Source organism: Eurosta solidaginis, chromosome 1 (assembly GCF_040869045.1).
Source record: "Eurosta solidaginis isolate ZX-2024a chromosome 1, ASM4086904v1, whole genome shotgun sequence".
Classification (NCBI taxonomy): Eukaryota; Metazoa; Arthropoda; class Insecta; order Diptera; family Tephritidae; genus Eurosta; species Eurosta solidaginis.
The window spans coordinates 17820995-17965173 of record NC_090319.1 but is presented as its reverse complement, the minus strand read 5'-3'; the positions used below and the strand labels follow the sequence as shown (position 1 = coordinate 17965173).

The 144179-nt window shown below is 35.3% G+C and overlaps 1 protein-coding gene across 2 annotated transcripts; it reads left to right on the top strand.

Moving 5' to 3' along the window:
* The first annotated feature begins 74212 nt into the window (after positions 1-74212).
* Positions 74213-124655, top strand: LOC137238902 (putative odorant receptor 85e). Of its 2 annotated transcripts, none has more exons than XM_067763931.1 (4): positions 74213-74247; positions 120738-121026; positions 121152-121412; positions 124547-124655. In XM_067763931.1, exons 2-4 carry the CDS (start codon positions 120790-120792, stop codon positions 124610-124612), a joined length of 564 nt encoding a protein of 187 aa, XP_067620032.1. In that variant the 5' UTR covers positions 74213-74247; positions 120738-120789; the 3' UTR covers positions 124613-124655. The 2 variants fall into 2 exon arrangements, with proteins under 2 accessions (XP_067620032.1, XP_067620033.1); XM_067763932.1 differs by lacking the exon at positions 74213-74247 and adding an exon at positions 113588-113702.
* Positions 124656-144179: the final 19524 nt, after the last annotated feature.

Genomic DNA, 144179 nt, shown 5'->3' with positions numbered 1-144179 from the left:
GTAGTAATTTATACTTAAAAGCAGTTTGGAAACAGATAAAACTAATTAAGTGGACCCTTTGTTCTTTTCAGTATTTATTCATTAAAAATACGGCTATTGTACACATATCTAATTAACAACACAATTCAACTCTACGAATACATATATAAACAACTCATTACTAGGAAATTTTCTTTTGAAAAACTAAAGCAAGTGTCTCGTTAAAGCTGAGCTCATTCCATTTCGCTGAAATATGCATAAGTTCCTTAAAAAATCTGTTTGTTCAACTAACTAAAAAAAAAAACAAGATCTTTTTTTGTACTATTCCTGAAATCGGTAACAAAAAGTTTTTGTTTATTTTTTATTCACAACACCCAATTAGGCATAAATCGCGTCAACAAAATTTATCACGTAGTACTTTATACTTAAAAGCAGTTTGGAATCAGATAAAACTAATTAAGTGGACACTTTGTTCTTTTCGGTATTTATTCATTAAAAATACGACTATTGTACACATATTTAATTAACAACACAATTCAACTCTACGAATACATTTATAAACAACTCATTACTAGGAAATTTTCTTTTGAAAAACTAAAGCAAGTGTTTCGTTAAAGCTGAGCTCATTCCATTTCGCTGAAATATGCATAAGTTCCTTAAAAAATCTGTTTGTTCAACTAACTAAAAAAAAAACAAGATGTTTTTTTGTACTATTCCTGAAATCGGTAACAAAAAGTTTTTGTTTATTTTTTATTCACAAGACCCAATTAGGCATAAATCGCGTCAACAAAATTTATCACGTAGTACTTTATACTTAAAAGCAGTTTGGAAATAGATAAAACTAATTAAGTGGACCTTTTGTTCTTTTCGGTATTTATTCATTAAAAATACGGCTATGGTACACATATTTAATTAACAACACAATTCAACTCTACGAATACATATATAAACAACTCATTACTAGGAAATTTTCTTTTGAAAAACTAAAGCAAGTGTCTCGTTAAAGCTGAGCTCATTCCATTTCGCTGAAATATGCATAAGTTCCTTAAAAAATCTGTTTGTTCAACTAACTAAAAAAAAAAACAAGATGTTTTTTTGTACTATTCCTGAAATCGGTAACAAAAAGTTTTTGTTTATTTTTTATTCACAAGACCCAATTAGGCATAAATCGTGTCAACAAAATTTATCACGTAGTACTTTATACTTAAAAGCAGTTTGGAAATAGATAAAACTAATTAGGTGGACTCTTTGTTCTTTTCAGTATTTATTCATTAAAAATACGGCTATTGTACACATATCTAATCAACAACACAATTCAACTCTACGAATACATATATAAACAACTCATTACTAGGAAATTTTCTTTTGAAAAACTAAAGCAAGTGTTTCGTTAAAGCTGAGCTCATTCCATTTCGCTGAAATATGCATAAGTTCCTTAAAAAATCTGTTTGTTCAACTAACTAAAAAAAAAAACAAGATGTTTTTTTGTACTATTCCTGAAATCGGTAACAAAAAGTTTTTGTTTATTTTTTATTCACAAGACCCAATTAGGTATAAATCGCGTCAACAAAATTTATCACGTAGTATTTTATACTTAAAAGCAGTTGGGAAACAGACAAAACTAATTAGGTGGACCCTTTGTTCTTTTCAGTATTTATTCATTAAAAATACGGCTACTGTACACATATCTAATTAACAACACATTTCAACTCTACGAATACATATATAAACAATTCATTACTAGGAAATTTTCTTTTGAAAAACTAAACCAAGTGTTTCGTTAAAGCTGATCTCATTCCATTTCGCTGAAATATGCATAAGTTCCTTAAAAAATCTGTTTGTTCAACTAACTAAAAAAAAAAACAAGATGTTTTTTTGTACTATTCCTGAAATCGGTAACAAAAAGTTTTTGTTTATTTTTTATTCACAAGACCCAATTAGGTATAAATCGCGTCAACAAAATTTATCACGTAGTATTTTATACTTAAAAGCAGTTGGGAAACAGACAAAACTAATTAGGTGGACCCTTTGTTCTTTTCAGTATTTATTCATTAAAAATACGGCTACTGTACACATATCTAATTAACAACACATTTCAACTCTACGAATACATATATAAACAACTCATTACTAGGAAATTTTCTTTTGAAAAACTAAAGCAAGTGTCTCGTTAAAGCTGAGCTCATTCCATTTCGCTGAAATATGCATAAGTTCCTTAAAAAATCTGTTTGTTCAACTAACTAAAAAAAAAAACAAGATGTTTTTTTGTACTATTCCTGAAATCGGTAACAAAAAGTTTTTGTTTATTTTTTATTCACAAGACCCAATTAGGTATAAATCGCGTCAACAAAATTTATCACGTAGTATTTTATACTTAAAAGCAGTTGGGAAACAGACAAAACTAATTAGGTGGACCCTTTGTTCTTTTCAGTATTTATTCATTAAAAATACGGCTACTGTACACATATCTAATTAACAACACATTTCAACTCTACGAATACATATATAAACAATTCATTACTAGGAAATTTTCTTTTGAAAAACTAAACCAAGTGTTTCGTTAAAGCTGATCTCATTCCATTTCGCTGAAATATGCATAAGTTCCTTAAAAAATCTGTTTGTTCAACTAACTAAAAAAAAAAACAAGATGTTTTTTTGTACTATTCCTGAAATCGGTAACAAAAAGTTTTTGTTTATTTTTTATTCACAAGACCCAATTAGGTATAAATCGCGTCAACAAAATTTATCACGTAGTATTTTATACTTAAAAGCAGTTGGGAAACAGACAAAACTAATTAGGTGGACCCTTTGTTCTTTTCAGTATTTATTCATTAAAAATACGGCTACTGTACACATATCTAATTAACAACACATTTCAACTCTACGAATACATATATAAACAACTCATTACTAGGAAATTTTCTTTTGAAAAACTAAAGCAAGTGTCTCGTTAAAGCTGAGCTCATTCCATTTCGCTGAAATATGCATAAGTTCCTTAAAAAATCTGTTTGTTCAACTAACTAAAAAAAAAAACAAGATGTTTTTTTGTACTATTCCTGAAATCGGTAACAAAAAGTTTTTGTTTATTTTTTATTCACAAGACCCAATTAGGTATAAATCGCGTCAACAAAATTTATCACGTAGTATTTTATACTTAAAAGCAGTTGGGAAACAGACAAAACTAATTAGGTGGACCCTTTGTTCTTTTCAGTATTTATTCATTAAAAATACGGCTACTGTACACATATCTAATTAACAACACATTTCAACTCTACGAATACATATATAAACAACTCATTACTAGGAAATTTTCTTTTGAAAAACTAAAGCAAGTGTCTCGTTAAAGCTGAGCTCATTCCATTTCGCTGAAATATGCATAAGTTCCTTAAAAAATCTGTTTGTTCAACTAACTAAAAAAAAAAACAAGATGTTTTTTTGTACTATTCCTGAAATCGGTAACAAAAAGTTTTTGTTTATTTTTTATTCACAAGACCCAATTAGGTATAAATCGCGTCAACAAAATTTATCACGTAGTATTTTATACTTAAAAGCAGTTGGGAAACAGACAAAACTAATTAGGTGGACCCTTTGTTCTTTTCAGTATTTATTCATTAAAAATACGGCTACTGTACACATATCTAATTAACAACACATTTCAACTCTACGAATACATATATAAACAATTCATTACTAGGAAATTTTCTTTTGAAAAACTAAACCAAGTGTTTCGTTAAAGCTGATCTCATTCCATTTCGCTGAAATATGCATAAGTTCCTTAAAAAATCTGTTTGTTCAACTAACTAAAAAAAAAAACAAGATGTTTTTTTGTACTATTCCTGAAATCGGTAACAAAAAGTTTTTGTTTATTTTTTATTCACAAGACCCAATTAGGTATAAATCGCGTCAACAAAATTTATCACGTAGTATTTTATACTTAAAAGCAGTTGGGAAACAGACAAAACTAATTAGGTGGACCCTTTGTTCTTTTCAGTATTTATTCATTAAAAATACGGCTACTGTACACATATCTAATTAACAACACATTTCAACTCTACGAATACATATATAAACAACTCATTACTAGGAAATTTTCTTTTGAAAAACTAAAGCAAGTGTCTCGTTAAAGCTGAGCTCATTCCATTTCGCTGAAATATGCATAAGTTCCTTAAAAAATCTGTTTGTTCAACTAACTAAAAAAAAAAACAAGATGTTTTTTTGTACTATTCCTGAAATCGGTAACAAAAAGTTTTTGTTTATTTTTTATTCACAAGACCCAATTAGGCATAAATCGTGTCAACAAAATTTATCACGTAGTACTTTATACTTAAAAGCAGTTTGGAAATAGATAAAACTAATTAGGTGGACTCTTTGTTCTTTTCAGTATTTATTCATTAAAAATACGGCTATTGTACACATATCTAATCAACAACACAATTCAACTCTACGAATACATATATAAACAACTCATTACTAGGAAATTTTCTTTTGAAAAACTAAAGCAAGTGTTTCGTTAAAGCTGAGCTCATTCCATTTCGCTGAAATATGCATAAGTTCCTTAAAAAATCTGTTTGTTCAACTAACTAAAAAAAAAAAACAAGATGTTTTTTTGTACTATTCCTGAAATCGGTAACAAAAAGTTTTTGTTTATTTTTTATTCACAAGACCCAATTAGGTATAAATCGCGTCAACAAAATTTATCACGTAGTATTTTATACTTAAAAGCAGTTGGGAAACAGACAAAACTAATTAGGTGGACCCTTTGTTCTTTTCAGTATTTATTCATTAAAAATACGGCTACTGTACACATATCTAATTAACAACACATTTCAACTCTACGAATACATATATAAACAATTCATTACTAGGAAATTTTCTTTTGAAAAACTAAACCAAGTGTTTCGTTAAAGCTGATCTCATTCCATTTCGCTGAAATATGCATAAGTTCCTTAAAAAATCTGTTTGTTCAACTAACTAAAAAAAAAAACAAGATGTTTTTTTGTACTATTCCTGAAATCGGTAACAAAAAGTTTTTGTTTATTTTTTATTCACAAGACCCAATTAGGTATAAATCGCGTCAACAAAATTTATCACGTAGTATTTTATACTTAAAAGCAGTTGGGAAACAGACAAAACTAATTAGGTGGACCCTTTGTTCTTTTCAGTATTTATTCATTAAAAATACGGCTACTGTACACATATCTAATTAACAACACATTTCAACTCTACGAATACATATATAAACAACTCATTACTAGGAAATTTTCTTTTGAAAAACTAAAGCAAGTGTCTCGTTAAAGCTGAGCTCATTCCATTTCGCTGAAATATGCATAAGTTCCTTAAAAAATCTGTTTGTTCAACTAACTAAAAAAAAAAACAAGATCTTTTTTTGTACTATTCCTGAAATCGGTAACAAAAAGTTTTTGTTTATTTTTTATTCACAACACCCAATTAGGCATAAATCGCGTCAACAAAATTTATCACGTAGTACTTTATACTTAAAAGCAGTTTGGAATCAGATAAAACTAATTAAGTGGACACTTTGTTCTTTTCGGTATTTATTCATTAAAAATACGACTATTGTACACATATTTAATTAACAACACAATTCAACTCTACGAATACATTTATAAACAACTCATTACTAGGAAATTTTCTTTTGAAAAACTAAAGCAAGTGTTTCGTTAAAGCTGAGCTCATTCCATTTCGCTGAAATATGCATAAGTTCCTTAAAAAATCTGTTTGTTCAACTAACTAAAAAAAAAACAAGATGTTTTTTTGTACTATTCCTGAAATCGGTAACAAAAAGTTTTTGTTTATTTTTTATTCACAAGACCCAATTAGGCATAAATCGCGTCAACAAAATTTATCACGTAGTACTTTATACTTAAAAGCAGTTTGGAAATAGATAAAACTAATTAAGTGGACCTTTTGTTCTTTTCGGTATTTATTCATTAAAAATACGGCTATGGTACACATATTTAATTAACAACACAATTCAACTCTACGAATACATATATAAACAACTCATTACTAGGAAATTTTCTTTTGAAAAACTAAAGCAAGTGTCTCGTTAAAGCTGAGCTCATTCCATTTCGCTGAAATATGCATAAGTTCCTTAAAAAATCTGTTTGTTCAACTAACTAAAAAAAAAAAACAAGATGTTTTTTTGTACTATTCCTGAAATCGGTAACAAAAAGTTTTTGTTTATTTTTTATTCACAAGACCCAATTAGGCATAAATCGTGTCAACAAAATTTATCACGTAGTACTTTATACTTAAAAGCAGTTTGGAAATAGATAAAACTAATTAGGTGGACTCTTTGTTCTTTTCAGTATTTATTCATTAAAAATACGGCTATTGTACACATATCTAATCAACAACACAATTCAACTCTACGAATACATATATAAACAACTCATTACTAGGAAATTTTCTTTTGAAAAACTAAAGCAAGTGTTTCGTTAAAGCTGAGCTCATTCCATTTCGCTGAAATATGCATAAGTTCCTTAAAAAATCTGTTTGTTCAAACTAACTAAAAAAAAAAACAAGATGTTTTTTTGTACTATTCCTGAAATCGGTAACAAAAAGTTTTTGTTTATTTTTTATTCACAAGACCCAATTAGGTATAAATCGCGTCAACAAAATTTATCACGTAGTATTTTATACTTAAAAGCAGTTGGGAAACAGACAAAAAACTAATTAGGTGGACCCTTTGTTCTTTTCAGTATTTATTCATTAAAAATACGGCTACTGTACACATATCTAATTAACAACACATTTCAACTCTACGAATACATATATAAACAATTCATTACTAGGAAATTTTCTTTTGAAAAACTAAACCAAGTGTTTCGTTAAAGCTGATCTCATTCCATTTCGCTGAAATATGCATAAGTTCCTTAAAAAATCTGTTTGTTCAACTAACTAAAAAAAAAAAAAAACAAGATGTTTTTTTGTACTATTGCTGAAATCGGTAACAAAAATTTTTGTTTATTTTTTATTCACAAGGACCCAATTAGGTATAAATCGCGTCAACAAAATTTATCACGTAGTACTTTATACTTAAAAGCAGTTTAGAAACAGATAAAACTAATTAAGTGGACCCTTTGTTCTTTTCAGTATTTATTCATTAAAAATACGGCTATTGTACACATATCTAATTAACAACACAATTCAACTCTACGAATACATATATAAACAACTCATTACTAGGAAATTTTCTTTTGAAAAACTAAAGCAAGTGTTTCGTTAAAGCTGAGCTCATTCCATTTCGCTGAAATATGCATAAGTTCCTTAAAAAATCTGTTTGTTCAACTAACTAAAAAAAAAAAAAACAAGATGTTTTTTGGTACTATTCCTGAAATCGGTAACAAAAAGTTTTTGTTTATTTTTTATTCACAAGACCCAATTAGGCATGAATCGCGTCAACAAAATTTATCACGTAGTACTTTATACTTAAAAGCAGTTAAAAAAAGATAAAACTAATTAAGTGGACCCTTTGTTCTTTTCAGTATTTATTCATTAAAAATACGGCTATTGTACACATATCTAATTAACAACACAATTCAACTCTACGAATACATATATAAACAACTCATTACTAGGAAATTTTCTTTTGAAAAACTAAACCAAGTGTTTCGTTAAAGCTGATCTCATTCCATTTCGCTGAAATATGCATAAGTTCCTTAAAAAATCTGTTTGTTCAACTAACTAAAAAAAAAAAAAACAAGATGTTTTTTTGTACTATTGCTGAAATCGGTAACAAAAATTTTTGTTTATTTTTTATTCACAAGACCCAATTAGGTATAAATCGCGTCAACAAAATTTATCACGTAGTACTTTATACTTAAAAGCAGTTTAGAAACAGATAAAACTAATTAAGTGGACCCTTTGTTCTTTTCAGTATTTATTCATTAAAAATACGGCTATTGTACACATATCTAATTAACAACACAATTCAACTCTACGAATACATATATAAACAACTCATTACTAGGAAATTTTCTTTTGAAAAACTAAAGCAAGTGTTTCGTTAAAGCTGAGCTCATTCCATTTCGCTGAAATATGCATAAGTTCCTTAAAAAATCTGTTTGTTCAACTAACTAAAAAAAAAAAAAACAAGATGTTTTTTGGTACTATTCCTGAAATCGGTAACAAAAAGTTTTTGTTTATTTTTTATTCACAAGACCCAATTAGGCATGAATCGCGTCAACAAAATTTATCACGTAGTACTTTATACTTAAAAGCAGTTAAAAAAAGATAAAACTAATTAAGTGGACCCTTTGTTCTTTTCAGTATTTATTCATTAAAAATACGGCTATTGTACACATATCTAATTAACAACACAATTCAACTCTACGAATACATATATAAACAACTCATTACTAGGAAATTTTCTTTTGAAAAACTAAATCAAGTGTTTCGTTAAAGCTGAGCTCATTCCATTTCGCAGCAATATGCATAAGTTCCTTAAAAAATCTGTTTGTTCAACTAACTAAAAAAAAAAAAAGATGTTTTTTTGTACTATTGCTGAAATCGGTAACAAAAAGTTTTTGTTTATTTTTTATTCACAAGACCCAATTAGGTATAATTGCGTCAACAAAATTTATCACGTAGTACTTTATACTTAAAAGCAGTTTACAAACAGATAAAACTAATTAAGTGAACCATTTGTTCTTTTCAGTATTTATTCATTAAAAATACGGCTATTGCACACATATCTAATTAACAACACAATTCAACTCTACGAATACATATATAAACAACTCATTACCAGGAAATTTTCTTTTGAAAAACTTAAGCAAGTGTTTCGTTAAAGCTGAGCTCATTCCATTTCGCTGAAATATGCATAAGTTCCTTAAAAAATCTGTTTGTTCAACTAACTAAAAAAAAAAAAAACAAGATAGTTTTTTGTACTATTCCTGAAATCGGTAACAAAAAGTTTTTGTTTATTTTTTATTCACAAGACCCAATTAGGTATAAATCGCGTCAACAAAATTTATCACGTAGTACTTTATACTTAAAAGCAGTTGGGAAACAGATAAAACTAATTAGGTGGACCCTTTGTTCTTTTCAGTATTTATTCATTAAAAATACGGCTATTGTACACATATCTAATTAACAACACAATTCAACTCTACGAATACATATATAAACAACTCATTACTAGGGAATTTTCTTTTGAAAAACTAAAGCAAGTGTTTCGTTAAAGCTGAGCTCATTCCATTTCGCTGAAATATGCATAAGTTCCTTAAAAAATCTGTTTGTTCAACTAACTAAAAAAAAAAAAACAAGATGTTTTTTTGTACTATTCCTGAAATCGGTAACAAAAAGTTTTTGTTTATTTTTTATTCACAAGACCCAATTAGGTATAAATCGCGTCAACAAAATTTATCACGTAGTACTTTATACTTAAAAGCAGTTGGGAAACAGATAAAACTAATTAGGTGGACCCTTTGTTCTTTTCAGTATTTATTCATTAAAAATACGTCTATTGTACACATATCTAATTAACAACACAATTCAACTCTACGAATACATATATAAACAACTCATTACTAGGAAATTTTCTTTTGAAAAACTAAAGCAAGTGTTTCGTTAAAGCTGAGCTCATTCCATTTCGCTGAAATATGCATAAGTTCCTTAAAAAATCTGTTTGTTCAACTAACTAAAAAAAAAAAAAACAAGATGTTTTTTTGTACTATTCCTGAAATCGGTAACAAAAAGTTTTTGTTTATTTTTTATTCACAAGACCCAATTAGGTATAAATCGCGTCAACAAAATTTATCACGTAGTACTTTATACTTAAAGGCAGTTTGGAAACAGATAAAACTAATTAAGTGGACCCTTTGTTCTTTTCAGTATTTATTCATTAAAAATACGGCTATTGTACACATATCTAATTAACAACACAATTCAACTCTACGAATACATATATAAACAACTCATTACTAGGAAATTTTCTTTTGAAAAACTAAAGCAAGTGTTTCGTTAAAGCTGAGCTCATTCCATTTCGCTGAAATATGCATAAGTTCGTTAAAAAATCTGTTTGTTCAACTAACTAAAAAAAAAAAACAAGAGGTTTTTTTGTACTATTCCTGAAATCGGTAACAAAAAGTTTTTGTTTATTTTTTATTCACAAGACCCAATTAGGTATGAATCGCGTCAACAAAATTTATCACATAGTACTTTATACTTAAAAGCAGTTAAAAACAGATAAAACTAATTAAGTGGACCCTTTGTTCTTTTCAGTATTTATTCATTAAAAATACGGCTATTGTACACATATCTAATTAACAACACAATTCAACTCTACGAATACATATATAAACAACTCATTACTAGGAAATTTTCTTTTGTAACACTAAAGCAAGTGTTTCGTTAAAGCTGAGCTCATTCCATTTCGCAGAAATATGCATAAGTTCCTTAAATAATCTGTTTGTTCAACTAACTAAAAAAAAAAAAACAAGATGTTTTTTTGTACTATTGCTGAAAGCGGTGACAAAAAGTTTTTGTTTATTTTTTATTCACAAGACCCAATTAGGTATAAATCGCGTCAACAAAATTTATCACGTAGTACTTTATACTTAAAAGCAGTTTACAAACAGATAAAACAAATTAAGTGAACCCTTTGTTCTTTTCAGTATTTATTCATTAAAAATACGGCTATTGTACACATATCTAATTAACAACACAATTCAACTCTACGAATACATATATAAACAACTCATTACTAGGAAATTTTCTTTTGAAAAACTAAAGCAAGTGTTTCGTTAAAGCTGAGCTCATTCCCTTTCGCTGAAATATGCATAAGTTCCTTAAAAAATCTGTTTGTTCAACTAACTAAAAAAAAAAAAAAAAGATGTTTTTTTGTACTATTCCTGAAATCGGTAACAAAAAGTTTTTGTTTATTTTTTATTCACAAGACCCAATTAGGTATAAATCGCGTCAACAAAATTTATCACGTAGTACTTTATACTTAAAAGCAGTTTAGAAACAGATAAAACTAATTAAGTGGACCCTTTGTTCTTTTCAGTATTTATTCATTAAAAATACGGCTATTGTACACATATCTAATTAACAACACAATTCAACTTTACGAATACATATATAAACAACTCATTACTAGGAAATTTTCTTTTGAAAAACTAAAGCAAGTGTCTCGTTAAAGCTGAGCTCATTCCATTTCGCTGAAATATGCATAAGTTCCTTAAAAAATCTGTTTGTTCAACTAACTAAAAAAAAAAAACAAGAGGTTTTTTTGTACTATTCCTGAAATCGGTAACAAAAAGTTTTTGTTTCTTTTTTATTCACAAGACCCAATTAGGTATGAATCGCGTCAACAAAATTTATCACGTAGTACTTTATACTTAAAAGCAGTTTACAAACAGATAAAACTAATTAAGTGAACCCTTTGTTCTTTTCAGTATTTATTCATTAAAAATACGGCTATTGTACACATATCTAATTAACAACACAATTCAACTCTACAAATACATATATAAACAACTCATTACTAGGAAATTTTCTTTTGAAAAACTAAAGCAAGTGTTTCGTTAAAGCTGAGCTCATTCCATTTCGCTGAAATAGGCATAAGTTCCTTAAAAAATCTGATTGTTCAACTAACTAAAAAAAAAAACAAGATATTTTTTTGTACTATTGCTGAAATCGGTGACAAAAAGTTTTTGTTTATTTTTTATTCACAAGACCCAATTAGGTATGAATCGCGTCAACAAAATTTATCACATAGTACTTTATACTTAAAAGCAGTTAAAAACAGATAAAACTAATTAAGTGGACCCTTTGTTCTTTTCAGTATTTATTCATTAAAAATACGGCTATTGTACACATATCTAATTAACAACACAATTCAACTCTACGAATACATATATAAACAACTCATTACTAGGAAATTTTCTTTTGAAAAACTAAAGCAAGTGTTTCGTTAAAGCTGAGCTCATTCCATTTCGCAGAAATATGCATAAGTTCCTTAAAAAATCTGTTTGTTCAACTAACTAAAAAAAAAAAAAACAAGATGTTTTTTTGTACTATTGCTGAAATCGGTGACAAAAAGTTTTTGTTTATTTTTTATTCACAAGACCCAATTAGGTATAAATCGCGTCAACAAAATTTATCACGTAATACTTTATACTTAAAAGCAGTTTACAAACAGATAAAACTTATTAAGTGGACCCTTTGTTCTTTTCATATTTATTCATTAAAAATACGGCTATTGTACACATATCTAATTAACAACACAATTCAACTCTACGAATACATATATAAACAACTCATTACTAAGAAATTTTTTTTGAAAAACTAAAGCAAGTGTTTCGTTAAAGCTGAGCTCATTCCATTTCGCAGAAATATGCATAAGTTCCTTAAAAAATCTGTTTGTTCAACTAACTAAAAAAAAAAAACAAGATGTTTTTTTTGTACTATTGCTGAAATCGGTGACAAAAAGTTTTTGTTTATTTTTTATTCACAAGACCCAATTAGGTATAAATCGCGTCAACAAAATTTATCACGTAGTACTTTATACTTAAAAGCAGTTTACAAACAGATAAAACTAATTAAGTGAACCCTTTGTTCTTTTCAGTATTTATTCATTAAAAATACGGCTATTGTACACATATCTAATTAACAACACAATTCAACTCTACGAATACATATATAAACAACTCATTACTAGGAAATTTTCTTTTGAAAAACTAAAGCAAGTGTTTCGTTAAAGCTGAGCTCATTCCATTTCGCAGAAATATGCATAAGTTCCTTAAAAAATCTGTTTGTTCAACTAACTAAAAAAAAAAAACAAGATGTTTTTTTGTACTATTGCTGAAATCGGTGACAAAAAGTTTTTGTTTATTTTTTATTCACAAGACCCAATTAGGTATAAATCGCGTCAACAAAATTTATCACGTAGTACTTTATACTTAAAAGCAGTTTACAAACAGATAAAACTAATTAAGTGAACCCTTTGTTCTTTTCAGTATTTATTCATTAAAAATACGGCTATTGTACACATATCTAATTAACAACACAATTCAACTCTACGAATACATATATAAACAACTCATTACTAGGAAATTTTCTTTTGAAAAACTAAAGCAAGTGTTTCGTTAAAGCTGAGCTCATTCCATTTCGCAGAAATATGCATAAGTTCCTTAAAAAATCTGTTTGTTCAACTAACTAAAAAAAAAAAACAAGATGTTTTTTTGTACTATTGCTGAAATCGGTGACAAAAAGTTTTTGTTTATTTTTTATTCACAAGACCCAATTAGGTATAAATCGCGTCAACAAAATTTATCACGTAGTACTTTATACTTAAAAGCAGTTTACAAACAGATAAAACTAATTAAGTGAACCCTTTGTTCTTTTCAGTATTTATTCATTAAAAATACGGCTATTGTACACATATCTAATTAACAACAGAATTCAACTCTACGAATACATATATAAACAACTCATTACTAGGAAATTTTTTTTGAAAAACTAAAGCAAGTATTTCGTTAAAGCTGAGCTCATTCCATTTCGCTGAAATAGGCATAAGTTCCTTAAAAAATCTGATTGTTCAACTAACTAAAAAAAAAAAAACAATATATTTTTTTGTACTATTGCTGAAATCGGTAACAAAAAGTTTTTGTTTATTTTTTATTCACAAGACCCAATTAGGTATACATCGCGTCAACAAAATTTATCACGTAGTACTTTATACTTAAAAGCAGTTTACAAACAGATAAAACTAATTAAGTGAACCCTTTGTTCTTTTCAGTATTTATTCATTAAAAATACGGCTATTGTACACATATCTAATTAACAACAGAATTCAACTCTACGAATACATATATAAACAACTCATTACTAGGAAATTTTTTTTGAAAAACTAAAGCAAGTATTTCGTTAAAGCTGAGCTCATTCCATTTCGCTGAAATAGGCATAAGTTCCTTAAAAAATCTGATTGTTCAACTAACTAAAAAAAAAAAAACAAAATGTTTTTTTGTACTATTGCTGAAATCGGTGACAAAAAGTTTTTGTTTATTTTTTATTCACAAGACCCAATTAGGTATAAATCGCGTCAACAAAATTTATCACGTAGTACTTTATACTTAAAAGCAGTTTACAAACAGATAAAACTAATTAAGTGAACCCTTTGTTCTTTTCAGTATTTATTCATTAAAAATACGGCTATTGTACACATATCTAATTAACAACACAATTCAACTCTACGAATACATATATAAACAACTCATTACTAGGAAATTTTTTTTGAAAAACTAAAGCAAGTATTTCGTTAAAGCTGAGCTCATTCCATTTCGCTGAAATAGGCATAAGTTCCTTAAAAAATCTGATTGTTCAACTAACTAAAAAAAAAAAAAACAAAATGTTTTTTTGTACTATTGCTGAAATCGGTGACAAAAAGTTTTTGTTTATTTTTTATTCACAAGACCCAATTAGGTATAAATCGCGTCAACAAAATTTATCACGTAGTACTTTATACTTAAAAGCAGTTTACAAACAGATAAAACTAATTAAGTGAACCCTTTGTTCTTTTCAGTATTTATTCATTAAAAATACGGCTATTGTACACATATCTAATTAACAACAGAATTCAACTCTACGAATACATATATAAACAACTCATTACTAGGAAATTTTTTTTGAAAAACTAAAGCAAGTATTTCGTTAAAGCTGAGCTCATTCCATTTCGCTGAAATAGGCATAAGTTCCTTAAAAAATCTGATTGTTCAACTAACTAAAAAAAAAAAAAACAAAATGTTTTTTTGTACTATTGCTGAAATCGGTGACAAAAAGTTTTTGTTTATTTTTTATTCACAAGACCCAATTAGGTATAAATCGCGTCAACAAAATTTATCACGTAGTACTTTATACTTAAAAGCAGTTTACAAACAGATAAAACTAATTAAGTGAACCCTTTGTTCTTTTCAGTATTTATTCATTAAAAATACGGCTATTGTACACATATCTAATTAACAACAGAATTCAACTCTACGAATACATATATAAACAACTCATTACTAGGAAATTTTTTTTGAAAAACTAAAGCAAGTATTTCGTTAAAGCTGAGCTCATTCCATTTCGCTGAAATAGGCATAAGTTCCTTAAAAAATCTGATTGTTCAACTAACTAAAAAAAAAAAAAAACAAAATGTTTTTTTGTACTATTGCTGAAATCGGTGACAAAAAGTTTTTGTTTATTTTTTATTCACAAGACCCAATTAGGTATAAATCGCGTCAACAAAATTTATCACGTAGTACTTTATACTTAAAAGCAGTTTACAAACAGATAAAACTAATTAAGTGAACCCTTTGTTCTTTTCAGTATTTATTCATTAAAAATACGGCTATTGTACACATATCTAATTAACAACAGAATTCAACTCTACGAATACATATATAAACAACTCATTACTAGGAAATTTTTTTTGAAAAACTAAAGCAAGTATTTCGTTAAAGCTGAGCTCATTCCATTTCGCTGAAATAGGCATAAGTTCCTTAAAAAATCTGATTGTTCAACTAACTAAAAAAAAAAAACAAGATATTTTTTTGTACTATTGCTGAAATCGGTGACAAAAAGTTTTTGTTTATTTTTTATTCACAAGACCCAATTAGGTATGAATCGCGTCAACAAAATTTATCACATAGTACTTTATACTTAAAAGCAGTTAAAAACAGATAAAACTAATTAAGTGGACCCTTTGTTCTTTTCAGTATTTATTCATTAAAAATACGGCTATTGTACACATATCTAATTAACAACACAATTCAACTCTACGAATACATATATAAACAACTCATTACTAGGAAATTTTCTTTTGAAAAACTAAAGCAAGTGTTTCGTTAAAGCTGAGCTCATTCCATTTCGCAGAAATATGCATAAGTTCCTTAAAAAATCTGTTTGTTCAACTAACTAAAAAAAAAAAAAACAAGATGTTTTTTTGTACTATTGCTGAAATCGGTGACAAAAAGTTTTTGTTTATTTTTTATTCACAAGACCCAATTAGGTATAAATCGCGTCAACAAAATTTATCACGTAATACTTTATACTTAAAAGCAGTTTACAAACAGATAAAACTAATTAAGTGGACCCTTTGTTCTTTTCATATTTATTCATTAAAAATACGGCTATTGTACACATATCTAATTAACAACACAATTCAACTCTACGAATACATATATAAACAACTCATTACTAAGAAATTTTTTTTGAAAAACTAAAGCAAGTGTTTCGTTAAAGCTGAGCTCATTCCATTTCGCAGAAATATGCATAAGTTCCTTAAAAAATCTGTTTGTTCAACTAACTAAAAAAAAAAAACAAGATGTTTTTTTTGTACTATTGCTGAAATCGGTGACAAAAAGTTTTTGTTTATTTTTTATTCACAAGACCCAATTAGGTATAAATCGCGTCAACAAAATTTATCACGTAGTACTTTATACTTAAAAGCAGTTTACAAACAGATAAAACTAATTAAGTGAACCCTTTGTTCTTTTCAGTATTTATTCATTAAAAATACGGCTATTGTACACATATCTAATTAACAACACAATTCAACTCTACGAATACATATATAAACAACTCATTACTAGGAAATTTTCTTTTGAAAAACAAAAGCAAGTGTTTCGTTAAAGCTGAGCTCATTCCATTTCGCAGAAATATGCATAAGTTCCTTAAAAAATCTGTTTGTTCAACTAACTAAAAAAAAAAAACAAGATGTTTTTTTGTACTATTGCTGAAATCGGTGACAAAAAGTTTTTGTTTATTTTTTATTCACAAGACCCAATTAGGTATAAATCGCGTCAACAAAATTTATCACGTAGTACTTTATACTTAAAAGCAGTTTACAAACAGATAAAACTAATTAAGTGAACCCTTTGTTCTTTTCAGTATTTATTCATTAAAAATACGGCTATTGTACACATATCTAATTAACAACACAATTCAACTCTACGAATACATATATAAACAACTCATTACTAGGAAATTTTCTTTTGAAAAACTAAAGCAAGTGTTTCGTTAAAGCTGAGCTCATTCCATTTCGCAGAAATATGCATAAGTTCCTTAAAAAATCTGTTTGTTCAACTAACTAAAAAAAAAAAACAAGATGTTTTTTTGTACTATTGCTGAAATCGGTGACAAAAAGTTTTTGTTTATTTTTTATTCACAAGACCCAATTAGGTATAAATCGCGTCAACAAAATTTATCACGTAGTACTTTATACTTAAAAGCAGTTTACAAACAGATAAAACTAATTAAGTGAACCCTTTGTTCTTTTCAGTATTTATTCATTAAAAATACGGCTATTGTACACATATCTAATTAACAACAGAATTCAACTCTACGAATACATATATAAACAACTCATTACTAGGAAATTTTTTTTGAAAAACTAAAGCAAGTATTTCGTTAAAGCTGAGCTCATTCCATTTCGCTGAAATAGGCATAAGTTCCTTAAAAAATCTGATTGTTCAACTAACTAAAAAAAAAAAAACAAAATGTTTTTTTGTACTATTGCTGAAATCGGTGACAAAAAGTTTTTGTTTATTTTTTATTCACAAGACCCAATTAGGTATAAATCGCGTCAACAAAATTTATCACGTAGTACTTTATACTTAAAAGCAGTTTACAAACAGATAAAACTAATTAAGTGAACCCTTTGTTCTTTTCAGTATTTATTCATTAAAAATACGGCTATTGTACACATATCTAATTAACAACACAATTCAACTCTACGAATACATATATAAACAACTCATTACTAGGAAATTTTTTTTGAAAAACTAAAGCAAGTATTTCGTTAAAGCTGAGCTCATTCCATTTCGCTGAAATAGGCATAAGTTCCTTAAAAAATCTGATTGTTCAACTAACTAAAAAAAAAAAAACAAAATGTTTTTTTGTACTATTGCTGAAATCGGTGACAAAAAGGTTTTGTTTATTTTTTATTCACAAGACCCAATTAGGTATAAATCGCGTCAACAAAATTTATCACGTAGTACTTTATACTTAAAAGCAGTTTACAAACAGATAAAACTAATTAAGTGAACCCTTTGTTCTTTTCAGTATTTATTCATTAAAAATACGGCTATTGTACACATATCTAATTAACAACAGAATTCAACTCTACGAATACATATATAAACAACTCATTACTAGGAAATTTTTTTTGAAAAACTAAAGCAAGTATTTCGTTAAAGCTGAGCTCATTCCATTTCGCTGAAATAGGCATAAGTTCCTTAAAAAATCTGATTGTTCAACTAACTAAAAAAAAAAAAAACAAAATGTTTTTTTGTACTATTGCTGAAATCGGTGACAAAAAGTTTTTGTTTATTTTTTATTCACAAGACCCAATTAGGTATAAATCGCGTCAACAAAATTTATCACGTAGTACTTTATACTTAAAAGCAGTTTACAAACAGATAAAACTAATTAAGTGAACCCTTTGTTCTTTTCAGTATTTATTCATTAAAAATACGGCTATTGTACACATATCTAATTAACAACAGAATTCAACTCTACGAATACATATATAAACAACTCATTACTAGGAAATTTTTTTTGAAAAATTAAAGCAATTATTTCGTTAAAGCTGAGCTCATTCCATTTCGCTGAAATAGGCATAAGTTCCTTAAAAAATCTGATTGTTCAACTAACTAAAAAAAAAAAAAAACAAAATGTTTTTTTGTACTATTGCTGAAATCCGTGACAAAAAGTTTTTGTTTATTTTTTATTCACAAAACCCAATTAGGTATAAATCGCGTCAACAAAATTTATCACGTAGGACTTTATACTTAAAAGCAGTTTACAAACAGATAAAACTAATTAAGTGAACCCTTTGTTCTTTTCAGTATTTATTCATTAAAAATACGGCTATTGTACACATATCTAATTAACAACAGAATTCAACTCTACGAATACATATATAAACAACTCATTACTAGGAAATTTTTTTTGAAAAACTAAAGCAAGTATTTCGTTAAAGCTGAGCACATTCCATTTCGCTGAAATAGGCATAAGTTCCTTAAAAAATCTGATTGTTCAACTAACTAAAAAAAAAAAAAACAAAATGTTTTTTTGTACTATTGCTGAAATCGGTGACAAAAAGTTTTTGTTTATTTTTTATTCACAAGACCCAATTAGGTATAAATCGCGTCAACAAAATTTATCACGTAGGACTTTATACTTAAAAGCAGTTTACAAACAGATAAAACTAATTAAGTGAACCCTTTGTTCTTTTCAGTATTTATTCATTAAAAATACGGCTATTGTACACATATCTAATTAACAACAGAATTCAACTCTACGAATACATATATAAACAACTCATTACTAGGAAATTTTTTTTGAAAAACTAAAGCAAGTATTTCGTTAAAGCTGAGCACATTCCATTCCGCTGAAATAGGCATAAGTTCCTTAAAAAATCTGATTGTTCAACTAACTAAAAAAAAAAAAAACAAAATGTTTTTTTGTACTATTGCTGAAATCGGTGACAAAAAGTTTTTGTTTATTTTTTATTCACAAGACCCAATTAGGTATAAATCGCGTCAACAAAATTTATCACGTAGTACTTTATACTTAAAAGCAGTTTACAAACAGATAAAACTAATTAAGTGAACCCTTTGTTCTTTTCAGTATTTATTCATTAAAAATACGGCTATTGTACACATATCTAATTAACAACAGAATTTAACTCTACGAATACATATATAAACAACTCATTACTAGGAAATTTTTTTTGAAAAACTAAAGCAAGTTTTCGTTAAAGCTGAGCTCATTCCATTTCGCTGAAATAGGCATAAGTTCCTTAAAAAATCTGATTGTTCAACTAACTAAAAAAAAAAAAAACAATATATTTTTTTGTACTATTGCTGAAATCGGTGACAAAAAGTTTTTGTTTATTTTTTATTCACAAGACCCAATTAGGTATAAATCGCGTCAACAAAATTTATCACGTAGTACTTTATACTTAAAAGCAGTTTACAAACAGATAAAACTAATTAAGTGAACCCTTTGTTCTTTTCAGTATTTATTCATTAAAAATACGGCTATTGTACACATATCTAATTAACAACACAATTCAACTCTACGAATACATATATAAACAACTCATTACTAGTAAATTTTCTTTTGATAAACTAAAGCAAGTGTTTCGTTAAAGCTGAGCTCATTCCATTTCGCTGAAATAGGCATAAGTTCCTTAAAAAATCTGATTGTTCAACTAACTAAAAAAAAAAAACAAGATATTTTTTTGTACTATTGCTGAAATCGGTAACAAAAAGTTTTTGTTTACTTTTTATTCACAAGACCCAATTAGGTATAAATCGCGTCAACAAAATTTATCACGTAGTACTTTATACTTAAAAGCAGTTTACAAACAGATAAAACTAATTAAGTGAACCCTTTGTTCTTTTCAGTATTTATTCATTAAAAATACGGCTATTGTACACATATCTAATTAACAACACAATTCAACTCTACGAATACATATATAAACAACTCATTACTAGGAAATTTTCTTTTGATAAACTAAAGCAAGTGTTTCGATAAAGCTGAGCTCATTCCATTTCGCTGAAATAGGCATAAGTTCCTTAAAAAATCTGATTGTTCAACTAACTAAAAAAAAAAAAACAAAATGTTTTTTTGTACTATTGCTGAAATCGGTGACAAAAAGTTTTTGTTTATTTTTTATTCACAAGACCCAATTAGGTATAAATCGCGTCAACAAAATTTATCACGTAGTACTTTATACTTAAAAGCAGTTTACAAACAGATAAAACTAATTAAGTGAACCCTTTGTTCTTTTCAGTATTTATTCATTAAAAATACGGCTATTGTACACATATCTAATTAACAACACAATTCAACTCTACGAATACATATATAAACAACTCATTACTAGGAAATTTTTTTTGAAAAACTAAAGCAAGTATTTCGTTAAAGCTGAGCTCATTCCATTTCGCTGAAATAGGCATAAGTTCCTTAAAAAATCTGATTGTTCAACTAACTAAAAAAAAAAAAAACAAAATGTTTTTTTGTACTATTGCTGAAATCGGTGACAAAAAGTTTTTGTTTATTTTTTATTCACAAGACCCAATTAGGTATAAATCGCGTCAACAAAATTTATCACGTAGTACTTTATACTTAAAAGCAGTTTACAAACAGATAAAACTAATTAAGTGAACCCTTTGTTCTTTTCAGTATTTATTCATTAAAAATACGGCTATTGTACACATATCTAATTAACAACACAATTCAACTCTACGAATACATATATAAACAACTCATTACTAGTAAATTTTCTTTTGATAAACTAAAGCAAGTGTTTCGTTAAAGCTGAGCTCATTCCATTTCGCTGAAATAGGCATAAGTTCCTTAAAAAATCTGATTGTTCAACTAACTAAAAAAAAAAAAACAAGATATTTTTTTGTACTATTGCTGAAATCGGTAACAAAAAGTTTTTGTTTACTTTTTATTCACAAGACCCAATTAGGTATAAATCGCGTCAACAAAATTTATCACGTAGTACTTTATACTTAAAAGCAGTTTACAAACAGATAAAACTAATTAAGTGAACCCTTTGTTCTTTTCAGTATTTATTCATTAAAAATACGGCTATTGTACACATATCTAATTAACAACACAATTCAACTCTACGAATACATATATAAACAACTCATTACTAGGAAATTTTCTTTTGATAAACTAAAGCAAGTGTTTCGATAAAGCTGAGCTCATTCCATTTCGCTGAAATAGGCATAAGTTCCTTAAAAAATCTGATTGTTCAACTAACTAAAAAAAAAAAAACAAAATGTTTTTTTGTACTATTGCTGAAATCGGTGACAAAAAGTTTTTGTTTATTTTTTATTCACAAGACCCAATTAGGTATAAATCGCGTCAACAAAATTTATCACGTAGTACTTTATACTTAAAAGCAGTTTACAAACAGATAAAACTAATTAAGTGAACCCTTTGTTCTTTTCAGTATTTATTCATTAAAAATACGGCTATTGTACACATATCTAATTAACAACACAATTCAACTCTACGAATACATATATAAACAACTCATTACTAGGAAATTTTCTTTTGATAAACTAAAGCAAGTGTTTCGATAAAGCTGAGCTCATTCCATTTCGCTGAAATAGGCATAAGTTCCTTAAAAAATCTGATTGTTCAACTAACTAAAAAAAAAAAAAAACAAAATGTTTTTTTGTACTATTGCTGAAATCGGTGACAAAAAGTTTTTGTTTATTTTTTATTCACAAGACCCAATTAGGTATAAATCGCGTCAACAAAATTTATCACGTAGTACTTTATACTTAAAAGCAGTTTACAAACAGATAAAACTAATTAAGTGAACCCTTTGTTCTTTTCAGTATTTATTCATTAAAAATACGGCTATTGTACACATATCTAATTAACAACACAATTCAACTCTACGAATACATATATAAACAACTCATTACTAGGAAATTTTCTTTTGAAAAACTAAAGCAAGTGTTTCGTTAAAGCTGAGCTCATTCCATTTCGCTGAAATAGGCATAAGTTCCTTAAAAAATCTGATTGTTCAACTAACTAAAAAAAAAAAAACAAGATATTTTTTTGTACTATTGCTGAAATCGGTAACAAAAAGTTTTTGTTTACTTTTTATTCACAAGACCCAATTAGGTATAAATCGCGTCAACAAAATTTATCACGTAGTACTTTATACTTAAAAGCAGTTTAGAAACAGATAAAACTAATTAAGTGGACCCTTTGTTCTTTTCAGTATTTATTCATTAAAAATACGGCTATTGTACACATATCTAATTAACAACACAATTCAACTCTACGAATACATATATAAACAACTCATTACTGGGAAATTTTCTTTTGATAAACTAAAGCAAGTGTTTCGATAAAGCTGAGCTCATTCCATTTCGCTGAAATAGGCATAAGTTCCTTAAAAAATCTGATTGTTCAACTAACTAAAAAAAAAAAAAACAAAATGTTTTTTTGTACTATTGCTGAAATCGGTGACAAAAAGTTTTTGTTTATTTTTTATTCACATGACCCAATTAGGTATAAATCGCGTCAACAAAATTTATCACGTAGTACTTTATACTTAAAAGCAGTTTACAAACAGATAAAACTAATTAAGTGAACCCTTTGTTCTTTTCAGTATTTATTCATTAAAAATACGGCTATTGTACACATATCTAATTAACAACACAATTCAACTCTACGAATACATATATAAACAACTCATTACTAGGAAATTTTCTTTTGGTAAACTAAAGCAAGTGTTTCGTTAAAGCTGAGCTCATTCCATTTCGCTGAAATAGGCATAAGTTCCTTAAAAAATCTGATTGTTCAACTAACTAAAAAAAAAAAAAACAAAATGTTTTTTTGTACTATTGCTGAAATCGGTGACAAAAAGTTTTTGTTTATTTTTTATTCACAAGACCCAATTAGGTATAAATCGCGTCAACAAAATTTATCACGTAGTACTTTATACTTAAAAGCAGTTTAGAAACAGATAAAACTAATTAAGTGGACCCTTTGTTCTTTTCAGTATTTATTCATTAAAAATACGGCTATTGTACACATATCTAATTAACAACACAATTCAACTCTACGAATACATATATAAACAACTCATTACTAGGAAATTTTCTTTTGATAAACTAAAGCAAGTGTTTCGATAAAGCTGAGCTCATTCCATTTCGCTGAAATAGGCATAAGTTCCTTAAAAAATCTGATTGTTCAACTAACTAAAAAAAAAAAAACAAAATGTTTTTTTGTACTATTGCTGAAATCGGTGACAAAAAGTTTTTGTTTATTTTTTATTCACAAGACCCAATTAGGTATAAATCGCGTCAACAAAATTTATCACGTAGTACTTTATACTTAAAAGCAGTTTACAAACAGATAAAACTAATTAAGTGAACCCTTTGTTCTTTTCAGTATTTATTCATTAAAAATACGGCTATTGTACACATATCTAATTAACAACACAATTCAACTCTACGAATACATATATAAACAACTCATTACTAGGAAATTTTCTTTTGATAAACTAAAGCAAGTGTTTCGATAAAGCTGAGCTCATTCCATTTCGCTGAAATAGGCATAAGTTCCTTAAAAAATCTGATTGTTCAACTAACTAAAAAAAAAAAAAACAAAATGTTTTTTTGTACTATTGCTGAAATCGGTGACAAAAAGTTTTTGTTTATTTTTTATTCACAAGACCCAATTAGGTATAAATCGCGTCAACAAAATTTATCACGTAGTACTTTATACTTAAAAGCAGTTTACAAACAGATAAAACTAATTAAGTGAACCCTTTGTTCTTTTCAGTATTTATTCATTAAAAATACGGCTATTGTACACATATCTAATTAACAACACAATTCAACTCTACGAATACATATATAAACAACTCATTACTAGGAAATTTTCTTTTGATAAACTAAAGCAAGTGTTTCGATAAAGCTGAGCTCATTCCATTTCGCTGAAATAGGCATAAGTTCCTTAAAAAATCTGATTGTTCAACTAACTAAAAAAAAAAAAACAAAATGTTTTTTTGTACTATTGCTGAAATCGGTGACAAAAAGTTTTTGTTTATTTTTTATTCACAAGACCCAATTAGGTATAAATCGCGTCAACAAAATTTATCACGTAGTACTTTATACTTAAAAGCAGTTTACAAACAGATAAAACTAATTAAGTAAACCCTTTGTTCTTTTCAGTATTTATTCATTAAAAATACGGCTATTGTACACATATCTAATTAACAACACAATTCAACTCTACGAATACATATATAAACAACTCATTACTAGGAAATTTTCTTTTGATAAACTAAAGCAAGTGTTTCGATAAAGCTGAGCTCATTCCATTTCGCTGAAATAGGCATAAGTTCCTTAAAAAATCTGATTGTTCAACTAACTAAAAAAAAAAAAAACAAAATGTTTTTTTGTACTATTGCTGAAATCGGTGACAAAAAGTTTTTGTTTATTTTTTATTCACAAGACCCAATTAGGTATAAATCGCGTCAACAAAATTTATCACGTAGTACTTTATACTTAAAAGCAGTTTACAAACAGATAAAACTAATTAAGTGAACCCTTTGTTCTTTTCAGTATTTATTCATTAAAAATACGGCTATTGTACACATATCTAATTAACAACACAATTCAACTCTACGAATACATATATAAACAACTCATTACTAGGAAATTTTCTTTTGATAAACTAAAGCAAGTGTTTCGATAAAGCTGAGCTCATTCCATTTCGCTGAAATAGGCATAAGTTCCTTAAAAAATCTGATTGTTCAACTAACTAAAAAAAAAAAAACAAAATGTTTTTTTGTACTATTGCTGAAATCGGTGACAAAAAGTTTTTGTTTATTTTTTATTCACAAGACCCAATTAGGTATAAATCGCGTCAACAAAATTTATCACGTAGTACTTTATACTTAAAAGCAGTTTACAAACAGATAAAACTAATTAAGTGAACCCTTTGTTCTTTTCAGTATTTATTCATTAAAAATACGGCTATTGTACACATATCTAATTAACAACACAATTCAACTCTACGAATACATATATAAACAACTCATTGCTAGGAAATTTTCTTTTGATAAACTAAAGCAAGTGTTTCGATAAAGCTGAGCTCATTCCATTTCGCTGAAATAGGCATAAGTTCCTTAAAAAATCTGATTGTTCAACTAACTAAAAAAAAAAAAACAAAATGTTTTTTGTACTATTGCTGAAATCGGTGACAAAAAGTTTTTGTTTATTTTTTAATTCACAAGACCCAATTAGGTATAAATCGCGTCAACAAAATTTATCACGTAGTACTTTATACTTAAAAGCAGTTTACAAACAGATAAAACTAATTAAGTGAACCCTTTGTTCTTTTCAGTATTTATTCATTAAAAATACGGCTATTGTACACATATCTAATTAACAACACAATTCAACTCTACGAATACATATATAAACAACTCATTACTAGGAAATTTTCTTTTGATAAACTAAAGCAAGTGTTTCGATAAAGCTGAGCTCATTCCATTTCGCTGAAATAGGCATAAGTTCCTTAAAACATCTGATTGTTCAACTAACTAAAAAAAAAAAAAACAAAATGTTTTTTTGTACTATTGCTGAAATCGGTGACAAAAAGTTTTTGTTTATTTTTTATTCACAAGACCCAATTAGGTATAAATCGCGTCAACAAAATTTATCACGTAGTACTTTATACTTAAAAGCAGTTTACAAACAGATAAAACTAATTAAGTGAACCCTTTGTTCTTTTCAGTATTTATTCATTAAAAATACGGCTATTGTACACATATCTAATTAACAACACAATTCAACTCTACGAATACATATATAAACAACTCATTACTAGGAAATTTTCTTTTGATAAACTAAAGCAAGTGTTTCGATAAAGCTGAGCTCATTCCATTTCGCTGAAATAGGCATAAGTTCCTTAAAAAATCTGATTGTTCAACTAACTAAAAAAAAAAAACAAAATGTTTTTTTGTACTATTGCTGAAATCGGTGACAAAAAGTTTTTGTTTATTTTTTATTCACAAGACCCAATTAGGTATAAATCGCGTCAACAAAATTTATCACGTAGTACTTTATACTTAAAAGCAGTTTACAAACAGATAAAACTAATTAAGTGAACCCTTTGTTCTTTTCAGTATTTATTCATTAAAAACACGGCTATTGTACACATATCTAATTAACAACACAATTCAACTCTACGAATACATATATAAACAACTCATTACTAGGAAATTTTCTTTTGATAAACTAAAGCAAGTGTTTCGATAAAGCTGAGCTCATTCCATTTCGCTGAAATAGGCATAAGTTCCTTAAAAAATCTGATTGTTCAACTAACTAAAAAAAAAAAAAACAAAATGTTTTTTTGTACTATTGCTGAAATCGGTGACAAAAAGTTTTTGTTTATTTTTTATTCACAAGACCCAATTAGGTATAAATCGCGTCAACAAAATTTATCACGTAGTACTTTATACTTAAAAGCAGTTTACAAACAGATAAAACTAATTAAGTGAACCCTTTGTTCTTTTCAGTATTTATTCATTAAAAATACGGCTATTGTACACATATCTAATTAACAACACAATTCAACTCTACGAATACATATATAAACAACTCATTACTAGGAAATTTTCTTTTGATAAACTAAAGCAAGTGTTTCGATAAAGCTGAGCTCATTCCATTTCGCTGAAATAGGCATAAGTTCCTTAAAAAATCTGATTGTTCAACTAACTAAAAAAAAAAAAAACAAAATGTTTTTTTGTACTATTGCTGAAATCGGTGACAAAAAGTTTTTGTTTATTTTTTATTCGCAAGACCCAATTAGGTATAAATCGCGTCAACAAAATTTATCACGTAGTACTTTATACTTAAAAGCAGTTTACAAACAGATAAAACTAATTAAGTGAACCCTTTGTTCTTTTCAGTATTTATTCATTAAAAATACGGCTATTGTACACATATCTAATTAACAACACAATTCAACTCTACGAATACATATATAAACAACTCATTACTATGAAATTTTCTTTTGATAAACTAAAGCAAGTGTTTCGATAAAGCTGAGCTCATTCCATTTCGCTGAAATAGGCATAAGTTCCTTAAAAAATCTGATTGTTCAACTAACTAAAAAAAAAAAAAAAACAAAATGTTTTTTTGTACTATTGCTGAAATCGGTGACAAAAAGTTTTTGTTTATTTTTTATTCACAAGACCCAATTAGGTATAAATCGCGTCAACAAAATTTATCACGTAGTACTTTATACTTAAAAGCAGTTTAGAAACAGATAAAACTAATTAAGTGGACCCTTTGTTCTTTTCAGTATTTATTCATTAAAAATACGGTTATTGTACACATATCTAATTAACAACACAATTCAACTCTACGAATACATATATAAACAACTCATTACTAGGAAATTTTCTTTTGAAAAACTAAAGCAAGTGTTTCGTTAAAGCTGAGCTTATTCCATTTCGCTGAAATAGGCATAAGTTCCTTAAAAAATCTGATTGTTCAACTAACTAAAAAAAAAAAAACAAGATATTTTTTTGTACTATTGCTGAAATCGGTAACAAAAAGTTTTTGTTTACTTTTTATTCACAAGACCCAATTAGGTATAAATCGCGTCAACAAAATTTATCACGTAGTACTTTATACTTAAAAGCAGTTTAGAAACAGATAAAACTAATTAAGTGGACCCTTTGTTCTTTTCAGTATTTATTCATTAAAAATACGGCTATCGATTATATATCTAATTAATAACACAATTCAACTCTGCGAATACATATATAAACAACTCATTACTAGGAAATTTTCTTTTGAAAAACTAAAGCAAGTGTTTCGTTAAAGCTGAGCTCATTCCATTTCGCAGAATATGCATAAGTTCCATAAAAAATCTGTTTGTTCAACTAATTGAAAAAAAACAAGATGTTTTTTTGTACTATTACTGAAATCTGTAACAAAAAGTTTTTGTTTATTTTTTATTCACAAGACCCAATTAGGTATAAATCGCGTCAACAAAATTTATCACGTAGTACTTTATACTTAAAACCAGTTTGGAAACAGATAAAGCTAATTAAGTGGACCCTTTGTTCTTTTCAGTATTTATCCATTAAAAATACGGCTATTGTACACATATCTAATTAACAACACAATTCAACTCTGCGAATACATATATAAACAACTCATTACTAGGAAATTTTCTTTTGAAAAACTAAAACAAGTGCTTCGTTAAAGCTGAGCTCATTCCATTTCGCAGAATATGCATAAGTTCCATAAAAAATCTGTTTGTTCAACTAATTGAAAAAAAACAAGATGTTTTTTTGTACTATTACTGAAATCTATAACAAAAAGTTTTTGTTTATTTTTTATCCACAAGACCCAATTAGGTATAAATCGCGTCAACAAAATTTATCACGTGGTACTTTATACTAAAAAGCAGTTTGGACAGATAAAACTAATTAAGTGGACCCTTTGTTCTTTTCTGTATTTACTCATAAAAAATACGGCTATTGTACACATATCTAATTAATATTTTTAAGACGACGACTATAATGGCAACTTCTTATGTATTTGAAAATTTTAATGTGAAGAGCGACTCTGAGCGTTTTGTAGCATGTTGGTTATGTCATATTCGCGGGCATATGAAATGTGCTGGTTTGACTGTAAAAGTGGCTGACGCTTTGGATTAGGGTAAAGGGGTTCTCTGGTCCTACCAAAGTGTAGGTCTACTGAGGTGGATCTTTTCAGACCATTTAAAACAGCAAGAAACGGTTTTCTTGAAGTCGGTAAGGGGCTTGAGGTCATCAATCAAAAATTTCAGACTTACGAATCGGCATTTAAATCGTTTAAATGTTAAAGACATCACCGGCAAGAAAAGGGAAGAAAACTACTAAAAAGCGGAAGTTTGCGGATGATGCTCTGGTCTCGAATTCAACCTCTTCTGCTTCTAGTGTACCTATTCCTGTTTCTTCCTCGAACTCAATATCTTCTGCTTTACCTATTCCTGTCTCTACCCCTAGCCTTGGAAACGATGTTAATCAGGGTTATCCCCCACTACCTACGCCTTCTACGACGGCGTTAACGATGACGCCGTCGACATCATCTGCTCCTATTTTGTCCATAACTTTTGGAAATCAGCTGTTACAACCCAGCGGTTCAGAAGATACGAAAACTTTGATTGCTACATCAACTCATAATTTACCAAGCCTTAAGAATGCGGAAATAATGGTTGGAAGACAACTTATAGTTGTTCGTCCCAGAAAAGCTATCTTTGTATTCCGCTTCTCAAGTGATACAACCGCAGACGTTATAAATCATTTTATATCGCCAAAAATAAAGCCGAACAAACTGCATATAAGAAAATTTATATTTGACCATGATAGATGATGTCTTCTGTCCAGATAGATGTTTCTGCAGATTGGTTTGAGATGCTTTTGGATAAGTCTTTCTGGCCAGATGGAGCATTAGTCCACCAATTTATGTCTAGGTCTCGAAATCTCGCTCGCACTCCACGACCTATTGCTGCCTCAAACAACTAGTTGTAGACCTTGGCATCAAAATCTATTACCAGAACGTGAGGGGCTTGAACACTAAACTAATATATCTTTTTCTTAGCAGCCATGACCTTACTTTTAAGGTACTGGCATTTGCCAAAACCTGGCTAAAACCTCACGTGCTCAACTCTGGAATTCTATGTAATAGGTAGGAAATTTTTAGAAAAGATCGTCAAAGTAAAGTCGGTGGTGGTGTCTTAATCGCCGTAGATGCTAGCCTATTTGCTGAAGAAATTCTAACTTCTGAAGCTGACGAAATCGAATTTCTTTGCGTTGGTATCAATCTCTTATCCATGCATTTATACATTACTATTAGCTAGGTTCCTCCGCAATCTGACCTAAAGTTATACAACAAACACGCTTCGATTATAATGTCTGTGACTTCTTTGGCTACTTCTCCTGACTTGATTGGAGTTCTTGGTGATTATACTCAGCTGAGCAGAGCTCACAGAGTATATTAACTTTGTTCGTATAACGGTAATCCGTAACGGCATAAACTAATCGAGATAGATATAGGCTTCTATATATCAAAATGATCTGGGAGAAAAAATAAATTTATTTAGCCATGTCCGTCCGTCCGTCCGTCTGTCCGTCCGTCCGTAAACACGCTAACTTGATTAAATTTTGATGTACCTTGATGAAATTTGGTATGTAGGTTCCCGGGCACTCATATCCGATCGCTGTTTAAAATTAACGAAATCGGACTATAACCACGCCCACTTTTTCGATATCGAAAATTTCGAAAAACCCAAAAAGTGCGATAATTCATTACCAAAGACGGATAAGGCGATGAAACTTGGTAGGTGGGTTGACCTTATGACGTAGAATAGAAAATTTGTAAAATTTTGGACAATGGGCGTGGCACCGCCCACTTTTGAAAGAACATAATTTGAAAGTTTTGCAAGACGTAACTTGGCAGTCGTTGAAGATATCATTATGAAATTTGGCAAGAGCGTTACTCCTATTCCTATATGTGTGCTCAATAAAAACTAGCAAAAGCGGATAACGAACACGACCACTTTTTAAAAAAAAATTTTTTTTAAGTCAAATTATAACAAAAAATTTAATATCTTTACAGTATATAAATAAATTATGTCAACATTCAACTCCAGTTATGATATGGTGCAACAAAATACAAAAATAAAAGAAAATTTCAAAATGGGCGTGGCTCCGCCCTAATTTGTCTAGAATAGTTTTAATGCCATAAGTCGAACAAAAATTAACCAACCCTTGTGAAATTTGGTAGGTGCATAGATGCTATGACAATAACGGTTTTCTGTGAAAATGGGCGAAATCGGTTGAAGCCACGCCCAGTTTTTATACACAGTCGACCGCCTGTCATTTCGCTCGGCCGCTAACACGATAACCTGAGCAAAAATCGATATATATTTACTAAACTTAGTTCAGGTACTTATCTGAACCCACTTTATCTTGGTGTAAAAAATGGCCGAAATCCGACTATGACCACGCCCACTTTTTCGATATCGGAAATTACGAAAAATATAAAAAAAAAAAATGCCATAATTCTATACGAAATATGAATCAAACCGTTTAAAAAAGGGATGAAACATTGTAATTGGATTGGTTTATTGACGCAAAATATAACTTTAGAGAAAACTTTGTAAAACGGGTGTGACACCTTCCATATTAAGTAGAATAATCTGAAAAAGTTCTGCAGGGCGAAATCAAAAGCCCTTGGAATCATGGCATGAATTCTGTTCGTGGTACTACATATATAAATAAATTAGCGCTACCCGACAGATGATGTTCTGAGTCACCCTGGTCCACATTTTGGTCGATATCTCAAAAACGTCTTCACATATACAACTAAGGGCTACTCCCTTTTAAAACCCTCATTAATACCTTTAATTTGATACACATAACGTACAAACACATTCTAGAGTCACCCCTGGTCCACCTTTATGGCGATATCTCGAAAAGGCGTCCACCTATAGAACTAAGGCCCACTCCCATTTAAAATACTTATTAACACCTGTCATTTGATTCCCATATCGTACAAGCACATTCTGGAGTCTCCCCTGGTCCACCTTTTTGGCGATATCCCGAAATGGCGTCCACCTATAAAACTATGACCCACTCCCATTTAAAATACTTTTTAATACCTTCCATTTGATACCCATGTCATACAAACATATTCCAGGGTTACCCTAAGTTCTTTTCCTACATGGTGATTTTCCCTTATTTTGTCTCCAAAGCTCTCAGTATGTAATGTTCGGTTACACCCGAACTTAGCCTAACTTACTTATTTTAATTTACAGTGTGTAACGTGGAATATGATTGATGGTTGCTTGGTTCCCTGTTCTTCTCAAGAAATCTTTAACGAGTTCTTAAACAACCTTGCAGGTTAACGGCATTCTGAATAAGTTTGGTAAATGCTTGGCCTAATATATGTCAGTGATAATTCTAGATCCTCTTTAGTCCGAACTGACCCGTTGGTACTGCCTGAAGATGTATATCACCCTGCATTGGAGTTAATTGCTGAAACCTTTAGCCTTCCAAAACAAAGTAACACCTATAATAATTCGTCTGCTGCTAGGTTTTTGTTTAGGAAAACTGACTTCTGGAAGTTAAGATATGAGTTTTCCGTAATAGTTTGGCCCGATTGCAGTGGAGATGTTGACGAGAGCGTTCATCGTTTCACTAGTGCTTTACACCTCATGTTCCGTGCTTGTATCCCCCAAACTAATAGCGCTAGAGTTTCAGTAAATATTGTTTGGTGCACCAAGGAACTAAACTGCTTGAAAAATCAGAAAACGCGTTGGTTTAAGGATATAAAAAATCTGGACTTCCAAATGACTATAGGAGATATTCTAATCTACGTCATAAATATAATTGTATGAACAAAGAGTGTTACAAAGATTACATTAATAAAATTAAGCTGCAACTTTCCTATAATCCCAAGTCGTTCTTCAATTTTGTCAACACTAAATGCAAGACTATTGGGTTCCCATGCGTCATGAAATTTAAAGAATTGGTTTCGAGGGACGATGCCACAGTTGCCGATATGTTTGCTGATTTCTTTAAATCAAACTACGCACAAAATTGCGTGCCCGTGCAACCGAATGTTCTTTTTAGCTCGCCACAGCTTTGCGGTGGTCCCGACGGCATTCCTTCTGTTGTTGTAAAAAGTTGCGCGAAATATTTGTATCGGCCCTTAACGAATATTTTTATTCCTTCTCTAAAGTAAGGTGTATTTCCCTGTTTCTGGAAAAAGTCTTTTATTATACCACTGTGCAAAAGAGGCAGTAAATCATGTGCTGCAAACTATAGAGGCATTGCAAAACTTAGCGAAATACCTAAACTTTTCGAATCCATTATAACTAAACAACTCGCTCATTCAGTTTCTCCTATCATTAGCCCAGCTCAGCATGTCTTCTGCAAAGGCAAATCAACTGAGTCGAACCTCTTCGAATTTACTACTCATGTCTCCAGAAACTTTAGAAATAACCTGCATACCGATGTAATTTACACGGATTTCAGCAAGGCTTTCGATAAGGCTTCCCACAATATTCTCACCTAACTTAGGGTTTCCACCTCAACTTCTGAGTTAGATTTCCTCTTACTTAAAAGGAAGGAAACAAAAGGTGTTATTTAAAAAAAGCGAATCTCAATTCATTAGGGTTACTTCTGGCATACCGCAAGGTAGTCACCTTAGTCCTTTGCTATTTTTGCTATTTAGTAATGATCTTCCAAGCGCGTTAACTCATTCCAAGATTTTGATGTATGCTGACGACGTAAAGCTTTTTAAACCTATACTCACTCCGGAAGAGAGATTGCTCCTTCAAGAAAATCTCGATAGTTTAGTCAAGTGGTGAAATATTAATGATATGAGCCATAACCTAAATAAATATAAATTCATGAGTTTTGGTAGAAAATCATTTCAAGTGCACAATTACACAAATACTGTAACAAAAAGTTTTTGTTTATTTTTTATTCACAAGACCCAATTAGGTATAAATCGCGTCAACAAAATTTATCACGTAGTACGTTATACTAAAAAGCAGTTTTCTGTATGTATTTAAAAATACGGCTATTGTCACGATGAGACGATTTTAAATTAATGACACAATTTTTAAGCCGTATAAAAATTTATGTAACAATTTATTCGCGTATAGTAATTTACGTATTTTAACTAATGATATGTAGCGCTCTTAAAAATATTCTCGTACTTTCGACTATTTCTGTACTAATTAAAGAAGAATCTAGTAAGGACCGTTATGGTCTTATATACGACTGAGCTAAAATTTCCATTAGCGAACTGTAATATGTTACATACATGCAAACATATGTATACAAGTAGCTGAATTGCTATATACAATGACGACGACATCCCCGACTGCAGCTGGTGAACGCTTGTTGAACCATTTCGCTCTTCGCTGTATGATCGAAACATATTCCTTCATCCACCGCTGCCAGAACTTATTAGCGAACTCTTGAGTTTTATGCCAGCGCTGACGTAAATCATGACTTTCGTCGAAAACAGGTTTATGACCATCTGTTGTTCCCAATAACAAGTGATTTGGGGTAAAGGCGTCGTCATCCGCGTTTTCAAGTGACACAAATATGAGTGGACGAGAGTTTATAATGAGCTCGACTTCACATAGTGCGCTCCTGAGCGATTCTTCGTTGCATTTGAAAGACGGGCAGATGGCATTAAGTACTACTTTTATTGAACGCACTAATCTCTCCCAAGCACGCCCCATATGTCGCGCTGCAGGTGGGTTGAATCGCCACTTTATGTCGTCGTACTTCGCTTGCGCATTTTCAATTACTGTAGCCTCTAACCTTAAGCCTTTTCTGCCGCCTTAAAATTAGTACCATTATCTGTATAAATTTAGCGGGCCTTTCCTCGTCTGGCGATACAATTTTGAATAGATAATATGCATGATGCTACATACAAACTGTGTGTGACCTCTAAGTGGACAGCCTGAACCGTCAAAGAAGTAAATATGGCACCCCGTATTTTTTCTCGATGCCTTCCGACTGATACGTACATTGGACCGAAAAGATCTATACCGACGAAAGTGAATGGGCGGTCGAAGCTCGCCAAGCGTGCAGCTGGTAGCGGTGCCATTTGTTGAATGTTTGGCTTAGCACCATCTTTCTTACAGCGCTGACACTATTGTCTTACTTTCCGGTAGAGGACGCGAAGCCGAGGAATGTAGTAATTTTCTCGAATGGAGTTAATCGTTGTTTTGTGAAACAAGTGATGGTTTTTCTGATGATAGTGATTAACTATTAAGACGGTGACGTGGTGCCCAGTAGGTAGAATGATAACGTTACCCCAAAATTTCGGCTCTGTCTCGCGTTCTGAGTATGTTGTCCTCATATATGTAAATATTTAAAGAAATTAGTTTACTGTCTTTCTTGATCATCTTACCGGATTTGAGTGTTTGTATTTTAGGGAAGTATTTACTCAGTTGAGCTTCGCTTATAAGTATCCTTTTGGCGTTCTGAATTGTCTCATAGTCAACGGAGGGTATGTTAACTTTATTGATAGTCGCTTTCAACTTTGTAGCGAGATTAGCTGGGTTAAATTTCGTAGGTACCCAGCGCCCTTCAGTAGCGTTCGTTGTTTCGAGAACTTCGCCTATGCGATGCATGACGTATTGTTTGGAATTTCTAGGGTCCATGCATAACTACTGTAGAACTGTTTTCGAATCTGGCCACCAGAACCGAGCGTGTGTTGGAACTCTCATTGCGGCAGTGACAGAAGTTGCCAATCTTACGCCAATTACTGCAGCTTGCAATTCTAGCCTCGGTATCGACATTGGTTTCAATGGAGCCACCTTTGATTTGGGGGCAAATATAATGGCTTCGACTTTGTTATCGAGCTGAGTTCATATATCGAGGAATCGTCGTGTTTGATATTGCTGGCAACAACGTCTTCCAAATAAACCATTGGCTATTGATCTCAGGTGGCAGGGGGTCATCTAGTCATTCCAGCCAACGAAGGACCTCCATACTTCTTGCAGCAATATCTTCAGCACAATTGTGTAGTTCGCTAGGAAGCCGAGGGGATCGAAAATTGACATCAAAGTTTGGAGCACTTCCCTCTTTTTCTGTACTATCTCGTTTTGCAAGATGTCGCGCCGCATTTTAGAAAATCTGCAAATGAATTTGAAAACATCCTTGTTTGCATCCCAAAAAAACCCTAATACTGTTTCTCTGTGACCCATTCCGTCTGGACTTTGAGCGTCAACAACTTCTTCTCCGAGTTCTCTAAGCACAAGGGGTGAGTTCAACGTCCAATTAAGAATATGAAATCTGCGTTAGCGTGAATACTTTTGACTTGTGCAGCGAGTTGCACAGCTTTTCTTCCGTATCTACGCTGTCAATGAAATCATCCACATAGCGGAACTTCTGTATAGACTCGACCGCCCGTGGAGCCGTCTCCTCATATTTCCTGGCATTTACGTCGCGAACGTAGTGTGCGATGCATGGCGCGCAACTAATGCCGAATGTTAATGCTTTCATTATATACGTCCCGATTGCTCAACTCCTCTTGATTATCGCTCCATAGAAAGCATTGGGCATGCATGTCGGCATCTCTGACTTTTATCTGATGGAACATTTCAGCTATTTTCCCGCAAATTGCCACTTCTCCGGTTCTGAAGGCAATTATCATCAGTAAGGGAGTTCAACAGATCTCGGCCACTGGCAATTAAATCATTGATTGCAATTCCCTTGGACTTTGCAGCCGCGTCCCAAACAAGGTTTGTTTGGATTGAGACCAATAAAAATAGGCAAGTACCACACACGATCCATTGGGCTGTATATTACTTCTGGCGATAGCTTTTTTGGGTACCCTTTGGCCAGGAAATTGTTTATTCTTTCTTGCATACTTTGTCGCAGGCTCGCATCTTTGGCTAATTTCTTTTGCATACGTGAAAAACGTTTAAGTGCGTTGTCGTAGCTATTAGGTAGCTTTCAAACGTCTTGCTTCCATAATAAACCTACTTCATAATGCGCGCCATCTTGTCGACAAGTGGAATTCAATATTTGAAGCGCTCTCCGATCTTCGGGCGACATCAATGTTTTTTTCTGTGAGTTTTCGAGGTTGAAATACTCTTTCACCTCTTCATGCAGGCTTTCATAATCTTTTTTACAATCGCGCAGATGTATATTTAAATGGTGCGTGCCGGGGTAGGAAGCGATGGTTCCTTGTATGGCCCACCCAAAGGGACACTTGGTGGCAATCGCTCCGAGCCAATTCCCTTCTTTGATTTTCGTTGGCACGGCCAGCTTCCAACAGTTAGTTCCAATAAGGATAGTTGGTTTTAGGTTTTTGGAGGATTTGATTGGAAGCCCGCTTAAAAACGGGTACATTTGCACGATTTTTTCCATATTTAGTGACTGGGTAGGCAAACGAAGTTGTTGGACAGTATGCACTTCATCTAAACTGTATTTAGCACCGTCATATGCATTCAGTATTTCTATCGACGTTCTCATCGAGTCGTTTTCGACCCGCATATTTTCACCCCTCCAGCGAAGGCATAGCGTCTCTGGTTCCCCGCACAGATTGAGCGAATCATAAATGTTTTGTTCCGTTAAAGTAATGGAGGATCCTTCATCTAAGAAGGCATATGTCTGTGTGCATTTTTATTTGGAATATACGCGCACAGGAATAATTTGGAAACAACATGAAACCTCTTCATCGATGACGGAACGGCTCGTGAAACAATAGGTACTGAAGGCGTATTTTATGCACTCTCTATTAAAGGTGCACTTGTGGCGGTGGCCATTAAGACATTGACGGCATAATTTATTTTGCTTTACCGCGTCTCACGCGCCTTCTATGGTCAACTTTTTAAAATCGTCGCAATTCTGAATTTTTTTGTAGTCACTCTTGCATGCGAAACATAATGTCTTGCCATGAGTAGGCTTTTGCACTGATTGTGTATGCATATTAATCGAGGCACTTTTTTTGAAGTACATGGTGGAACTACTTTGCTTGCTGCTTTCTCGATTTTGAAAATCCAGTCACTCAATGCCTTTATTTCGGGCACCCGATCGCCGCGGGACTGCATAGCCCAATTCACTTTGTGTTGGTTATGGTGTTTATCCACAAGTTCTTGCACCAACATAGGCTTCCATTGTAGGGCAAATGTTCCGTACACACAAGGCAAATTCTATAAGGCAATCTACTTTTCCCTTGGTGGTGGCATAAGCCTGGCTTTTTCGATAAGTGATTCCAGTATATACTCTGGTCGACCGAAGCACGTTTGAATAATCTCCGGCACCATTGACGGTAATAAAGGTTTGCAACGCACCATCTCTAATGGTTTGCCCTTGAGGCTCTTCTGCAAGCGCATTAGATTCTATATACCCGGCAACTTAGGTGCTATTCTCATATTTGCTTATGAATAGCGGCCAGTCTTCTAGATTCCCATTAAAACTTGGCAATTCTTCCGGGATTACCTGTCTTGCCGCAAGTTGCGACGGGGTTGGAGCCATTGTATTAAAGGCATTTCCGCCTAATGAAACACCGCTTTGACTTAAAAGCTCGTATTTTCTTTGCAAGAATTTTTGCTCAATTTTCTTTTCTTTCTATAAAAGTTCCAATTGCAGCCTTTGTTGGTGGATATAACTTTCATAGCTTTTTGACGCAATGGCAATTCCAACTGGTTGTGCTGCTATTGAATGTTGTTCGTTGGATGTAAACAACGTTGCTGCCGCATTTAGCTTATTTTGGTATGTACCACCTTGCTCAACCGTGGTAGACGTTGCTGTTGGTGGTAATATTGCAGGGATTGCTTGATGTGCCGTGGAAGTTACGGCGGTTGAAGCCATTGAAGGTAGGTAGGCCATTGAAACTATAATATTACTTACCAACGCTGAGGTGGGTACATATGATGGTTGGTGGAAGCCCGTGATTATCGCAGGCGGAGAAGTACACTCTGATGTGCGAACACTCGGTGATGATGAGGCTTGCGGTTGTCCCGAAATTGCTGTGGATGTTTCGCTACGTTAAATCGGAGGAGCGATGGTGTTCGTTGCAGTAAAAGCTGGCTGCGCGGGTCCGCATGTATTACAATTCCAGCTAATATTTGCAATCTCATTATTCACTATGACACAATCGTAGTGAAACCACTGGTCACACAAGTCGCACTGTACCATGTGGTCATTGTCTTTCCTGTTACAATTTTTGCAGCTATGCCTTTATGTCATTTCGATTTACGGATCGATGATTCACGTGTATAAAATATTTTTAAAAGATTTGTTACGATGAGACGATTTTAAATTAATGACACAATTTTTAAGCCGTGTAACAATTTATGTAACAAATTATTCACGTATAGTAATTTACGTATTTTAATTAACGATACGTAGCGCTTTTAAAAATATTTGCGAACTTCTCGTCTCTTCTAGTGATGGACGATATGGCTATTTTGAGCTATCAGTGAAAATAGATATGGCTATTTTTGAATAACGGCTATTTTTTATAGCTATAGCGATCGCTTTATGTTAACAAGCGATTCTATACAGAAGATATGATGGGCAATACAGCGATTTTGAGCTATCAGTGTATATAGATATGGCTATTTTTTACAGCTATGGCGATCGCTTTCATTTATCTTTGATAAGCGAATCTGAAATTATTTGTATACTTGGATATAAAAAATGAATGTTTAAATTTGTTTACCGGAGTAGATTGAATGTTATACATTAATTTAATTTAGTATACAGAATATATGAACCAAAATTGGAATAAAAAGACAAAAATATGTACCTTTTATTGTAAACTGATGTAATGTGAAATTCTAATTTTCTGAGATGTTATGATATATATAATTAACTGGCTTACGATAATATGTTCAGTCTCGTATTACACTCAATGAGATGAAACTAGCTGAAATAGATGTCTATGCATCTTTGTTTTATAAATTTTGCTAACTGAAAATGCTTTGATCTTTAAATGTAAGATGAATCAACCCGAAATAAATCTGTATATGTAACACCATAAAAACATGATTTATTTACTATATTATTGAATTTATTCTGAAAGTTGAATTTGGTTGCATAATATTTGTATAGTAAAGTGAATTAATTTTTAATGAAAAATACAGAGCAAAATATAGCAAATTCTTCAAACTATTATAAAAATATTCTTTAGCAAAAAATTAGCCACCCACTTCAGTGCCCTAGAAATTAGCCCGAGAATTCAACTATATACAAACCATATGACAAAGCTTGAATTGCATTCTAACAAAAAACTTAAATTTTGAGTTAATCTGGTTACAAAAAGACGAGAGATATATGTTTCTATAATTCTTTTATTTTTCCATCAAAAACACAAATTTTATAAAACTGTTAACGGCTACAGCCTAGAAGTATTAACTTATGAATTATACAGGCATTAGTTTCATGTCCGAATCAGTTTTAGCAAACGTAAAATATGCCATTGTTTTTTTGTTTAGGCCAACGTTCCATCTTATTTCTATACCCTCCTGTGTTTGCGATTCTTTAAAATTTTTATCGTATTCTGTTTCTAGGCGCACAAGTGGACCAAACACTTTCTCTTATTGATAACCATCTTCATAACGCAATAGCACTTGTGATGGTTCAGTATCTATACCTGGCTTCTCTAAATCCTGAAATGTGGCATCAATATTTTCCTTCCATTTTTTTTATTATTTATTTATTTATTTATTACGGCCAAAAAAGCCTAATTCATTGTATAGTACAATTTACAAAATTCATAATTGTTTCTTAAAACTATTTCATTAAAAAGAAATGAGTAAATTCATTGTTTAACTAGTATTACATATTTAAATTTTTACAATATAGAAATAGTTTTTCTTTAAACTTAACAACGTTTTCGCAGTCTTTTATCTCTTCTGGTAGTTCATTATAATTCCTCTAATTTGTTTATTTAACGTGCACGCCACTGCTCTTGCTCGGTAGGCACCTTAACCAACTACGGCAAAAACGAACGATCAGTTATAAGTGGCTTCCATTGTTCTTGATCCCAATTCATATACATTACGTACGCCACACGAGTAACATTTTAGTACTGTTTCTCCAAGTGGACCTTTAGAATGTAGGGTGACTTCCCTATGTTTAGCCCTTACCGAAAGATTAACAATTTGGGATCCAGATGTGCTTCCACGCCCATTGCAAAACCATTTTTTGCAATTATTGCACATCACTTCGTCGTCGAAATTGTTGTTGCACAAGTTAGCTTTGTTCCGTTCGCCGTTTCCACAATTTCTCTGCACAAAAACCACACTTTTTTCGCCCTTATTTACCATATTATCTGTTGACGAGAAATTTTTTTCGTTGTGCAGTTCTTAAGACAACCATCCCCATTTGTCGATAATAGCTGGCAAACTTTTGTAAAAGTATATTTTTTTCAATTTTCGAGAAAATTATTTCTTTTTGTATCCAATGAACTTGTTTACTCAGTCGGAAAGTAAAGCACACATATGAGTAGTGATAAACGATATTTCACTATCGATGATTGCATCCCCGCTATCACTATTAGTATTAGAATTTCATGCAAAAGGAAAATCGCCAATCGCTATAATCGCTATTGGCGATATTCTGCCAGAGGTGATTGTCACTGATATATTTGGATTGCAATAGCTATAGCCATTAGCGATTTGTCAATAGCGGCGATGCAATCACCAATAGCTAAATATCGTTCCATCACTAGTCTCTTCGAATTGTTCTGTATCAATTAAAGAAGAATTTAGTAAGGACCGTTATGGTCTTATATATGGCTGAGCTAAAATTTCCATAAGCGAACTGTAATATATTACATACATGCAAACATATGTATACAAGTAGCTCAATTGCTATATACAATATATATCAATGTTAAAGGTAAATTACAGGGAAGTAATAGCGGCAAAAGCTATTGTATACATATCTAATTAATAACACAATTCAACCCTATTAACATATTGTAACGAATTTGCTGCAAATCCTCTTATTTGCCCTTTTGCTAGGTTCGTATCGCTAACTGTTGAATAAATAAATCCAATATTGAATAATGGAAAAATGGCCTTTATTAAAATACTTTACAATAACACTCAAACTGTGCAACGAATAGCTTAATAACCAAACTGATAGCTGAAATGAAACTGACTTTCAAAATAATACTGCTATTGCTCGCTAGATATCGCCTTAGTCGTAACTGCTTGACAACTCAAATCAAAGTGAATTCCAGTGCCTCTACAACTGCCGCCTTTTATACTCTTTGATTTCAACCTTCGCACCTTCTAGGCGCTTCTAGAATCTACTAGTCCAGTAGCTCTCAAACTTCTCAGCTGTAACTGCAATTGCACAATTTTATACATTCTCTAGGCGCTTCTAGAATCTACTAGTTCAGCAGCTCTCAAACTTCTCAGCTGTAACTACAATTGCACAATTTTATAGTTTTTCTCATTACATACTTATAGGAGTATCACAGATATATGCATGTGTTTGCGCATTGACTCTCCGCTGCTCGTATACGTACATGGTACATATGTGTAGACGCTATTATTTATTCGTTTATGTAGATACATAATGATTTAATTATTGATGTGAATGTTTGTACTTTACAGTCTCTCGCGCACACATAGGCGTATAAGTAAATGCATCTGTGTGTGACATCTCTCGGCTGCCTTAGATATGTGTATACATGATTTGATTATTGACGTAAATATCGCTTAGCATGGCCTTAGCATCGCCTTAGTGATGGTATAGCTTAGTGATGCTAATATCCGTGACACTGCCCTCCACCTAAGTCTGATCGTCCCGATCAGACAAATCTCTCGATCTAAACGCTGCTAATCTCTCCAAATGAACCACTTTCATTTTGGTTCGTGGTTTGGTAGTGGTTTGTATGCGGTACACTACATCGTTGATCCGTTTTACAACTTTGTATGGGCCTTCCCAGTTACACTGCAATTTCGGGGACAAACCTTTTTCTCGTTGTGGGTTGTATAGCAGCACCAAATCTCCTTCTTGAAACCCTTCCGAATTAATTGCTTTATCGTACCCCGCTTTCATCTTGTCACTCATAATCTTTGCTCGTTGCCTTACCAGATCGTGTATCTCTCTCTGCTGTTCTTCCAAGACACCAGTGGATTTCTTGACATTCCTCTCCGCATCGGCATCTATTCCATACTTCAAATCAGCTGGCAGTCGAAGGTCATTGCCAAAAATTACCTTTGCGGGAGTTTGGCCCGTTGTGTCATGTACTGCCGATCGGTAGGCCATCAAGAATAATGATATGTGTGTATCCCAGTCCTTATGGTACTTGTCTACTACTTTCCTTAAATGCTCCTCCAATGTTCTATTGAAACGTTCCACCATACCATCGGACTGAGGATGCAATGCAGTTGTCCGTGTTTTTCGAATGCCCAACTTCTTGCACATTTCTTGGAACACAGCTGATTCAAAATTCCTGCCTTGGTCAGAACGTAACTCCATTGGTACACCATACCTTGCAACCCATTCGTTTTTAACCACTTCTGCTACTGTTTCTGCTTCTTGGTTTGGGATTGGGTATACCTCTGGCCATTTACTGAAATAATCCATAACCACCAGTACGTATTTGTTTCCGCGGTTTTAGTAGGAAATGGACCTGCGACATCCATGGCGATCCTTTCAAATGGTGCACCTGAAATATACTGCTTCATCTGGCCATGACTTCGGGTTTTGGGCCCTGTCGCTCTGTTGCATACCTCGTAATTGGCAATCCACTTGGTGACCGACTGACGGCAACCAACCCAATATAATCTCTGCTTAATTTTCTCGAGTGTCTTCGTGATTCCAAGATGACCTCCATTTGGACCATTTTGCAGCTCGCTGAGCACGTCAGGAATCCTCTTTCTTTGAACAACTATCAGTTGCTTCTTGCATTGACCATCCTCACTCTCCCATACTCGATGCAAGCAACCGAATATCAATTCTGAACTGTTCCACTGTGCCCAATATGACTTCGCAATGGGACTCTGCTGACATCTCCTCTCTGCTTGGTCTTTCGTTTCGTTCGAGCCCTTGCATAACATGTGACAGATCTGTATCTTCTAGCTGACACTTTCTTAGTTGTTCCTTGTCCCATTCATCCGTACACGTTATAGTCATTAGCCGGACATCTATAATGTCTTCTTTAGCCTCGGCCTTTGAACAGTGCTTGCATTCCAAACTACATGGCCTTCGTGACATTGCATCGGCATTTCCATGGGTACTACCTTTTCGATGCTCAATGGAAAAGTCATAGCTTTGTAGTTGCTCGATCCACCGTGCCAATTGTCCTTCGGGATTACGGAACTGCAGAAGCCATTTCAACGCTGCGTGGTCTGTCCTGACACGGAATCGCTGGCCGTAGAGGTATTTGTGAAAATGTTTAATGCACTCTACCAATGCCAACAGCTCTCTCCGCGTAACACAGTAGTTCCTCTTTGGTTTTCCAATCGAACGGCTGTAATATGCAACTACCTTCTCCTGTCCATCGACGAGTTGTGATAAAACGCCTCCTATAGCATATCCATTCGCATCTGTATCTAGAATAAATGTTGCTCCTGGAATCGGATATGCTAACATTGGGGCAGTGCACAAACGCTCCTTCAATGTTTGGAAAGCCACTTCTTGTTCCTTCTTCCATTAAAAAGCTTTATTTTTTCTTGTAAGCTCATGGAGGCTATGGGCTACGCTGGAAAAATTTGGTACAAATCGGAGTAATATGTGCACAGCCCAAGGAAACTTCTTAATTCATGTAGGTTCTGTGGTCTTGGCCAATCCTTTACAGCCTCTATCTTTTCGTTCGCAGTGCAGATGCCCTCTGTCGTTACCTTGTGACCCAAATAATGTACTTCCTTTTTAAACAGCGCACCCTTTTTGGGACTTAACTTCAGACCAGCGCCAGCTATTCTTTGGAAAACTTCCTCCAAGTTCCTAAGATGTTCATCAAAATTCTTGCCCAATACGATGATGTCGTCCAGGTACACCAAGCATGTTTTCCAATGTAGTCCTTTCAGTACCTGGTCCATGAGTCTCTCAAAAGTAGCTGGTGCATTACAGAGTCCAAAAGGCATCACTGTAAATTGCCAAAGACCATCACCGACACTGAAGGCTGTTTTCTCTTTATCTTCCCCCTTCACCTCTACTTCCCGGGAGCCGCTTTTCAAGTCCAGCGTGGAAAACCATTTCGTACCAGATAGCGAGTCCAGAGTGTCGTCAATTCTTGGCAATGTGTAGCTATCCTTTTTCGTTACGTCATTCAACTTCCGGTAGTCCACGCAAAACCTCATTTTTCCATCCTTCTTCTTTACAAGTACTACCGGTGAGCTCCATGGACTAGCTGATGGTTCGATGACGCCGCTGTCGCTCAGTTCTTGAATGATTTGACTCACAACTTCCCGCTTCGCCAGTGGAACACTACGTGGAGCTTGACGGATCGGCCTCGCATCTCCAGTGTCAATTTGATGTTTCACAACGTTAGTGCGGCCTGGTTTAGAATCATCCTGGTCAAATATGTTCGCGTACTTTAGGAGCAGTTGTTTTGCCTTACTCTGATATGCTTCCTCTAGCCCCTGCGTCCATGCCGTGATGTCATTTGAAAGATCAGTATTACTAGCTAAAACGTGTTCCTGGAGCTGTTCACAGTTAATAACTACTCCAGCCTCTTGGCATCTTCCCAAAATAGTTCCTTTAGTCAGTTTGAGTGGTGACTCGAACTCATTGAGTACTCTTACCGGAATACGTCCATCTTGTTTTGTCATAGCCAGGGTTTTTCCTACAACTATGTTTAGTGCTGATTTGTTTGCTGCTTCGACAACCCACAATTTGTTGGTCCCACAATCTCCATCAACCTTTGCCCAGATGACTGCTTCGGATTTTGGTGGTATTTGCTGACTCTCTTCCACCAGCACTCGTTTACTGCTGTAGCCTCTCTCGTAGCCGAAATTAAGTGGTACATCTATGTTTTTATATCGCATCGTCTTGCTTTGCATGTCGATCTTGATGCCCTGGTCGATTAAGAAGTCTACTCCAATTATGATTTCATCAACAATTTCTGCCACTATAAAATTGTGTACTACCATGGCGTTCCTAATTGCGACTTCACATTCTACTTCTCCAATTACCTGGGTGTCCTCTCCCGTGGCTGTACGTAATCTTGCTCCAAGCAATGGTCTTATCTTTTTGTTGACTAAATCCGCTCGAATGATGGAATGAGATGCACCCGTATCTACAGTCAGTAAACGTTCCTTTCCGTCCACATGTCCTCCAATAGTAAGATTGCTCGATCTTCTTCCAATCTGCGAGATAGAGATTATGGGGCATTCAATTGCGGGAGCCAGCTATCGCCCCTTGCGGCTGACTCGATTTAGTTCAACGATTGAGTGGTCTTGGAGATTTGCTCATCACATTCTGCTCTGCGTTTACAACCACCCACATTGTTGGAGCTATTGGGACCGCTGCTGCAATGTCGTGCAATATGACCTGGGTTGCCGCCCTTGAAAAATTTAATAACTCCGGCATTTTTCTGTTGTGATCCCTTCAGTGCTTCCATAATTGTGTCTACCCAATCTGGTCTTTCCACTTCCACACGATGAGCTTTGTATGCTGGTTTACTCAATAGTGAGTCCGTTTCCTGAGTCAATGCATATGATACCGTTTCAGCAAATGTCAGCTTTGGGTTTGCGTATGTAGCTCGCTTCGTTTCCACGTCCCGTATGCCATTTATGAAACTCTGGATTTTTACCCTTTCAGTGTATTCCACGGGTGCGTCCGCATTTGCAAGATGGGCCAATCTTTCAATATCTGAAGCAAACTCCTGCAATGTCTCATTTGCTTTTTGGTAGCGGTTTTGCAACTCAATTTGGAATATCTGTTTTCTATGCTCGCTTCCATAACGTCGTTCTACAGCAGCCATCAATGCTTCATTATTGTTCCGCTCTCCTTCGGGATTCGTCTGTAGGATTTCCGCTGCTGGCCCCTTCAATGCCACGAACAGTGCAGCAACTTTATCTTCCGCATTCCAGTTGTTCACTGCTGTGGTCTTCTCAAACTGTAGCTTGAAGACCTGGAAAGGAATAGAACCGTCAAAAGATGGAGTTTTTACCTTCGTATTACTCGCTGAACAGCCTGCCGATTAAGTTGCAATTCCTGTATACGACCTCTCAACGCATCCACCTCTGCCTCGAATTTTTCTTCAAACTGCATTATTTTTTCGTCCATGCGCGCTTCGAGTTTTGATGATATACGCACCTCTTGTGCTTCTAGTTATACTGTTATGTGTGTCTCTTGTTCTTCCAGTTGGGTTGCCATATATGTCTTTTGTTCTTCCAGCTGTGATGACATATTTGTGGATATTTGTGATGAAATTTCTGTTATACGTGCCTCTTGTGCTTCAATCTTCGCTGTTATACAGGTCTCCTGCGATTCCAGCTGAGTTTCCATCTTGGATGTAATCTGTGTCGACATTTCTGAAAAGCGTGCCTCCTGTATTTCCAATTGTGTGTCTTCTGTTCTTCCAGTTGAGATGACATTTGTGTTTCCTGTGCTTCAATCTTCGATGTTATTTCTGACGACATTTCTTTTACTCTCGATGTTTGTGCAGATATTGCAGCCAAAATCATGTTCAAGTCTGTGCTCGTAACTGTCTGCGATGTTTCATTTTTCTCTTCAATTTTTGTTGTTGTCTCGTCCTCATCAGGATAAAAGACATACTCGTCCACATCAATTCCTTCTGCTTCCATTGCATCTCGTAGCCGTGCCTGAAGTTCGAGTTTAACGCCGCTTGTATTCAATCCACAGCTCTCCAACTCCTTCTTCAGTTGCTGGATCTTCAATTCACTGAACTTTGCCATGTCCTTGTTGTCCTCTGGAATTTATTCAACAATCCCACTTCTGACACCAATTGTAACGAATTTGATGCAAATCCTCGTATTTGCCCTTTTGCTAGGTTCGTATCGCTAACTGTTGAATAAATAACTCCAATATTGAATAATGGAAAAATAGCCTTTATTAAAATACTTCACAATAACACTCAAAATGTGCAAAGAATAGCTTAATAACCAAACTGATAGCTTAAATGAAACTAACTTTCAAAATAATACTGCTATTGCTCGCTAGATATCGTCTTAGTCGTAACTGCTTGACAACTCAAATCAAACTGAATTCCAGTGCCTCTACAATTGCCGCCTTTTATACTCTTTGATTTCAACCTTCGCATCTTCTAGGCGCTTCTAGAATCTACTAGTCCAGTAGCTCTCAAACTTCTCAGCTGTAACTATAATTGCACAATTTTATACATCTTCTAGGCGCTTCTAGAATCTACTAGTCCAGCAGCTCTCAAACTTCTCAGCTGTAACTACAATTGCACAATTTTATAGTTTTTCTCTTTGCATACTTATAGGAGTATACGTACATGGTACATATGTGTAGACGCTATTATTTATTCGTTTATGTAGATACATAATGATTGAATTATTGATGTGAATGTTTGTAGTTTACAGTCTCTCGCGCACACATAGGCGTATAAGTAAATGCATCTGTGTGTGACATCTCTCGGCTACCTTATATATGTGTATACATGATTTGATTATTGACGTAAATATCGCTTAGCATGGCCTTAGCATCGCCTTAGTGATGGTATAGCTTAGTGATGCTAATATCCGTGACAATATATATAAACATCTCATTACTAAGAAATTTTCTTTTGAAAAAGTAAAGCAAGTGTTTTGTTAAAGCTGAGCTCATTTCATTTCGCAGAAATATGCATAAGTACGTTTGTTCAACTAATAAAAAAAAAATATGTTTTTTTGTACTATTACTGAAATCTATAACAAAATGTTTTTGTTTATTTTTTATTCACAATACCCAACTAGGTATAAATCGCGTCAATAAAATTTATCACGTAGTGCTCTATACTAAAAATCAGTTTGGAAACAGATAAAACTAATTATCTTGGGGATCCTTCCGGGATAATTTCTGGATGGTTTTCGGAATCCCGTCGGGGTAATTTTTTGATCGATTCTGTATAGTTTTGGGGATCCCGTCGGGGTCTTATCGGGACTTTGTCGGTATCACTTTGGGACTCTTCTTGAATCATTTCTGAGTAGTTTCCGGGATCCCTCCGGCATCCCGTCAGGGTATTGTCGGGATTTCTTATGGACTATATCAGGGTCATTTCGGGACTTTTACGGGGTCATTTTGGTTTCCAGAATCCCGTCGGGGCCTTTTCCGGACTATTTCGGGATCAATTCTAGATGGTTTTAGGAATCCCGCCGGGGTCATATAGGGACTTTTTCGGGACTATTTCGGGATCATTTTTGGACCCTTCTGGGATAATTTCAGAATGATTGCTATAGAAATCACTACATTTTACCAATACGGGAAGGATGAACAGACGTTTAAGTCCACAACCAATTAACCTCTCATTAACACAGGATCCTGATGATGTCAGCCTATTTAACTTCGAGCAATGGTGCTGTTCAAAACTTGGTGCACTGCTCCCAAATCTGGTTTTGTGGCGGAATAAAATAGACAAATTAGCAGTTTGGAAAGAGGTAAAACTAATTAGTGTACCTTTTGCTCTTTTCCGTGTTTATTCATTAAAAATACAAACAAGATATCACATAGCCTCTCTCAATTCAATAGCACAAATAAACTGTGCAAATATATAAACAAAATGACATGGAAATTTTCTTTTGAAAACAGCCAAATATCTTCTTTGTGCTCATTTCCTGAAATCTAGAAGTTTATACTTATTTTTTAATCACACAACCACTAATGTATAAATAAAGCCACATTCTAGTTTTTTGACTCCATTTGGCACTCAATAAAGCAATAATGAGAGATAATTGAGACGGGATCCCGTCGGAGTTATTTCGGAACTTTTTCGGGACTATTCCGGGATAATTTGGGGATTCAGCCGGGATCATTTCTGGATGACTTTCGGGATGCATTCAGGGTAATTTAGGGACTATTTCGGGATAATTTGAGGATCCTTCCGGGATCATTTTGGGATGTTTTTCGGGATCCCGTTAGGGTAAATTCGGGACATTTTCGGGACTATTTCGGGATTATTTTGGGACCCTTACGGCATCATTTTTGGATCATTTTTGTGATCCCTCGGGATCGTAACAGGGTTATTTTGGGACTATTTCGGAATTATTATTATTATTAATAGGTTTGGAAGTACTGCGACTTATGTGCAGATCTCTTGTGCAAGACCTTTCAGGCATAAAACTAATTAGTGTACCTTTTGTAATTTTCCGTTTTTATTCATTAAAAATACAAACACAATATCACATATCCTTTCTCAAATCAATAGCACAATTAAACTGTGGAAATATATAAACAAAATTACATGGAAATTTTCTTTTGCAAACAGCCAAATATTTTCTTTGTGCTCATTTCCTGAAACCGAGAAGTTTCTACTTATTTTTTATTCACACAATCCACTAAGGTATAAATAAAGCCACAAACCCGTCTAGATTTTTGACTACATTAGGCACTCAATAAAGCAAAAATGAGAGATAATTGAGACGGGATCCCGTCGGAGTTATTTCGGAACCTTTTCGGGACTATTCCGGGATCATTTGGGGATCCTGCCGGTATCATTTCAGGATGATGCCTTCATGGTCATTTGAGAGATAATTGAGATTTTGTATTTTGTATGGAACATTGGGTTTATTAAGGGCTTTAATGTAGAAAACTTGGCTAATTATTTCTTTAGCCCTCTGTGTTAAATTGCTATAGAAATCACTACATTTTACGAATATGGGAAGAATGAACAGACGCTTCAATCCACAACCAGTTAACGTCTCATTAAAACAGGATCTTGATGATCCTTCGGGCAATGGTGCTGCTCAAAACTTGGTGCACTGCTTGCAACCCTGGTTTTGTGTAGGTATAAAATAAACAAATTAGCAGTTTGGAAAGAGATAAAACTAATTAGTGTACCCTTTGTTCTTTTCCGTGTTTATTCATTAAAAATACAAACAGATAAAACTAATTAGTGTGCCTTTAGTACTTTTCCGTGTTTGTTCATTAAAAATGCAAACATTATATCACATAGCCTTCTCAATTCAATGCACTGAAAAGAATGGTGCTAGTAATATCAACAAATCGGTTCTGTTGTTCTTGACTTAAATGATATTCGGTGAAATTGATCTATTTATGGTTAATTCGACTGAGTTCTTTGTCAAACGAACAAATTAGTTTAGTCATTTCAACAGAAGAGGAATTGTCGCCCTTAAGTTAACAAAATTCTGTAAAATTGAGAGATTCCTGGTCAATCTAACTGATTTTTCTGTTAACACAACTGATCTTACAGGTCATTTCAACGCCGATCAACTTTCAATACATGAGCAAATTTCAAATAGAATTTTACGCTCACTGTGCTCTCTACTTTGTACTTAGGAGGGTGGTGCCACTTGTTAAAAAAACACCAAAATAAGAAAACATTCAAATCGAAAAACACACAAAATGGGAAAACAATAAAAAACTAGTTTTTCAGTTATCAATATAAAACGAAAAAACCCTTTTTTAAGTTTACTGTGCAAAAAATTATGAGATACCGGGACACCTAGCGAAATGTAAAGTTGCGCCCTCTTGTTGAAAAAGTTTTGTCTGAACGAACAGGATCTTTCCAAAGTTAGTAACATTTTGTTCGAGTTTTTATGAATTTTCACTCACGCGAACGAATCTATTAAGATAATAAAAAAACATCCTTTTTTAATGTTGATGTTGCCGACAAAATAAAAGTTTGAGTTGGTTTGGAATCGTTTCAACTTAAAGTGTTACGAACATTAAACTTGCCGAATTACATGTAAAGTTACTCCAGTGGTGAATTACCTTCCTGCGATTTGATTCATTACTTTTCTATAACTTACAAGTTCTCTTTTTAAAATGTTACGTCAAAAATTTATACTAAAAGTTTTGTTCGAAACAATCAAGTGTGGCAACTACATGCGAGAAAAGAAATTGAGAATGAGCTGAGCTGCAACTGAAAGAATTGGGAATAAGTTTTGTGACTACTATTCTCATTTCTATATTCATATGTATGTATATGTAGAAAGCATGCGTATTTATGTATTCACATATTTACGCCGTGGTGTGATGGTAGCGTGCTCCGCCTACACCGAAGAACCTGGGTTCACACCCCGGGAAAAGCAACATCAAATATTATAAATAAGGTTTTTCAATTAGAAGAATATTTTTCTAAGCGAATCAACGATTTGTGCGCAGTTGATTCAACATCTTATTGCGATGGATAAAAATTGACAGAAATTTCGATTGAATTTACCCGTATTTCGGTTGATTTCACCAGTCTTTTTCTTTCAGTGCAGCACACTTAAACTGTGTAAATATATAAACAAATGGCATGAACATTTTCTTTTGAAATCAGCCAAATAATTTTTTTGTGCTCATTTCCTGAAATCTAGAAATTTCTACTTATTTTTTATGCACACAATCCACTAATGTATAAATAGCGCTCACAAAACATATCTTGATTTACTTAGTATTTGACAAGCGCCTGAACAAGTCATAATCTGACATGAATTAGCGAAATAATTTTACGATCCTGTTGGTCGCGCTTAACTACTGTTTCACCTACACGGATGCGGAATTCCGTACGAAAATTGGCGAATCTAGCAATTCAGAGGATCAATCATATGTGGTGGCAATATATCACGGCAATAAATTCGTTTGCGTTGGCTCATTGGTTACAATGGAACACGTAGTTACAGCTGGAGATTGCCTGAACAGATCAGATCTGCAAAACCTCAAAGTTAAAGCTGGTCCAAAAAAAAAACGGCAAACTCGCACAATATTTCCTGAAACATTTATTGCTGCATTTGATTTAAGTATAATTAGAGTGAACCCTGCCTTTACCCGAGATTCAGTAAGAACAATAGAACTTTGCAAAGAGGTATTAGAACCGGGCATGCCTATCGAAATTAATCTATGGCGTGAATTTAGGGATGATCTATGTCTTATTTCCGAATCGATACTATCAAAGGAGGAACTTAGATACGATGTCAATGGGTTTTCGCTAAGAACTATATCAATAGAGATTTCGCAAACTGCTCTACCAAAAAAATTTTACAAATATGGTGCAAAAATGGGAGCACCTGGCGTTGTACACGGAGCTCTTTGTGCTGTGGGAGGATCTGGTGCCAAATCTTTTTTTATGACATATACAGATTTATCTGCTGACAGTGCCCCCATTCATTTATAAAGCGAAATACTGGATGTCCATAAGTGTTGTTATAAATGAAATACTGTCATAAAAGTACGCAATGCTTCTAAATTAATAGTACAGAGAGGGTACACTCGCAAACATCAGAGTGCTGATATATTTCTATTAAAATGTTCAATCTGTATATATATATATATTTTTTTTTTTTTTCTCTAATATGTTAATTTTAATTATTGGTATATTTCACATTCCTTCTCTCTACTTCTGCTACAACTTTCATCCTTTCTTTCTGTTTAAATAATTACACCTAAGAAGTTAAATTGTATAACACGTGACTGACACTTTAAGATAATTTTGTTTTAAATTGTTGTGTCAAGATAAACATTTATATGTTAATAAATAAATAAATAAATAAATGAATGTTTTCGTTTTTCTTTTCCATGAGGAGATGTACCTAAATTATTATTTGTTATTGTGAAAGTTAAACTGCTACAATCAAAATACTTCGTGAATCATTCGTGAAAGTCATAGCGCACATATTTTTATACCAATATCGGAGTATTACATACATATATGACTGCTGAGTGCTACATCGCCCTATCTTGGCTGAAAGCCCCATTACAGAATTCTTTGTATAAATGCCCCAGCTCACGTCAAAACATTTTAAGTCTATGCGGAGGTAGCGCGTTTTCGAAATGGTGCCTGAGATAGTTTGAAATTCCACTCAGCAGTCGAAATGGCGATGTTTTTATGGTATTGTAACAAAGAAATGTTGATGATTGCGACTTAATAAAAAGCTTTAGTTATATTCATCGAATGTGTGATAAATAAAGTTGTTACTTTCTTTACTGACCTCAACCAAACTCATATATTATATTTATTCTATTTCACCGATTACACAGGCCGACAAGAAATTTGACCACAAACAAGACCATACTTTCCTAAATTTTTTCGATGCGCTGAATTCAAATCTGTACGCAGAATTGCTCTATCACGTCAGGATTTTGAGATATCCTAACCTAAATGTGCAAAAAATACCGTTTTTGCCTATTTTTGAGGTTATATGCTTTTTTTAAAAGCACACATAGCAACTTAAAGAAGAAGTCTTTCTCTTACGAATGGCGTTGGGCTTGCTCAAATATCTTTTTATCGCCTGTGGTCGAAATTCGACCAACGTGTATTTTTTTCAACACAGTCTATGCATCAAATGTTGGAAATATAGCAAACTGGTCTAACTTACTTAACTTTTTCTTTAAAATTTTGAATTTGATCTAAGACTTTGTACTTTTTGATTGTATCTTCTTAAATTTTCTACAAACTTTTCACATGTAATTATAACGTTTTGGTATGGACCTCCTTAAACAAAAATATAAAAATTATGGAAAATCATATGAAATTGACATTGAATTATGATGAAATTACTTGAAATTGAATTGAAAAATAGGTTTTTCCACACCACCCGGAAGGTCCCCGTTGGCGCGCTACCGAAGTTAGTTTTAGGAGCTCCGTTCCCCAGTAGGCCTATATCACCCATATACACATATCGCCCATTTACGTCAATAGTGTTGTAATTCAAAAAACTCGAACTTTTTGTTAAAAATTAAGAAACTTGCTAAGCCTATTTCACGCCACCCGTTTAAGTTGGTATAAATACATATCTAATATGTAAGTGTGACACAAAACAAAAATTTCGAGTAAAATAGAGGATACCTTCATAAAAAATAAAATAAAAATATAAAAAAACAACTAAGGAAGGCTAAGTTCGGGTGTAACCGAACATTACATACTCAGTTGAGAGCTATGGAGACAAAATAAGGGAAAATCACCATGTAGGAAAATGAACCTAGGGTAACCCTGGAATGTGCTGTTTGTACGATATGGGTATCAAATGAAAGTTGTTAATGAGTTTTTTAAAAGGGCGTTGGCCTCAGTTCTATAGGTGAACGCCTTTTCGAGATATCGCCATAAAGGTGGACCAGGGGGACTCTAGAATTTGTTTGTATGATATGGGTATCAAATGTAAGGTGTTAATGAGTATTTTAAAAGGGAGTGGGCCTTAGTTTTATAGGCGGACGCCTTTTCGAAATATCGATATAAAGGTGGACCAGTAGAGGAATTCACTAACTTTTTTAACGATATTTGCCATCGCTTTATTTGCGAATCGATAACTATAACGATTTCGTTATTCAGTAACTATTTTGTATCGATATTCGTTAATCGACGATCAGCTGTGTTGTTAAATAAACGGCAAATGAATTGGCTGCGTTAAAAATCACGAAATTTACATTTCTGACAATTTTAGTTAAAAAAGAAAATCGGAGCTTTAATTAAATACCTTCAAACACGAAAAGCTGCTTTATTTATAAATCAAATGGCATTTGAGTACTTGGCATACGTTTTATCACAAGATGAAGAGTTACTGAGGCCATCGCCAGTGGACAGACGCCTTCTTAGAGAAGTAGATAACCCATTCCACCTGAATGCAACGGAGTTGCGAAAGCTGTACCGACTAACCCCAGACTTGGCTCATGATATTATTTCTCCACTTGATGGTCAATTAAGGGGTACAAGAATAACTGCGATATCAACAGAGAAACAGGTAAATCATGGAATTTCATATAATTTTCAATTGAACACTATTATAAAAATTTCAGGTTCTAACTGCTTTAAGCTTCTTCGCAACTGGTTGTTATCAACGGCCCGTTGGAGAACAATGGGGCATATCAATGAGCCAGTCGTCTGTAAGCCGCTGTATACATCGCGTAACAAATGCTATCAACCATTCTTTGTTTTTCGATAAAGTAAAGTTTCGAATGACTCAAATAGAGCGGCAAGCTGCGAAAGAAATTTTTTCTGCGTCACCTGCACCATTTGTGGGAGGTACTATTGGGGCTATTGATTGCACTCATGTGTCGATCATGAGCCCCAGAAATCATGAAGAGGCATATGTAAATCACCATGGATACCATTCAATAAATGTACAAATGGTAAAAGCAATAATTCAAAGAAATGTATTGTACTTTTTTGACTATAATATATTTTTATATACAGATTTGTGACCCCAACCTAAAGATATTGAATGTCAATGCTAAATTGCCAGGAGCAAGGCACGATGCGTTTATCTGGAGCTCCTCTGCAGTACGGAGAGTGATGCAGAGAAATTTTGAAAATGGTAGCCGCAACATGTTTTTGATAGGTAAGTGTGTTTAATGCACTGAAATTTCCCAGAAAATAAAATCGCACACAAAACCTTGGCTGATGACTCCTTTACCTAACCAACCAGAGGGGAGCCCAAAATTTCGGTACAATAAGGCATTCTGTAAAGCTCGAAACCCAGTCGAGATACTTTTTGGTGTTCTCAAAGGAACATGGCGATGCCTATCACAGCAAAGGACTCCTTTGTTTCATCATGGATTTACTGGTAGAATAGTTAAAGCATGCGCAGTGTTGCATAACATCCGATTAAGTGAACCCATACACGAGCCTCACACTGAATACTTAGATCAAAGCCCAAGTGATAGCAATGTTAATCAAGGCGCACCCTCTTCAATAGCGAAACGTGTTCAAGACCGACTTATTGCTAATTACTATACTTAAGTAAAGACTTAACAAACTTATAAATAAAAAAATCTACAGGAATGTAAAGCAAACATTTTGGCATTTTGTTTTATATTTGGTCTACTTTGGTAGCGAAAACTTCCATCATACCGAACAGTCAAACTTAACAATATAATTTCAATAGAAACGAAATTCGTGTCCTTTAAAATTAAAATAAATGCTTATGAGGTTTTAACACAGCTCAATTTTATACATAATACATTTATTTGAATGTAAAAAATTCATTCATTCGTTTACATAGATCGATTTCCGTTGGAATTTATTTTAAAAAATAGCTACTTTGGTAGTAAAAACTTCGATTCGGTATCGTCAAACTTAACAATATCACTATCAAACAATATCAATAACCCACTAATCCCGGAGTTTCCATAAAAAAAGTCCACCATTCGACTTAACTGCTCGGCTGTGGTACGGCTTCTCCTTTGATTGGTATTAATTGATGACGCCATTCTATTTTAATATGAGAAATTTGTTATGTCGAGAAATATGAAATTAATTCCGCATTTACTTACCTTTTGTTGATAACGCAAACTGTATCTCAAAACTTGCACAATAATAACTTTTAAAAGCAGTTAGTATAGGGAATTTGTTTATTTTTGGCATTCCTTTTGTGCTTTTCGCATTTTTAGGTTTCGTTAAGCTGTGCTGCCACCTTTCTACTATTTTAAATGTTATTTATTGCGAGTCTTTAAAACTAAGTTAGTGAATAGTACAATCGATAAGGCAAGCGACAAAATCGTTAATTAAAATCTCGACAAATCGCATCGTTATAAGTTAGTGAATTCCACTACAGGGGTGACTCTAGAATTTGTTTGTACAATATGGCTATCAAACGAAAGGAGAAAATGAGTATTTTAAAAGGGAGTGGGCCTTAGTTCTATAGGTGGACGCCTTTTCGAGATATCGCCATAAAGGTGGAACAGGGGTGACTCTAGAATTTGTTTGTACGATATGGGTATCAAATGAAAGGTGTTAATGAGTATTTTGAAAGGGAGTGGGCCTTAGTTTTGTAGGTGGACGCCTTTTCGAGATATCGCCATAAAGGTGGACCAGAATGACTCTAGAATGCGTTTATACAATATGGGTATCAAACAAAAGGAGTTAATGAGTATTTTAAAAGGGAGTGGGCCTTAGTTCTATGGGTGGACGCCTTTTCGAAATATCGATATAAAGGTGGACCAGGGGTGACTCTAGAATTTGTTTGTACAATATGGCTATCAAACGAAAGGAGAAAATGAGTATTTTAAAAGGGAGTGGGCCTTAGTTCTATGGGTGGACGCCTTTTCGAAATATCGATATAAAGGTGTACCAAGGGTGACACTAGAATTTGTTTGTACGACATGGGTATCAAATGAAAAGCGTTAATGAGTATTTTAAAAGGGAGTGGGCCTTAGTTCTATAGGTGGACGCCTTTTCGAGATATCGCCATAAAGGTGGACCAGGGGTGACTCTAGAATTTGTTTGTACGATATGGGTATCAAAAGAAAGTTGTTAATGAGTTTTTTAAAAGGGCGTTGGCCTCAGTTCTATAGGTGAACGCCTTTTCGAGATATCGCCATAAAGGTGGAACAGGGGTGACTCTAGAATTTGTTTGTACGATATGGGTATCAAATGAAAGGTGTTAATGAGTATTTTGAAAGGGAGTGGGCCTTAGTTTTGTAGGTGGACGCCTTTTCGAGATATCGCCATAAAGGTGGACCAGAATGACTCTAGAATGCGTTTATACAATATGGGTATCAAACAAAAGGAGTTAATGAGTATTTTAAAAGGGAGTGAACCTTAGCTCTATAGGTGGACGCGTTTTCGGGATATCGTTATAAAGGTGGACCAGGGGTGACTCTAGAATGCGTTTGTACAATATAGGTGTAAAACGAAAGGTATTAATGAGTGTTTTAAAAGGGAGTGGGCCTTAGTTCTATGGGTGGACGCCTTTTCGAGATATTGCCATAAAGGTGGACCAGGGGTGACTCTAGAATTTGTTTGTACGACATGGGTATCAAATGAAAGGTGTTAATGAGTATTTTAAAAGGGAGTGGGCCTTAGTTCTATAGGCGGACGCCTTTTCGAGATATCGCCATAAAGGTGGACCAGGGGTGACTCTAGAATTTGTTTGTACGAAATGTGTATTAAATGAAAGGTGTTAATGAGTATTTTAAAAGGGAGTGGGCCTTAGTTTTACAGGTGGACACCTTTTCGAGATATCGCCATAAAGGTGGACCAGGGATGACTCTAGAATGCGTTTATACAATATGGGTATCAAACGAAAGGTGTTAATGAGTATTTTAAAAGGGAGTGGGCCTTAGTTCTATGGGTGGACGCCTTTTCGAAATATCGATATAAAGGTGGACCAGAGGTGACTCTAGAATTTGTTTGTACGATATGGGTATCAAATGAAAGGTGTTAATGAGTATTTTAAAAGGGAGTGGGCCTTAGTTCTATAGGTGGACGGCTTTTTGAGATATCGCCGTAAAGGTGGACCAGGGGTGACTCTATAATGTGTTTGTACAATATGGGTGTCAAATTAAAGGTATTAATAAGAATTTTAAAAGGGAGTTGTGGTAGTTGTATATGTGAAGGCGTTTTCGAGATTTCAACCAAAATGTGGACCAGGGTGACCCAGAACATCATCTGTCGGGTACCGCTAATTTATTTATATATGTAATACCACGAACAGTATTCCTGCCATGATTCCAAAGGCTTTCGATTTCGCCCTGCAGAACTTTTTCATTTTCTTCTACTCAATATGGTAGGTGTCACACCCATTTTACAAAGTTTTTTTCTAAAGTTATATTTTGCGTCAATAAACCAATGCAATTACCATGTTTCATCCCTTTTTTCGTATTTGGTATAGAATTATGGCATTTTTTTCATTTTTCTTAATTTTCGAAATCGAAAAAGTGGGCGTGGTCATAGTCGGATTTCGGCTATTTTTTATACCAATACAAAGTGTGTCCAGATAATTATGTGAACTGAGTTTTGTAAAGATATATCGATTTTTGCTCAAGTTATCGTGTTAACGGCCGAGCGGAAGGACAGACGATTTACTGTGTATAAAAACTGGGCGTGGCTTCCACCGATTTCGCCCTTTTTCACAGAAAACAGTTATCGTCATAGAAGCTAAGAGCCTACCAAATTTCACAAGGATTGGTAAATGTTTGTTCGACTTATGGCATTAAATGTATCCTAGACAAATCAACTGAAAAAGGGCGGAGCCACGCCGATTTTGAAATTTTCTTTTGTTTTTGTATTTTGTTGCACCATATCATTTCTGGAGTTGAATGTTGACATAATTTACTTATATACTGTAAAGATATTAAATTTTTTGTAAAAATTTTACTTAAAAAAAAAATTTTTTTTAAGTGGGCGTGGTCGTTCTCCGATTTTGCTAATTTTTATTAAGCATACATATAGTAATACAAGTAACGTTTCTGCCAAATTTCATCATTATATCTTCAACGACTGCCAAATTACAGCTTGCAAAACTTCTAAATTACCTTCTTTTAAAAGTGGGCGGTGCCACGCCCATTGTCCAAAATTTTACTTATTTTCTATTCTGCGTCATAAGTTCAACCCACATACCAAGTTTCATCGCTTTATACGTCTTTGGTAATGAATTATCGCACTTTTTCGATTTTTCGAAATTTTCGATATCGAAAAAGTGGGCGTGCTTATAGTCCGATATCGTTCATTTTAAATAGCGATCTGAGATGAGTGCCCAGGAACCTACATACCAAATTTCGTCAAGATACCTCAAAATTTACTCAAGTTATCGTGTTAACGGACGGACGGACATGGCTCAATCAAATTTTTTTTCGATACTGATGATTTTGATATATGGAAGCCTATTTCTATCTCGAATCCTTTATTCCTGTACAACCAACCGTTATCCAATCAAAGTTAATATACTCTGTGAGCTCTGCTCAACTGAGTATAATTATGTAATGAGAAAGAAGGCAGAGTTTTCTAAAAAAATGTTTAATTAAAGAAACAAAAAATAAAGTACTTAAATTGCGAAAAATTAAGTGAAGTGAACAAACAGTTCCATATAAAAACGCAATAAGTGCACTTATACTTTTTTCCGGGTTTTAATGTGATCATTGTGGAAATATGAAGATTCTAATATTCGGATATTTAATGCTGGGATCCCATTGAGATCTATGTACGTAATTTATTATACTCAGTTGAGCAGAGCTCACAGAGTATATTAAGTTTGATTGGATAACGGTTGGTTGTACATATATAAAGGAATCGAGATATATGAAAATAATCAGGATCGAAAAAAAATTTTATTGAACCATGTCCGTCCGTCCGTCCGTCCGTTAACACGATAACTTGAGTAAATTTTGATGTATCTTGATGAAATTTGGTATGTAGGTTCCTGAGCACTCATCTCAGATCGCTATTTAAAATGAACGATATCGGACTATAACCACGCCCACTTTTTCGATATCGAAAATTTCGAAAAACCGAAAAAGTGCGATAATTCATTACAAAAGACAGATAAAGCGACGAAACTTGGTAGATGAGTTGAGCTTATGACCCAGGATAGAAAATTAGTAAAATTTTGGACCATGGGCGTGGCACCGCCCACTTTTAAAAGAAGGTAATTTAAAACTTTTACAAGCTGTAATTTGGCATTCGTTGAAGATATAACGATGAAATTTGGCAGGAACGTTACTCCTATTACTATATGTACGCCTAATAAAAATTAGCAAAATCGGAGAAGGACCACGCCCACTTTTAAAAAAAAAATTTTTTTAAGTAAAATTTTAACAAAAAATTTAATATCTTTACAGTATATAAGTAAATTATGTCAACATTCAACTCCAGTAATGATATGGTGCAACAAAATACAAAAATAAAAGAAAATTTCAAAATGGGCGTGGCTCCGTCCTTTTTCATTTAATTAGTCCAGGCTACTTTTAACGCCATAGTCGAACAAAAATTAACCAATCCTTTTGAAATTTGGTAGGGGCATAGATTTTATGACGTTTACTGTTTTCTGTTAAAATGGGAGAAATCGGTTGATGCCACGCCCAGTTTTTATACACAGTCGTCCGTCTGTCCTTCCACATGGCCGTTAACACGATAACTTGAGCAAAAATCGACATATCTTTAATGAACTTAGTTCACGTGCTTACTTGAACTCACTTTATCTTGGTATGAAAAACGAACGAAATCCGACTATGACCACGCCCACTTTTTCGATATCGGAAACTACGAAAAATGAAAAAAAATGCCATAATTCTATACCAAATACGAAAAAAGGGATGAAACATGGTAAGGTAATTGGATTGTTTTATTCACGCGAAATATAACTTTAGAAAAAACTTTATAAAATGGTTGTGACACCTACCATATTAAGTAGAAGAAAATGAAAAAGTTCTGCAGGGCGAAATAAAAAACCCTTAAAATCTTGGCAGGTATTACATATATAATTAATTAGCGGTATCCAACAGATGATGTTCTGGTTCACCCTGCTCTACATTTTGGTCGATATCTGGAAAACGCCTTCACATATACAACTACCACCACTCCCTTTTAAAACTATCATTAATACCTTTAATTTGATACCCATATCGTACAAACTCATTCTAGGGTCACCCCTGGTCCACCTTTATGGCGATATCTCGAAAAGGCATCCACCTATAGAACTAAGCCCCACGCCCTTTTAAAATACTTATTAACGCCTTTCATTTGATGCCCATATCGTACAAACATATTCTAAAGTCACCCCTGGTCCACCTTTATGGCGATATCTCGAAAAGGCGAACACCTATAGAACGAAGGCCCACTCCCTTTTAAAAATACTCATTAACACCTTTCATTTGATACCCATATCGTACAAACAAAGTCTAGAGTCACCCCTGGTCCACCTTTATTGCGATATTTCGAAAAGGCGAACACCTATACAACTACCACCACTCCCTTTTAAAACCCTCATTAATACCTTTAATTTGATACCCATATGGTACAAACACATTCTAGAGTCACCCCTGGTCCACCTTTATGGCGATATTTCGAAACGGCGTCCACCTATAGAACTAAGGCCCACTCCCTTTTAAAATACTCATTAACACCTTTCGTTTGATACCCATATTGTACAAACAAATTCTAGGGTCACCCCTGGTCCACCTTTATGGCGATATTTCGAAAAGGCGAACACCTATACAACTACCACCACTCCCTTTTAAAACCCTCATTAATACCTTTAATTTGATACCCATATGGTACAAACACATTCTAGAGTCACCCCTGGTCCACCTTTATGGCGATATTTCGAAACGGCGTCCACCTATAGAACTAAGGCCCACTCCCTTTTAAAATACTCATTAACACCTTTCGTTTGATACCCATATTGTACAAACAAATTCTAGGGTCACCCCTGGTCCACCTTTATGGCGATATTTCGAAAAGGCGAACACCTATACAACTACCACCACTCCCTTTTAAAACCCTCATTAATACCTTTAATTTGATACCCATATCGTACAAACAAATTCTAGGGTCACCCCTGGTCCACCTTAATGGCGATATCTCGAAACGGCGTCACTACCTTTTAAAATACTCATTGACACCTGTCTTTTGATACTCATATTGTACAAACAAATTCTAGGGTCACCCCTGGTCCACCTTTATGGATATATCTCGAAACGGCGTCCACCAATGGAACTAAGGATTACTCACTTTTAAAATACTCATTAACTCCTTTCATTTGATACCCATATCGAACAAACAAATTCTAGGGTCACCCCTGCTCCACCTTTATTGCGATATCTCGAAGCGGCGTCCACCAATATAACTAAGGCCCACTCCCTTTTAAAATACTCATTAACACCTTTCGTTTGATACCCATATTGTACAAACGTATTCTAGAGTCACCCCTGGTCAACCTTTATGGCGATATCTCGAAAAGGCGACCACCTATACAACTACCACCACTCCCTTTTAAAACCCTCATTAATACCTTTAATTTGATACCCATATCATACAAACAAATTCTAGGGTCACGTCACCCCTGGTCCACCTTAATGGCGATATCTCGAAACGGCGTCACTCCCTTTTAAAATACTCATTAACACCTTTCTTTTGATACGCATATTGTACAAACAAATTCTAGGGTCACCCCTGGTCCAACTTAATGGCGATATCTCGAAACGGCGTCACTCCCTTTTAAAATACTCATTAACACCTTCCTTTTGATACGCATATTGTACAAACAAATTCTAGGGTCACCCCTGGTCCACCTTTATGGATATATCTCGAAACGGCGTCCACCAATGGAACTAAGGATTACTCCCTTTTAAAATACTCATTAACACCTTTCATTTGATACCCATATCGAACAAACAAATTCTAGAGTCAACCCTGATCCACCTTTATGGCGATATCCCTAAATGGCGTCCACATAGAACTATGGCCCACTCCCTCATAAAATACTCTTTAATGCCTTTCATTTGATACACATGTCATACAAACACATTCCAGGGTTTCCCTCGGATCATTTTCCTACATGGTTATTTTCCCTTATGTTGTCACCATAGCTCTCAACTGAGTATGTAATGTTCGGTTACACCCGAACTTAACCTTCCTTACTTGTTTGTATTAAATTTGTAAACACTCCATTTCATGAATATATATGACCATATCTACCATAAAATATCGTCTGTGAACAATATTATACTAAGATATAACAGAGCAGAATAAATTAGGAAGAAAGGAAAAACGAACAAAAACATTGAAATTATTCACGCAATCATATTTACTAAAATAAAATTGATTTCATAACTTTAAGCGACATAAACCAATTAGGGCTTTGGGATCTAAGCATCCGATTAATGGATATATAATCCAACAAATTTAGCCTAATAATAAATATAGTGGGTAATATACTGCCTATGCAAGACGGCCGCTATGATGCCGGTTGCCGCTCTGACCTAAAATCAAAAAAAGTTTTTGGGACGTTTTTTTGTTTCGTAATTAGCATAAAAGGCAATATAAAAAATGTAATGTTATATTTTTGTAACTTTTTCTTTTTTGTTCAGTATAAGACGTACTTTATCTAAAATGAGGATTAAATCTGCAAATGCAACAACATTTTCGAGCAAATTTGCCATTAATTGTTATAAATAAATTAGTTAGTTTCAACAAAAGTTAACTCATTATTTGTGATTTCAGAAAACAACTAAAATAAAAAACAAAGAATCTGTTAAATAAAGACTTATGTATTTACGTGTAGGTAAAATTTGCCAAAAAAATGGGCCGGTCTAAAATTAATTCTATTAAGATTTTTGGTACGCTATAAATTATTTTGGAACAATTTTTTAGGATTTTGGTAGAGGCAACAATCGGAAACCATATTTGTATGCAGGTGAAACATTTGTGCCTTCGAATTTAGCGGGGATACATAGAATTTGAAATTCACATTAAACACTTAGATAATTGTTCCCAAAGACGGCGCGCTTGTGCATAAAGGTTTAGGTCTTTGAAATTCGCATTAGAAAACTTAAATTATTGTTCCCAAAGATGGCGTGCTTGTGCACGATAATGAATTACGATATTTGTATGAATTGTTCGAATTTACAAAAAACTTTTTCTATTAATTATAAACAAATAGAGTAATATTTGTTAACAAAAATAGGCCTATGCACTGCGGCTGATCAATACGAATCGATTCATATAACTTTTATATGATTTTACGTATGCTAAGTATGCGAAATAGCCTGTCAATTGATTGTATGGAAATTTTGTTAGCGTATTAATATATAGATAGTGGGTAATATACTGCCTATGAAAGACGGCCGCTATGATACCGGTTGCCGCTCTGACCTAAAATCAAAAAAGTTTTTGGGACGTTTTTTTGTTTCGTAATTAGCATAAAAAGTAATATAAAAAATGTAATGTTATATTTTTGTAATTTTTTCTTTTTTGTTCAGTATAAGACGTACTTTATCTAAAATGAGGATTAAATTTGCAAATGCAACAACATTTTCGAGCAAATTTGCCATTAATTGTTAATTGTTATAAATAAATTAGTTAGTTTCAACAAAACTTAACTCATTATTTGTGATTTCATGTTTTTTTTGAAAAAAACTAAAATAAAAAACAAAGAATTTGTTAAATAAAGACTTTTATATTTACGTGTAGGTAAAATTTGCCACAAAAAATGGGCCGTCAAAAATTAATTCTATTTAAGATTTTTGGTACGCTATAAATTATTTTGGAACAATTTTTTAGGATTTTGGTAGAGGCTATTATAGGTAAGCGGCAACAATGGAAAACCATATTTGTATGCAGGTGAAACATTTGTGCTTTCGAATTTAGCGGGGATACATAACATTTGAAATTCACATTAAACACTTATATAATTGTTCCCAAAGACGGCACGCTTGTGCATAAAGGTTTAGGTCTTTGAAATTCGCATTAGCAAACTTAGATAATTGTTCCCAAAGATGGCGCGCTTGTGCACGATAATGAATTACGATATTTGTATGAATTGTTCGAATTTACAAAAGCTTTTTCTATTAATTATAAACAAATAGAGTAATATTTGTTAACAAAAATAGGCTTATGCACTGTGGCTTATCAATACGAATCGATTCATATAACTTCTATATGATTTTACAAATGCTAAGTATGCGAAACAACCTGTCAATTGATTGTATGGAAATTTTGTTAGCGTATTAATATATAGATAAATTTGGTAATTTTCCTATAGATGAAAAACCACTGAATTAACGTAGGTATGATGCAGTAGAACGCATACCTCTTACGATAAGTCTACAACTGGGAAGACAAATTTGGGGCAATTTTGGGAGTGTTTTAGGATATTTCAGAACTCTCTTATGGATCATGTCTGAACTATTTCCGGGTAGTCTCTGCACTTTTGAGGTTAGAGTTCGTATAGTTTTTGATACCAATTGTAGACTATCTACGCAGTATTTCAGGATAATTTCAAGGCTGCTTTGGGATGATTTCGTAATATTCTGGGATTGTTTCGGGATCATTTTGTTAATTTCGGGGGTATATCAGGATTTATTGGGAACTGTTTTTGCGATCAGTAAGAAGGAGAAAGCCCCTTAAGAGCTTTTGGAGCTATTTCAGAAGTAATATGCTTTCTACTTTAGGTCTGGAGCATTTCGGGATTGCTTTAAGGATCATATCCCGCCTTTTACGGGAAAATATTTTGATATATATAACATTTCGGGATTATTTTTATATTACCACGGATTTTTTAGGATTACTTCAATACCATCTTCTGCCAATTTCGAGATGATTTCGAAGTAGTTTCGGAACTATTTCTGCATTCTTCTGGCGTCATTATATTTAGCGTTCTTTGCACACAAAGTATATTAACTTTGATTGGATAACGGTTGCTTGTACAGTAGGGCGGGTCGATTTAAAAATCGCTCATTGCTCGCATCGTATTCTAGGGATCAAACTAAGAAACTTTGCTGAAGGGACCATACCTCTAAAATGAATTCTGATGCCCCCCCCCCCCCCCCTTTGGGTCGAATTTTTGGGTAGGAGCAATTTCAATTCTACCTGCTGTGTCTTGTGGTGGCTTAAAAAAAAAGGACGTGTGGCACTCGGGGACTGCCGCGGTAAAGCTATTGCATATTATCAACTTATGCAATTATAATAGTTATGCAACATTTTGTTTTCTTTGATATTAATTCAAGTTAACCTTTTTAAGCGTTGTGACCGATAAGAAAACAAATTTTTTACTTTTATTGAATAAATGAGAAGTTAATATTTAACTTTCACTTTAACTTTATTTTTAACTTTAACTTTCACTTTAACTTTAATATTCACTTTAACATTAATGTTGAAGCACATCAGTTCAAACAATTTCCTCATCGTACTTTTCGTTTCATGCCCACTGTATTGGTATACATTACATACCAGCAAAATCATCGTCACCAACTTCACATTCATATGTACATATTTATACATCTTACATACTTTCGTTCTTTTCGTTGTCATAACTACATATGTAGGTAGGAGAGCAAACTGCAGCTGCATCGAAGTCGGTACCGCAACCAACAACAATACACTCTAGCATCACGTCACCTCACTAAGTCACGTAGGCAATACGCATCTCTTCCTCCCACCCACCGGTAGTCGCATAAGGTAATTAGAAAAACAATTTACCGCTCTTCGCTTGCACCGCTATACTGGAATATTGAATACATTTTTAATGCTTGGATATTGCTGTTCGAGTTGAGTGAAGGAGAAGTTTTTGGATCATCGTTGGATACAGTCCGCTTTTATTATTGACCTGCGAATTAATAGCGCATCAAATTAGTGGTATAGTAATTCTTGTAACTGCTTAAATTGAATTAAAATTTAAAGTGCCTACAAAGGTATTAATTTTTCGTTTTATTTGGACGTATAGCAAGTGGAAAAGCCCACTTGCTCGAACAAAGGTCCTTCGAGCCGGATCTCGGCTCCGCGTTCGCGTTATAACCAAAGCCAAATTTTCGATCGCGAAATTGAGTTTTATTCGTCACACGTATCATCGAACAGTATGGAAGGGGAGACTGGAACACCCCCAAATACAGCCGGCAACATTAGAACAAAATTGCTTCAACGAGACAAGTTACTTAGCAGAGTAGCAGAGCTCCATCAAGATATCCAGCAGTTCTCTACCATGTCAGCGTATCACCTTGAGACCAAACTAGCGCTGATTGAGCACCACTTCGCTGTCTTCGAAAAGGTGCAGTCGGATTTAGAATCCTTAGATGAGTCGCAAATCGACCAAAATCATCGCTCCTTATTTGAGGATACCTACTGCGATATCAGGAGCGCTATTGTTGAGCGCATAGCTGAAATTAACAAGGTAGAGGCATTGAGCAGCACCACGATGCCTGCTATTCAACCATCGTCTTCGCATCGCCATAGTTTACCGAAACTCCAACTGACGAAATTCAGTGAAAACCATACCGAATGGCTAGACTTTCATAATATGTTCACCGTTCTCGTTCATAATAATGTAGGACTGAATGAAATTGAGAAGTTTCAGTACCTACGGTTATGTTTAACCCACGGCGCCTTCAGGCTTATTCAATCTTTAGAGGTCACCACTGACAATTATAATCGTGCCATTGACTTGCTCACGAAAAGATATGACAACAAAAGTTATATTTTTCAGTCACATGTACAAGCAATGTTTGATAACAATTTCCTTAAGACGTCGAGTGCGTCTTCGCTAAGAGAATTCATCGATTCCATAAATTCCCATCTTCGCGCATTACAATCTCTTGCTTCACACACACAAATCACGGATGGAATTTTGGTGCACTTCATCGTCTCTAAATTAGATCCAGAAATTCAAGTCAAATGGGAAGAGTATGTGACTACTAAGTGGGATAATTCTTCGTTATCTTTGCTTCAGTTACCAACATGGGATGATCTAGCTACATTCATCGAGCGCCGCTGCCACACGGTCAATATCATTGAAGTCAACAGAAAATCCACATCTAAGGCTTCGTCAGCTACCAAATCATCGGCGTTGGTGAAGTCAAGTACATCATTGGTGTCGTCAGTAACCAACAAATGTTTATTATGTAACGAGGCTGTTACACATTCGCCATTTAAATGTGAAAAATTCAACGCAATGGACCCAATGCAGCGTTATAGTATTGCAAAGAAAAATCAACTATGCCTAAATTGCCTTGGAACATGTCATACGTCTAGTAAGTGTCCTTCTGCCAATCGTTGTCAACATTGTAAGGTAAGCCACCACACGCTTCTTCATCGACAACAGCCGCAATGTTCGGAGACAACGCATTCGCCGCCATCAGCTGCATTGAAGGTCAGTACAGGTACGAGTGAGGTAATTCTGGCAACTGCGTTAGTGCAAATTTATACTAACCATGGTACAAGGCTAATAGTAAGAGCGCTGCTTGATTCGGCCTCCCAGTTGAACTTTATGACGGAGCATGCGGCTCAATTGCTTCATCTAAAACGGACCAAAATTGACCTCGAAATAACCGGTATTGGAGCATTAAGAACCAAGTCATACCAAGGCGCTTGTATTAGTATCCAATCGCTTCACAATGGATTTTCCTCGGTAATGGAAACAGTTATACTCCCATCGATTTCGACACATCAACCCCAAAATTGTATTGATGTAACCCATTGAGGAATACCAAAAAATATCCAATTACCTGACCGCACCTTTAACTGTCCTGGTCCAATTGACTTACTCATCGGGGCTGGGCTCTTTTTCGACATTCTATCGGTGGGTCAGATAAAATTGGACAAAAATCTGACAGCACTACAGAAGACGCAGCTAGGCTGGATTGTAGCTGGTGCTATAAGGTCACGACCATTAGTTTCATCATCGACCTTGCTTACTTCGTCACCACCCGTCATCCCCTCCAGCACACATACCACAACAGCGCAACCGTCAATAGACACTCTTCTAGAGAAGTTCTGGAAATTAGAAGAGAGCTATCATTCCCGAAAGGCCGAGCGTACGTTGGAAGAGGAGGAGTGTGAGGTATATTTCCAAAAAACAACAACTCGTTGCCCTATAACACACAAATTCATTGTTCGGTTGCCCTTCTCGACAAGTCCAAGCAAGCTTGGCCAGTCATACGAAATCGCTCGTCGTAGATTCTGGTCGGTGGAGAAGGGAATACTTACCGACAGTGCGATTAAAGACGAATATAAAAACTTTATACAGGAATACATCGTCTTAAAACATATGGTTTTATTACAACCAAATGAATTGTCATCGAAGGCCAGAACGTACATTCCCCACCACTGTGTGGTCAAATTGGACAGTTCATCGACAAGGCTGCGAGTGGTGTTCGATGCGTCCTGTCGCACATCAAATGGAGTTGCATTAAACGATGTTCTTCGAAGTGGTCCTACGTTGCAAGACGACATATTCACCATTCTTCTCCGCTTTCGCACGTATCGGTTCGTATTAATGGCCGATATAACAAAAATGTATCGGCAAGTCATCGTAGATGAGAGAGATTCGAAGTATCAATGCATTTTATGGAGAAACGCACCAGGTCAAGAACTCTGCACTTATCAGTTGCAGACCGTCACATATGGAACCAGTTGTGCCCCTTTTTTGGCAGTGAGATGTCTTCGACAGTTAGCTTACAACAATGTTTCGACACACTCGATTGGGGCTGCTTTCACTCTCCGTGATTTTTATGTTGACAACTTAATGACTGGCGCTGCAACTATCGAGGAAGTGGTGGCCATTAAGAATGAAGTAATCGATTTATTAGCTGGAGGAGGATTTCCTCTTCGAAAGTTCGCGTCGAATCACCACAACATTATAGCTGACATACCAGACGCCGATAGGGTAGTAAATGTAAATATTGGCGGCGTTTCATATATCAAGGCGCTAGGTCTGAAGTGGTCACCCCAGGATGACAATTTTCTGTTCTCGTACTCGTCTTTGGACCCACCATCGTCAAAAATCAGCAAACGCACTATTCTGTCGAGAATTGCGAGACTCTTCGATCCGCTTGGGTTGTTAAACCCCATCGTCGTTACCTGCAAACTATTGATGCAGCAGCTCTGGAAGCTCAAATTATCGTGGGACGAAAGCGTGCCAATGCAAATCTACACACAGTGGACGGACAAATGCCACCAAATTACATCGATTAGCAATTTAAAAATTCCAAGGTTAGTACATTTTGATTTTGAAGCGCAACTACACGCTTTTTCAGATGCAAGTACAAAGGCATACGGCGCGTGCATTTACGCAGTTTCGCGGTACGAGGGAACAATGTATACATCGCTTATATGCGCCAAATCAAGAGTGGCACCAACCAAAGAGATGACTCTTCCTAAATTGGAACTATGCGCGGCTGTTCTCTTAACAGAATTGTTAAAATCAGTATTAACTATATTTAGGACAGAAGCTAGCAACATACATTGTTGGTCAGATTCGACCATTGTATTATCATGGATACAGGGTGAGCCCATGCGATGGACAACATTCGTTGCCAATAGGGTGACAAAGATCCAACAGCTAACAGCAAACTACAGTTGGCATCACGTACCTACGAAGGAAAATCCAGCTGATTTTGTTTCACGTGGAGCAAATGTACAGGGCCTCATCGATAATTCCCTATGGTTCCACGGACCATATTTTCTGCAACAAGAACAATCAACCTGGCCCAAAAATCCAATTAATAACATTGAAACCCTTCCCGAGCAACGTAAACAACATCATGCTCTGCTAGCAGCGGAGTCAGACGACCTAATTGCAAGGCATAAATATGCCAATAACTATACTAAACTACTTCGTATTTTCGTTTATGTTCATCGCTTCATATCACGCTCTCGTCGCTCACCAACTACGTACTCAGGCTCAATCGTCGCAGAAGAATTAGATTCTGCCTTATTTCTCATTTGTGGCTACATAAAAAGGCAAGCGTTTGCAGCTGAATACAAGCAATTACAGGAAGGTAAAGTAAGTCGACAGTCCAACTTCAATCAGCTATCGCCATTTATTCATAACTCGTTGATTCGTGTTGGCGGAAGAATAAAGAATTCTTCGCTACCTTTCGATGCTAAGCATCCAATTCTGCTCCCAAGAACACACCCCTTTGTATACATTCTCATCGATTATCTTCATCGTCGTCATATGCACGCTGGTTGTCAAACCCTGCTAAGTATTTTGCGTGATAAATTTTGGGTTATTAACGCTAGATGTACTATAAGACAAGTTGTGCATAATTGTATACTATGCTATCGCAGTAAGCCTCAACTGCATAATCAAATAATGGGGTCACTACCACAAGAACGAGTTGAGCCCACATTCCCTTTCGCAACAACTGGGTCGACTATTGCGTACCCTTTTCAATAACTCCACAGTTAAGGGGTAGGGGCTCTATCAAAGTCTACTTGGCTGTATTTATCTGCTTTACGACTAAGGCTGTGCATTTGGAATTAGTTCCAGATTTAAGTACAATGGCATTTATCTCTGCACTTAAGAGATTTATCGCTCGGCGAGGCAAGTGCAATACAATTTTTTCTGACAATGCAACCAATTTTGTTGGTGCCAATCGAGAGCTCAGAGAACTCTTGACCCTCTTCGCCTCGCAGCAACACATTGCTTCGGTACAAACCTTCATGGCTGAAGAAGGCATAAATTGGAAATTCATACCCCCAAGGTCACCGCATTTCGGTGGACTTTGGGAAAGTGCAGTAAAGCTAGCCAAATATTATTTACGTCGCGCGATTGGATCTCACATGTTGAAATTCGACGAACTAAATACAGTATGCTGCCAAGTAGAAGCCATGATAAACAGTCGCCCGCTTACACCGATATCAAATAATGCTGACGATCTCAGCGCTATCACGCCGGCACATTTTTTGACCGGACGCACTCTGTATACTATTCCAGAGCCATCATTGTCTGAGGTGAATATGGGTACTCTAAAAAGATTCCAAATCATTCAAGCCATTCAGCAGCAATTTTGGAAGCGATGGCACTCAGAATATTTAAAGGAGCTTCAACACCGGTATAAATGGCAAACTATTCGCGAAAACCTAAAGGAAAATGACATGGTGCTTGTTAAGGATGAGAATACACCACCTCTCAAATGGCCTCTTGGCAGAATCGTTGAAACCATGGCTGGTTCTGATGGTTTAGTACGTGTTGTCATGATAAATACTGCTGATGGGATAGTCAAACGAGAAATAACAAAGGTGTCAAATTACCAATAGAATCTTCGACTTGCGACTAATTAGTTACCAAACACTCATCGCCGAACCATCAACTTTATTAAGTCATCATTATTGTTTGATTGAAAACACAGTTTTCAAGGGGGGAGGATGTTGAAGCACATCAGTTCAAACAATTTCCCCATCGTACTTCTCGTTTCATGCCCACTGTATTGGTATACATTACATACCAGCAAAATCATCGTCACCAACTTCACATTCATATGTACATATTTATACATCTTACATACTCTCGTTCTTTTCGTTGTCATAACTACATATGTACGTAGGAGAGCAAACTGCAGCTGCATCGAAGTCGGTACCGCAACCAACAACAATACACTCTAGCATCACGTCACCTCCCTAAGTCACGTAGGCAATACGCATATCTTCCTCCCACCCACCGGTAGTCGCATAAGGTAATTAGAAAAACAATTTACCACTCTTCGCTTGCACCGCTATACTGGAATATTGAATACATTTTTAATGCTTGGATATTGCTGTTCGAGTTGAGTGAAGGAGAAGTTTTTGGATCATCGTTGGATACAGTCCGCTTTTATTATTGACCCGCGAATTAAGAGCGCATCAAATTAGTGGTATAGTAATTCTTGTAACTGCTTAAATTGAATTAAAATTTAAAGTGCCTACAAAGGTATTAATTTTTCGTTTTATTTGCACGTATAGCAAGTGGAAAAGCCCACTTGCTCGAACAATTAACTTTCACTTTAACTTTAACTTTAACTTTATTTTTAACTTTAACTTTCACTTTAACTTTAATATTCACTTTAACTTTAACTTTCACTTTAACTTTATTTTTAAAGTTAACTTTAACTTTCACTTTAACTTTAATATTCACTTTAACTTTAACTTTAACTTTATTTTTGACTTTAACTTTAACTTTAACATTCACTTTAACTTTAACTTTAACTTTAATTGTAACTTTAACTTTAAATTTAACTTTAACTTTAACCTTAGCTTTAACGTTAACTTTGACTTTAACTTTAACTGTAACTTTAACTTTAAATTTAACTTTAACTTTAACCTTAACTTTGTAAGAAGATGTACTTGGCGACCTATCCCCGGGCAGTGTCATTAATAACATGACCTGTCGAAGAGACAGATGGGATACGGTCAGCACATATGTGAGGCATATACTTACCAGTAAACGAGAAGACGGATGCCTAGCCCATTAGCGTGAGAGTAGCCACAGAGCTCACGTAGCGCGCACCCGTACCCGAAGTAATGCTAAACGCGGTCCCAGGTACGGGGATTAGCGCGGGCCGTGGGAGGTTAGGTTTTAGTGGGTGGCCTTCATGGAAGAAGGGAGTCCTACACTCGGAGAGTCTCGCAGTGAGGCTTAAATATCCCGGTCAGTGCATAAAGCATTTCCTCCTTCCACGAAACACAAAAAAAAAAAAAAAAACCTTAACTTTAACTTTGAGTTTAACTTTAACTTTAACTTTAACCTTAACTTTAACTTTGACTTTAACTTTAACTTTCATTTTAACTTTAACTTTAATTTTAAATTTAACTTTAACTTTCGCTTTAACTTTAACATTCACTTTAACTTTAACTTTAACTTTAACTTTAATTTTAACTTTGGCTTTAACTTTAATTTTAACTTTTACTTTAACTTTAATTTTAACTTTAACTTCAACTTTACCTTTAACCTTAACTTTAACTTTAACTCTGACTTTAACTTTAACTTTAACCTTAACTTTAACTTTAACTTTCACTTTAACTTTAACTTTATTTTTAACTTTAACTTTAACTTTCGCTTTAACTTTAACATTCACTTTAACTTTGACTTTAACTTTAACTTTAACTGTAACTTTAATTTTAAATTTAACTTTAACTTTAATTTTAACCTTAACTTTAACTTTAGCTTTAACTTTAACTTTGACTTTAGCTTTAACATTAACTTTAACTTTAACTTTAACCTTAACCTTAACTTTAACTTTAACCTTAACTTTAACTTTAACTTTAACTTTGACTTTAACTTTATCTTTAACTTTAACTTTATTTTTCGCTTTAACTTTAACATTCACTTTAACTTTAACTTTAACTTAAATTTTAACTTTAACTTTAATTTAACTTTAACTTTTAATTTTACTTTAACCTTAACTGTAACTTTAACTTTAAATTTAACTTTAACCTTAACTTTAGCTTTAACTTTGACTTTAACTTTAACTGTAACTTTAACTTGAACTTTGACTTTAACTTTAACCTTAACTTTAAATTTAAATTTAACTTTAACTTTAACTTTCACTTTAACTTTAACTTTATTTTTAACTTTAACTTTCGCTTTAACTTTAACATTCACTTTAACTTTAACTTTAACTTTAACCTTAACTTTAACTTTAACTGTAACTTTAACTTTCACTTTAACTTTAACTTCATTTTTAACTTTAACTTACGCTTTAACTTTAACTCTAACAAGCCAACCTAATATAAACGCACGCAAGTAATTTTCTGTCAAAAATGTCTCATGCACATACAACTTGTATGAGAGCAACTCAAATTGAATTTGCTGCGTGAAAACCTAACTCGATTTCCAATTTGTGTTCTTCGTGACATTTAGGTTTGACGTTTGCACACATGCTTTACATTGTCGCAACGCATGCTTATTTGGATTAGCGCAAAAAACGCCGGTTGTTTGCGTGCGCTAAAAAAACGCAGCGCGGTTTTATTAGGCTGGCTTGTAAGCGACCATATATGTATACGATAAGCGATAGCACAATGGCTACTTCGTGAAAATCAACGACAGCTCTTTTAGTTAGATTTCGATGGTCGTACGGTGAGAAAGTGTCGCACGCGCGCTTAAAACAGAGTACCAAAGAGTGCGTGTGACACGTATTCAACGTTCAAGCATTGAAATCAAACTAAATAAATAATTGATTTTGTTTTCGTGCTCGCTACGCGTTCGTGTTTACTAACACATTCTCAATTTGGTAACCGTGTAAATGTAGTGGTGCCCACCGCTGTTTATGATAGAGATCCAATTTTATGTATTTGGCCTGTTGCTAACACCGAACCTTTACGAACCTTTTCGAACCTTTTCGAGCCTTTTCGGATCTTTTTTGACAAATATCCGTTACGGTTTTTTTTTGATTAAGTCGCCAAGCCCGCGATAAAATCTATGCAATAGCTTAAAAACACAAGCAATTTTACGATCTGCAATTGTGTCACAGTGATACCTTCATTTTATAAAACGGTTGAATAAAAAACCCACACAACTATGTTTACGACATGCAAATGCATCATTGGTTTTAAAAGGGGGTTGTAAAAACGCTAATTTCTAATAATGTTTTTTAATTTCTTTTCTATTACTAAGTTAAATTCATTTTTTCATTTACATATGTTCTGACTAAATAAATTTCTAAATAGAAAAATAAACTCCAAAAAGAAAAAACATAGGCATTTCAAAGTGCGATTTTTCAAAATTTGCAAGTTCGACCCAAAGGGGGGGACATCAGAATTCGTATTAGAGGTATGGTTCCTTCGGTAAAGTTTATTATTTTGATCCCTAGAATATGATTTTCACAGAGCAATGGGCGATTTTTTTGCCTCCCCACAAATCGACCCGGCCTATTGTACAGGTATAAAGGAATCGAGATAGATATAAAATAAAATATAAATGTAAGGCGCGATAACCTCCGAAGAGATCTAAGGCCGAGCTTCTCTTCCAATTTGCGTTGTGCTCCTCTTGATTTTCCCTTCAAATTGGCCGGACGGGACCTACATGTTTTATGCCGACTCCGAACGGCATCTGCGAGGCAGATGAGTTTTCACTGAGAGCTTTTCATGGCAGAAATACACTCGGAGCGCTTGCCAGATACTGCCGAGGGGCGACCCCGCTTAGAAAAATTTTCTTCTAATTGAAAAACCTTATTTCTAAAATTTTGATGTTGCTTTGCCCGGGGTGCGAACCCAGGGCATATGGTGCGGTAGGCGGAGCACGCTACCATCACACCACGGTGGCGGACAATATATATATATCATCATATATCGGGGCGACACGTCGCCATGCCATAAATTGATTTTACATTTACTTTAACTTTAACTTAACTGTAACTTTAACTTTAAATTTAACTTTAACTTTAACTTTAACTTTAACTTTAACCTTAACTCTAACTTTAACTTTAACTTTATCTTTGACTTTAACTTTAACTTTGACTTTAACTTTAATTTTCATTTTAACTTTGACTTTAACTTTAACTTTAACCTTAGAGTGGATAGAGGAACGCTTCCCACAAGACGGGAGGTACTGAGTGAATTAAGTACTCAGGGCGAACCAAAACGAGCAATCCAGTGGAAAAATGGGAATGTGTTGCTCTAAGGGCAACACATCCCAAAGTTCCGGTGGAAGGGCGATAGGATGCCGCCCTAAAATACCCCATCAAGCATCCACAGGATCGAGACCAGTAAGATCCTGTTGACCAAAACTGGAAATATGATTATGAACTGATTGCTACGGGCTGGCGATGACGATAGGCTACTACCTTAATAAGCAAGGGTGACACCTTGCCGAAACGGCTGGTAGGTTAATATCGGCATCGTCTCCGTCTCGTTAAAACCTTGGCAGGTCTTCAAGTACGTTCGAAGCACGTCGCCATTAAGTTGGTGGTGCAGGCTCAGTTGAGACGACTCCTGACTAACGCTGTATTCTGGCTCTGAACACAGACTCCCATAAGGACCTGTGTCAACCCACGCGTGGCCTCCCTGCTTCTGCAAAGATAACCACGGGAATTGAAGACGGCGACTGCACATCGTGCGGAGATAGCGGCTTGAAGCGGAGACCCAATAGAACAAATGACCAACAAAATAAAAACAACAAAGGAAGATAAAAGTAGAGAAAGCGAGAAAGAAAGGGGCGATGAAGCAGTGTTCAAGAAGAGCACTAAAGTGTTGAGATCGCCGGTTTTAACAACCCCCGCTAAAGCGACCTTGTCGGTAATGCCCACACAAGGCACCGAATCGGCGGAAAAGACAAAGGCAGCGAAAGCACAGCTGCGCAATAACCCCAGCCAGTCAACACCTGCTACTGCAAGGGAAAAAGCGTCGGTCAGATCACCCAATGTCGTTGCACAGCGCGCTGTTGGGAAGGAGAAACGTGCGACTCCGCCAAGAGGCTCACTCTCATACACAAGCCTCGAAGGGAAGAGCCAAGACGAACTGCTGGAGTACGCGGTATCAGTGCTGCGCGAGATGCAGGAAACCGCTCTCAAGCAGAAGACCGTGTCCAAGGACATAAAAACCGGTATGGCTCTTCTCGAGGAAGCGTTAAGCTGCATGGGATCGTTAAGGGCCCAAAAGGTAGATGAGAGCAGAGAATCGGGCCGAAAAAGCAAGAGGGCACGAACGAGCTCAGATTCCCACTCGGAGGACTTGGAAGCCAAAAAGAAACGAGATGAAAGAACAAATACGCTTTCACAAGGTGAGTCTTGGTCCAATGTAGCGCGCCGGAGGCTGAAACAGCGGGCCCAGCCAGCCAAGAAGGCAACCCCCGTCCAAGCTCCTAAAGCTCAAAAACGGGCGAGAAAGAGGAGACAAGCAGCAACTTTCGTGGTAAAACCTGTGGAAGGCAAAAGCTATGCCCAGGTACTAGGGGCCATACGCGGCCAGATCCGCCCTAATGACACAGGTACGGTGGTACGGTCAGTACGAAAAACCAAATCTGGTAACGTACTGATTGAAACGGCGCGCTGCAGTGACCGGACGGCCTTCAGAGCAGCTATAGGTAGTGCAGTAGGAGAGGTCGGTGAAGCACAACAGCTCTCCAAGCGGATGAAGTTGGAAGTACTTGGCATGGACTGTCTCACAACTGAAACAGAAATCCAAGACGCAATAAGGAGGGAGGTCGGAAAAGAAGAAATCACTAGACCTCTCCGTGTCTCTGTGTTCGCAGCAAACCAAAGAGAACAGAAAATGGCGGTCGTCGAAGTGGACGAGAATATTGGCAACGCCCTACTAAAGAAAGGTAAAATTCCTATCGGATGGATACAGTGCCGAATCAGACAGCGAGCAGAAGTACAACGCTGCTTTAGGTGTCTCGGCTACGGACACCGGAAGGCAGAATGCAAGGGTCCAGACAGGAGTAACGCCTGCTGGAAGTGTGGGCAAAGCGGCCACAAAGCTTCGGCCTGTACCGCAGCTCCAAAATGTTACCTGTGTAATACACAGAAGCTCGATCATGTCCCTGGATCTGGAGCATGCAGCATTTTCAGAGCGGCACTCGCTGTTGCAAAGGCCAAAGTCTCAATTCAATAGTGATTAGTTTTATCCAAGGCAACCTAAACCGGAGCAGACTTGCTGATGAGCTACTACAACAGTTGGTCTTAGACCATAAAGCTAACAGCGTTATCATCAGCGAACCCTATAGAGCCCGAAATGATTGGCATATAGACAACACCGGCACCGCCGCAATCTGGATGACAGATGCAAACGCCAATATTGTGAACCGTGTTGCCGGACAAGGCTACGTCCGCCTAACTACGAATAATACCACAATAGTAAGCTGCTACTTGTCCCCGAATGATCCCATTCAAACGTTCAGGGAGAAGCTTGAACTTATTGAAGACGACCTGAGGGACTTAACTAGTAACCTGGTTATGGCGGGAGACTTTAACGCAAGAGCCGTCGAATGGGGAATGCCGCAGACTAACACCCGTGGAAGGTTAGTCCTTGAGATGGCAGCCAGGCTCGGTTTGAACGTGCTTAACACTGGTACGACCCCTACATACCGACGGCCAGGCTTTGGATACTCGATCCCCGATGTAACACTAGTGTCAGAAAGCCTGCTGCTGACCGCTGCTGGATGGAGAGTCATAGAGGATCTGACTGGCAGCGATCACAACTACATCACTTTCCACCTAAACGATCCCGGTCAGAGGCAGATTCCGAACGGGCCACGCAGAACAAAAGCATGGGACGCATCCAAGGTCGACTCTGCCACGTTCTCCGCATCAGTACTGGGGGATGCCCGACGGATAATCAACAACTCCAGTCCGACGGAAGAGACGGTTGAAAAGACAATGAGCTGTCTTCGCCACGCTTGCAACCTCTCTATGCCACGGAGGGGAGTGTGGAGGGGTAAAAAGCAGGTATACTGGTGGAATAGCGAAATCGCGGAGCTGCGGAAAATATGCCACAGGATGCGAAGGCTAGCAACTCGCGCGCGCGGCAGGCCTGAGGCTCTAGAAAAGTCGGAAGCGTACAAAGGAGCGAAGAAAGCTCTTAGTGCTGCCATTAAGCAAAGCAAGCTTAAGTGCTGGAAAGCGCTTTGCGAGGAAGTGGATCGAGACCCATGGGGGCAGGGATATAAGATAGTAATGAAGAAGTTCCGTCCGCCAAACCAGCTGATGGACGAGAACCAAATAAGGAACATTGTGGATGGCCTGTTTCCCACCCAACTGCCTAGGGAGGGCGGGTACGTTACCCATGAAGATCGCAACGTGGAACCATTCCAAGAAGAAGAGCTTAAAACTGCCGTGCGAACTATGAAACCTAGGAAAGCATCTGGGCCCGACGGAATACCCGCAGAGGCAATTAGACTAGCTGCAAACGACTGCCCAGAACTTATGTTGCACATGTACAACAAATGTCTCGAAGAAAGAATTTTCCCCACCATATGGAAGACAGCACGACTGGTTCTCATTCCAAAAGGGAAAGGAGATCCCAGCTCTCCATCATCCTACCGTCCCCTATGTATGTTGGACACAGCAGGAAAATTGATGGAGAGTCTCCTGAAGCAACGCCTCACCAGAGCGTTACAGGACGCCGGAGGACTGTCGCCCAGACAGCATGGTTTTCGGAGGGGGCACTCTACAATAGATGCCATAGCAGAAGTTATAGACGCAGTCAAGAAAGCCGAGACAGCGTGCCACAGAGCAAGACCTATAGTGTTGCTGGTCACGCTGGACGTCAAAAACGCTTTTAACTCAGCTAGGTGGGAGGACATGCTTGAGGCACTAGAAAGCACTTTCAAAGTACCGCAATATTTGTTAGAAATTTTAAGGGACTACCTAAGAGAGAGGTATCTAATATATGAAAGTACTCACGGTCAAAAAAAGGTAAAAATAACAGGTGGAGCAGCCCAGGGTTCGGTACTAGGTCCCGATCTCTGGAATATAACTTACGACAGTCTTCTTCGATTAGACATGCCAGAAAGCACCTTCCTCGTTGCATTTGCAGACGACGTGGCAGCTGTGATAACAGCACCAAGCTGCGAGCTGGCACAGCTAAAATTAAACCAGGTCATGCGTAATGTAAATAGGTGAATGGCTGAGCACGGTCTTCAGTTAGCAACAGCCAAAACGGAGATCGTCATCCTCACAAAGAGACGTATTCCCACTACCAGGAACATGATGGTTGGGGACCAGCCAATAGAAACACTCGCTTCAACGAAATATCTGGGAGTGAGGTTAGACAGCAAACTCAACTTCTCGGATCACATACGAGGGACCTGCGAAAGAGCTGCGCGCATAATAGCGCAGTTGAGTAGATTAATGGCAAACACAGGTGGCCCAAAGCCATGCACAAGGAAGTTGCTTGCATCAGCCTCGGATTCTATACTCTTATATGGTGCAGAAATCTGGGCGGACGCAATGAAATACCGGAAGAACCGAGTCGCCCTCACCTCGGTCCAACGCAGAGGGGCGCTGCGAATATCTTCGGCTTACCGCACGGTATCAGCTGAAGCTGTCCTGGTCGTTGCGGGAACCATACCGATATATCTTCTCGTTGAGGAAAGAAAAACAATATATGACAACGGATCGCAAGCAAGTAGAGCTGCTTTTGCCATGCAGGCGCGAGAAGAATCGATCCGACGTTGGCAAGATCAGTGGAGCAACAGCATCGTAGGAAAGTGGACTAGGGAACTAATCCCTGAACTTGATCCATGGTTGAAGCGACCGCACGGAGAGGTAGACTTTTACCTGACCCAGTTTCTAACGGGACATGGTTACTTCCGCAAATACCTACACAGAATGGGTAAGGTTGATAGCCCGAGCTGTCTGTACTGTGGGGAAATAGACGATGTACGCCACACCTTCTTCGAATGCAGGCACTTCTCCCATCAGCGAAGGAGGGTAGAAGAGGTACTTGGCGACCTATCCCCGGGCAGTGTCATCAATAACATGACCTGTCGAAGAGACAGATGGGATACGGTCAGCACATATGTGAGGCATATACTTACCAGTAAACGAGAAGACGGATGCCTAGCCCATTAGCGTGAGAGTAGCCATAGAGCTCACGTAGCGCGCACCCGTACCCGAAGTAATGCTAAACGCGGTCCCAGGTACGGGGATTTGCGCGGGCCGTGGGAGGTTAGGTTTTAGTGGGTAGGCCTTCATGGAAGAAGGGAGTCCTACACTCGGAGAGTCTCGCAGTGAGGCTTAAATATCCCGGTCAGTGCATAAAGCATTTCCTCCTTCCACGAAACAAAAAAAAAAAAAAAAAAAAAAAAACTTTAACTTTAACTTTAACTGTAACTTTAACTTTAACTTTAACTTTAACTTTAACCTTAACTCTAACTTTAACTTTAACTTTAACTTTAACCTTAACTCTAACTTTAACTTTAACTTTAACTTTAACTTCAACTTTAACTTTAACCTTAACTTTAACCTTAACTTTAACTTTAACTTTAACTTTCACTTTAACTTTAACTTTAACTTTATTTTTAACTTTGACTTTAACTTTATTTTTAACTATAACTTTAACCTTAACTTTAACTTTAACTTTATTTTTAACTTTAACTTTAACTTTATTTTTATCTATAACTTTAACCTTAACTTTAACTTTAACTTTGACTTTAACTTTAACTTTAACTTTTAACTTTATTTTTAACTATAACTTTAACCTTAACTTTAACTTTAACTTTAATTTTAACTTTAACTTTAACTTTAACTTCAACTTTAACTTTAACTTTAATTTTAACTTTAACTTTAATTTTAACTTTGACTTTAACTTTATTTTTATACTCAGTTGAGCAGAAGTTTGATTGGATAACGGTTGGTTGTACATATATAAAGGAATCGAGATAGATATAGACTTCCATATATCAAAATAATCAGGATCGAAAAAAAATTTGATTGTCCGTCCGTCCGTCCGTCCGTCCGTTAACTCGATAACTTGAGTAAATTTTGAGGTATCTTGATGAAATTTGGTACGTAGGTTCCTGAGCACTCATCTCAGATCGCTATTTAAAATGAACGATATCGGACTATAACCACGCCCACTTTTTCGATATCGAAAATTTCGAAAAACCGAAAAAGTGCGATAATTCATTACAAAAGACAGATAAAGCGACGAAACTTGGTAGATGGGATGAACTTATGACGGAGAATAGAAAATTAGTAAAATTTTGGACAATGGGCGTGGCACCGCCCACTTTTAAAAGAAGATAATTTAAAATTTTGCAAGTTGTAATTTGGCAATCGTTGAAAATATCATGATGAAATTTAGCAGGAACGTTACTCCTATTACTATATGTACGCTTAATAAAAATTAGTACAATCGGAGAAGGACCACGCCCACTTTTAAAAAAAAAATTTTTTAAAGTAAAATTTTAACAAAAAATTTTATATCTTTACAGTATATAAGTAAATTATGTCAACATTCTACTCCAGTAATGATATGGTGCAACAAAATACAAAAATAAAATTTTAAAATGGGCGTGGCTCCGCCCTTTTTCATTTAATTTGTCTAGGATACTTTTAACGCGATATGTCGAACAACAAATAACCAATCCTCTAACTGTTTTCTGTGAAAATGGGCGAAATCGGTTGATGCCACGCCCAGTTTTTATACACAGTCGTTCGTCTGTCCCTCTGCATGGCCGTTAACACGATAACTTGAGCAAAAATCGACATATCTTTAATGAACTTAGTTCACGTGCTTACTTGAACTCACTTTATCTTGGTATGAAAAATGAACGAAATCCGACTATGACGACGCCCACTTTTTCGATATCGAAAATTACGAAAAATGAAAAAAATGCCATAATTCTATACCAAATACGAAAAAAGGGATGAAACATGGTAAGGTAATTGGATTGTTTTATTGACGCGAAATATAACTTTAGAAAAAACTTTATAAAATGGTTGTGACACCTACCATATTAAGTAGAAGAAAATGAAAAAGTTCTGCAGGGCGAAAGAAAAAACCCTTAAAATCTTGGCAGATATTACATATATAAATAAATTAGCGGTATCCAACAGATGATGTTCTGGGTCACCCTGGTCCACATTTTGGTCGATATCTGGAAAACGCCTTCACATATACAACTACCAACACTCCCTTTTAAAGCTCTCATTAATACCTTTAATTTGATACCCATATCGTACAAACTCATTCTAGAGTCACCCCTGGTCCACCTTTATGGCGATATCCCGAAAAGGCGTCCAGCCATACAACTAAGGCCCACTCCCTTTTAAAACACTTATTAACACCTTTCGTTTGATACCCATATCGGACAAACAAATACTAGAGTCACCCCTGGTCCACATTTATGGCGATATCTCGAAAAGGCATCCACCTATAGAACTAAGGCCAACGTCCTTTTAAAATACTCATTAACACCTTTCATTTGATACCCATATCGTACAAACAAATTCTAGAGTCACCCCTGGTCCACCTTTATGGCGATATCCCGAAAAGGCGTCCACCCATACACCTAAGGCCCACGCCCTTTTAAAATACTCATTAACACCTTTCATTTGATACCCATATTGTACAAACGCATTCTCGAGTCAACCATGGTCCACTTTTATAACGATATTGCGAAAAGGCGTCCATCTATAGAACTAAGGCCCACTCCCTTTTAAAATACTCATTAACACCTTTCATTTGATACCCATATAGTACAAACAAATTCCAGAGTCACCCCTGGTCCACCTTTATGGCGATATCTCGAAAAGGCGTTCACCTATAGAACTAAGGCCCACACCCTTTTAAAATACTCATTAACACCTTTCATTTGATACCCATATCGTACAAACAAATTCTAGAGTCACCCCTGGTCCACCTTTATGGCGATATCTCGAAAAGGCGTCCACCTATAGAAATAAGGCCCACGCCCTTTTAAAATACTCATTAACACCTTTCATTTGATACCCATATTGTACAAACGCATTCTAGAGTCACCCCTGGTCCACGTTTATGGCGGTATCCCGAAAAGGCGTCCACCCATACAACTAAGGCCCACTATCTTTTAAAACACTTATCAACACCTTTCGTTTGATACCCATATCGTACAAACAAATTCTAGAGTCACCCCTGGTCCACCTTTATGGCGTTATCTCGAAAAGGCGTCCACCTGTAGAACTAAGGCCCACGCCCTTTTAAAATACTCATTAACACCTTTCATTTGATACCCATATTGCACAAAGGCATTCTAGAGTCACCCCTGGTCCACTTTTATGAAAGGTATGAAGTCTTCGGCACAGCCGAAGACAGCCCCTTACTTACTTGCTGAGTCTAATTTAGAACTGAATAATCTACCCTAACTTATTTCTTCCCTGAGCTATAGCCATCACCGTCGTCGTCGTCGTCGCTGCTGTTGCACTTGCAGCTTATGATGTTGTCCGCTGCCGCGGCAATTCGTTGATATCGGTGGTGTTGGTATATGCCTGCGGGTATGCTGGCTCAGCGATCCCCATGGTTTGAATTGTTTACTATAAATTGACTCCACAGGTGGAAACATCGGGTATCGTTTTTCATTAATATTTGGCTAAATTCCGGAAATGAATGCAACAATGTAGTCTAAACAATTTACATGGCATTAGACTGTGTTAACTTGTATTACGTGTTCCAAATATGAGACAAGTCGGACCACAAATACGATTTTTTTGAATATCTCGATCCTTGCGCCACCTAGCGGCGATTTTGTCACGGGTCGCTTTCTATTCATGTATGTATTTCATGTTCCAAATATGAGCCAAATCGGACCACAACTACGATTTTTTTGAATATCTCGATACTTGCGCCACCTAGCGGCCATTTTTTTCATAGGTGGTTTTCTATTTGTGTATGTATTACGTGTTCCAAATATGAGCCAAATCGGAACACAAGTACGATTTTTTTGAATATCTCGATCGTTGCGCCACCTAGCTGCGATTTTTACTTAGGTCGCTTTCTATTCATATGTATATGTAATACAAGCCCGCCCATCTTTGCAACGATTTCATAAAACCTCTTTGAACTTTTAAGGCTATCCCGCTTCACACCTCCTAGTTTCATGAGGAACTTGGGGACGTCAGAGCCTCGACTGCTATAAGTTCGTTTTTGAAGGCTGTGTCGCAAAGTTCTGAACAACCTCTTTACCCATTCTAAGTTATGCATGAATCTTTTATATATTATTTATTTATTTACGCTTAGAATGGTACTGAAACAAATGGTTATCGTGCAACGGGATGTCACTATCCATAAAATTGAAAAGGGTTTAAAAAGATCTTGCATCTTACCAAGGTAAGACCTTGCGACTGTACACCCAAATACAAGCTAATTTGGTACCAACTATCGTTGACTGAATCGTTTGGTAGAAAAAATGGACCCTTCGTTGTGCCAATGATCATGCAATTAGGGCCGTGGTTAAGCCATACGATGGCAGGTTCCCACGTTAAGCATTAAATATATTATTATGGTTTGCAAAGCTTCTTAGTTTTCTTCTACTTAATGTGGGCAGTGCCACACATATTTTCCGAAATTTTATTAAATTTATATTTTGCGTAATAACGTTAGTCCTCTAGCTAAGTTTGATCACTTTACCAGTATTTCTTAATGCATTCCGTTTCCATTTTTCAAAAATTTCTATATCGAAAAAGGAAGCGTAGTGATTATCTGATTTTGACCATTTTCAATACCAATCCTTTCAGGGTTTATATACCCAATCTTGAAAGATAATACACGTGTGTACAAGTACATACTGGATATAAAAACTTCCCTTTTTGCTTAAATTCAGAAATTTTCTATATCTAATTTTAAATAACACTAGCAGACCCGGCAGGCGTTGCTCTGCCCTAGATTTGGTCTATTTGCATAGTTTTTAAGCAATGTTTACCTCTAACTCTCCCTTGTCCTCTCTCCGCCTTTTTTTTATAATTTTATTCACTCCCCCCTCTTCCCTTCTCGTTTTCGGCGTCTCTTTCTCTCTGCTCTCTGTCCCTTACGTCTTTTCGCATAAATACTAATCTAGGCAAAGCTACTTATATGATAAAAAATAAGATAAATAGAACCAAGAGCAGAATTTGTTCGAAAATGTCGGTCCCTGGCGCTCTTCCCGGGGAAAAGTATCGTGATTGCTAATCTAGGCAAAGTGCTACCTATATACCAAATTTCAGGCGAATTGAACCATTTGTTCAAATAGATCCGGCCCTGGTCCACTTCCCGGAAAGTAACTGCAAAGGAATGCTATCCTATCTCTCAAGTTGGATCAAATTCCACACGGTGTGCAGATTTGATTGAAATCGGCTAGGTAGCAAAGGAGTCCATTGCGGATTTATATATATTAATATTACAACTGGGAAACAATTATTTTGGTACTCTCAAAAGCGTTTTGGCCCGTTTCTCGGTACGGCAACATTGGTTGTATACGAAAAATTTGAATTTGTATCACTTCTTAACACGTACGAAACTAGCAGACCCGGCAGACGTTGTTCTGCCCTAAATTTGGCCCTAAATTTCTTCTACATTTTAATAAGCTTTTTCCGTCTAACCCTGCCCCCCCCCCCCCCCCCTATACACTTTTTCCTAATATTTTTGTTCACTCCTCCCTCCGTCTTTTTCGCTTCATCTATCTCCATTTTCGTCTCATTCTACCTCTTTCTCAGTCTCCTTCTCTCTTTTCTCTTCTCTCAAGTTCTTCTCATTATTCTTCATCCCTTATTGCCAGTCTCGGAGGGTGGTATGTATTTTGTTCCAGTTCCATTCCGAGTCTCAGTCTCCGTCTGAGTCCCAGTCCTAGTGCTAATCTCTGTCCCACTCCGTCTCTGGTCTACTTCCCGAAAAAAAGCATCGTAAATATTAATATAGGCAAATTTATATACCAAATATCAGGCAAATCGAATAGGACGTATGTAAATAGGAATGTGGGTATTATTAACTCATGTCTTTATTTCGGCTTCGCATGCATATTTATCAGTTTTGCCAGGTTGATGCAACTAAATCGAATAACACAATGAAAATTATTCGAAAGTTCTCAGCAACAGCTTTCATTTGATATACATAATACACACACATTCTGGGGGTATCCGTGTCCATGTTTTGGCCTATATCTCGAGACCCTAGTCACCCAGCGGTGTAAAACTTACTCTGTACTAAAGCACAAATCGACAGCTTCAATTTGATACCCATATTGTAAAAACATATTCTAGGTGTATCAGGGTCCACGTTTTGGCCTATATCTCGAGACCCTAGTCACCCAGCGGTGTAAAAATTACTCTGTACTAAAGCACACATCAACAGCAAAAATTACTCTATACTAAAGCACACATCAACAGCTTCAATTTGATACCCATAATGTCAAAACACATTCTAGGTGTATCCGGGTCCATGTTTTGACTTATATCTCGAGACCCTGTGCGTCGATGGCAACCAACCGCGTGAGGTATACGCAACTTATGTGAAAGTTTGAACCAAATCGACCGGCGCATCTCTTCAAACACCGGCTACCAACTAGCGCACATTTCAGGCTTCCTTTTTATACTCAGCGTGCTTTGCACACAGAGTATATTAACTTTGATTGCATAACGGTTGGTTGTACAGGTATAAAGGAATTGAGATAGATATAGACTTCCATATATCAAAATCATTAGTATCGAAAAAAAAAATTTAATTGAGCCATGTCCGTCCGTCCGTCTGTTAACACGATAACTTGAGTAAATATTGAATTTTGGTACACCAGCTTATCTGGACCCAGAATAGATTGGTATTGAAAATGAGCGAAATCGGATGATAACCACGCCCACTTTTTATATATATAACATTTTGGAAAACACAAAAAACCTGATTTTTTAGCAAATAATATACCTAGAATGTTGAAATTTGACATGTGGACTGATATTGAGACTCTTGATAAAAATTTGAAATTTTTTTTTTAAATGGGCGTGGCACCGCCCACTTGTGACAAAATCAATTTTACAAATATTGTTAATCATAAATCAAAAATCGTTAAACCTTGCGTAAAAAAATTCGGCAGAGAGGTTGCCTTTACTATAAGGAATGCTTTGAATAAAAATTAATGAAACCGGTTAAGGACCACGCCCATTTTATATACAAGATTTTAAAAGTGTGGTGGACAAATAAAATAAGCTATATCTATGCAAAAAAGAGCTTTATATCAATGTATTTTTCCCCAAGTGGATTTATAACAATAAATAGGAAAACCTTCAAATTTAAAAAAATGGGCGTGGCCCTGCCCCTTTTAAGACTAAGCAATTTTCTATGTTTCGGGAGCCATAACTCGAAGAAAATTAACGGATCGTAATAAAATTGGGTACACATATCCCTATAGCAGGAAATATTTCTAGAAAAAATGGACGAGATCGTTTAAAAACCACGCCCACTTTTATATAAAAGATTTTTAAAAGGGTCGTAGGCGAAAATAATAAGCTTTTTCTTTGCGAAAAAGAGCTTTGTATTAATAGAAATTTACTTTATAAATTGAATTATAACATTAAATTGGAAAACACTAAAATTTTTGAAAATGGGTGTGGCACCGCCCCTTTTATGACTAAGCAATTTTCTATGTTTCGGGAGACATAACTCGAAGAAAAATTAACATATCGTAATGAAATTATGTACACATATTTTCCTTATAGCAGAAAATATTTCAACTTAGATATAAAACAAATTTAAAAGGTTCGTAGACTAGAATTATAAGCTACAACTTAGCAAAAAATAGTTTTGAATCAATGATATTTCACCTATCAAGTTTTATTGCAAGAGGAAATGGGGAGACATTTTTTTTTTAAACGGGCGGTGCCACGTGTTATGTAGAAAAGTAATTTATCTGAAATGAAATGTACAATTGAAGCTCACGCTGAGTATATAATGTTCGGTTACACCCGAACTTAGACACTTTTACTTGTTATATATAAGATGAAGAAATGTTGCATATAAGAAAGTGGTGTAATATCAGGTATAGAAGCAGCCAAAGTGGCAGGAATAATAACAGCAATATAAGATATATTAGCTAAAATATCTATAAATTGATGAGTTTCAATTTTTTTTTGGTTTAAATGAACACTTAGTAAGGAACACTTGAATAAGGAAACGAAAAAGTTATTGAAGCCGGTCAAACCGTTTCAAGTATTAGTTAAAATATTTTACAAATGAGGTTTTTTAAAAAAATTGTTTGCCGTAAATAATCCCTGAATCGGATCGAAGATAACAGAGAAAAAGTTACTAAAATCCGTATAGCCATTTTTCAGCTTTGAGCGTACTAACGCAAACAAATTCATTTATATATATTGTGACGAATACTATACTATACTGTTAGTAAATACAGTCGAACTTCTCTACAGTGAACTTCCATATAATGAAGTTCTCCTTATAATGAAGTGGTTTCGAAGACACTGCTTTATCGTTCTACTTTCGGTGTTTTTGTCTCCTTATAATGCATTTCTATATAGTGAAAATTTTCTATATAATGAACAAATTTTACAGCTGGAAATTCAAGCGTCATACGTTTTGGTCTCCATATAGGGAATTTTTATACTCAGTTGAGCAGAGCTCACAGAGTATATTAAGTTTGATTGGATAACGGTCGGTTGTACATATATAAAGGAATCGAGATAGATATAGACTTCCATATATCAAAATAATCAGGATCGAAAAAAAATTTGATTGAGCCATGTCCGTCCGTCCGTCCGTCCGCCCGTTAACACGATAACTTGAGTAAATTTTGAGGTATCTTGATGAAGTTTGGTATGTTGATTCCTGAGCACTCATCTCAGATCGCTATTTAAAATGAACGATATCGGACTATAACCACGCCCACTTTTTCGATATCGAAAATTTCGAAAAATCGAAAAAGTGCGATAATTCATTACAAAAGACAGATAAAGCGACGAAATTTGGTAGATGAGTTGAACTTATGACGCAGAATAGAAAATTAGTAAAATTTTGGACAATGGGCGTGGCACCGCCCACTTTTAAAAGAAGGTAATTTAGAAGTTTTGCAAGCCGTAATTTGGCAGTCGTTGAAGATATCATGGTGAACTTTGGCAGGAACGTTACTGCTATTACTATATGTACCCTCAATAAAAATTAGCAAAATCGGAGAAGGACCACGCCTACTTTTAAAAAAAAAATTTTTTTAAAGTAAAATTTTAACAAAAAATTTAATATCTTTACAGTATATAAGTAAATTATGTCAACATCCTACTCCAGTAATGATATGGTGCAACAAAATACAAAAATAAAAGAAAATTTCAAAATGGGCGTGGCTCCGCCCTTTTTCATTTAATTTGTCTAGGATACCTTTAACGCCATAATTCGAACAAAAACTAACCAATCCTTTTGAAATTTGGTAGGGGCATAGATTTTATAACGTTAACTGTTTTCTGTGAAAATGAACGAAATCGGTTGATGCCACGCCCAGTTTTTATACACAGTCGTCCGTCTGTCCTTCCGTATGGCCGTTAACACGATAACTTGAGCAAAAATCGGCATATCTTTAATGAACTTAGTTCACGTGCTTACTGGAACTCACTTTATCTTGGTATGAAAAATGAACGAAATTCGACTATGACCACGGCCACTTTTTCGATATCGAAAATTACGAAAAATGAAAAAAATGCCATAATTCTATACCAAATACGAAAAAAGGGATGAAACATGGTAAGGTAATTGGATTGTTTTATTGACGCGAAATATAACTTTAGAAAAAACTTTATAAAATGGTTGTGACACCTACCATATTAAGTAGAAGAAAATTAAAAAAGTTCTGCAGGGCGAAATAAAAAACCCTTAAAATCTTGGCAGGTACTACATATATAAATAAATTAGCGGTATCCAACAGATGATGTTCTGGGTCACCCTGGTCCACATTTTGGTCGATATCTGGAAAATGCCTTCACATATACAACTACCACCACTCACTTTTAAAACTCTCATTAATACCTTTAATTTGATACCCATATCGTACAAACTCATTCTAGAGTCACCCCTGGCCCACCTTTATGACGATATCTCGAAAAGGCGTCCACCTATAGAACTAAGCTCCACGCCCTTTTAAAATACTCTTTAATACCTTTCATTTGATACCCATATCGTACAAACATATTCTAAAGTCACCCCTGGTCCACCTTTATGGCGATATCTCGAAAAGGCGAACACCTATAGAACGAAGGCCCACTCCCTTTTAAAAATACTCATTAACACCTCTCATTTGATACCCATATCGTACAAACAAAGTCTAGAGTCACCCCTGGTCCACCTTTATTGCGATACCTCGAAAAGGCGTACACCTATAGAACTAAGGCCCACTCCCTTTTAAAATACTCATTAACACCTTTCTTTTGATACCCATATTGTACAAACAAATTCTAGGGTCACCCCTGGTCCACCTTTATGGCGATATCTCGAAACGGCGTCCACCTATGGAACTAAGGATTACTCCCTTTTACAATACTCATTAACACCTTTCATTTGATACCCATATCGTACAAACGCATTCTAGAGTCACCCCTGGTCCACCTTTATGGCGATATCTCGAAAAGGCGACCACCTATACAACAACCGCCACTCCCTTTTAAAACCCTCATTAATACCTTTAATTTGATACCCATATCGTACAAACACATTCTAGAGTCACCCCTGGTCCACCTTTATGGCGATATTTTGAAACGGCATCCACCTATAGAACTAAGGCCCACTCCCTTTTAAAATACTCATTAACACCATTCGTTTGATGCCCGTATTGAACAAACAAATTCTAGGGTCACCCCTGGTCCACCTTTATGGCGATATCTCGAAACGGCGTCCACCTATGGAACTAAGGATTACTCCCTTTTAAAACACTCATTAACACCTTTCATTTGATACCCATATCGTACAAACGCATTCTAGAGTCACCCCTGGTCCACCTTTATGGCGATATCTCGAAAAGGCGACCACCTATACAACAACCACCACTCCCTTTTAAAACCCTCATTAATACCTATAATTTGATACCCATATCGTACAAACACATTCTAGAGTCACCCCTGGTCCACCTTTGTGGCGATATCTCGAAACGGCGTCCACCTATGGAACTAAGGATTACTCCCTTTTAAAATACTCATTAACACCTTTCATTTGATACCCATATCGTACAAACGCATTCTAGAGTCAACCCTGATCCACCTTTATGGCTATATCCCTAAATGGCGTCCACCTATAGAACTATGGCCCACTCCCTCATAAAATACTCTTTAATGCCTTTCATTTGATACACATGTCATACAAACATATTCCAGGTTTTCCCTCGGTTCATTTTCCTACATGGTTATTTTCCCTTATTTGTTTCAAATAAGTTTTCTATTACAATAAATTACATGTAACTGGGTATTCCCAGAATTATGGATAAACTGTAATAAGGGGAATACCAAAATTAAAACAGAAAGAGCTCAGCTATTGTAGTTTTAATCAGTGATTGAAGTTAAAATAACGCATCGAAGCAGCATTTCGCTTGAAAAAAAGTTATTAATCATAAACAAAGTTGATAAAGGGAGGTCAAAAAAAGGATATTGCTAATCAATTCGAAGTTCTTCCCAGCATTTTATCAAATATTTTAAAGAATAATGAAGTGATTTTAAAAAATTCGGAGGATTTAGCAGTAAATACCAAACGCAAAAAACTTCGACCTTGCCATTTTGAGAATATTGACGAAGCAATCCTGAAATGGTTAGTCGTTGCACTTGGTAGGAATATTCCTTTATTTTGAACATTATTGAAGCCAAAGGCCAGAGATTTTTCTGAAGCACTAGGACACTACGAGTTTGAGGCAAGTACAGGTTGGTTAGACTAGCTCAAAAATCGGCATGGCGTTATTCAAAAGACGTTGTGTGGGGAAATTGCTGACGACAACATAGAAAGTCATGATGAATGTGTAATGAAAGTCTTACCGAGATTGATTGAAAATTACAATACATTAGATTAGATTATTATTTATTTCATTATTCTCATAAGTGTATGTACATATTCGATAGCTTAATTTTACATGTCTACAATATCCTTACTTAGAGAATAGTTAGTGACATCTTTATTTTATATAATAAAAATAGTGTTGTATGTCACATCATGTTTTAACAAATTCAATTGTATAAATAGTAGTAGTGGGGTGAAGAAAAAAAAATACAAGATATATATAAAAAAAATTATTTAAAATGAGAATAAAATATTTCAAAAATAAATTGACTAAATTAAGTCATGAAGCAGTTTGAAGAAAGAAGATAAAAGCTAAGTTTACAGAAATACTCATAATAAAACAGAAAAAACAAAATTCAAAACTATACAATGCTTATTGTTATATATTACATATTGCATTTCAATACTATTTTAAGTAACCTATTTTAGTCCAATGAATTACGACTCTGTGTATATATGGATTTACATACATGAACTTGTACATACATTAACTCGTAATAAATCACTTCAGTTTTAGCTCTTAATCGCGGCGGTCGTTTTTCGGTAGTTGTATGTAAGCCTGAAGTAAGTAACCATCACCTTGCATAAACCCAACGGTTCCTAATAAACAGTGAAACCCTAAATTGTTACATCTGGCGACGAGGCCAATTCGGAAAATCGCGTTCACTCGCTATCCGTAAAATAAAATTATTGTGCGCCTGAATAGTGCAAAACAATACTAGTTTTCAAATAATTTATTATTAAATACATGCAAAATTATGCCGGAAGACAGTAAATTAGTGGAAAAATTGCTAAAAGAGCAACAATAATTCGCAAAAAAGTTAATTCTACAACAACAAGAATGGATGCAGTCGATTCTCAGCAGCGGTTTGCCTACACAAACCTCCGATGGCAGTGTCCCATCATTTCACAATTTCAATAAAGACATACAAACATGGGAATCTTACTTAGAACAGCTAAACCAACATTTTTTAGCATACAGTGTAACATCAGTGGAAAAGCAAAAATCTTTTTTGTTGTCGTGGATAGGTATAGAAAATTACGAGCTGATAAAAAATATTTTCGGTAGTCAGAAAGTTCAAGAACAATCATTTCAGTCGTTGACCACAAAGTTAACGGAACATTTCCAATCAAAAAGGCATGTATTAGCATCGCGTTACGAATTCCGCAAGGCAGAAATGAAGCCAGGCCAAACATACAGAGAGTGGATTGCTGATCTACGGGGATTAGCAAGAGAGTGTAATTTTGTTTGCTCTGCTGAGAATTGTTCTCATAGTTTTGTTGACGACATGATTCGCGACCAAGTAATTACATACACCCCACACGACGCAGTGCGCTCCGCTGCTCTACAAAAATTACAGCCTTCACTTGCCGACGTCTTGCTTATAGCAGAGTCGTACGAAGCTACAATTAAAACAGTAGCAACAATAAAAGAAAAAGCTCAAACGCAAAAGGCACTCAGTGATACTGCCGAAAATAATACCACAATCAATTCTGTTCGCTCCAATGGAAAATCATCACAAGCGAACAACAAAGATAATACTCAAACTTCCAAATGGAAGTCGTGCTCAGGCTGTGGAGTTTCTCATCAACGTGACAAATGCAAATTTAGAACTTATATATGCCGAAAGTGTGGCAAAAAGGGACACATAGCGCCCGTATGTATGGCAAAGCAAAACAAAAAAGAAAAAGTTTCCACTCAAAATAAAGGTACAAATAGAAATAAAGAAGTACAGAATAAAAGTCAAAATATTGGCATGATTGAGTCAATATACAGTGTTACGGGTGTTCTGAAAACAAAAGATAATAAAAATTACATATATTTACAAATTCTTGGCAAAACTATCGCTTTTCAAATGGACTCTGGTGCGTCTATTTCAATTATGAACAAAAACACTTATAAACAATTATATTCTCCAAAATTACAAAAGTGTACACGTACTTTATTCGGATTCGGTCAAAAACGAATTCCAGTGATTGGAGAATTATATGTAGACGTAAAGTGTGGCGAAAAAGAGAAAAAAGTAACAATTGTAGTTGTTGATGTCGAGAATAGCAATAATCTTTTTGGTTTTGATTTGTTCAAAGAGTTTGGATATGAAATTCAACAAATTTTAAAAATTAGTGCAGTTCAGGCTGACGAAATTAACGATTTATTAACAAAATATAGTGAAGTTTTTGAACCAGCAATCGGGACCATCCGAAATTTCAAAGCCAGTGTTTATTTAAAAGAAAGCGCACACCCTAAATTTTTGAAAAGCCGCCAGATTCCCTTTTCGCAAATTCCACATTTTAAAAAAGAGGCCGAACGACTCACAAACGCCGGTATTTGGAAGCCAGTTAAATTTTCGCAATTGGCTTCACCTATCGTTTTAGCACCGAAACCAGACGGTTCAATTAGAATTTGCGGTGATTTTAAATTAGCTATAAATTCGCAAATCGACATAGAACAATACCCATTGCCTACACGAGAAACGTTATTACAAATGATACGCTGCGGTCAACAATTTACAAAAATCGACCTTAAAGATGCTTACCTACAAATGGAACTCGATGACGACACAAAAACGATCATGGTAGTTAATACAGCGCTTGGACTATTCCAGTACCAACGCCTTCCGTATGGAATAGCCAGTGCTCCAGCAATATTCCAAAAATATCTCGAACAACTTTTACAAGAGGTAGAAGGGTGCGGAAACTACCTTGATGACATTATCATCACTGCACCTACTGTTTCTGAACATTTAAAACGCCTTGAACAAGTTCTACAAATTCTACAAGCAAATGGCATCAAATGCAAACGGCAAAAGTGTTCTTTCCTCGAAGATAAAATAGAGTATCTTGGGCGTCAAATAAGCGCAGAAGGTGTTTTGCCTGATGAAGCCGGTCTGAAAGCGGTCAAAGATCTACAACCGCCAAAGAACCTGAAGCAACTTGAAGCATTTATGGGTAAGGTAAACTACTATTATAATTTTATACCTAACTATTCCCAGTTATCAGCCCCACTTAATTTATTGCGCCGTAAAAATATTAAGTTCACTTGGGGGCCTGAACAAAACAGATCATTTAATTTATTAAAAAAGCACATTCTGAACGCTACACAGTTGGCACATTATGATGAAAAGTTACCCTTGATTTTAGCAACTGATGCTTCATCATATGGTATTGGTGCTGTAATTTCACATACATATGCGGACGGAACTGAGCGTCCTATAACCTTTGCATCAAAAACTCTTGACAAACATCAAATTCGTTATAGCCAGATAGAAAAAGAGGCACTGTCAATTGTTTTTGGAATCAAGCGATTCCATCAATATCTCTATGGAAGAAAATTTACTTTGCTTACCGATCATAAGCCGCTTGTCAGTATTTTCAACCCAAATAGCCAACTGCCTTCGATGACGTCACATCGCCTACAACGCTGGGCCATAACGCTCATGGGGTACCAATATGAGGTAAAATATCGTAAAACTACTGATCATAGTAATGCTGATGCTTTATCACGGTTACCTGTTGGGACCGACAAAAATTTCGACAGCGAAGAAGCATGCTATACAATAGAAGCGTTAAACACGCCAATCGATGCCACAATAATTTTATCCCACGCCAGAAAGGACACTGTTTTAAAAAGAGTTAAAAATTTTGTACAAAAGGGCTGGCCAGAAAAGCTTAGTCCCCAAAATGAAGACTTGCGTTCATTTTTTAACCATCGCTACGCCTTAGTTGTGCAAAACAGCTTATTATGCCTTCAAACCGAGTATACCCGTGTCGTCATACCGCTTTCTTTGAGAGCTAAGATCTTAAACATTTTGCATGACGGACACTGGGGGGTTTCTAAGATGAAGCAGCTGGCTAGACAGCACGTCTAGTGGGCCAACATAGACAAAGACATCGTAAAGCTAACGGAGAATTGTGATGTGTGCAAACTCGCAAACCCCGCACCTGTAATAGAATATAACAGTTGGCCTGAGGTAAAAAATCCTTGGGAACGCATCCACATTGATTTTGCTGGTCCTGTTTTTAATTCAATGTGGCTAATTTGCGTTGACGCGTACTCGCAATTCCCCTTCATCATACAATTATCGTCCACTACAACAGCTGATACAATATCGGCCTTGAATTCAATTTTCGCAATCGAAGGTATCCCGCACACGCTTGTCAGCGATAATGGTCCGCAACTTACAGCAGATTTGTTTAAGTGTTATTGCAAACAACATGGCATCAAACACGTAACTACAGCACCGTTTCACCCCGCATCAAATGGGTTAGATGAACGTTTTGTTAGAACCTTCAAAACAGCTGTAAAAAAGAACATCGATGACGGTTTACAAATCAAAGCAGCCGTAACCAAATATCTTTCTACATATCGTTTTATGCCAAACGCTGAAGGTAAAACGCCCGCTGAGCTACTACATGGTAGACCAGTTCGTACGTTACTAACCCAACTGTTAGAGCCAACCTTAAGCCACGACAAACCACGCCATAAACTCAAGTTCCAAGTAAAACAGCCGGTTTTTGCTCGAAACTACGCAAGAGGGGAGAAGTGGATCAAAGGTTCAATCATAAGACCACTTGGTAAAATGGTTTACATCGTCAAAACGCAACGTGACAATATCAAACGCCATGCTAACCAGCTAAAGGCTAGATCCACAACCAATAACAACAAAACAACATCGTTACCTATAGCACCTGAGTTCATACAAACTCAGCCAACCAACGAGATATCTGCACAGGCACATGAAGAACAAGCAACATTGGAAGAACCAAATGATATTAAGCAGCCAAATCTTACACCAACCGAAGAGGCGCAACAACGCAAAAGTTCGCGTGTTCGTCAAGAAGTTCGTCGATATAACGCTCCGGATTTCGTATTAAATTTCATCAATAAAGCGACGAAATTTGGTAGATGAGTTGAACTTGTGACGCAGAATAGAAAATTAGTAAAATTTTGGACAATGGGCGTGGCACCGCCCACTTTTAAAAGAAGGTAATTTAGAAGTTTTGCAAGCTGTAATTTGGCAATCGTTGAAGATATCATGATGAACTTTGGCAGGAACGTTACTGCTATTACTATATGTACCCTCAATAAAAATTAGCAAAATCGGAGAAGGACCACGCCTACTTTTAAAAAAAAAATTTTTTTAAAGTAAAATTTTAACAAAAAATTTAATATCTTTACAGTATATAAGTAAATTATGTCAACATTCTACTCCAGTAATGATATGGTGCAACAAAATACAAAAATAAAAGAAAATTTCAAAATGGGCGTGGCTCCGCCCTTTTTCGTTTAATTTGTCTAGGATACCTTTAACGCCATAATTCGAACAAAAACTAACCAATCCTTTTGAAATTTGGTAGGGGCATAGATTTTATAACGTTAACTGTTGTCTGTGAAAATGGGCGAAATCGGTTGATGCCACGCCCAGTTTTTATACACAGTCGTCCGTCTGTTCTTCCGCATGGCCGTTAACACGATAACTTGAGCAAAAATCGGCATATCTTTAATGAACTTAGTTCACGTGCTTACTGGAACTCACTTTATCTTGGTATGAAAAATGAACGAAATTCGACTATGACCACGGCCACTTTTTCGATATCGAAAATTACGAAAAATGAAAAAAATGCCATAATTCTATACCAAATACGAAAAAAGGGATGAAACATGGTAAGGTAATTGGATTGTTTTATTGACGCGAAATATAACTTTAGAAAAAACTTTATAAAATGGTTGTGACACCTACCATATTAAGTAGAAGAAAATTAAAAACGTTCTGCAGGGCGAAATAAAAAACCCTTAAAATCTTGGCAGGTACTACATATATAAATAAATTAGCGGTATCCAACAGATGATGTTCTGGGTCACCCTGGTCCACATTTTGGTCGATATCTGGAAAATGCCTTCACATATACAACTACCACCACTCACTTTTAAAACCCTCATTAATACCTTTAATTTGATACCCATATCGTACAAACTTATTCTAGAGTTACCCCTGGTCCACCTTTATGGCGATATCTCGAAAAGGCGTCCACCTATAGAACTAAGTCCCACGCCCTTTTAAAATGCTCATTAAAACCTTTCATTTGATACCCATATCGTACAAACATATTCTAAAGTAACCCCTGGTCCACCGTTATGGCGATATCTCGAAAAGGCGAACACCTATAGAACGAAGGCCCACTCCCTTTTAAAAATACTCATTAACACCTCTCATTTGATACCCATATCGTACAAACAAAGTCTAGAGTCACCCCTGGTTCACCTTTATTGCGATACCTCGAAAAGGCGTACACCTATAGAACTAAGGCCCACTCCCTTTTAAAATACTCATTAACACCTTTCTTTTGATACCCATATTGTACAAACAAATTCTAGGGTCACCCCTGGTCCACCTTTATGGCGATATCTCGAAACGGCGTCCACCTATGGAACTAAGGATTACTCCCTTTTACAATACTCATTAACACCTTTCATTTGATACCCATATCGTACAAACGCATTCTAGAGTCACCCCTGGTCCACCTTTATGGCGATATCTCGAAAAGGCGACCACCTATACAACAACCGCCACTCCCTTTTAAAACCCTCATTAATACCTTTAATTTGATACCCATATTGTACAAACACATTCTAGAGTCACCCCTGGTCCACCTTTATGGCGATATTTTGAAACGGCATCCACCTATAGAACTAAGGCCCACTCCCTTTTAAAATACTCATTAACACCATTCGTTTGATGCCCGTATTGAACAAACAAATTCTAGGGTCACCCCTGGTCCACCTTTATGGCGATATCTCGAAACGACGTCCACCTATGGAACTAAGGATTACTCCCTTTTAAAATACTCATTAACACCTTTCATTTGATACCCATATCGTACAAACGCATTCTAGAGTCACCCCTGGTCCACCTTTATGGCGATATCTCGAAAAGGCGACCACCTATACAACAACCACCACTCCCTTTTAAAACCCTCATTAATACCTATAATTTGATACCCATATCGTACAAACACATTCTAGAGTCACCCCTGGTCCACCTTTGTGGCGATATCTCGAAACGGCGTCCACCTATGGAACTAAGGATTACTCCCTTTTAAAATACTCATTAACACCTTTCATTTGATACCCATATCGTACAAACGCATTCTAGAGTCAACCCTGATCCACCTTTATGGCTATATCCCTAAATGGCGTCCACCTATAGAACTATGGGCCACTCCCTCATAAAATACTCTTTAATGCCTTTCATTTGATACACATGTCATACAAACATATTCCAGGTTTTCCCTCGGTTCATTTTCCTACATGGTTATTTTCCCTTATGTTGTCACCATAGCTCTCAACTGAGTATGTAATGTTCGGTTACACCCGAACTTAACTTTCCTTACTTGTTTCAAATAAGTTTTCTATTACAATAAATTACATGTAACTGGGTATTCCCAGAATTATGGATAAACTGTAATAAGGGGAATACCAAAATTAAAACAGAAAGAGCTCAGCTATTGTAGTTTTAATCAGTGATTGAAGTTAAAATAACGCATCGAAGCAGCATTTCGCTTGAAAAAAAGTTATTAATCATAAACAAAGTTGATAAAGGGAGGTCAAAAAAAGGATATTGCTAATCAATTCGAAGTTCTTCCCAGCATTTTATCAAATATTTTAAAGAATAATGAAGTGATTTTAAAAAATTCGGAGGATTTAGCAGTAAATACCAAACGCAAAAAACTTCGACCTTGCCATTTTGAGAATATTGACGAAGCAATCCTGAAATGGTTAGTCGTTGCACTTGGTAGGAATATTCCTTTATTTTGAACATTATTGAAGCCAAAGGCCAGAGATTTTTCTGAAGCACTAGGACACTACGAGTTTGAGGCAAGTACAGGTTGGTTAGACTAGCTCAAAAATCGGCATGGCGTTATCCAAAAGACGTTGTGTGGGGAAATTGCTGACGACAACATAGAAAGTCGTGATGAATGTGTAATGAAAGTCTTACCGAGATTGATTGAAAATTACAATACATTAGATTAGATTATTATTTATTTCATTATTCTCATAAGTGTATGTACATATTCGATAGCTTAATTTTACATGTCTACAATATCCTTACTTAGAGAATAGTTAGTGACATCTTTATTTTATATAATAAAAATAGTGTTGTATGTCACATCATGTTTTAACAAATTCAATTGTATAAATAGTAGTAGTGGGGTGAAGAAAAAAAAATACAAGATATATATAAAAAAAATTATTTAAAATGAGAATAAAATATTTCAAAAATAAATTGACTAAATTAAGTCATGAAGCAGTTTGAAGAAAGAAGATAAAAGCTAAGTTTACAGAAATACTCATAATAAAACAGAAAAAACAAAATTCAAAACTATACAATGCTTATTGTTATATATTACATATTGCATTTCAATACTATTTTAAGTAACCTATTTTAGTCCAATGAATTACGACTCTGTGTATATATGGATTTACATACATGAACTTGTACATACATTAACTCGTAATAAATCACTTCAGTTTTAGCTCTTAATCGCGGCGGTCGTTTTTCGGTAGTTGTATGTAAGCCTGAAGTAAGTAACCATCACCTTGCATAAACCCAACGGTTCCTAATAAACAGTGAAACCCTAAATTGTTACATCTGGCGACGAGGCCAATTCGGAAAATCGCGTTCACTCGCTATCCGTAAAATAAAATTATTGTGCGCCTGAATAGTGCAAAACAATACTAGTTTTCAAATAATTTATTATTAAATACATGCAAAATTATGCCGGAAGACAGTAAATTAGTGGAAAAATTGCTAAAAGAGCAACAATAATTCGCAAAAAAGTTAATTCTACAACAACAAGAATGGATGCAGTCGATTCTCAGCAGCGGTTTGCCTACACAAACCTCCGATGGCAGTGTCCCATCATTTCACAATTTCAATAAAGACATACAAACATGGGAATCTTACTTAGAACAGCTAAACCAACATTTTTTAGCATACAGTGTAACATCAGTGGAAAAGCAAAAATCTTTTTTGTTGTCGTGGATAGGTATAGAAAATTACGAGCTGATAAAAAATATTTTCGGTAGTCAGAAAGTTCAAGAACAATCATTTCAGTCGTTGACCACAAAGTTAACGGAACATTTCCAATCAAAAAGGCATGTATTAGCATCGCGTTACGAATTCCGCAAGGCAGAAATGAAGCCAGGCCAAACATACAGAGAGTGGATTGCTGATCTACGGGGATTAGCAAGAGAGTGTAATTTTGTTTGCTCTGCTGAGAATTGTTCTCATAGTTTTGTTGACGACATGATTCGCGACCAAGTAATTACATACACCCCACACGACGCAGTGCGCTCCGCTGCTCTACAAAAATTACAGCCTTCACTTGCCGACGTCTTGCTTATAGCAGAGTCGTACGAAGCTACAATTAAAACAGTAGCAACAATAAAAGAAAAAGCTCAAACGCAAAAGGCACTCAGTGATACTGCCGAAAATAATACCACAATCAATTCTGTTCGCTCCAATGGAAAATCATCACAAGCGAACAACAAAGATAATACTCAAACTTCCAAATGGAAGTCGTGCTCAGGCTGTGGAGTTTCTCATCAACGTGACAAATGCAAATTTAGAACTTATATATGCCGAAAGTGTGGCAAAAAGGGACACATAGCGCCCGTATGTATGGCAAAGCAAAACAAAAAAGAAAAAGTTTCCACTCAAAATAAAGGTACAAATAGAAATAAAGAAGTACAGAATAAAAGTCAAAATATTGGCATGATTGAGTCAATATACAGTGTTACGGGTGTTCTGAAAACAAAAGATAATAAAAATTACATATATTTACAAATTCTTGGCAAAACTATCGCTTTTCAAATGGACTCTGGTGCGTCTATTTCAATTATGAACAAAAACACTTATAAACAATTATATTCTCCAAAATTACAAAAGTGTACACGTACTTTATTCGGATTCGGTCAAAAACGAATTCCAGTGATTGGAGAATTATATGTAGACGTAAAGTGTGGCGAAAAAGAGAAAAAAGTAACAATTGTAGTTGTTGATGTCGAGAATAGCAATAATCTTTTTGGTTTTGATTTGTTCAAAGAGTTTGGATATGAAATTCAACAAATTTTAAAAATTAGTGCAGTTCAGGCTGACGAAATTAACGATTTATTAACAAAATATAGTGAAGTTTTTGAACCAGCAATCGGGACCATCCGAAATTTCAAAGCCAGTGTTTATTTAAAAGAAAGCGCACACCCTAAATTTTTGAAAAGCCGCCAGATTCCCTTTTCGCAAATTCCACATTTTAAAAAAGAGGCCGAACGACTCACAAACGCCGGTATTTGGAAGCCAGTTAAATTTTCGCAATTGGCTTCACCTATCGTTTTAGCACCGAAACCAGACGGTTCAATTAGAATTTGCGGTGATTTTAAATTAGCTATAAATTCGAAAATCGACATAGAACAATACCCATTGCCTACACGAGAAACGTTATTACAAATGATACGCTGCGGTCAACAATTTACAAAAATCGACCTTAAAGATGCTTACCTACAAATGGAACTCGATGACGACACAAAAACGATCATGGTAGTTAATACAGCGCTTGGACTATTCCAGTACCAACGCCTTCCGTATGGAATAGCCAGTGCTCCAGCAATATTCCAAAAATATCTCGAACAACTTTTACAAGAGGTAGAAGGGTGCGGAAACTACCTTGATGACATTATCATCACTGCACCTACTGTTTCTGAACATTTAAAACGCCTTGAACAAGTTCTACAAATTCTACAAGCAAATGGCATCAAATGCAAACGGCAAAAGTGTTCTTTCCTCGAAGATAAAATAGAGTATCTTGGGCGTCAAATAAGCGCAGAAGGTGTTTTGCCTGATGAAGCCGGTCTGAAAGCGGTCAAAGATCTACAACCGCCAAAGAACCTGAAGCAACTTGAAGCATTTATGGGTAAGGTAAACTACTATTATAATTTTATACCTAACTATTCCCAGTTATCAGCCCCACTTAATTTATTGCGCCGTAAAAATATTAAGTTCACTTGGGGGCCTGAACAAAACAGATCATTTAATTTATTAAAAAAGCACATTCTGAACGCTACACAGTTGGCACATTATGATGAAAAGTTACCCTTGATTTTAGCAACTGATGCTTCATCATATGGTATTGGTGCTGTAATTTCACATACATATGCGGACGGAACTGAGCGTCCTATAACCTTTGCATCAAAAACTCTTGACAAACATCAAATTCGTTATAGCCAGATAGAAAAAGAGGCACTGTCAATTGTTTTTGGAATCAAGCGATTCCATCAATATCTCTATGGAAGAAAATTTACTTTGCTTACCGATCATAAGCCGCTTGTCAGTATTTTCAACCCAAATAGCCAACTGCCTTCGATGACGTCACATCGCCTACAACGCTGGGCCATAACGCTCATGGGGTACCAATATGAGGTAAAATATCGTAAAACTACTGATCATAGTAATGCTGATGCTTTATCACGGTTACCTGTTGGGACCGACAAAAATTTCGACAGCGAAGAAGCATGCTATACAATAGAAGCGTTAAACACGCCAATCGATGCCACAATAATTTTATCCCACGCCAGAAAGGACACTGTTTTAAAAAGAGTTAAAAATTTTGTACAAAAGGGCTGGCCAGAAAAGCTTAGTCCCCAAAATGAAGACTTGCGTTCATTTTTTAACCATCGCTACGCCTTAGTTGTGCAAAACAGCTTATTATGCCTTCAAACCGAGTATACCCGTGTCGTCATACCGCTTTCTTTGAGAGCTAAGATCTTAAACATTTTGCATGACGGACACTGGGGGGTTTCTAAGATGAAGCAGCTGGCTAGACAGCACGTCTAGTGGGCCAACATAGACAAAGACATCGTAAAGCTAACGGAGAATTGTGATGTGTGCAAACTCGCAAACCCCGCACCTGTAATAGAATATAACAGTTGGCCTGAGGTAAAAAATCCTTGGGAACGCATCCACATTGATTTTGCTGGTCCTGTTTTTAATTCAATGTGGCTAATTTGCGTTGACGCGTACTCGCAATTCCCCTTCATCATACAATTATCGTCCACTACAACAGCTGATACAATATCGGCCTTGAATTCAATTTTCGCAATCGAAGGTATCCCGCACACGCTTGTCAGCGATAATGGTCCGCAACTTACAGCAGATTTGTTTAAGTGTTATTGCAAACAACATGGCATCAAACACGTAACTACAGCACCGTTTCACCCCGCATCAAATGGGTTAGATGAACGTTTTGTTAGAACCTTCAAAACAGCTGTAAAAAAGAACATCGATGACGGTTTACAAATCAAAGCAGCCGTAACCAAATATCTTTCTACATATCGTTTTATGCCAAACGCTGAAGGTAAAACGCCCGCTGAGCTACTACATGGTAGACCAGTTCGTACGTTACTAACCCAACTGTTAGAGCCAACCTTAAGCCACGACAAACCACGCCATAAACTCAAGTTCCAAGTAAACCAGCCGGTTTTTGCTCGAAACTACGCAAGAGGGGAGAAGTGGATCAAAGGTTCAATCATAAGACCACTTGGTAAAATGGTTTACATCGTCAAAACGCAACGTGACAATATCAAACGCCATGCTAACCAGCTAAAGGCTAGATCCACAACCAATAACAACAAAACAACATCGTTACCTATAGCACCTGAGTTCATACAAACTCAGCCAACCAACGAGATATCTGCACAGGCACATGAAGAACAAGCAACATTGGAAGAACCAAATGATATTAAGCAGCCAAATCTTACACCAACCGAAGAGGCGCAACAACGAAAAAGTTCGCGTGTTCGTCAAGAAGTTCGTCGATATAACGCTCCGGATTTCGTATTAAATTTCATCAATAAAGCGACAAAATTTGGTAGATGAGTTGAACTTGTGACGCAGAATAGAAAATTAGTAAAATTTTGGACAATGGGCGTGGCACCGCCCACTTTTAAAAGAAGGTAATTTAGAAGTTTTGCAAGCTGTAATTTGGCAATCGTTGAAGATATCATGATGAACTTTGGCAGGAACGTTACTGCTATTACTATATGTACCCTCAATAAAAATTAGCAAAATCGGAGAAGGACCACGCCTACTTTTAAAAAAAAAAATTTTTTAAAGTAAAATTTTAACAAAAAATTTAATATCTTTACAGTATATAAGTAAATTATGTCAACATTCTACTCCAGTAATGATATGGTGCAACAAAATACAAAAATAAAAGAAAATTTCAAAATGGGCGTGGCTCCGCCCTTTTTCGTTTAATTTGTCTAGGATACCTTTAACGCCATAATTCGAACAAAAACTAACCAATCCTTTTGAAATTTGGTAGGGGCATAGATTTTATAACGTTAACTGTTTTCTGTGAAAACGGGCGAAATCGGTTGATGCCACGCCCAGTTTTTATACACAGTCGTCCGTCTGTCCTTCCGCATGGCCGTTAACACGATAACTTGAGCAAAAATCGGCATATCTTTAATGAACTTAGTTCACGTGCTTACTGGAACTCACTTTATCTTGGTATGAAAAATGAACGAAATTCGACTATGACCACGGCCACTTTTTCGATATCGAAAATTACGAAAAATGAAAAAAATGCCATAATTCTATACCAAATACGAAAAAAGGGATGAAACATGGTAAGGTAATTGGATTGTTTTATTGACGCGAAATATAACTTTAGAAAAAACTTTATAAAATGGTTGTGACACCTACCATATTAAGTAGAAGAAAATTAAAAACGTTCTGCAGGGCGAAATAAAAAACCCTTAAAATCTTGGCAGGTACTACATATATAAATAAATTAGCGGTATCCAACAGATGATGTTCTGGGTCACCCTGGTCCACATTTTGGTCGATATCTGGAAAATGCCTTCACATATACAACTACCACCACTCACTTTTAAAACCCTCATTAATACCTTTAATTTGATACCCATATCGTACAAACTTATTCTAGAGTTACCCCTGGTCCACCTTTATGGCGATATCTCGAAAAGGAGTCCACCTATAGAACTAAGTCCCACGCCCTTTTAAAATACTCATTAAAACCTTTCATTTGATACCCATATCGTACAAACATATTCTAAAGTAACCCCTGGTCCACCGTTATGGCGATATCTCGAAAAGGCGAACACCTATAGAACGAAGGCCCACTCCCTTTTAAAAATACTCATTAACACCTCTCATTTGATACCCATATCGTACAAACAAAGTCTAGAGTCACCCCTGGTTCACCTTTATTGCGATACCTCGAAAAGGCGTACACCTATAGAACTAAGGCCCACTCCCTTTTAAAATACTCATTAACACCTTTCTTTTGATACCCATATTGTACAAACAAATTCTAGGGTCACCCCTGGTCCACCTTTATGGCGATATCTCGAAACGGCGTCCACCTATGGAACTAAGGATTACTCCCTTTTACAATACTCATTAACACCTTTCATTTGATACCCATATCGTACAAACGCATTCTAGAGTCACCCCTGGTCCACCTTTATGGCGATATCTCGAAAAGGCGACCACCTATACAACAACCGCCACTCCCTTTTAAAACCCTCATTAATACCTTTAATTTGATACCCATATTGTACAAACACATTCTAGAGTCACCCCTGGTCCACCTTTATGGCGATATTTTGAAACGGCATCCACCTATAGAACTAAGGCCCACTCCCTTTTAAAATACTCATTAACACCATTCGTTTGATGCCCGTATTGAACAAACAAATTCTAGGGTCACCCCTGGTCCACCTTTATGGCGATATCTCGAAACGGCGTCCACCTATGGAACTAAGGATTACTCCCTTTTAAAATACTCATTAACACCTTTCATTTGATACCCATATCGTACAAACGCATTCTAGAGTCACCCCTGGTCCACCTTTATGGCGATATCTCGAAAAGGCGACCACCTATACAACAACCACCACTCCCTTTTAAAACCCTCATTAATACCTATAATTTGATACCCATATCGTACAAACACATTCTAGAGTCACCCCTGGTCCACCTTTGTGGCGATATCTCGAAACGGCGTCCACCTATGGAACTAAGGATTACTCCCTTTTAAAATACTCATTAACACCTTTCATTTGATACCCATATCGTACAAACGCATTCTAGAGTCAACCCTGATCCACCTTTATGGCTATATCCCTAAATGGCGTCCACCTATAGAACTATGGGCCACTCCCTCATAAAATACTCTTTAATGCCTTTCATTTGATACACATGTCATACAAACATATTCCAGGTTTTCCCTCGGTTCATTTTCCTACATGGTTATTTTCCCTTATGTTGTCACCATAGCTCTCAACTGAGTATGTAATGTTCGGTTACACCCGAACTTAACCTTCCTTACTTGTTTCAAATAAGTTTTCTATTACAATAAATTACATGTAACTGGGTATTCCCAGAATTATGGATAAACTGTAATAAGGGGAATACCAAAATTAAAACAGAAAGAGCTCAGCTATTGTAGTTTTAATCAGTGATTGAAGTTAAAATAACGCATCGAAGCAGCATTTCGCTTGAAAAAAAGTTATTAATCATAAACAAAGTTGATAAAGGGAGGTCAAAAAAAGGATATTGCTAATCAATTCGAAGTTCTTCCCAGCATTTTATCAAATATTTTAAAGAATAATGAAGTGATTTTAAAAAATTCGGAGGATTTAGCAGTAAATACCAAACGCAAAAAACTTCGACCTTGCCATTTTGAGAATATTGACGAAGCAATCCTGAAATGGTTAATCGTTGCACTTGGTAGGAATATTCCTTTATTTTGAACATTATTGAAGCCAAAGGCCAGAGATTTTTCTGAAGCACTAGGACACTACGAGTTTGAGGCAAGTACAGGTTGGTTAGACTAGCTCAAAAATCGGCATGGCGTTATTCAAAAGACGTTGTGTGGGGAAATTGCTGACGACAACATAGAAAGTCGTGATGAATGTGTAATGAAAGTCTTACCGAGATTGATTGAAAATTACAATACATTAGATTAGATTATTATTTATTTCATTATTCTCATAAGTGTATGTACATATTCGATAGCTTAATTTTACATGTCTACAATATCCTTACTTAGAGAATAGTTAGTGACATCTTTATTTTATATAATAAAAATAGTGTTGTATGTCACATCATGTTTTAACAAATTCAATTGTATAAATAGTAATAGTGGGGTGAAGAAAAAAAAATACAAGATATATATAAAAAAAATTATTTAAAATGAGAATAAAATATTTCAAAAATAAATTGACTAAATTAAGTCATGAAGCAGTTTGAAGAAAGAAGATAAAAGCTAAGTTTACAGAAATACTCATAATAAAACAGAAAAAACAAAATTCAAAACTATACAATGCTTATTGTTATATATTACATACTGCATTTCAATACTATTTTAAGTAACCCATTTCAGTCCAATGAATTACGACTCTGTGTATATATGGATTTACATACATGAACTTGTACATACATTAACTCGTAATAAATCACTTCAGTTTTAGCTCTTAATCGCGGCGGTCGTTTTTCGGTAGTTGTATGTAAGCCTGAAGTAAGTAACCATCACATTGCATAAACCCAACGGTTCCTAATAAACAGTGAAACCCTAAATTGTTACATCTGGCGACGAGGCCAATTCGGAAAATCGCGTTCACTCGCTATCCGTAAAATAAAATTATTGTGCGCCTGAATAGTGCAAAACAATACTAGTTTTCAAATAATTTATTATTAAATACATGCAAAATTATGCCGGAAGACAGTAAATTAGTGGAAAAATTGCTAAAAGAGCAACAAGAATTCGCAAAAAAGTTAATTCTACAACAACAAGAATGGATGCAGTCGATTCTCAGCAGCGGTTTGCCTACACAAACCTCCGATGGCAGTGTCCCATCATTTCACAATTTCAATAAAGACATACAAACATGGGAATCTTACTTAGAACAGCTAAACCAACATTTTTTAGCATACAGTGTAACATCAGTGGAAAAGCAAAAATCTTTTTTGTTGTCGTGGATAGGTATAGAAAATTACGAGCTGATAAAAAATATTTTCGGTAGTCAGAAAGTTCAAGAACAATCATTTCAGTCGTTGACCACAAAGTTAACAGAACATTTCCAATCAAAAAGGCATGTATTAGCATCGCGTTACGAATTCCGCAAGGCAGAAATGAAGCCAGGCCAAACATACAGAGAGAGGATTGCTGATCTACGGGGATTAGCAAGAGAGTGTAATTTTGTTTGCTCTGCTGAGAATTGTTCTCATAGTTTTGTTGACGACATGATTCGCGACCAAGTAATTACATACACCCCACACGAGGCAGTGCGCTCCGCTGCTCTACAAAAATTATAGCCTTCACTTGCCGACGTCTTGCTTATAGCAGAGTTGTACGAAGCTACAATTAAAACAGTAGCAACAATAAAAGAAAAAGCTCAAACGCAAAAGGCACTCAGTGATACTGCCGAAAATAATACCACAATCAATTCTGTTCGCTCCAATGGAAAATCATCACAAGCGAACAACAAAGATAATACTCAAACTTCCAAATGGAAGTCGTGCTCAGGCTGTGGAGTTTCTCATCAACGTGACAAATGCAAATTTAGAACTTATATATGCCGAAAGTGTGGCAAAAAGGGACACATAGCGCCCGTATATGTGGCAAAGCAAAACAAAAAAGAAAAAGTTTCCACTCAAAATAAAGGTACAAATAGAAATAAAGAAGTACAGAATAAAAGTCAAAATATTGGCATGATTGAGTCAATATACAGTGTTACGGGTGTTGTGAAAACAAAAGATAATAAAAATTACATAGATTTACAAATTCTTGGCAAAACTATCGCTTTTCAAATGGACTCCGGTGCGTCTATTTCAATTATGAACAAAAACACTTATAAACAATTATATTCTCCAAAATTACAAAAGTGTACACGTACTTTATTCGGATTCGGTAAAAAATGAATTCCAGTGATTGGAGAATTATATGTAGATGTAAAGTGTGGCGAAAAAGAGAAAAAAGTAACAATTGTAGTTGTTGATGTCGAGAATAGCAATAATCTTTTTGGTTTTGATTTGTTCAAAGAGTTTGGATATGAGATTCAACAAATTTTAAAAATTAGTGCAGTTCAGGCTGACGAAATTAACGATTTATTAACAAAATATAGTGAAGTTTTTGAACCAGCAATCGGGACCATCCGAAATTTCAAAGCCAGTGTTTATTTAAAAGAAAGCGCACACCCTAAATTTTTGAAAAGCCGCCAGATTCCCTTTTCGCAAATTCCACATTTTAAAAAAGAGGCCGAACGACTCACAAGCGCCGGTATTTGGAAGCCAGTTAAATTTTCGCAATTGGCTTCACCTATCGTTTTAGCACCGAAACCAGACGGTTCAATTAGAATTTGCGGTGATTTTAAATTAGCTATAAATTCGCAAATCGACATAGAACAATACCCATTGCCTACACGAGAAACGTTATTACAAATGATACGCTGCGGTCAACAAATCGACCTTAAAGATGCTTACCTACAAATGGAACTCGATGACGACACAAAAACGGTCATGGTAGTTAATACACCGCTTGGACTATTCCAGTACCAACGCCTTCCGTATGGAATAGCCAGTGCTCCAGCAATATTCCAAAAATATCTCGAACAACTTTTACAAGAGGTAGAAGGGTGCGGAAACTACCTTGATGACATTATCATCACTGCACCTACTGTTTCTGAACATTTAAAACGCCTTGAACAAGTTCTACAAATTCTACAAGCAAATGGCATCAAATGCAAACGGCAAAAGTGTTCTTTCCTCGAAGATAAAATAGAGTATCTTGGGCGTCAAATAAGCGCAGAAGGTGTTTTGCCTGATGAAGCCGGTCTGAAAGCGGTCAAAGATCTACAACCGCCAAAGAACCTGAAGCAACTTGAAGCATTTATGGGTAAGGTAAACTACTATTATAATTTTATACCTAACTATTCCCAGTTATCAGCCCCACTTAATTTATTGCGCCGTAAAAATATTAAGTTCACTTGGGGGCCTGAACAAAACAGATCATTTAATTTATTAAAAAAGCACATTCTGAACGCTACACAGTTGGCACATTATGATGAAAAGTTACCCTTGATTTTAGCAACTGATGCTTCATCATATGGTATTGGTGCTGTAATTTCACATACATATGCGGACGGAACTGAGCGTCCTATAACCTTTGCATCAAAAACTCTTGACAAACATCAAATTCGTTATAGCCAGATAGAAAAAGAGGCACTGTCAATTGTTTTTGGAATCAAGCGATTCCATCAATATCTCTATGGAAGAAAATTTACTTTGCTTACCGATCATAAGCCGCTTGTCAGTATTTTCAACCCAAATAGCCAACTGCCTTCGATGACGTCACATCGCCTACAACGCTGGGCCATAACGCTCATGGGGTACCAATATGAGGTAAAATATCGTAAAACTACTGATCATAGTAATGCTGATGCTTTATCACGGTTACCTGTTGGGACCGACAAAAATTTCGACAGCGAAGAAGCATGCTATACAATAGAAGCGTTAAACACGCCAATCGATGCCACAATAATTTTATCCCACGCCAGAAAGGACACTGTTTTAAAAAGAGTTAAAAATTTTGTACAAAAGGGCTGGCCAGAAAAGCTTAGTCCCCAAAATGAAGACTTGCGTTCATTTTTTAACCATCGCTACGCCTTAGTTGTGCAAAACAGCTTATTATGCCTTCAAACCGAGTATACCCGTGTCGTCATACCGCTTTCTTTGAGAGCTAAGATCTTAAACATTTTGCATGACGGACACTGGGGGGTTTCTAAGATGAAGCAGCTGGCTAGACAGCACGTCTAGTGGGCCAACATAGACAAAGACATCGTAAAGCTAACGGAGAATTGTGATGTGTGCAAACTCGCAAACCCCGCACCTGTAATAGAATATAACAGTTGGCCTGAGGTAAAAAATCCTTGGGAACGCATCCACATTGATTTTGCTGGTCCTGTTTTTAATTCAATGTGGCTAATTTGCGTTGACGCGTACTCGCAATTCCCCTTCATCATACAATTATCGTCCACTACAACAGCTGATACAATATCGGCCTTGAATTCAATTTTCGCAATCGAAGGTATCCCGCACACGCTTGTCAGCGATAATGGTCCGCAACTTACAGCAGATTTGTTTAAGTGTTATTGCAAACAACATGGCATAAAACACGTAACTACAGCACCGTTTCACCCCGCATCAAATGGGTTAGCTGAACGTTTTGTTAGAACCTTCAAAACAGCTGTAAAAAAGAATATCGATGACGGTTTACAAATCAAAGCAGCCGTAACCAAATATCTTTCTACATATCGTTTTATGCCAAACGCTGAAGGTAAAACGCCCGCTGAGCTACTACATGGTAGACCAGTTCGTACGTTACTAACCCAACTGTTAGAGCCAACCTTAAGCCACGACAAACCACGCCATAAACTCAAGTTCCAAGTAAACCAACCGGTTTTTGCTCGAAACTACGCAAGAGGGGAGAAGTGGATCAAAGGTTCAATCATAAGACCACTTGGTAAAATGGTTTACATCGTCAAAACGCAACGTGGCAATATCAAACGCCATGCTAACCAGCTAAAGGCTAGATCCACAACCAATAACAACAAAACAACATCGTTACCTATAGCACCTGAGTTCATACAAACTCAGCCAACCAACGAGATGTCTGCACAGGCACATGAAGAACAAGCAACATTGGAAGAACCAAATGATATTAAGCAGCCAAATCTTACACCAACCGAAGAGGCGCAACAACGCAAAAGTTCGCGTGTTCGTCAAGAAGTTCGTCGATATAACGCTCCGGATTTTCGAAACTAATTCGTATTAAATTTCATCACGTTTGTATAATTTACGCATTTTTTGAATTTTAACAATTTCACAATTCATGTTCTTAAATGAAGGGTGGAGTAGTGTTATATATTACATACTGCATTTCAATACTATTTTAAGTAACCTATTTTAGTCCAATGAATTACGACTCTGTGTATATATGGATTTACATACATGAACTTGTACATACATTAACTCGTAATAAATCACTTCAGTTTTAGCTCTTAATCGCGGCGGTCGTTTTTCGGTAATTGTATGTAAGCCTGAAGTAAGTAACCATCACCTTGCATAAACCCAACGGTTCCTAATAAACAGTGAAACCCTAAATTGTTACACTTATATAAAAGTAAAAACTATATTATACAACGTAGTGCATCAAAATTTCTATCTGGTTGGTATCAAACTCAAGAAGCCAAGTTTTTATTTTTTTTAAAAACACAGATCTGGATCTAATGTGTCGTATGTTTTCTGGAAGGGAATTAAAAAGTTTGCAGGATAAGACAGTGTAGGAATTTTTAAACAATGTTGTTCGAAAAACTGGCAAAGAAACAAAAGTGCTATTGTTACTACGCAGGCTGTACATACCTCGACTTGGATTTTGCAAATAGCCACCTCTCATGTAAAAAATTTTTAAAATCTTGTAATAGAACAAATGCCGAACTGGGAATATATTTGATCTTCTAAATAAGTCAAAGGAGTGAGTCCGACGTGGACAACTAAAAATTTTTCTTACCGCACATTTTTGCAGTACAGTTAATTGATTTATTTTATTGGAGTGAGCACCACCCCAACAATTTATTCCATATTCTAATTTTGAATGAAATATACCATAATAAAATGTTTTCAGTGCATGGTTTGGAACGTATTTTCTGAAACGGTAAAGTATACGATTGGTTGAAAGTAAGTATTTTCTTAGAGTTGCGATTTGCTCATTCCAGTTCAGATTACAGTCAATTGTGACTCCTAGGTATTTGAAACTGTTCACTTTTTCAATTTCAAAGCAGTTAGAGTCACATGCTGTATTATTATGAAAAGAACACTCATAACGATGGTTGGAGCACTTATTACTATATAGGATATTACGTTTGCATATTGCACTGTGAAAAGTTATATTAAGATCTTGTGCTTCTTGAAGTTTTGGACTAAAGCACATTAATTTGGTTTTATTGCTGACAACCAGTTTATGTTCCGCAAACCATGACCGAAGTATGTGTATATCGTGGTTAAGATCCGCTATCAAATTTAAAGGATCCGTTGAGTTATACGGAATTCCTAGGTCATCCGCAAATGCTTCGACTTTGCCCTTAAAAGGTTGAATAAATAGTGAGTTCACATAGATAAGGAATAATATGGGACCAAGAACCGATCCTTGTGGTACACCAGAGTTTATGACTTTGGTCTCACTAAGACTGTTGCCTATTTTCACTCTTTGGGTACGATTTCCTAAATAAGAAACAAACCAATTGTATAACAAGCCACGAATTCCCAAATTATAAAGCTCATTTAAAAGACGGCCATGATCAACCATGTCGAATGCTTTTGTTATGTCCACAAAAAGCCCAGCACAATCTTTTTTTGAATCTATACCCTTGTATATAGTTGAGCAGAAGTCCAAAACAGCATCTTCCGTAGAAAGACCATCCCTGAAACCAATTTGCAAAGTACCAAGAAAATTTATTTTTTCAAAGTAGGATAACATCCTTACTTTTACAATTTTTTCAAAAATTTTATTAATTGATGACAAAAGTAAAATCGGCCTATAGTTAGCCATATCTTTTTTATTGCCTTTTTTGAAAATCGGTATTACAATTCCTAATTTTAATTGTTCTGGGAAAATGACAGTTGTAACACTCAAGTTAAAGATATGTTTTAAAACATCAACAATATTGTATGAGATTTTCTTTAACATAACGTTAGAGATTCCATCATGACCGGAAGAATTACTATTTTTCAAAGATTTGATTGCAATTAAAATTTCCGATCCTGAGATTGGCTCAAAAAAGAAGCTGTTCCTTTTGAAAGAATCTTTAGCTACTCCAAAATCAGAGCAACAATCGCAAGGGGGTGTCACATTTGGCGGAAAGTTTGACTTCACAATTGAAGTAAAGTATTCATTAAAATCATTAGCTATTTATTTGGGAACAGAAATATCAACGCCTTCTTTTTGTAAAACAAAATGAGAATCTTGACTTTTTGTGTTTTTATCAATAATCCTATTTATTGCTTTCCACTCTTCTTTTGAATTACCTTTGGATTTATTGACTAAGTTATTATAATAATCGTCCCGACATTTGCGAATTTCTCCATTGATTCGTTTGCATATTTGCTGAAAATGAGTATTCAAATTGGTGTCATATGGATGTTTGTTGCACTTTTTTCCTAATTAATTTTTCAACCTAATTCTATTCAAAAAGCATTTATTTATCCACGGTTTGAGTCTGATTTCTGATGCTTTTTTATTAACGCAGTATGTTGAGGAGTTAATGCATTGCATTAAATTATCTAAAAACAAGCCCTATGCCCTTGATACATTTTCTTCGGCGTATACATTGCTCCAAGTATTTAAGCGAAGTTCAATATTTAGTTGATCAAAATTAATTTTTTCCACAACATGCCTATTTCTTTTTCTAACGTCTTTCTCAACCATTGTGTTTTTAAAGAGAATACCACTCATACAGTGATCCGTGATACCCAGGTCCGCGTTAATAGCGGAACAGGCAGACCAAGAAGAACCAAAGAACGGCACAGTACGTGATCAAGACACGTACCTGCCACTGGTCTAGTAGCTTCGTTTATAAGGGAATATAATCCATTATCTGACAATACCATGTTATAATTATTAACTACAGGGCTTGTACTTAATAGATCCAAATTAAAATCGCCCAAAATTACAAGATTAGTCGTTGATATACTACTTAATAATGAATTGAACTCATCGATAAATAATTGAGCAGGTTGCGAGTGAAGTCTATAAATACAGACAAATACAAAGTTTAATTTGCAAATGCAGTACGAAACCTTTATTGCGTCAGCACTAGTGAGACTAAGTCGTTCAATTTTGCTACAGTCAAACGAATCATGAACAAAAACCCCCACACCGCCAGCTGGATACGAATCATTAGCACTTGCATAGAATTATTAATTAGGTAAATTCTATTTCTCAATCTCAAAAGAATATATCCAGATTTCTGATACAAAAATAAGGCTAGGTAGGTTCAGGAAAGCATCAAGATTTGTTGCCAATAGATCGTACAGTATAAGCAGATTTAAATTGATAAGAATTCGATGAGCATTCAAATCAGAAATACTTCTAATGGTTGTTATGGGGGGCTCTTCAGTTATGAGATCAATATTATTATTTAAGTTATTAAACATAAGGCTAATAGGCAACAAATATATTTAGTTTTTTATTTTGTTGAGATCCTCAAAAGACCTTACAACACAGGCATCACCATTATCAACCTTTTTTAGAAGTATAGTGGAACTTCGAATCCATAGGTACTTGAATCTTTTCTCTGTTTTTACTTTTTTTGCTGACATAAACAAATCCCTAGTATATTTGGTAAGGCGATCATTTATGTAGATGTTTTGTTTTTTATCGCCACCATAAACAGACGCATTTAACTTCCCTTTACATGTTTTTTACTCTGCATGATCTTCTTCTTAACATCAAACGAAGAGAGTTTGGCACAAATAATATTGTCAACAGTGTTTGATTATTTAATGCGCTTTACATAACACTTACTAATATCTTCTGCTGAGAGAGTGAGATTAAGAGCTTCTCTAAATATTCTTTGCACACACTCTCCTACATTTGCATTATCCACGTTAGGTACACCAACTAACTCAATTTCGTTCTCCAGTTGCTTTTGCTCTCTCCAGTTGAGTCTACTTTCCAGATTGTTTCCTTTCATGTTTAGCTTTGCAATTAACAATATCTTTAATGCCGACGAGACTGCTCTGTGTTTCAAATGCTTTCCAAATAAAACACTGGCATTCAAAAATGAGAAATGGTTTGGTGGAAAACAAAGCAAGGTGAGAGGGAAGCAATATGACTGGATCGGAACAGCTAAAATTGCTTGTAATCGGAAAGGCCAAAAATCCGAGGTGCTTCAAGGGAATAAAATCTTTAGTTGTCGATTATGAGTTTTACAAAAAATTTGGTGATGAAAACAGGAAGGTGTTGTTTTTTTAATAACTGCACTGCGCACCCTAAAGATGTAAAAGACATTATTAATTATTAATGTTTTTAACTCTTTACATGATTTGGAAGCTTTTATTGAAAATGAAAAATGGAAACTATAACTCAATCAAAACTTACTGGTTATTTTAAATAAAATTACAAAAAAAATTATAGTTTCTATATAATGAAATTTCTATATAATGAAGTGATTTTCAGGTCCCCTGGGAATTCACTATAGGGAAGTTCCACTGTAATCACAACAACAAAAACAGCAAGCAGCCACACTTATGTACCTGTACACATTAAAACAAGCAGCCACGCTTATGTACAAGGGAATGAAGAATATTCCACGCACATAACCAGCAGATCGAAGTGAAAAGAAATCTCACATACACACATGTAGTCATCAGCTAAGAGCAGAAGTTCTTACTCACACATAAACATGCATATAGTAAGTATGCGATAATACTGTTCCATGTTCGTGAAAAGTCTAGACTTTAGGAGAAATATACGAACGAGGCAACAGAGGGTATAAAAGCAGCACAAGCTGAGGAATAACTAATCAGTTCGATTTAAACACGCTATTAGTTGTGAAGTATAATTGTGAAGTACTACTCCCAAAGTAGTCTTAATAAAGAACATTTTGCAATACTGAATAATGGAGTTATTTATTCCACAGTTGAGCGATTCTAACATTAGCACAAGGTGTATAATTATCAGAAATCCCCAAAATTCGTTAAAATTTTAATTTGTACATGTACATAAGTGTGGCAGCTTGTTGTTTTTGTTTTTGTGATTATTTACTAACAGCATAGTGATGCTAATATTCGCCACAATATATAGATTAAAAAGAAAAAAGTTGTTTTTGCGAGAGGTAAGTTAAACCGGAATCTTTTGTATTTATCTTTCCAGCGCAGAGCAAGCAAAACTACTAAAACCTACAGAAGACGAAGTAAATCAGTATATGTACAGCGAGGAAGAGTTAACTGACCTATCGAGGCTTCAAGATTATTCAAAGGCTCAAAAACCAACTTTGAGTTTAACGAAAGCTTTGCATTCAGGTGTGGTGCAGTGTGTACAACTGCACATCTTTATAATGGGTGCGTGCAAAGAGTTTGAGCAAATTTATAATTATTACTGCCTACTCAAATCGCTACAAGTTATTTCGCAGACTTGTTTGATAGCTTTTGGTGGCGCTGTCGTAAGTTAATTGACATTTCTATATATAATTTGATATTTTTTTCCTTAGGTTTTTCTTGTTAAACAATTTCAAAAAATTCTGTTCGGTATTTGTATTTTACACTTTTCTTTTTCTTTCCTTTTCAGAATGACCTAACACTGGCACTCGCCTTCAATACAGTACAATATTTGTTTTTAACAATTTCCGATATGTTTATGTATACCTACTTTGCTGAAATTTTGGGTCGTCATAGCGTACGTTGTGGCGAAGCATATTGGCGTTCTCAATGGATTAATCATGATATGCTCATACGACAGGATATTTTAATTTTTTTAGAAAACAGCAAGCGTGCTATAAAATTTACCGCAGGCAATTTTTATGAAATGGATATTAAATCTTTGCAACGCGTAAGTAAATAAATTAAAAGTATGCATTATGCTTCCCCAATATTCGCTTATGCAATTTTTTATTTTTATACCCAGCTGTACTTGTACACAGGGTATTATAACTTTGATTGGATAATGGTTGGTTGTACAGGTATAAAGTAATCGAGATAGATATAGAATTCCATATATCAAAGTCATCAGTATCGAAAAAAAATTTGATTGAGCCATGTCCGTCCGTCTGTCCGTCTGTCCGTTAACACGATAACTTGAGTAAATATTGAGATATATTCACCAAATTTGGTACAAGAGCTTATATGGACCCAGAATAGATTGGTATTGAAAATCGAAATCGGATGATAAGAACGCCCCCTTTTTATATATATAAAATTTTGGAAAACACAAAAAACTTGATTATTTAGTAAATAATACACCTAGAATGTTGAAATTTGAGGTGTGCACTGATATTGAGACTTGATAAAAATTTGAAAAAATTTTTAAACCTATCGTAACGAAATTCGGCAGAGAGGTTGCCTTTACTATAAGGAATACTTTGAAGAAAAATTAACGAAATCGGTTAAGGACCACGCCCACTTGTATATAAAAGATTTTTAAAAGGGCCGTGGACGAATAAAATAAGCTATATCTTTGCAAAAAAGAGCTTTATATCAATATCCCAAGTGAATTTGTAACAATAATAGGAAAGACTTCAAATTAAAAAAAAAAAAAACAAGCGTGGCACCGCCCTTTTTATGACTAAGCAATTTTCTATGTTTCGGGAGCCATAACTCGAAGAAAAATTAACGGATCGTAATAAATAAATTTTCCCCATAGCAGGAAATATTTCTAGAAAAAATGACGAGATCGGTTTAAAAAGGGTCGTAGGCAAAAATAATAAGTTAAATCTTAGCGAAAATAATTTTGTACCAATCGTATTTTGTGCCATTATAACAAGAAATGGGAAAAAATTCAAATCTTGAAAAATTTGAATCGGTTAAATCGCATTCTTTTATATAAAAGATTTTGTAAAAGTGCGTAGATGCAGGTATTAAGCTGTTTCTAGTAAAAGTTGGAATATTTCGTTTATAATCCTGGCCTGTTTTTTTTGTAATAACGCTTTTTAGTACAATGGCACTTGTGTGTTTATGTTTATTGTTTTGTTATATCTTTATTTTAAAATAAGCAGTAGGGAAATCCCCATATGTGAAGGAAAACTGCGTTATTACCCGCTCAAGGTAATTGACGTTACCTTCTGTACCCTTTTTGCGTCTTTTAAACGAAAATGAGTTCAGAATAGAACCATATGTATATGTATTATTGCACAGCCTTGTAACACTATTAAGCACACAAAACAAAAAACAACAGCATTTCAAGTGTACAGCTGGGTATGTAATGTTCGATTTCACCCGAACTTAGACTTCCTTACTTGTTTACAATAACTTTTCTAGCTGATTAGTTGAGGTATTAGTAAATTTACTATACAGCTCAGTAGGTATTGAATTAGAAAGCCTGGAGGTACTCATAGGATTTTCGAGTTAGCTCGCTATTCATTCAAGTATGCGATATGTAGTATAGAGTTGGCATATCCCATGACTTTTGTGGAACAACGTGATCTGTGTTTGTGTACTTTGAGTCACAGCGGTTTTTGTTCGTGACTGTGACTGAACAATGATATAAAGGAAATCTGGTCAAAATCCTTGTTCACACCACAAGGTTTAATAACCAAAGTACATAGATAGTTTTTTCAGGAGAGCATTTCAAATGTTCAAATCGTTACTTAAAATCAGGGAATTGACATGAACTTGCTATTTTGCCCTAAATGTCTGATTGTGCCCGCGAGCCTAAATAGCCAAAGTCATTTTACATAGTTTTTCAAGAGAGCATTTTAATGTTTCAATGAAAAAGATAAACTTCACATTATTAAGCTAGATGTATGTAAATAAGTTGTATCTTAGTTGACTACTTAATATTCAAAGTAGTATTAATTTATTTAGAAGATACATAACAAAATAGACAGTTTGGCGCTTTTGCCAATTTTCAAATATTAATATAACTTAAGCTTTTTTTGGTGCGCCTCATTTTTTTCTTTGTATAACCAAACGAGCCGGACCCGTGCACATCTTGCGCGACAAATATAAAAGTTTAATATCAAATATCAACAGAAATCATTTATTCTATCAATCAAACATCTATAAACTTACATGCGCTTCCGCTGCCATCTGGCGAATGTTAGCACCTGCCGGTAATGCAGTGTTAGTTCTAATCAAATATTCACAATAGTGCCATAGTAAAAATTAATTTCTTTGTGTGCTCATAATCGTTAATTTTTAACAAATTATTTTAATAAAATATACCTAAACAAAAGCACTATGACCAACAATGCCCAAAGCCCGCTAATAGCACGAATCCCCATCTTTACAACCAAAATTTTATTTATCGATTTGGTTTCCAAATAAGAGCGAAAAAGGGACCTGTACATAAAAACCGCAATTAGAAATAATATATATGATAAAAGAGACCTTAATCCGCATCACAATACAATGATTTTGGTAATGATTTGAACATTTAACACTCTTCCCTTGAAAACCTATTAATTATGACAAGTTGTCAAGGAATGAAACTAAAACAGGTTAGAAAACCGAAACTGGAACGTTATTTTAATCAGTTTCACACTTTAGATATTGTCGCCGAAACAGGTACACGAATATTTACCCCCTCTCATGTAGTCTAATGCTTGGTTTTCACTTTGTCAAATAATTTGACCACAAACTTTGCCATATCAATGGAAACGGCAACAATCTCAAATGCATTTGCCGTAAGTTTTGACTATAAAGTATGGCAAATTTGATATTCAAATTTCATTTGCTAATAATGCAACAGCGTGTGAAACAACGGGAAACAATGAACAGGTTGTGAAATAGCTGAACACACAATGTTAGCGTAGGTTTTGACCACGCACTGATTTATCGACTGTTATTGAGTAATGTGACATACAGTAACGCTTTTGACCCTAACTGACCACGGGGTCAGTTTGAGGCAGTTTTTTATGTCAGTAATTTTGACCAAGTGAAAGCCAATCATAAGAATATATGCACGCTTTTATTATATTATGCTAATTGTGTATTTTTTTCAATTTTATTATATGTTCTTAATTACAGATAATAGCTCAAGCATTCTCATTTTTCACATTATTACAAAAACTCGCAGCTAAAAATAAAAATTAAGTTGTAAAACGTATAGCTATGGACACCACATAATGCATCGTATGGTATTCTCTGCGTCACAACTATATAACTTCGCTCCGTTTGGCTTCTTGGAAGAACTTAAATGCTTACGATGGAACAACAGTAGAGACTAATTTCCAAAATTGCCGACTAAAACCAACGAAATTTGTTCTATTTGATTAAAGACTAGCATCGTTGAAATTGCATTATCCTTTCAATATCTATCTCACTCTCAATTTACCGCTCGCACTCTCACTCTTACTCACACTTTTACTTTTACCCTCACCCCCACCTCCAATCCCAATCCTACGCTCTCGTATATGTATATGTACAATCCCTACACCAAATATTTTCTAGAAGCTTGAAGTAACTACGGGATACAGCGAACTTAAACGTTTCTTAGTAGGGAAGGGGTGTGGCACCTCCCATTTGATATAAAACACACATACACACACATTTTTGTAAGAATGGGACAACATTACATTAAGTGTAACCAAAACGAAATCAAATAGAGCACATATTCTTGTAGAAATTTGCTTTTTGAAAATATGTAGCTCTGTGACCTTGGTATGTAACTCAATTCAAAATAAATTTTTTTGGATTTACAAAAAAAAAAAAATTGCGTAATTTGACAGCTTTTGGAAAGCATTGCTATTGGATCGAATTACAGAATAAGGCCCTGTTTTGGTTCCTTTGAAAAAATAATGAAAGAATTTATGATTGCATTTATCTTTAAAATTAAAGTTAACGACCGGGGATTGCCCATATTGCTTTTTTAAATATATGAAAACATTTATTTGAAGCAATTTTTTTAATTTTATAATTTATTTAATAATTTGTGAAAAATTTAAACAACGTGACATCAGGACGGACAAGGCGACAGCTTTTTCGATTATACCTTGTAAATCTCTTCAAAGCCTTTTCTCCCGGGAGTGGGAGTCGAACTCGCACTCCTACGATAGCTGAAATGGTTATAAACGCATTCAGCTAAGTCATGCCTTAGTTGTTGTAAAGTTTTTCCCAATTGCCTTCTTTTTGCATATTTTAATCTTTTACACATTGCCATACTTCGTATGCAATTAATTATGTGTTAAAGCTATGCTTGGTACGGCGGTTTTCAAAGAAAGTTTGGTTTTGTTGCTGTTTTTGTTCTATTTATAGAACTACAACGAATTAACCAATTTTGTCTGTTTGTATGATTTTAATAATCGGGGATTGCCCATATTGCTTTTTTAAATGTATGAAAACATTTATTTGAAGCAATTTTTTTAATTTTATAATTTATTTAATAATTTGGGAAAAATTTAAACAACGTGACATCAGGACGGACAAGGCGACAGCTGTTTCGATTATACCTTGTAAATCTCTTCAAAGCCTTTTCTCCCGGGAGTGGGAGTCGAACTCGCACTCCTACGATAGCTGAAATGGTTATAAACGCATTCAGCTAAGTCATGCCTTAAAAAAATTGCTTCAAATAAATGTTTTCATACATTTAAAAAAGGAAAATGGGCAATCCCCTATTATTAAAATCATACAAACAGACAAAATTGGTTAATTCGTTGTAGTTCTATAAATAGAACAAAAACAGCAACAAAACCAAACTTTCTTTGAAAACCGCCGTACCAAGCATAGTGTAACGAATGTTAGCAGCACTGAGCGATGCTATCGTCTCTAAGCCGATGCTAACAAGTGACGTGAATGCACATCAATAATTCAATCATTATGTATCTACATAAACGAATAAATAATTGCGTCTACACATATGTACGAATACGAACATCTGAGCGGCAAAGCACAAATACATGCATATATCTTATCTGAGTTGTCACAAGAGAGAGCAATAATTTGTGCACGTAGTTGTGGCTGGCGATTTTGTAGCCGAACTAACTAGTAACTTCTGGAAATCGAAGAGCCTAGAACTATGCAGCGTAAACTATAAAAGCGGGGCAGGCGAGTAAGAAGTAATTCAGTTTGATTTGAGTTGTCAAGCAGTTGCGATTAAGACGATATCTAGCGAGCAATAGCAGTATTATTTTGAATAGTAGAGTTTCATTTAGCTATCAATCAGTGTGGTTATTAAGCAAGCTATTCGTTGCACAGTTTGAGTGTATTGTGAAGTACTTTAATAAAGGCCATTTTGCATTATTACAAATTGGAGTTATGTATTTATTCAACAGTTTAGTGATTCGAACTTAGCAGAGGATTGCAAATAAGAGGATTTGCAAGCAAATTCGTTACAATAGCTTTAACACATAATTAATTGCATACGAAGTATGGCAATGTGTAAAAGATTAAAATATGCAAAAAGAAGGCAATTGGGAAAAACTTTACAACAACTAAGGCATGACTTAGCTCAATGCGTTTATAACCATTTCAGCTATCGTAGGAGTGCGAGTTCGACTCCCACTCCCGGCAGAAAAGGCTTTGAAGAGATTTACAAGGTATAATCGAAACAGCTGTCGCCTTGTCCGTCCTGATGTCGCGTTGTTTAAATTTTTCCCAAATTATTAAATAAATTATAAAGTTAACAACATTATTGACGAATCCTAAGTTTCGGGAATATCTCGTAGCCTTTCGGGCTATGTTTTTGGGACTGTTACATGATTTTTTTGGGTCTACTTTGTTATTATTTTCGGGATTATTTCAATAACTCCAGGATTGATTCGGTATAATTTGTAGATTGTTATTATTGGAATCATTTCAACACTCTTTAGGTATCATTTGTAGAATATTAGAGGACGAGATTTAAACTATTTTCGGCACAACTTCAGAATTTTTCATAACAAAATCATAAAATCACATCTGCCTTTGTAGAAAAAGTTATTAAATAAAACCTGCTTATGGTAATTTCAAAAAAAAAAATTTGATAAAACTTGAATCAAATGTCTTATATTTAAATATGTTTGAATGTGTGTTGTGCTTTGCGCATACCTGTGCTATCGTAAAAAAGTTTCCACCTCACTGAGGCTGTCATTTAAAAATGATTAAACCACTTGAACAGACAATTTAAAAGCTCGTACATATGGGGCATTCCATGGCAAATTATGCGACATACCAATATAAAAATGTCATAGTTTTAAAACGAGATATCTTGAGGCAAGAAAATAAATCAGTACCTCAGATTTATATTTTCCTGTTCCTATCTCGAATAGATCCTGAAAAATTATTGAAATCATTACAATAATACTCCAAAATAATGCAGAAATGATTTTAAAATAGTTGTGGAACTATCCAGAAAATAATATCACACTCATCTAAGAATATATTCGAACGGATCTCGAAAGATTGTTGAGATGATCCCAATAAGATTACGAAACAATCCGAAAAACAATATCGAAATAGTACTGGAATGATCGAAATGATTCCAAAGATACTACTCAAATAATCCCGAAAAAACCCTGAAAAATTGCATAAAACCATGCCTAAATGGTTCAAAACTGGTTCCGAAGCCATCAAAAGCTTATAGAAAAAAGTCTCCATACAATCTTAAAACGATTAAAAAATTTAACTTTTCATAAATAGTCTCTCTACTTATTCCAAATTTTTCTTCAGCTTAAGAGGTGTTATGAACAACCACTGTACAACGCTAGAGAATTCGGTTGAAGAACGTCCTATCTGAGGGTATTTTTTTTATAAACCCCTCTGCTTATGTCAAAATGTAATGAATTTGAGCTCAGTTAGGGTGGTACAAAGAGATTTCTCAATTTCGGCGCTATCGATAATGCTGAATACATCGTTAGGATGAGTTGACATGGAATGCACCACATATTCATAAAATGTAGACTATACGTAAGTGTTTTCTAAAGGCCTATGGTACGTTGAATTTGAACCGATTGTTGTAAATTTAAAGTTTATTTTGGTTTTCGAGAAATTCGCACCTTAAAGTGTTAGTAATACGGTTTTTTGCTCCTAGTTATTTGTTTGTTTGGCCACTAAGAAAAACAATTTTAAACATGCTGATATCGGGCCGCCTCGGGAAGTATACATTTAAGGGTCTTACCAAATTAAAAGGCGCTGCTGTGGCGGACGTTTTTTTCCCTTATATTTAATATTAAACCATTGAGTCCGCCTTGTTGGGGAGGAGGTCGTACCACCAAGATGAAAACTCAAGATCTTATGAAATAAGGAGTTAAAATGGAGAGCTGAGTTGCAAGCCAAAGAAGACACAACCGCTATAAGTGAAGGTTTGGACTCGGGTGGTGAAGGTAATGGAGACCCAATGAGCTTCGGTGTAAACGGGGAGGTAATATGTAGGACTGCGGCTGTTCTCGAGAGGGTGAGTGATGGGGCGAAGCAGTCACTGAATGGTTTGATGTCTACTGAAAGGCGGAATTTTAATGCTCAACATGATGCGGGAAGAAACAAGTAAACCGCTTGTAACCTTTGATACTGCAACAACATATTGTAATTTTAGGGCTCCTAGATGTAAATTTCAAAGGCTGTATATTGGGCATCAAGAATTTGCTTGAGTCTGGTTTTTACTATTGTATGTACTTGCAAAAATAAAGATATTTATTTTCTAATTTATATGCATGTTTTTCACGCGAAATATATGTATATTAACCTGGGTCGATTTGTATGGACGAAAGTTAACCGATGTCGCGCCATCGATTTTTCGATAGGATTTGGGTTCAGGAAAAAAAGTTTCACTCAGCATCCCAAAAAAAAATAATTTTCGAGACTGCGAAAAAAAAAAATGGCGAAAGGTTAAATTTTTCGACCAAAGCACTCCCCAAATTGCAAAAAAACTGTTGTAAAAACGTTGGCTATAATCATATTTATGATTTATGGCGCTTTAAGTGTTTTTGACCAATTAAGAGCTTCTGACTAATCAAATAAAACTTAGCGAGTTTTAATTAACACTTTTGAATAACAACAAAGATTCTACGTAAGTGAATAGGAAATATATTTTGTTTACTGTTATGAATTTTTTTTTGTTTGTTAATGAAGAAAGTGTTTACACACTAACATATGTCTTTATAACAACAGCTTAATTAGTTAAAAATAAGAGTTGTTTGCGGTGTACAATCACTAAATGCCGGCAGATCTGAAAATGGAACTGCGTAAAATCGCTAAATACCGTCAGATCTGACTAGCAGTCCAATTATAAACATTTCTTAAGAGTTGAAATATAAGTTGTCCTTGGTTTTGTCAGATAATAATATAGTTTATTCGTTATCTGGAAAACATAAACAAAGTTAAGAAAACATTAGACGGCATTTCGGGACTATTTTTGTATCATTTTCGGACCCTTCCATGATCTTTTAATCTACACAATTCTCTTTGGTTTTAGCTAATTTTAGTTTCAATCCTTTGTTCTATGAATAGTAATCCCTTCACCCCTGTCACATCAATTAATTTAAATTAAAAACAAAATGTATTTTTTTGATTCGAAAATATTGTATTGTACTATTCACGTAAGCGTCCTATTGAGGTTATTAGCTCATTTAGTTATTTTTTTTTTACATTGACAAAAATAATTTTTAAACAGATAACTTGATAAGCAGGCTAAAGTGAATAGCCCATATATTTTATTTTCTCCTTGCGGACGTGGCCACGGGTAAAGGTTTGTACATATAAAAACAACTCATTACTAGGAAATTTTCTTTTGAAAAACTAAAGCAAGTGTTTCGTTAAAGCTGAGCTCATTCCATTTCGCAGAAATATGGATAAGTTCCTTAAAAAATCTGTTCAACTAATTAAAAAAAAAAAAAACAAGATGTGTTTTTGTACTATTCCTGAAATCGGTAACAAAAAGTTTTTGTTTATTTTTTATTCACAAGACCCAATTAGGTATAAATCGCGTCAACAAAATTTATCGCGTAGTACTTTATACTTAAAAGCAATTTGGAAACAGATAAAACTAATTAAGTGGACACTTTGTTCTTTTCTGTATTTACTCATTAAAAATACGGCTATTGTACACATATCTAATTAATAACACCATTCATATATAACAAACGGCTGAGTACGCGTATTCGATGGCGTCCACGAATGTATGTAGTTGATTAAACGAAGATTTCGTTGATAGGGACGAGCAGCATCGAGGAATCGTCGTGTTTGATATTGCTGGCAACAACGTCTTCCAAATAAACCATTGGCTATTGATCTCAGTTGGCGGGGGGTCATCTGGTCATTCCAGCCAACGAAGGACCGCCATACTTCTTGCAGCAATATCTTTAGCACAATTGTGTAGTTCGCTAGGAAGCCGAAGGGATCGAAATTGACATCAAAGTTTGGAGCACTTCCCTCTTTGTCGGTACTATCTCGTTTTGCAAGATGTCGCACCGCATTTTAGAAAATCTGCAAATGAATTTGAAAATATAGTTCTTCGGATCCCAAAAAAGCCCTAATATTTTTTTCTATGTGACCCATCCCATCTCGACTTTGAGCGTCAGCAGCTTCTTCTCCGAGTTCTCTAAGCACAAGGGGTGAGTTCGACGTCCAATTACGAATATGAAATCCGACGTTAGCGTGAATACTTTTGACTTGTGCAGCGAGTTTCACAGCTTCTTCTTCCGTACCTACGCTGTCAATGAAATCATCCACATAGCGGAACTTCTGTAAAGACTCGACCGCCTGTGGAGCCGTCTCTTCATATTTCTGGCATTTACGTCGCGAACGTAGTGTGCGATGCATGGCGCGCAACTAATGCCGAATGTTAATGCTTTCATTACGTATACGTCCGGATTCCTCAACTTCTCTTGATTGTAGCTGCGCAGAAAGCGTTGGGCGTACATGTCGGCATCTCTGACTTTTCTCTGACGGAACATTTCAGCTATGTCCCCGCAAATCGCCACTTCTCCGGTTCTAAAGGCAATTAAAACATCAGTAAGGAAGCTCAACAGATCTGGACCACTGGAAATTAAATCATTGAGAGCTATTCCCTTGGACCTTGCAGCCGCGTCCTAAACAAGGCGTACTTTTCCGGGCTTGGCTGGATTGAGAGCAATAAAAATTGGCAAATACCAGACACGATCCATTGGGGTGTGTATTATTTCTGGCGTTAGCTTTTTTGCGTATCCCTTGGCAACAAAATGTTTATTCTTTCTTGCATAATTTGTCGCAGGTTCGCATCCTTGGCTAATTTCCTTTGTAGCTATCAGGTACTTTCCAACGTCTTGCTTCCATAATAAACCTACTTCATAATGCGCGCCATCTTGTAGACAAGTGGAATTCAATATTTGAAGCGCTCTCCGATCTTCGGGCGACATCAAATTTTTTTTCTGTGAGTTTTCGAGGTTGAAATACTTTTTCACATCTTCATGCAGGCTTTCATAATCTATTTTACAATCGCACAGATGTATATTTAAATGGTGCGTGCCGGGGTAGGAAGCGATGGTTCCTTGTATGGCCCACCCAAAGCAACACTTGGTGGCAATCGGTCCAAGCCAATTCCAACAGTTGCCACGGCCAGATTCCAACAGTTAGTTCCAATAAGGATAGTTGGTTTTACGTTTTTGTAGGGTTTGATTGGAAGCTCACGTAAATACGGGTACATTTGCACGATTTTTTCCATATTTAGTGACTGGGTAGGCAAACCAAGTTGTTGGACAGTATGCACTTCATCTATACTGTATTTAGCACCGTCATACGCTTTCGATATTTCTATCGACGTTCTCATCGAGTCGTTTTCGACCAGCGTATTTTCACCACTCCAGCGAAGGCATAGCGTTTCTGGTTCCCCGCACAGATTGAGCAAATCATAAATTTTTTGTTCCATTAAAGTAATGGAGGATCCTTCGTCTAAGAAGGCATATGTCTGTATGCATTTGTATTTGAAATATACGCGCACAGGAATAATGTGGAAACAACATGAAACCTCTTCATCGATGTCTGTATGTGTATTCACCAACTGCTTGTTTGTTTTTGGCGGCGTTGATGACGGAACGGCTCGTGAAACAATGGGTGCTGGAGGCGTATTTTTATGTAGCAGCGCATGATGCTTTGATTTGCAATTGTCAATGCCACACTCTCTATTAAAGGTGCACTGTTGCTTTACCACGTCCCACGTGCGTTCTATAGTCAACTTTTTAAAATCGTCGCAATCGTGAATTTTGTTGTTGTCACTCTTGCATGCGAAACATAATGTTCTGCCATGAGTATGCTTTTGCACTGATTGTTTATGCATATCAATCGAGACACTTTTTTTTGAAGTATATAGTGGAACTACTTTGCTTGCTGCTTCCGCGATTTTGAAAATCCAGTTACTGAACGCCTTTATTTGTAGAGCAAATGTTCCGTACACACAAGGCAAATTCTATAATGCACTCTAGTGTTTCCCTTGGTGGTGGCATACGCCTGGCTTTTTCGATAAGTGATTCCAGTATATACTCTTGTCGACCGAAGTACGTTTGAATAATCTCCGGCACCATTGACGGTAATAAAAGTTTGCAACGCACCATCTCTAATGCTTTGCCCTTGAGGCTTTTCTGCAAGCGCAGTAGATTCTATATACCGGGCACCTTCGGTGCTATTCTCATAGTTGCTTATAAATAGCGGCCAGGCTTCTGGATTCCCATTAAAACTTGGCAAATCTTTCGGGATTACCTGTCTTGCCGCAAGTTGCGATGGGGTTGGGGCCACTAAAGGCATTTCCGCCTAATTAAATACCGCTTTGACTTAAAAGGTCGTATTTTTTTGCAAGAATTTTTGCTCACTTTTCTTTTCTTCCTCTAAAAGTTCCAATTGCAGCATTTGTTGGTGGATATAACCTTCATAGCTTTTTGACGCAATGGCAATTCCAACTGGTTGTGCTGCTATTGAATGTTGTTCGTTGGATGTAAACAACGTTGCTGACGCATTTAGCATATTTTGGTACGTTCCACCTTGTTCAACCGTCGTAGACGTTGTTGTTGGTGGTAATATTGCAGGGATTGCTTGATGTGCTGTGGAAGTTACGGCAGTTGAAGCCATTGAAACTATAATATTACTTACCAACACTGAGGTGGGTACATATGATGGTTGCTGGAAGCCCGTGATTATCGCAGGCGGAGAAGTACACTCTGATGTGCGACCACTCGGTGATGATGAGGCTTGCGGTTGTCCCGAAATTGCTGTGGATGTTTTGCTACGTTCTATCGGAGGAGCGATGGTGTTCGGTGCAGTACAAGCTGGCTGCGCGGGTCCGCATGTATTAAAATTCCAGCTAATATTTGCAATCTCATTATTCACTACGACACAATCGTAGTGAAACCACTGGTCACACGAGTCGCGCTGTACCATGTGGTCATTGTCTTTCCTGTTACAATTTTTGAAGCTGTGCCTTTATGTCATTTCGATTTACGGATCGATGATTCACGTGTATAAAATATTTTTAAAAGATTTGTTACGATGAGACGATTTTAAATTAATGACACAATTTTTAAGCCGTGTAACAATTTATGTAACAATTTATTCACTTCACAACTTCTCGTCTCTTCGACTTTTTCTGTATCAATTAAAGAAAAATGGTCTTATATACGGCTGAGCTAAAATTTCCATAAGCGAACTGTAATATATTACATACATGCAAACATATGTATACAAGTAGCTGAACTGCTATATACAATATACATATATAAATGTTAAAAGTAAATTACAGGGAAAAGCTATTGTACACATATCTAATTAATAACACAATTCAACTCTATTAACATATATAAACAACTAATTACTAAGAAATTTTCTTTTGAAAAACTAAAGCAAGTGTTTTGTTAAAGCTGAGCTCATTTCATTTCGCAGAAATATGCATAAGTACCCTAAAAAATCTGTTTGTTCAACTAATTAAAAAAACAGATGTGTTTTTGTACTATTACTGAAATCTATAACCAAAAAGTTTTTGTTTATTTTTTATCCACAAGACCCAATTAGGTATAACGCGTCAACAAAATTTGTCACGTGGTACTTTATACTAAAAAGCAGTTTGGAAACAGATAAAACTAATTAAGTGGACCCTTTGTTCTTTCTGTATTTATTCATAAAAAATACGGCTATTGTACACATATCTAATTAATATTTTTAAGACGACGACTATAATGGCAACTTCTTATTGTAGCATGAATACTTGTATATACATATATGTACTGTGTTACACTTTTTGGGTTTATATTTAAACCAGAAAGCTGTGTTTCAAATAATCAATAATGAAGATAACTTTTTCCAAAATATTTGTATGTTTATGTTCATGTAAAATATTTAAATGTATGTCATTACGTATATTTTCAATTTATAAAATATTTATGTTTTGTATGAATGTTTTCGAAAGGGCATACACTTGTTGAACTCGTTACATATTTTTGAAAGGGAAATAAGTGTACGTGACTCGTTGAAAAAAATATGTAAACGAGTTGTACTTTTGAATTTGAAAAAATGAAAACTGAAAAAATCAGAATAAAATATTCCGTTGAACAAACAAGACGTTGGCATCCTACAATTTTCAGAAGTGGTGCTTGATCCTATTTTAATATCCTTTGATTTAAAATTACCAATTTAAGAAATAATAATAAAGGAATTTAAAAATTATTACTGGATGAAATATACCTAGATACATATACTGATGCGCAGTATTGCATTGTGAAGCTACATACATACATATATCCAAAGGTGTCCTGTATATCTAGATCGAAGGAAGTTTTTAGAAAAATAGAACGAAATACTTATTCTGTGGAGCAATTGAGAATTGATCTTTTGATTTATAATGGTTGGTCGTTTGTGGTGATGTTGGCTATATTTGTTACATCTGAAGAAATCATGAGGAGCTTGATATTTTTGTTATAAAAATTGGTGACTTTCAAAAGAAATTTGGAGAAAACGATTAATGTGCAGTTGAATATATTGGTGGTATGCACGAGGATATTTGAGTATATTTATATTGGTTGACAATTTGGTAATATTGGAGCAAATTTACTCGCAAGACTGAATGGTTGAACACTAATTATTGTGGTGATAAAGAAAAGAACAGGGTGGAAGTAATTAAGATATCTAACAACTAAAACCGAAGAGAAGTGGTAACGAAGACATAATATTTAATTTAAAAAAAAAAAAGAAGAAAAGGCATAAAAGAAAAAGGCTTTAAAAAAAAAAAAAAAAAAAAAACGCCATAAGCTAAAAATTTTTTTTTTTTTGTTTTTGTTTTAGTTTGATTATTTTTGTTACTTTCATTGTTGATTATTTTAAGGTTGCCTTCATGGAGAATACAATTTGTGCAAAAGACTATACAGTCACTCAATTGCGTGAGTGGCTTAGGCAATTGAAATTACCTACATCAGGGTCCAAGGCTACCCTTGCTTCGCGAATCAATGAAGTACCTTTTGATCAGCGTGGAGTTTGCCCTATTGACGCTGAATCAGATGATTTTATGGAAGCGGAAGGTTTGAATTTATTTTCTAAGCCACAAGTAAATGACACACATACTGGTTCTTGTGATGCAGCAGGAGTTGAATTGTTGGGTGTTCAGAGGGAAGCTGACTTATTGAGGCGAGCAAAAGAGTTACTTGAAAAGGAAAATGAATTTTTAAAGCAAATCTCAAGTTTTGATGTCTGTAGGGATACAGGATTACCGAATCATGTATCAGATACTGTAAAAATGAGTTACGAAAATTTAAGAGGATTAATACCGGATTATGATGGTAGTGGTGACGTAGATACATGGGTGATGCAGATAGAAAGTATCAAAAGCATACATAGTGTTAACGAAAACACCATGAGGTTGTTGCTATTAGGCAAATTAAAGGGCAAAGCTCAGCAATGGCTACATTCAAAGCCAAATTTTGTAGCTGAAAGTTTTATGCAACTGGTAGAGGAGTTGAAAGTAATGTTTGGTACTACTTATAGTAAATTGATTTTACGCAAGAAATTCGAAAAACGTAAATGGAAGCAAACAGAAAGTTTTGCAGAATATTATAATGATAAAATTATGTTAGCAAACCCGTTGAATTTGGAAGAAGAAGAGTTAATTGAGTATCTCATAGATGGTATAATGGACGAGCAGTTACGTATTCAGGCATATTTGCAGTGTTATAATTGTAAAGCACAGTTGCTGCAGTCATTTTCAAAAGTTAAACAACGAGAAGTTGTAGGAAAATTTTTTAACTCAGCTTCTACCAATAAAGCAAATATAAGATGTTACAATTGTAACTCAATGGGTCACTATGCTTCAGAGTGCCGAAAGTCAAAGATAGAGAAGGGAGCTTGTTATGATTGCGGAAGCAAAGCTCATCGGATCAATGAATGCCCAGATCGTAATAAGACAGTACATCATGTAGAGGGAGATGAATATGTAAGATCTTTTTCGTTCATAGTTAGACATTTTGGTAATATTTATTTCTCTTTAGATTGCCTGATAGATTCCGGAAGTCCAATTAGTTTCATTCAGAAGTCTAACATTCCCAGTGGAGTTGATGTTAGTTTATTTTTAAATAGTAATTATGAATTTTATGGATTAAATAAAACAAGAGTTCAAACTTATGGAAAGCTTTTGTGTTCTATTTTGTTGGATGAAGAGGAGTTTAATATAACTCTTTTTGTGGTTGCTGATAGGACAATGGGATATGATGCAGTATTGGGTAGAGATTTTTTGAAAATTGGAGGGTTTAAAATTTTAAGGGAAAAACGTGAAGTTAAAATAAATTTTCAGAATAACGCGGTATTAGGAGTTATAAATAAAAATGATAAAATATGTGCTGATAATTGTAAAGATGATATTTGTGATATTAGTATAAATTATAATGGGAAGAATGATGATAATTTGTCGAAGAATTTTAGTAGTGAAGGTGTGAAAAAAATGGTGTCTAATTTTGAACAGAAAAATAATAATGAAGTTTTGTTTGATATAGTATTGTTGGCAATTTCTCCAAATGATAATGATGATATAAATCTTAAGGTGGGAGATGATGTTAATTTTACGGATCAAACAAAGCTTATTGGTTTATTTAAAAAATATTATGTGAGTTGGCCTCGACCGATGGAACCAAAGGTGAAATGTCTAATGAAATTGGCGTTAAATAGTATTAAGCCGTTTAGTTGTTCACCTCGACGTTTGTCTTACAGTGAAAAAAATGAGTTACAGAAATTATTAGACGATTATTTAGAGCAAAATATTATCAGGCCAAGTGAGTCTGAGTTTGCATCACCTATAGTATTGGTCCGAAAGAAAACTGGGGATCTAAGGATGTGTGTTGACTTTAGGACAATTAATAAAGTGACAGCTAAGGATAATTATCCAATACCTTTGATTGATGATTTACTTGATAGGTTGGTAAATAAAAAGATTTTTACAAAGTTTGTAAAATTATATCCAACGAAAACAACCAACAGCAAAGAAGTTATTTCCGCTTTAAAATTTTATTTTCGATCGTATAGTCGTCCTAAAACGATTGTGTCTGATAGGGGTAGTTGTTTTACTTCTGGTGAGTTTTCTAATTTTTTGAAGGAGGAGAATGTTAATCATGTAAAGATAGCTACAGGCTCGCCACAAGCAAACGGTCAAGTTGAGAGGATAAATAGAAGTTTAGGTCCGATGATTGCAAAATTGTCTAGTTCGGATAAAAATGTTTACTGGGATAATGTTATAGAAACTGTAGAATTTGCGTTAAATAATACATTACATAGGACTATAAAAGAATATCCTAGTGTAATGTTGTTTGGGGTTAAACAACGAGGCAATGTGTTAGATGTTTTGAAGGAGAATTTAATTGAGTTGGAACAAATTCAAGAGCCAAGATCTCTTTGTGTTATTAGAAATAGTGCTGCAGAAAATGAAAAAAAGTTGCAAAAGTATAATGAAGAATATGTGAATAGTAAGAGAAAAGCTCCAACAATATTTCGAGAAGGAGACTACGTAATGCTTAAAAACTTTGATTCTAGTGTCGGTGTACGTAAAAAACTTATTCCGAAATTTAAAGGACCATATATGATAGATAAAGTACTTAAAAATGATCGTTATGTAGTGAAAGATGTTGAAGGTTTTCAACAGTCTAGAATACCTTATGTTGGGGTGTGGGCAATCAGTAATATGCGTCCGTGGTTTTGGGGAATGAGAAAAATTGGGGTAAGACAGAAGATCAGGAGATCTAAGATGTCAGGATGGTCAAATTATTGTAGCATTTTTTGTTGTAAACACATTTTTTAATTAGTTTTAATTTTGATAGATTGAGTTGGAGATCAGGTGATCTCAATTTTCAGGATGGTCGAATTGTAGCATGAATACTTGTATATACATATATGTACTGTGTTACACTTTTTGGGTTTATATTTAAAGCAGAAAGCTTTGTTTCAAATAATCAATAATGAAGATAACTTTTTCCAAAATATTTGTATGTTTATGTTTATGTAAAATATTTAAATGTATGTCATTACGTATATTTTCAATTTATAAAATATTTATGTTTTGTATGAATGTTTTCGAAAGGGCATACACTTGTTGAACTCGTTACATATTTTTGAAAGGGAAATAAGTGTACGCGACTCGTTGAAAAACATATGTAAACGAGTTGTACTTTTGAATTTGAAAAAATGAAAACTGAAAAAATCAGAATAAAATATTCCGTTGAACAAACAAGACGTTGGCATCCTACATTATGTATTTGAAAATTTTAATGTGAAGAGCGACTCTGAGCGTTTTGTAGCATGTTGGTTATGTCATATTCGCGGGCATATGAAATGTGCTGGTTTGACTGTAAGAGTGGCTGACGCTTTGGATGAGGGTAAAGGGGTTCACTGGTCCTGTCCAAAGTGTCGGTCTACTGAGGTGGATCTTTTCAGACCCTTTAAAACAGCAAGAAACGGTTTTCTTTAAGTCGGTAACGGGCTTGAGGTCATAAACCAAAAATTTCAGACTTACGAAGCGGCATCTAAATCTTTTAAATGTTAAAAACATCACCGGCAAGAAAAGGGAAGCAAACTACTAAAAAGCGGAAGTTTGCGGATGACGCCCTGGTCTCGAATTCAACCTCTTCTGCTTCTAGTGTACCTATTCCTGTTTCTTCCTCGAACTCAATATCTTCTGCTTTACCTATTCCTGTCTCTACCCCTAGCCTTGGAAACGATGTTAATAGGGTTATCCCTCACTACCTACGCCTTCTACGACGGCGTTAACGATGACGCCGTCGACATCATCTGCTCCTATATTGTCCATAACTTTTGGAAATCAGCTGTTACAACCCAGCGGTTCAGAAGATACGAAAACTTTGATTGCTACATCAACTCATAATTTACCAAGCCTTAAGAATGCGGAAATAACGGTTGGAAGACAACTTATAGTTGTTCGTCCCAGAAAAGCTATCTTTGTATTCCGCTTCTCAAGTGATACAACCGCAGACGTTATAAATTATTTTATATCGCCAAAAAGCCGAACAAACTGCATATAAGAAAATTTATATTTGACCATGATATATGATGTCTTCTTTCCAGATAGATGTTTCTGCAGATTGTTTTGAGATGCTTTTGAATAAGTCTTTCTAGCCAGATGGAGCATTAGTCCACCAATTTATGTCTAGGTCTCGAAATGTCGCTCGCACTCCACGACCTATTGCTGCCTCAAAAAACTAGTTGTAGACCTTGGCATCAAAATCTATTACCAGAACGTGAGGGGCTTGAACACTAAACTAATAGATCTTTTTCTTAGCAGCCATGACCTTACTTTTAAGGTACTGGCATTTACCAAAACCTGTCTCAAACCTCACGTGCTCAACTCTGGAATTCTATGTAATAGATAGGAAATTTTTAGAAAAGATCGTCAAAGTAAAGTCGGTGGTGGTGTCTTAATCGCCGTAAATACTAGCCTATTTGCTGAAGAAATTCTGACTTCTGAAGCTGACGAAATCGAATTTCTTTACGTTGGTATCAAACTCTTATCCATGCATTTATACATTACTATTACCTAGGTTCCTCCGCAATCTGACCTACAGTTATACAACAAACACGCTTCGATTATAATGTCTGTGACTTCTTTGGCTACTTCTCCTGACTTGATTGGAGTTCTTGGTGATTATACTCAGCTGAACAGAGCTCACAGAGTATATTAACTTTGTTCGCATAACGGTAATCCGTAACGGCATAAACTAATCGAGATATATATAGGCTTCTATATATAAAAGTGATCTGGGCGAAAAAAGAAATTTATTTAGCCATGTCCGTCCGTAAAAACGATAACTTGAGTACATTTTGATGTATCTTGATGAAATTTGGTATGTAGGTTCCCGGGCACTTATCTCAGATCGCTATTTAAAATGAACGAAATCGGACTATAACCACGCTCACTTTTTCGATATCGAAAATTTCGAAAAACCCAAAAAGTGCGATAATTCATTACCAAAGACGAATAAGGCGTTGAAACTTGGTAGGTGGGTTGATCTTATGACGTAGAATAGAAAATTAGTAAAATTTTGGACAATAGGCGTGGCGCCGCCCACTATTAACAGGAGGTAATTTAAAAGTTTTTCAAGCAGTAATTTTGCAGTCGTTGAAGTTATCATGATGAAGTTTGGCAAGAACATTACTCCTATTACTGTATGTGTTCTAAATAAAAATTAGCAAAATCGGGTGACGAATACGCCCACTTAAAAAAAAAAATTTTAAAGTAAAATTTTAACAAAAAATTGAATATCTTTACAGTATATAAGTAAATTATGTCAACATTTAACTCCAGTAATAACATGGTGCAAAAATAAAAGAAAATTTCAAAAAGGGCGTGGCTCCGCCCTTTTTCATTTAATTTGTCTAAAATAATTTTTATGCCATAAGTCGGACAAAAATTAACCAATCCTTGCGAAATTTGGTAGGTTCATAGATCCCATGACAATAACTGTTTTCTGTGAAAATGGGCGAAATCGGTTGCAGCCACGCCCAGTTTTTATACACAGTCGACCGTCTGTCCTTCCGCTCGGCCGTTAACACGATAACTTGAGCAAAAATCGATATATCTTTACTAAACTTAGTTCAGTTACTTATCTGAACTCACTTTATATTGGTGTAAAAAATGGCCGAAATCCGACTATGACGACGCCCACTTTTTCGATATCGAAAATTACGAAAAATGAAAAAGAAAATGCCATATTTCTATACCAAATATGAATCAAACTATTTAAAAAAGGGATGAAACATTGTAATTGGATTGGCTTATTGACGCAAAATATAACTTTAGAGAAAACTTTGTAAAATGGGTGTGACACCTTCCATATTAAGTAGAATAAACTGAAAAAGTTCTGCAGGGCAGGAATACTGTTCGTGGTATTACATATACATATAAATAAATTAGCGGTACCCGACAGATGATGTTCTGGGTCACCCTGGTCCACATTTTGGTCGATATCTCGAAAACGCCTTCACATATACAACTAAGGGCTACTCCCTTTTAAAACCCTCATTAATACCTTTAATTTGATACCCATATCGTACAAACACATTATAGAGTCACCCCTGGTCCATCTTTTTAGCGATATCCCGAAATGGCGTCCACCTATAGAACTATGGCCCACTCCCTTTTAAAATACTCTTTAATACCTTCCGTTTGATACCCATGTCATACAAACATATTCCAGGGTTACCCTTCGTTTATTTTCCTACATGGTGATTTTCCCTTATTTTGTCTCCAAAGCTCTCACCTGAGTATGTAATGTTCGGTTACACCCGAACTTAGCCTTGCTTACTTGTTTTTATTTACCGTGTGTAACGTGGAATATGATTGATGGTTGCTTGGTTCCCTGTTCTTCTCAAGAAATCTTTAACTACTTCTTAAACAACCTTGCTTATAACAGTCTTTTTCAGGTTAACGGCATTCTGAATAAGTTTGGTAAATGCTTGGACCTAATATATGTCAGTTTTAATTCTAGATTCTCTTTAGTCCGAACTGTCCCGTTGGTACTGCCTTAAGATGTATATCCCCTGCATTGGAGTTAATTCCTGAAACCTTTAGCGTTCCAAAACAACGTAACACCTATAATAATTCGTCTGCTGCTAGGTTTTTATTTAGAAAAACTGACTTCAGGAAGTTAAGAAATGAGCTTTCCTTTACAGTTTGGCCCGATTATAGTGGAGATGTTGACTAGAGCGTTCATCATTTTAGTGCTTTACACCTCATATTCCGTACTTGTATCTAATAGCGTTAGAGTTTCCGTAAATACTGGTTGGTCCACCAAGGAACTAAACTGCTTGAAAAATCAGAAAACGCGTTGGTTTAAGAGATATAAAAAATCTGGACTTCCAAATGACTATAGCAGATATTCTAGTCTACGTCATAAATATAATTTTTTGAACAAAGAGTGTTACAAAGACTACATTAATAAGATTAAGCTGCAACTTTCCTCTAATCCCAAGTCGTTCTTCAATTTTGTTAACACTAAACGCAAGACTATTGGGTTCCCATCCGTCATGAAATTTAAAGACTTGGTTTCGAGTGACGATGCCACAGATGCCGATATGCTTGCTGATTTCTTTAAATCAAACTACGCACAAAATTGCGTGCCCGTCCAACCGAATGTTCTTTTTAGCTCGACACAGCTTTGCGGTGTACGAGCCCTCCGATATCCTGTAACAACGTGTTTTACACCTAGAAAACCTAAAAACCTCTTATGCTAGTGGTCCCGACGGCATTCCTTATGTTACAAAAAGTTGCGCGAAATATTTGTATCGGCCCTTAACGAATATTTTTAATGCTTCTCTAAAGCAAGGTGTATTTCCCTGTTTCCGGAAAGAGTCTTTTATTATACCACTGTACAAAAGAGGCAGTAAATCCTGTGTTGCAAACTATAGAGGCATTGCAAAACTTAAACTTTTCGAATCCATTATAAACAAACAACTAGCTCATTCAGTTTCTCTTATCATTAGCCCAGCTCAACATGGCTTCTGCAAAGGCAAGTCAACTGAGTCGAACCTCTTGGAATTTACTACTCATGTCTCCAGAAACTTTAGAAATAACCTGCATACTGATGTAATTTACACGGATTTCAGCAAAGCTTTCTATAAGGTTTCCCACAATATTCTCACCTATAAACATAATGGTTTAGGGTTTCCACCTCAACTTCTGAGTTGGATTTATTCTTACTTAAAAGGAAGGAAGCAAAAAGTGTTGTTTAAAAAAAGCGAATCTAAATTAAATAGGGATACTTCTGGCGCAAGTCACCTTGGTCCTTTGCCATTTTTGCTATTTAGTAATGGTCTTCCAAGCGCGTTAACTTATTCCAAGGTTTTGATGTATGCTGCCGATGTAAAGCTTTTTAAACCTATACTCACTCCGGAAGACATATTGCTCCTTCAAGAAGATCTCGATAGTTTAGTCAAGTGGTGAAATATTAATGATATGAGCCTCAACCTAAATAAATTGAAATTCATGAGTTTTGGTAGAAAATCATTTCAAGTGCACAATTACACGGTTGGTGACTGCCGGCTGGAGCAAGTCATTAGATTTATTGACCTGGGTGTTACCTTGGACCCAAAACTTGACTTTAAATTTCATATTGAAACTTGCGTGACCCGATCGAAAAGAGTTCTTCCTTTTGTTAAACGACGGTCTAAGGAATTTAATGACCCCGACGTTACAAAATCTCTCTTCACTGCTTTAGTGAGACCTATATTGGAGTATGCATCAATC

What these genes read in the sequence shown, in the direction of transcription:
- LOC137238902 (XM_067763931.1), top strand. Translation starts at nt 120,790, where the DNA reads ATGTACAGCGAGGAAGAGTTAACTGACCTATCGAGGCTTCAAGATTAT. An exon ending in TAGCTTTTGGTGGCGCTGTC is followed by an intron (nt 121,027 to 121,151) that starts GTAAGTTAATTG and finishes TTTCCTTTTCAG; the next exon opens with AATGACCTAACACTGGCACT. An exon ending in ATATTAAATCTTTGCAACGC is followed by an intron (nt 121,413 to 124,546) that starts GTAAGTAAATAA and finishes TCTTAATTACAG; the next exon opens with ATAATAGCTCAAGCATTCTC.